This window comes from Pistacia vera, unplaced genomic scaffold, assembly GCF_008641045.1.
Source record: "Pistacia vera cultivar Batoury unplaced genomic scaffold, PisVer_v2 Contig310, whole genome shotgun sequence".
NCBI lineage: Eukaryota > Viridiplantae > Streptophyta > Magnoliopsida > Sapindales > Anacardiaceae > Pistacia > Pistacia vera.
Genome location: NW_022196125.1, coordinates 1,018,768 through 1,162,946, shown reverse-complemented (window position 1 = coordinate 1,162,946; position 144,179 = coordinate 1,018,768). Strand labels below are relative to the sequence as shown.

Genomic DNA, 144,179 nt, shown 5'->3' with positions numbered 1-144,179 from the left:
ATGATGAGAATTATGGATTGAATTGATGTTGAGTGATATGTAAATCTTATGGCCATGAGAAGTGATTCATTAGTATGTGATGAGTTGATGAAATTTTGGATGAAATATGAAAGGATGGATGTTGAGTGGTGGAGTTGAATTTCAGCTAGGTTGGATGTTGGCTTTATGAAAGGATGGACGTTGAGTGGTGGAGTTGAATTTCGGCTAGGTTGGATGTTGGCTTTAGGGAGTTTTTTGCTCCAATTTTGGTGGCTTGAGAGAGATGTGGAAGTATAACCAATTTAGTGTTTGCATGTGCATGTAAAGTGTTTGATGAAATTTCAAAGAAAGTGCATATATGAGTATGTTAGATTATCACCTTGTTATGGTATTGTTGTTGGTAGAGAATATTAGTTCTATAATGATCTCTTTATATGTCATAATGCATTCTTATATTTGAGTATTTGCATTTAGAAGAATAACAAAGAATAAGCTTATTTACATACACATATACATCTATGAGAACATTGAAGAACAAAGAGAAAGAAAGAAAAGAAATTAATTGTAGAATCATTATTTAAAAGAATATAATTAAAGAATCCTTCCAAATCTGAAAATTTTAATTAAAGAAATATAAAAGGTTATAAGAGAAGGTTGTTGCAATGGGAAACACGTGAGTAACAGAGAAGCAGAATAGCTCTACATGCATGCCGCTTTCAGTGAGCGGCCTCAGAATAAGAAAGAAGATTTTGTACAGTCCGTTAGAAGTGCATGTGGATGAGGGTTGTACCCAGAAAGAATTTATGAATACACTCACACGGTGAGGGTTCCAAATCTATGCCTTAACCAAGTCCGACCGGCGAAGTAGAATAAAATAAAGAAAAGAAAGAGAAAAAGAAAAAGAAAGAAACACAGTAAAAGAAAGAAACAGAAAACAAATTGAGAAATAGAAGACTGAATAAGAAAACAGAAAAACAGAAAAGAAAAAGTTACTTTTTAGAAGAAGTTATTCACTTGTGCATGTGCATTATGCTACTTCTACCATCCAGAATTTTCTATTGTATTCAGTGACACTCCAATTTCTACTAATTGTGCTTACATATCGGTAAATGAGAAACCAGAATAATAGAAATAACGAAGAAGAATAGAGAAGCTAGATGTCAAAAAAGAACTCCAGATTAAGAGTAACAGAGTGAGAATAGTAGTATAGTTGGTTTACATACTGAGCAATTAGTGTTCACTCCGTTGATTTCACTGTTTTTACAGGTAGTAGATGAGATGCGGTCAGGTAGAACGTCAAGTAGCGGAGGAGAATGGCAACACTGTCCGTTTGTATTTTGTGGTTATTTATGAGATTTTGTTATTTGAGGTAGGGATTTTAAATGTAAAGTTTGTATTTGGGCCCTCTATTACATACTTATATATATAAATTTTCTATGAGATATATAGTGAGTTTACTGTATATTTTTTAAAGAATTACTAGCTAGAGAGTTTATTACATTTTTGGTATTAGAGCCAGGTTTTGGGAAAAGTAAGAGTCTTTTATTAGAGTGATTTGACAGTGTGCCTCTCCCACCGCATTGACGTACCGTAGATGACCGTTGTAAGTTATTTCTTTTCTTACTTATAGTAGATGGGTTAACTTAGTTGACTAATAATGTTGGTGCCATGTGTTTTAGATGAGATGTATGACTCGATCAGGTAATAACAATGCAGTGAGTATGGGTGAACCATCCAACCCGTCAAGATCTACTCCCCCTGTCCTCGATGAAGCGAGGATTCGTAATATAATACAACAGGTACTGGCAGAGAGTCAGGGGAAATCTATACCGGAGAGAGTTGAGACACCAGTTGTTGTACCGACCACCCGAGAGGAGAGAGAGCGACCAGTACCCCCTATAGTACCATGCTGTCTTAAGCCTATTTATGGGTTACCTAGTCAGCATCAGCCATCAGAATTTAGAGGTACGATGGACCCAATAGTAGCAGAAGAATGGATTCAGTCTGTGGAGCGTACGATGACACTTTTTCCCATGACAGAATGGGAAAAGATTCGGTATGCCAATTTTCTGTTTCGGGGTGATGCCCGGATATGGTGGGAGTTGATGGAGGATACTCATGATATAGCCTCTATGACGTGGGGAGATTTTAGAAGATTGTTTGAGATAGAATATAGAATGGTTGATCGAGTTCATGAAAAGACTCAGGAGTTTATCAGTTTGCAGCAGGGGACCAGTTCAGTGAAAGAATATTCCATGAGATTTAATTCCTTGGCGAGGTTTGCACCAGGTATAGTGAGCACACCAGAATTGAGGATGAATAAGTTTGTGTATGGGCTAAATCCAGAAATAGCTCGAGATGTGATGGTAAGAGCCCAGCCCCCTCAGACTTACAGTGAGGCCTTGGAACGAGCTTTACGAGCTGAAATATTTGTGAATAAGTTGATTCCAACAACTCCATCAACATCAGCTTCTAGTGTTCCACCTCCTGCTCCACAGAGAGGTAGAGCTGATGTCTCCAATAATAGAGAAGCGAAAAATAAGAAAAGATTTCAACCCAAGAAAAATAGGAGGGATTGGCAGAATAAAAGGCCGAGGACTATTGATTTTTCCCCATGTCAGAAGTGTGGGAGATATCATCCGGGGGAATGTCTTAAAGAATTGGGCCGAAATGTGTGTTACAAATGCCAACAGCTGGGACATGTGATGAAAGACTGCAAAGCCCCACGTGCACCCACAGCACAGACGTCCAGAGGTACCAATGCTCGGGTGTTTACAGTAGCACAGAGTGAAACAGAGGCCAGCCCATCCGCAGTTACCGGTCAGTTACTATTTCATTCAGTTTCCCTTTATGCATTAATTGATTCTGGAGCCACACATTCATTTATTACACATGGGATCATAGAAAGATTATGTTTGAAACCTACTATAATATATCAGGCCATTAAGATAGAATTACTAGACGGTGTTAGTGTGGTAACTCAGGAGATGCTTCTGAGGGAGTCCGTAGTGATCCATGGAAGGGTGTTGCTAGTGGATTTGATTGTGTTTGATAATTTTAGGTATGAATTTCCTAGAGAGATATGGAGTAGAGATTAATTACTGAAAGAGGAAAGCAAGATTTAATCTTGATAATGGAGATAAGTTTAGTTTTGGAAAGAGCCACCAACTTAGTATGTTGATTAGCAGTGTAAAGGCCAGAAAAATGTTAAGAAAATGGTGCTCCGGGTGTATTGCCCATGTGGTGCAAAGCAGTGATGTCTCACGACTAGAGATCCAAAGTGTGCCAGTAGTTCGAGAGTTTCTAGATGTATTTTCTGATGATTTGCTAGGTTTACCTCCAGAAAAAGAAATGAAATTTAGCATTGAGTTGGCACCAGGGACAACACCAATTTCTAGAGCCCCTCGTCGTATGGCCTCAATCAAGCTTCAGGAATTAAAGAAGCAGTTTCAAGAACTCTTAGATAAGGGTTTTATTCGACCTAGCCACTCTCCTTGGGGTGCTCCAATCCTATTTGTGAAGAAAAAAGATGGGTCGCTACGAATGTACATAGATTACAGACAGTTGAATAAAGCAACAGTGAAGAATAAGTATCTGTGACTAGAAAAATAGAAAGAACGGAGAAGAATAGAAAAGAATAGAAAAGCTAGATGTAAGGAAATAAATCCAGATTAAGAGTAACAGAAGAAGAATAGTAGTATAGTTGGTTTACTTACTGAGCAATTAGTACTCACTCTGTTGATTTCACTGTTTTTGCAGGTAGTAGATGAGATGCGATCGGGTGGAGCGTCAAGTAGCAAAGGAGAATGGCAACAATGTCCGTTTGTATTTTGTGGTTATTTATGAGATTTTATTATTTGATGTAGAGATTTTATATATAAAGTAAAGTTTGTATTTGGGCCCTCTATTACATACTTATATATATAAATTTTCTATGAGATATTTAGTGAGTTTACTGCATATTTTTCAAAAAATTACTAGGTGAGAGTTTATTACACAAACATTTTCATTTTCTAAGGGTGCAGTTTCTGCATTGTTTTGAACCCTGTGAGTTTAAAACAGTGGGTTCATATTAGAAGAGGGTTGTGGGTTATCGGAAATTTTTTTGTCTCTCCTTGCTTGCTGAAACTTGGTCATGCGGTTCATGAAATGATCTATATATATAACATGGTCTCAGGCAAGTAGCTGCCGAAGGCATGTGACGTATGATGTTGATACTGTTTTGTTTGAGAGACAGAAGAGAGAAAAGAAGGCTGCTGAAGATGCGTGCTGCAGCTGCCGCTTAAGCATCTGACGAAAAAGAGAGAGAATGATAGCTTCTCATCTTGGATAATTTATTAATTGTTTACCGCGTCTATTGTCAAGAAATTGACAATCTTCATCAGTCTATTCTGTATTATTTCAGTTAATAAAAATTAAAATCTAACGCCCTTGCTTTTATTCTCAGCTTCGCGTCAGTCATTCAGTTTTGTGGCGAGTAAAGCCATGCCGGATGAGCGGAGGCCATGAGACAGACAGTGAAAAAGCCTCGAGGAAGCAGGTAGAATGTGACTTCAAGCATGGAAGAGGGCCTACTCTGGGATGACATGATATGATTCTTTACTCTACTTCAACATAGTAACTTCGCCCATCTTTAATGTTGGGACGAAACCATACTTAATGTGAATTCATCATGTCTTTCGCTGCACCGGTTTGTCTTCTCCTGGGTGCGCCTACAATTTTGTTTAGTTATCATGTCTTTCTAAAATGACATATTTTTCGTTGCTCACAGAGAAACTAGTTACCTGTAGGGTATGGTAAACTATAAAGAACTGCAGATAATGCTTGCCATTGTGAGATGACTTGAGTCTCTGTCGACAATCTCATTGAGGAACATCTCGAGTCTGTTCAACCGATAAATGCAAATGTACAGAGCTGACGATAATCATTGCCTTCTGATATTAATGACATAGTTGTTGGTTGGAGTATGTATTATAACACATCTCGACCCGGCTTTTCGATTTCTTCAAATCATATACACAAATCTCAGAAGATGAAGACTTTACCCAATTGTGTTTTCTTAGTGTTACAGAATATGTGAATCAGTGGGGAGAGACTGCTGGACGCAGGTTTCAGGACAGGTCTTGAGTGTTCATATATCCGCTAAAAAATGCATTTATAGTATATTATATTAATGTATCTGCTATGTTATTAAAAGAATATTTGTTTTTTTGACAGACAAGGCAGGAGCATTCTCGCCTACTTCAACTGTTGTGTGAAAGCTCCTAAAAGGAAGCACAAGCAAATGCCATTTTTTTGATAAGAGTTTGTGAAGTTTGGGTATGAAATGAAATGATAGGTTGAACCAATCCACTTTTTATTTTATTTCTTTATTGTTTCATTTCTGTTCTTCATCTTCTCCGTTAGTTTTAGGTTATCTCTTCTGCCCCACTCTTTGGTATTATTAATGTGGCTCCTAATTCTCAAGTGATGGATTTCTTGAATGAAATTCCAATTAAAGAGATGGATTCTCGATTACCACGATAAATACAAATACAGTATCTTCTTTGTTCTATGAATATTGAGGAGTCATGGTCGTGAGGTATTGATCGGTAATATGAAACTTTTCTAAAGATAGTCGGGCTGTCGAATAAAAACCTCATTGAATTCAAAAACAAAAAAAAAAAAAAATCAACATACTCTTTCTTGGATAAGTCTCGAGAAGGTTTAATTTGACGAATTTTTTTTAACAGAATTTAAAGATACATGCAAGTAATATCTTATAGTGTATTATTCTATAATATCAGCGATGCATTAAATTTAAATAAAAATTAAAAACTTATGTCTGACCTTATAAAATAATAATTAGTCTGCTTGTATGTTATTTATTATTCATCTTTGTATTGATCTTAAACAAATCTCATATCTTAGGGAACGTGCAGTTGTGTCTTATTAGTGGGGGGAAAAGAAGAAATTAAAAAAAAAAAAACATTTTATTTTCTATCCATAAATTTATTTAAACTTCAAAGTATAGGCACATAATAGCGGTATGGTTGTGATATTTTCTAAAGAATTGAATAATTGCACAGAGTTTTATAGTATGAGAGGTGTTTATAATATTTTTTTTTCAAAGAATTTTTAGATAATTTCATTGCAGTTTTTAATAATATGAGTGCAGCGGGTGTTTATTTATTTCAAGAATATATCGAATAATTTCTTATAATGTGAGGGTGTATTTAAATTAATTATTAATTATTGCTTTTTTTATATAAAATATGCAAAATTATATTGAGGTAACATGTTTGGGCTTATTATTAAAAAATACGCCATATTTCTAAAGCCTTTAATAAAATTACCTATATTCTAAACTTCCCTTTTTCAGAGTGATTTCACAAATAAATACCTTTTTTTCAATTCACACACACACACAAAAAAAAAAAAAAAAAAAAAACAGGTTGGTATTTATATAATTCTATAAAGAAAGTTTATTTAATAATAATTTAATATAAAGCATTTTTGTATATTAGCTTTGAGACATAATTCAACAACAGAAACGAGCAAGACAAGACGAATCTAGACTCTTCACGTCACACTCTCCCTGGCATTCTTAAGACCCTACCTCCTGCCCGACGATGTCTCCGTAGTACTTACCCTCCTAATGCCCCTCCGGCCTGTCCTTCCTCTCCGTCTCTGTACTACCGTTTCCGCCGCCCCAAGCCTCCACACTTAGTAAGTTTTTTTTACTTTTTTATTTCTTTGTTGCTGCCGTTACCATTGATTGATAAGTGAGGTTAATTTTTTTTACTGCGATTTCTATTCAATGATAGTATTTTTTTTTTTTTTTCACCTCAATTTTCGAAGCATTATCCTTCACAAGACTCTAGATTTTTATTTTAGCAGGCTTCTACATTTCATTTTTTAAGCAAAACCGGTGGTGATTGAGCTTATAGTGCGCCTTTTGAGTACAGTTAATCTAATGGTTTAGTTCTACCCTTGCTCTGAAACAATCAAATATTTCACTACTCATTGAAGATTTGTTCGAATTAATAATTATCCTATGGTTAAGGTTGACTGGAGTGTTTATTTGTTATCAAAGAGACTGGAGCCTATTAATGATCTAAATTGCTAACACTTTATAATTTTACTGAATTAACCAGTTTTTATATTGGTTAATTTTTTCTAGAGTTTTCAGTGCTTAAGCTACTAAACGATAGTGTCTGTTGGAGATAGCTTAAGTTGCTATAAGTTTTAGTTACTCAAAATTATATGGTTCGAGTAAATAGAAATTGCGCATGCTAAGTTTGATTCAGAATGTAGTTCCAGAAAAACTTCAGTTGTACCTGGAGATGGAAGTCGTGTTCGGCTGATCTATAATAGCCTCTGTTGAAGGAATGATGAGTTACTTACGGCACTCGCGAGTTATAATTACTGGGTGATGTTCTATTTTAGCCGTCATAATGTCTGTGATGGCTCACCAAGAATAGTGATGTAATGATGGTCTACTGTTCGCCTGAAGAATTTTAAGCATTTGCCTTGTTGATCCTATCAGGTAAAAGACCTCAAAGGACGATATACAGTTCAATTGCAGTGCTCTTTCAAAGGCGACCGTGTCGAATATCGTGAATGTCGTCTCGTTGCGCTACAACCATATGACGCCACTTAGAAGGATTCGTTATAAGTCTCTTTTATTTGGTTGTTTCACTAACTAGTTTGTCAGTGTTTTTAGAAGTTCCTGTTTAACGATGGATGATGATTTTAAGTTCTTATACCTACTTTGTTTCATTTTTTTTTCAACGATCGCTTGTTCTGCCGTTCTATTCACTCAGACTTAGACAAGTATTGCCATTCAGTGAGTGTTTCGCAGAAGGGTCTGGTGTCAGTGTAGAGGGATTGCCTCCTATCACAGCAAGAGGAGATTGCTCAACCCCTTCCAATTGGTTGACACAAAGGCAAGTAGTGTTCTGTTTTTTTTATACATGGCCACACTGCCTGTCTATCTTCTACAATGTATTGCATGTGCATTTTTTGACAGTCATGCAAACAATTCATTTCTTACGCAGCAGTTTCTGCATGGTTTTGAACGCCTGTGCGTTTAAAAACAGTGGCGTTCATATTAGCAAGAGGGTGTGAGGATTATTCCGGAGTTTTTTTTTTTTCCGGCTTGCTGATGAAACGTGCGTCAGCGCGTTATAGCGACTGTGACTGTTACAGGTCTTCTACAGGCAGCAGCTGCGGAAGAGGATGACGAAATGATAGTTGATCGTTTGCGTGAGGGACACCAAGAGATGAAAAAAAAGAAGGCTGCTGAACGAGCGATGCAGACTGCGTCTAAGGCATCCTGCGGAAAAAGAAGAACTGTAAGCTTCTCATCTTGGTAATTATTAATTTGTCTTAGTTATCCAGAAATTTGACAATCTTCCTTGTATTACTTTAGTTAAATTAAAATACAAAATCCATAAGCACGCATTGAACTTTTTATTCGCAGCTGGTAAGGCATAGTTTGTGATAGTCCCCCTCTCAGTATCCAAGCCATGCGCATGATTGATGACAGACCGATAGAAACAGCTCGAGGAAGCAGTTAGAAGTGGTCAGAAGGAAGGGCTACTCTGGGGAGCATGTATGTTCTTTCTCTACTTCAAACTAGTCTTCTCCCTCTTAATGTTGGGACCAAAACCATCTTTCAGTGAATTCATTCATTCTTTCGTTGATTTGCCTTCTGGGTGGTACAATTTTGTGTTTTCTGTCACAGCGAAACTTGTACCTGTCGGGTATGGTATAAAGAAAATTGCAGATAATGCCTATACCATTGTCGAGACTTGGTCTCTGTCGACAAATCTCATTGAGGAACATCTGATGTCTGAACCGATAAATGAATTGTACCAGAGCTGCCGATATCATTGACTTCAACAAGATATGTGAGTACTTATATACACACCTCTGGGCTTTCAATTTCTTCAAATCATTTACACAAACTCTCTGAGATGACTTAACTCTTCACTTGTTACAGAATACGTGAATCCCCGTGGCGAGGACTGTGGAGAGTTTTTCAAGGACAGGACTTGTGGTGTTCATTATCGCTCAAATGATTATTATATATTCTATTAATGTATCTGTGTTATTAAAGAAGTTTGTTTTGTGTGGATTTGCTTACTAGTCGAATGTCTATCTTGAGTAATTTTGGAAGTTTTAGACCATTGTAGCTGAGAGTGGGTTTTCCTTGTCATAGTTAAAACAATAATATGAGTGTGTGAAAAAAACATTGACTTGAATCTCTCCTTTCTGTGTTAAGTGCATCACTGCATATCTATAAGAGCTCTTAAATCAATCCGCAATCTCTTTTTTTCCGGCAAGCCTATTGATCTGTTAAAATCAAGAATTTCTCCTGATGCGAGCTTTACTTGAGCAAAATAGAAAGATTGGTTAAGAGCTCAAATCATAGAAGATCCAAATTTGTCTTTGGCAATACAAATTCTTCGTTGAAATAGCTAGGTTTATGACTGTTTGTTGTTTTACTGTAAGAAGATGCAAATTTTTATTAGAGTTTTTTTTTTTTTTTGGAAAGTTGTACTCAAAATTAAGTTCAATCAGATTCAACCTAAACCCATTAAGCATTTTTAACTCAGAAATAATAAATCAATCTATACATTTTGTAAGACAAGAATTCAGGAACACGCCTGTATCCTACTGTAAGATTATGGTGTTAAAGTTATTCGTAATAGTTTATGGGTGAACAATCTTTCCGAGAAAATTGAAATATCACTTTATTTGCATATACAATTCATAAAAGCTCCTCATTTGTTTATTTTTTAATTTTTTGGCTAAAATAATTGTTGGATAATAAAATTTTATTCTAAAGTTTGGTTTAAGTAACATTTTTGGTAATTAGTAATATTTTGGTTCGAGGTTACCTGAGGGCGAGATTGTTATTTTTCCCTATAATTGTATAAACAGCACAGAATACAACTGTACAAACAGTAAATGTTATGGATGGATGTAGAGAGCGACATAAAGAAGATATAAAATAATATGATGGTGGCATACATGTGCTTTCATTGTGGGATTATTGCTTAGTTATTTTCATGAATAATACTTTGGGTACTAACGGATGGATACTAATCTGTGTACTAACTAAAGCATAGTACGGGTACTATACGCATAGTACGGGTACTATGCTTTAGTTAGTACACAGATTAGTACCCATCCGTTAGTACCCATAACATCACTCTATTTTCATCACAATCTTACTGAATGCATGTGCAATGACCACCATTGCACGTTGCTTGATATTTGTGCATTTATACAACAATCATAAAGAGGAATTTGACTGAATTTGTTTTCTATGCCCAATCCATCCATACCATAAGCTTTGTTTTAAAAACCAGACCGGATCGGCCGGTCAAACCAGTTGGACCGGGAACCGGTAGCTTCTCCGGTCCGGTTTAGGTCTCAGGGGGGTTTTTGAAATATTTTAAAATTATGAGGGTTATCTTATAATTTTATAGGGGTATTTTGAAGATATATCAAAAGTTTAAGGATTAATTGGTAATTTTATTAGGGCATTTTTGGAATAAATAAAAATTTTAGGGATCAATTTAAACTTTTTTAGGGAAATTTTTGTAATATATTGAGATTTAAGGGGTTAATATATAATTTTTAAAAAATAAAATATTGCTGACGTCATCGGTCCAACCGACCGGTCCAACCGGTTGGACCGATTGAACCGTGACCCGGACTGCAAAACGGTTTGCCCTTCGATCCGAGTTTTAAAACAATGACCATAAGGTACTTCTATCTGCGGTAACGAATAACGTTACTCTCCATTTTGACCATTTCTATTTCTTAAGCCCTATCAATTCATAAGGTTCTATCTACAGTACCTCATCAATGTTACCCTCCACATAGATCGTTGTTGTTTCTGATGCCCAATCCATTCATAAAGTTCTATCTACGGTAACCAAATCCTCAATCAAAATAAGAAGAATAATGGACTTGTATAAATCATATCCGAATTATATCATGCAAAAACGTCGTTAAGAGTGTTTTATCACATGTGAGAAATGACAATAACTTACCAATAGGTCATCTGAGTGACTTGTACAATGCGATATTCAGATTTTATAAATGTAGATGAATGGATGCCTCACGAAAGGCGTAAAGAGGAACAAGGGCTAAATTCTCTTAATTCTTCTATGTCATCAAATCTCATACACAACACAACATTAGAAATACTACTAACCAGGCAACGAGGTGAATCACCACCCAAGCAAGCGCTTGACCACAAAATGGCTTACTTACACATCAAGCTTTTCTCTTGGTCTCTCTACCTAATCTCATCACAGGATCTGAACTCTTACAGAAAGGTTTCACGAAGAAATTTGTAGCAGAATACAGATGGATTTTGATATTCCTCAATCACACCTTTTTGATAATTTGAACAACATCTTCATCCTCGAGCTCGTGTTCCTGGTAAGAATAAACCACCAAATATAGATTTCAATCGGCAAACTGAATGAACATGGACTCGGATAAAAATAACACAACTTTAATAAAAATAAAGGAATTGAGTATACGAATATCAGGTTTTAGAATCAAACCTTGCCAACTCTCTGGGGCTTGTGTTTCACGCTTGACCCCCATACCAGAGCACTGCATAATTTTTTCCACAGTCAGTACTCACTTTTGAGAGAAATACAGACTAGAAAGATGACAACAGAAACTAAAAAAAGAAACGACATTCAGCCTCACTAGAGCATCTCAAGGATATCAAGTAAAAAGGAAATGAAGTGGCGTTTTGCGGAAAAGAAAATCCTAACCAACCAAAAGTAAATGATGACAAATGAATTATAAGTGTCTTCATCCAAAGATTTCTCCCCAATACAGTGTCAGCAGCATCTGTTGACTTGTATTTCTAGGCACAAGTGATACAACTCTATTTGATTATGACACTTGATGATCGTGTTGCCATCAGACATAAAATGTTCGGGAGCAAACAACTAAACAAATGTCCAGAAAAGACTTCTGTGTAAGCCCTGTAAGCTAGACGTACTATTTCCTCGGTAACACAAAATAAACTGCAGGACTGACTCCTATGATAACTCCTTGTGTGTACGAAGAGTGAAAACAACTAAACAATATGTCCAGAATGGACTTGGTGTTTTCAATTACTGATGCTCCCATCTTTTAAGAAATCAAAACTTTTGAAGTCACAAGATATGGGAAATAATACTCACTACTTAAATTGTTTAAGCATATCTTTATGGATTCTGTTGCAGAAGTCCTCAACCTTCCTCCTCTTTGATGACAGAATAACAGGGTCTTCATAGTCTGGATTCATCCCTTTGGGCTTGGTGTATATGCGAGTCAAATTAAGATATTCCCATATCTTATCCAGCAGGCCATCAAGGTTCCATTCCAAATGAGCACTGTACAAAGTCATGCAAATCAAAGGTTAAAAGACTAAACAAGCAGGCGAAAAGAACTCGAAAGCATTATACTAACACTATAAAAAGGTAAACTATACATCATTGTATTATACCACATAATGGTAAAATCTACATTTGTAATGCTTCATTCAGCTGGTCAGTGTTAGAGAACGTTTAAGTAAGATATTATTATCCATATGAATTTTTACTCCACCCACAATTTACAGTATTTATCTTTAATGAATTTCAACATGTAATTGTGAAGGAGAGTTTACAGATAAAGGGTTTAAGCAATTATCAGATAACAAAATAAAATATAGTACTAACCTAACCGGGCAGTAGTGAGGAAGTTTATCCAATATCTCCAGTTCTTCAAGGGTGATCTGATCAATCTTGTTCACAGCATAGATGCAAGGCATATATATCCTACTGCCCTCAATGACATCGATGAGGTCATCAGCGGTGGCATCATACCTCAAAGTAATATCAGCATTGTGAATTCTGTACTCACTGCATATTGCCTTCACGGTATCTAAGTCAAGATGTGTGTTGGTAACAGTTGAGGTAAAATTAATACCTCCCTTATCCTTCTTCCTGAACGTCAGATTAGGTGGTTCCTTGTTTAACCTGTTATGAGTATAAAAAATAATTAGATCAATATGAACAATAAGCAAGTATTCAGATGGGAGAACAACTGCAAAAAAATTGGCCCAAATTTCAAACAGCAGCATGTATACAGATTTCATAAATTTAAATTACAAGATTAGCATCAAACTAAGTGCCAAATGCCTTCATGGATGCATGATGTCAGAGGAAAGAGTAGGGCTACTTAAAAAAAAAAAAGGTACAATTCGTTTTTTTTCTCAGAGCACACCAAAAAGCTTTTGCTTTTTGAATAAAGATATTTAAAAGCACACATATTACCTTATACCAAATCCCTCAAGCTCTTTCTCTATCAGACGCTTGTGAGTTATTGGCTTTATTGCATCAAGAACAATTAAGATACAATTACATGTCCTAGCAGTGCTGATAACCTGGATTCCAAATACAAGACTTTTTCAGCATACTGATTTGTCAGAAAGAGGATATAAAGATGCTTATGAACCAGAACTATGCAAACTAAAAATGTCAATATTAAACCCATAACCATTTTATACTAACATAATTAGCACTCATACAGTACATCTAAACTTTTCCATACCTATAATTAACGCTAAAGGGTAATAACAGCAACGATTAAGTATCATTCCATTCAATGACATTGACAATCAAAATAGTTGAGATTAAAAAATGAATAAAAATTCAACTCCCTGGAAAGTGAGGCTCCAAAGGAATTATGGCCCTTCACTACCCTTTTACAGCACTTTGAAATGAACAATCAAACATGCAAGGCTAGCAAAAATCCTAAAAATAAAAGTAGAATAAACAATTTCATGACTTACCTGCCTTCCTCTACCCTTTCCATCCTTAGCACCCTCAATAATACCAGGCAGATCCAACAACTGCCAAACATAAACGAAGAAGCATTACATATATCATTATAGAATTATTTCAACCCTGAGGGAAACAGGGGAACAAAAACATGTCAACCAATAAATATTCATTTGCACTCATACAGACATATCCCAAAAACATGTTTTGTCCTGGTTGGTGCTCACATATTTTGACAGATAAATAATATATAGTTTCCTAACATAATGTTCAACGTTCACTGTCACAGCTAAATTTAACACTATAAAAGGCCATGTCACTGCCCAAAATAAAAAGGAAAGTATAAATAATAGTACCTGAATTTTAGCGCCTCTATATGTGATCACACCTGGGATACAGGTTAAGGTAGTAAATTCATATGAAGCAACCTGTATATCATAACAAATATAAATCACATCAGGAATCCATGATNTTCAACTGTTGTGTGAAAGCCTAAAGAAAGCAAAGCAATGCCATTTTTTTAGATGGTTTTGTGAAGTTTGTGTAATGAAAATGAAATGAAGAGTTGAACCAATCCACTTTTTTATTTTTTATTTATTTTTTGTTTAATTTCTTTTCTTCCACTCTTCTCCTTAATTGGGTTCTCTCTTCTGCCACTCTTTGGTATTATTAATTGTTGCTCTAATTCTCAAGTTGATGGATTTCTTTTGAATGAAATTCCAATTATAAAGAGATGGAATTCTCGATTCCCCCGATAAATACAAATACAGTATCTTCTTTGTTCATGAATTACTTGGAGAGTCATGGTCGTGAGTTATTGTGGAATAGCTTTTCTTAAAGATTAGTCGTGTGGCATAAACACCTCATTTAATCAAAAAAAAAAAAAAAATCAACATCTCTTTTCTTGGATAAGTCTAGAAGGTTTAATTTTGGAATTTTATTTTAACATAATTTAAAAGAATACAATGAAAGTAATATTTTATAGTGTATTAATTTAATAATATATGGATTGCATTTAAATTTAAATAAAATTAAAAACTTATGTTGACCTTATAAATATCATAATTACGTCTTGCTTTTTATGTTATTTATATTCATCTTTGTATTGATCTTAAACAAATCTATCATCTCTAGGACGTGCATTTGTGTCTTATTAGTGGGTGAAAAGAAGAAATAAAAAAAAAAAAAAACATTTTATTTTTTCTCATAACTTTTAAACTTAAAAAGTATTATGCATAATAGGGTTATTGATATTTTTATAAAGAAATTTTTAATAATTGCACAGAGTTTTTAATAGTATGAGAGGGTGTTTATAATATTTTTATAAAGAATTTTTTAATAATTTCATTGAGTTTTTAATAATATGAGAGGGTGTTTATTTATTTCAAGAATATATGAATAATTTCTTATAATTGTGGGTGTATTTTAAATTAATTATTAATTATTGTATAAAAATATGCAAAATTATATTGAGTAACCCATTTTTGGGATTTTAGTTAAAAAATACGCTATTTCTAAAGCCTTTAATAAAATTACTATATTCTAAAATTCCCTTTTTTTGAGAGATTTTCACAAATAAATCATTTTTCAATTCACACACACACATTTCACAAATAAATCATTTTTCAATTCACACACACACACAAAAAAAAAAAAAAAAAAAAAAAAAAGGTTATTTATATAATTTCTATAAAAAAGTTTATTTAATATAATTTACTATAAGCATTTTTGTATATTTAGCTTTTTGAGACATAATTCAACAACATAAAACGACAAGACGAATCTAGACTCTTCACGTCAACTCTCCTGCCTCATTAATACCCTCCTCCTGCCCGGCTGTCTCCGTAGTTCCCTCCTCCTGCTCGGCTGCTTCCCTCTCCGTCTCCTGTCTCCGTTTCCGCCGCCCCAAGCCTCCACACTTAGTAAGTTTACTTTTTTCTTTTCTTTGTTGTTGGTATCCATTGATTGATAAGTGAGTTCAATTTTTTTTACTTCGATTTTCTTTTAATGATAGTATTTTTTTTTTTTTTTTTCCTCAATTTTTCGAGGCATTTACTCCTTCACAAGCTCCTAGATTTTTTTATTTTAGATGTTCTATATTTCATTTTTAAGCAAAACCCGGCTGGTTGATTGAGCTTATAGTGCGCTTTTGAGTACAGTTAATCAATGGTTTAGTTCTACTTGCATGAAAAATCAAAATTTTCACTACTCAATTGAAGATTTGTTCGAATAATAATTTATCCTCTGGTTAAGGTTGCTGTATGTTTATTTGTTATCAAAGAGACTGGAGCTCTTATGATCTATTGTACCACTTTATTAATTTTACTGATTAAACAGTTTTTTTTTTTTGGTTAATTTTTCTGAGTTTTCAGTGCTTAAAGCTACTAAAAACGATAGTGTCTGTTGGAGATAGCTTAAGGTTGCTATAAGTTTTAGTTACTCAAAATTTATGGTTCGAGTAAAGGAAATGGATGCTTAAGTTTTGATTTCTATAATTGTAGTTCCAGAAAAAACTTCAGTTGCTGGAGATGGCAGTCGTGTTCGGTGATCTTAACTCAGCCTCTGGTTTGAAGAAACTTGATGAGTACCTTCTGACTCGCAGTTATATTACTGGGTGAGTTCTATTTTGCCGTATATATGTCTGTGTGCTCCCAAGAATAGTGATGGTAATGATGGTTACTTTCGCCTGAAGAATTTTAAGCATTTTGCTGTGTTGCTCCTATCAGGTACCAAGCTTCAAAGGACGATATTACAGTTCATGCAGCTCTTTCAAAGGCACCGTCGTCTGAATATGTGAATGTGTCTCGTTGGTACAACCATATTGACGCACTTCTAAGGATTTCGTAAGTTCTCTTTTATTTGGTTGTTTCCCTGAAATAAGTTTGNCTACCCTTTTACAGCACTTTGAAATGAACAATCAAACATGCAAGGCTAGCAAAAATCCTAAAAATAAAAGTAGAATAAACAATTTCATGACTTACCTGCCTTCCTCTACCCTTTCCATCCTTAGCACCCTCAATAATACCAGGCAGATCCAACAACTGCCAAACATAAACGAAGAAGCATTACATATATCATTATAGAATTATTTCAACCCTGAGGGAAGCAGGGGAACAAAAACATGTCAACCAATAAATATTCATTTGCACTCATACAGACATATCCCAAAAACATGTTTTGTCCTGGTTGGTGCTCACATATTTTGACAGATAAATAATATATAGTTTCCTAACATAATGTTCAACGTTCACTGTCACAGCTAAATTTAACACTATAAAAGGCCATGTCACTGCCCAAAATAAAAAGGAAAGTATAAATAATAGTACCTGAATTTTAGCGCCTCTATATGTGATCACACCTGGGATACAGGTTAAGGTAGTAAATTCATATGAAGCAACCTGTATATCATAACAAATATAAATCACATCAGGAATCCATGATTATAACTTAGCACAAATTTTGAAAATGAATCCCAATCCAACACATACAGCAGACATAGAATGACAATAAATACACAGGTTTCCATATTGTTCAGCCAAGCCTTTATTGAATATATGGATGCCAACCACATGCAGAACAAGTCACTTGGACAAATGCAACACAGTTGCAGATTTAACAAAAGTGAAAATACTTCAAATTTATTGGCAGTCAAACTTTATCAGTAATAAAGAACAACATTCACCTTCTCCCTCCTTTCCACTCACCTCAATCTCTTACAAGGCAGAAAAAATGTTACAAATACAGAATTTTAACTCTATAGGCTTCAAAGCCTTTACAAAAATAATATCTCAACAACATAAAAATCCACACTAAAAGAAATGAAGTCTTTACAGGTGTAGACATGCATCACTAAACAGTAGTTTTCAGAATTTCAACTTCCAGGAGGCATATCACACTAAGTTGATTTAGCTTGTGTTTAGATCACAAACAATAGATAATTTAATTTTTTAAACTAGTGATTGCAATCAAACTTTCATAAATTTATAAAACCAAAACACACAGGCTGGTGGCATTCATGAAACAAGTAAAAGATAAAACATTTACAAGATCACAAACAACAGTTTCATACCTCAGAAAATGTCCCCGTTAATTTGTTTAAAAGTGTAGATTTCCCCACGGAAGGGAAACCGACAAGACCAACTCTTGCATCTCCACTTTTAGTGACATCAAAACCTTCACCAGCACCACCACCACCCTTTGTGGTAGGCTCAAGGAGTTCCCTTCGTAACTTTGCAAGTTTAGCCTAGGGCACCACATAAACAATCACATATCAGTAATATCAAAGAAATTTGTAACACCAAGAGCCAAATGTGAAGAAAGCTAACATGAATAAAGCACTGTGAACTTATTTCTAATAGATATCAAAACGTATCAGAAAAGTTGGAACATTTCAAAACTTGGGCTCCTGTTCAAAGCACCTAAACAATTGCTGGTCCAAGAGTCAAAAGTTCAACTTACTCGTAATTGAAAAGTATTAGTAGCCCATAAAACACAGGATGTAAACTACAAAATTACTCACGAGATAACTAGTATGAAACAGAATCAAATAAAATATGTTTAAAAACAAGAAAAAGAAAACACTGAAAATTTGTGAGCCACCCTCAACTTCAAGCCACCTGTATACATTACTCTACTGCCAATATTTAGCTCGAGACTTCTCTTCAATTAGAATATTTTCTTGTCCAATAATCAACATAACAAGCATATTAAGGATTAAAAGACCAAAACAATTTGGACTTGCTATAAGCAAACAGTAATCCACATAAACCTATAAACAATTTGGACTTGCTAAGATATATGAAGCATCTAGAGACACCAAAAAGAAAGTACCAATTATTATTTCGTAACATAAAACAAGCTTTACATATATAACTAGATCAGGTAATACAGGGTTTTTAAGTGCTTCTAAAGCAACCACAAAAAAAAATATCCTTCCATCTCATAACATTGTTGAAGATCAACCTCAGCCCATTACAGAACTCAATCAATATTTTGATTTCAGCCCAAGGAAAATAAAAGCCCAAACCATTTTATCTTAGTCCAAAACAATAGAAGCTTCTCAACAAATGTGGAAGAAAGATATTTTTTAGAAAATTATAGAAGCATATAGAAAAGAGATTTTTTAGGAGAAGTGTGTAGAATGTGGTAATAATATGTGGTTAGAATTATTTCTTAATTTTATATTTATATGGTGTAGATTGCATGGTGAGGACTATAAATACCCTCCCTTGCATTTGGGTTAGGTATCCTCCAAAAATTAAGTCTTTGTATTCTTAGTTTGAGTCTGGTATCTTGAGTGTGAGTTGTGAGCTTTCTTGTGAGTGTTTATATTTCTCTTCAAATTGTGAGTGGTTTTGAAAAGTGTTGTAGTATTTTTTATTGTGGGTATAATAAAAGTAATTTGTTTACTTGTTTGGGTCCAACATTAGTAAGTTTAGAGTTATGTACTCTAAATTTAACTCAACAATTGGTATAAGAGTGGGACGGTCAGGAATCGTTCTTGGTGAAGTTATCTTGAGTCGTGAGGAGTTTGGTACTCTGCAAGTTTGTTAGTCAAGCTTGTTCGGTATAGTTGAAGTCCTGTCGGCACGATGGGTGACCTTCAAGTAGTTGGAGGAATCAAAAGAAAGCTCACAACTCACACTCAAGACACCACACTCAAATTAAGAATACAAAGGCTTAATTTTTGGAGGATACCTAACCCAAATGCAAAGGAGGGTATTTATAGTCCTCACCATGCAATCTACACCACATAAATATAAAATTAAGAAATACTTCTAACCACACATTATTACCACATTCTACACACTTCTCCTAAAAATCTCTTTTCTATATCCTTCTATAATTTTCTAAAAAATATATTTCTTCCACATTTGTTGAGAAGCTTCTATTGTTTTGGACTAAGATAAAATGGTTTGGGCTTTTATTTTCCTTGGGCTAAAATCAAAATATTGGTTGGGTTCTGTAATGGGTTGGGGTTGATCTTTAACACTCCCCCTCAACACTAGCTCTCACTATTTTCACTATGCCGAGTTGACAACGAAACATTTTGAACTTGCCAATGCTCAAGCCTTTCGTGAACAAGTCCGCAACTTGATCATCTGTCTTGATTTGCCTCATCTCAATTTCTTCTTGCAGGACCATTTCTCTGATAAAATGATTGATGCAATTCAGCAAAATCAGACTTGGGATCTGGTGCCAAAGCCAAGAGATGTGAAACCCATATCTTGTAAGTGGGTTTATAAGATAAAACGTTGTCCAGATGGGTCAATTGAGAGGTACAAGGCAAGATTGGTAGCTCGTGGTTTCTCTCAACAATACGGACTAGACTATGATGAAACGTTTAGTCTAGTGGCGAAACTTACAACTGTACGAGTCTTACTTGCACTTGCAGCCAACAAAGATTGGAATTTGTGGCAGATGGATGTGAAAAATGTTTTTCTTTATGGAGAGCTGGATCGGGAGATCTACATGATCCAACCAATGGGTTTTCAGAGCCAAGATCATCCTAAATATGTGTGTAAGCTACGGAAAACACTTTGCGAGTTAAAACAAGCACCCAGGGCGTGGTATGGTAAGATTGCTGAATTTCTAACACAAAGTGGTTTTTCAGTAACACCTACAGATTCCAGCTTGTTTGTCAAAGCCAATGAAGGAAAGCTAGCTATCGTGCTAGTGTACGTAGATGATTTAATCATAACCGGTGATGATGAGGCAGAAATTCTTCGGACGAAGGAGAATTTATCAATTCGTTTCCAGATGAAGGAACTTGGATAGCTCAAGCACTTCCTTGGTCTAGAGGTAGATCACACACAAGAGGAAATATTTCTTTGTCAGCAGAAATATTCCAAAGATTTGTTGAAGAGGTTCGAAATACTTGAATGCAAGCCGATTTCGACGCCGATGGAACCAAATGCCAAAATGCGTGCACATGAAGAAAAGATTTGGAAGATGCGACAATATATCGAAAATTGGTAGACAGTCTAATCTACTTAACCTTGACTCGACCTGACATTTCTTATGCAGTTAATGTTATGAGCCGATACATGCAAAATCCAAAGAAGCCTCATTTGAAAGCAATTCGACGAATACTGAGATATGTGAAGAGTACAATTGACTATGGTCTTTTGTACAAGAAAGGTGAAGATTGCAAGTTAGTTGGTTACTGCGATGCTGACTATGCAGGAGATCATGACACTAGGAGATCAACAACTGGGTATGTGTTTAAGCTTGGTTCTGGAACAATTTCTTAGTGTAGCAAGAGACAGCCGACGGTATCATTATCAACTACTGAAGCTGAATATTAAGCAGCAGCAATGGCAACTCAAGAGAATACATGGTTGATACAACTAATGAATAATCTACATCAACAAGTAGATTATGCAGTTCCGTTATACTGTGACAATCAGTCAGCAATTCGTTTGGCAGAGAATCCAGTCTTTCATGCAAGAACTAAGCATGTTGAAGTGCACTATCATTTTATCAGAGAAAAGGTTCTGCAAGAAGAAATTGAGATGGGGCAAATCAAGGTGATGATCAAGTTGCGGACTTGTTCACAAAGCTTAGCATTGGCAAGTTCAAAATGTTTCGTTGTCAACTCGCACAGTGAAAATAGTGGAGCTGGTGTTGAGGGGGAGTGTTGAAGATCAACCCCAGCCATTCAAAACCCAACCAATATTTTGATTTCAGCCCAAGGAAAATAAAAGCCCAAACCATTTTATCTTAGTCCAAAAAAAGAACTTCTAACAAATTGAAGAAAAATATTTTTTAGAAAATTATAGAAGGAATAGAAAAAGATTTTTGGAGAAGTGTGTAAATGTGGTAATAAGTGTGGTTAGAATTATTTCTTAATTTTATTATGTGGTGTAGATTGCATGATGAGGCTATAAATACCCTCTTGTATTTGGGTTAGGTATCCTCCAAAATTAAGTTTTTGTATTCTTAGTTTGAGTGTGGGTCTTGAGTGTGAGTTGTGAGCTTTCTTTGATGTTTTGTATTTCTCTTCAATGTGAGTGGGTTTTAAAAGTGTTGTGTATTTTTTTAGTGGGTATAATACAAGTAATTTGTTTACTTGTTTGGGTCCAACATTAGTAAGTTTAGGTGTGTACTTAAATTTAACTCAACAAACATAAAATGAACACATGCATGCAAATATTGGAGCTACGTAATTGCTTAACAATAAAGCGAGCAAGCAAGTCATTATTCAACAATTGGCAAGAAAAAACAACAAGCCACACAAAAGGTGTGTACCTTGAGCAAGCCCAAGTGATGAGCTGTGAGCCTTGTTCTTTTGAGTCCTTGCCATCTGCGATAAACACAAACACCAACACGGGCGGTCCAATTAAGTTAAAAATACCAAATACTTTTTTACGTGTGACCCATACTCCAACAGAAACATCACACTGTAACAATAACATTTCAAGTTTACGTTACGTTTGACATTCTTATCAATACATATTCCGGCACAATTACCTATTGTAACAATTATACACAGGAAATGCTATGGTGCCGGGATATCCCGGTGTCTTTACATAAATAAACTGTTTCGGTAACTGCCAAAACATTCTAATACTGTAACTTTCAAAGTAAGGCCACTAAACAATACCGTTACGGTAACGGTACCAGACCAGCACACCGGCACTACATATTTTAAATTTATATTTTTTTCCAAAAAAAAAAAAAACGCTTGGAACAAAGAGAATTAACCGAGTGAGACAAATGTGATTTTTTTTAGCGAAAAAGCGTATTATTTCACCAATTTTTAAGAGATAAAAACATAATAACATCAATAAAAAAAATTAAAAAAAATAAAAAATTTTAAACCAATTTTTTTGCAATAAGTTAAGGTTTAGGATTCACCTATCTTCATGTCTTTGATTTTCGCATCACAGTCGACATTTTTGGTGAGCGAAGGTTTCTTCTGGCAATCGGATCACGGTGGGCGGACGGCTGAGATTATGCTGTGACGATTGGCAGTGTTAACTTGAGCGATCAGCCTCAGGTAGAAGAAGAAGAACAGATGGACGAGAAGGGTTTTAATTAAGATTCAGGTGTTTGGCTTTTTTAATTGCCATGTGGGCTGGGGCTTAGATTTGGGCCCATAGATATATACTTTGGCTTGTGCTGTGGATCGGTCATGGATTTGTTATTCGGAAAATATTTAAGTAAAACGTATATATTTCGTTTCTGTAGCTATTTAATAAAATTATAACATAATGTATTTTTTAAGAAAAAAATTATGGTAACACCACGGTTATATATATATATATATATATATATATATATATATATATATATATAAAAGAAAATCCCTCTATAGTCATAATAGTAAGAATAACTAATTTTATTACTATAAGGAGGTTATAACTTAATAGAGGTGTAGTTACAAAAATTTCTTATTTCATGATTCATGTTCTAGTAGTACAATATCAGGATTTTAATTCATGTTTTAATAGTATTAAAGTTTTAATTCAGCGTTTCAATTGCCTACTTTTGAAACGGATAGAAGATCATGTCTTGGAAGTTGTCTTTGATGGAATTATAAATATAGTTGTTGCATGGTCAATTGATGTGAAGTCACAGACAATTGCCAATTGTTTTAAGCATTACAAAATTAAAACCCCCCGATGTTGATTAATTGTAAGTTACAATTGAAGTGGATGAGGGGAATCAAAAAGTCATTGTAGAATTGAGTGATCAGATTCGACAACTTCACTATATTAATCAAATGGATATTAATGTCTTCTTTAATTATCCAAATGAGCAACAAGTCATGTATGTTTTAAAAAAAAAAAAATCATTACTACAATTAGACAAGAAGAGAAATGAAATAATTATGAGAATGATAATACGGAAATACAAAAAATTTTGTATCAAGAAGCTCTAAACATGCTTGAGAAGCTAGAAATGTTTTGGCTTCAACAAGAAAATGTCTATTCTAGTGAGTAATGTAACTGTAAGTTAAAAGATGTGGTAACAACTCTAAAGCATAACTTATTGTCTCAAATAACTTTAGATAATATTTTATTTCATCTTAAACCTTAATGTAATATAGTATATATTTTTTTACAATATACATATAATTTTACTATGTAGAGGTAACTTTCTTTAAGATGAGAATTAGAAAAATTAGCCTTCATTTGGTACACTCTTCCAAATATGATTTTGGTTTTCCCAATAAAGTTAAAACTAAAAAATGTATTTATTTTAATATTCTCAAAATCATATTCTACTTTATTCATCTCACAAAACATTAATAATTATATTTCTCGTAAACGTAACTCAATTTTATTTTTTTTTCTAAATATTATTCTAAAAAGTATCAGAATAATGAACCAAATGGATCCATAATAACTTATTATAATGTAAAGTTTATTCTTATTTATAACTATTTCAAATTAAGAATAAAATTTTGTATGACTGTATAGAGTATCGGTTTTATAGGCTTTATTGTATTAGGGTAAGATCTTTTAAACTAAAAGTTTTTGCACAAATCTTTCACTGATTTATTATCTTTAACTAGATTTATCATTCACCAAATTATAAAAGTGGATTAGGACAAATTTACATAGTGAAACAAAAATTGAAAACATGAGTGAAATAAGCGTTTTACTAACAAGATTAAATACTAAACCTATGATTATAAACCTTATCAGCCTGACACTTGCCCTTGACGGCCTGGTGTAGGCGGCACACTTTAGCGCCATCCATTTCCAAGGTTAGTTGATTCAGTGAGTGAATTGTTTACACTCAGCTGATTTCGACTTCATGACTACCGTGTTTCTGTCTTAATCGACCAAATAATCTTAGCTGATTTAGACATCCTGATTACCTTCTCGCTGTCTTAATCGACCAAATAACCCTTGTGGGTTAGCACGCAGTTGGACACATTAACCCAGTTTTCAGTTCATCTCGAATCCTTAGTTCTACTAACCAAAAATGATCCACTTGGAGCTCTCAATTCCATGGTGTGACTCAGCGAAGTTGCAGGCTGTAAGTTTATATGAGCACAACTTAGCCCAACTCACGTGGTTGGACCACCAACTTAAGAATCTCCTCAAGCAATTGCTTGGCCATGAAGTGTTGAAGGTTGCTTTTTACTAGCACCCTGATGCAACTGTAGCCGTAAGGCCGTCTTTGATGCCAGCTCCTCCACCGCGAATCATGCTTTCCTCTCTTGCTTTGGCTGTTGTATGTAGGGGCATAGCACAGACCACTGCAAGTGTAGAAATTAATTCAATTTCGGCTTCTGTTTGTTTAGTTATTGAGAAAGAACTCTGTCATTAACCTGCAAAAATCTATGTGAGCTAATAAGTGCTACTTAATAAGAACTAATAGTTCAAAATCATAAAAACCAGAGTAATCAACAACCCAGCACTACGTGTGTTAGTCTAATGAACACGGAAACATTGAAAAATAGTATTGATGAAAAGAAAGCATATTGTTTACATGCTACAGAAGCTTGGATCACTTGGTCATGAAAACATGTATATCATGATCGGCATATTTATCAAACTATGAAGCAACATATTTACAGAAATGTGAACATTTTAAGGAAATAGTTCCATAGGAAGATAAGACGCTTTCATATCGAATCGTACAGACTAACCTGGTTCTTAGGTGAAGGAATTTGATCAATTCCTGAAGTTCAGCTTGCTCAATCTGAGGCTTGCTCAATCAATCTTCAGAAGAGAGGTGAATAAACAAATTGAAGGTATCAGATCAGAGTTCAACTTGTGCTCAAAAGAGATGATCGTTCCAATTGAAATTAAAATGTATTCGGAGATGCAGGACAGTACTAGTTACTGCCTATCTCGCTTATACTTCTCTTTTATTAAGATTTTTAGGTTTAAGAAAAGGAATAAATAATCTACAAGGTCTGCGGTTACCAAATATTCCAAATATTCTTCCTTTGCCTTATGTTTTCACCAACTTGAAATTTGATTTTCTTCTTGTACTATCCAAGAACCAAGAGATGCATTAAGTCTTTCGAAAATTCTGTACATCTATTTTCCATGATGTTTCCAGTTCAATGACTGATGTCCAAAGATTATGCATCTCATGACAAAGTCTCAGTTGCTACGTATTCAAACTGTCTAAGCTAATGCATTACCTTGGCATTTCAGCTTCCATTGTAACTTGCTTTGCAGTAAAACCAAGTTAATGCACCAGCGAACATTTCCGCATTCTACATCGAGTAGTAAGCTGTTCCAATTGCATATTTATCAGTCAATAAATCAAGCTAATTTTGGTTTCCTTATGCTATGCTTCCTTAGTCATTCAATAGAAGAATAGTAGTATCAGGCACATAGCCAATTCCCTTAATTTGCGAAATCAAATTGTCCAAAACTGAATATGTAAGATCAGCCTCGCAATGAGTTTTGTCTCTGGCAATAAATGCATGGACCTCATTGTTCAATTCTATCCAACTACGACCAGGTTCTTTCATTACCCCATCAGAGTCCATTCTCTCTCTCACGCTCTTGACATCTGCCCACATACCTTTACATGCGAAAATATTTGATAGTAAAGTATATGAGCCACTATCCGTTGGATCAATGGATATTGCCATCTCTGCAGCATATTTCCCCAGTTCAACATTACCAGAAGTTCTACAAGCACTGAGCAAACTTCTCCATACAACTGCTGCTGGTTCTATGGGCATTTTCTCAATAAATTCCATAGCCTCGTGTAGTTTACCAGCACGGCCCAATAAAGAAACTACACAAGCATAATGTTCTGTCCCTGGTTCAATTCCAAATCCAGCCATTGATTCGAAGTGATGGAGTCCTTCGTCGACAAGTCCAGCATGGCTACATGCTGAGAGCACACCCACAAATGTGACATAGTTGGGTTTTAGTCCTTCCTTTATCATTTCTTCAAACAACAAAAGAGATTCTTTGGCTTCTCCGTGATGTGCATATGTTGAGATCATGGAATTCCAACAAGCGACATCTTTCCAAATTGTGGAACTAAAAGTTTTATGAGCCTCTGCAAAGCTCCCACACTTAGCATACATATCTATAAGTGCATTTGTGACAAACGGATCAAAGTCCAGACCAAGCTTAATCAGGTGGCTATGGAACTGTTGACCATGTTGGAGACTTGCTAGGTTACTAGCTGCTGTTATTAGAGCAGCAAAAGTAAATTCATTAGGTCTTTGTCTCGACAATTGTAGTTCTAAGTAGAGTTTGAGAGCCTCTTCATTTTCTGACTGTTGGGTGTAACCAAAAAGCATAGCATTCCACACAACAATATCTTTCTCATTCATCTCCTCAAATATCATTCTTGCATCTTTAACACAAGAACACTTGGAATAAACATCTATCAGAGCACTTCCAGCAAATAAGTCTAAAGAAACTCCATACTTGATGATGAGAACATGAATTTGCCTGCTCAATTCCAAGGTACACAATGCAGCTGATAGACCAAGGATACTAACAAATGTCAAAAGGCTAGGGGGGACGACATTAAGCCTCATCTCATGGAAAAGATCCAATGCTTCAGACAGCTTCTCTTGTTTTGAGTATCCTTCAATCATTGCATTATAAGACACCACATTGTGATCATCCATTATATTGAAAACTCCTCTAGCATCAGCCAAGGAATCACATTTTGCATACATATCAATCAAACCATTTTTAACAAAATTGTCAAACTCGAGATTGGCCTTGATGGAGTAAGCATGCACTTGTCTTCCCTGCTCTAAAGCAACAAGTGAACCGCATGACGTGAGAACACTTGTGCAAGCAAAGTTATCAGGCTTCCAGCCCGATCTTGTCATTTCTGAAAACAGTTTCATGGCTTCCCTATCAAATGCATTCTGCATGTAGCCGGCAACCATTGTGGTCCATGTAATAACATTCTTAACTACCATCTCATCAAAAAGCCTCCTAGCAATTTTCACCCTCCCACACTTCGTGTAAAAATCTATCAGCACATTAACCACTGAAACATCCATTTCTGTTCCTCTCCTCAACACATGAGCATGAATCTGCTTCCCACCCTCAACAAACTCAAGCATCGAGCAAGCACTCAACACACTTGACAGCACATATCTATCAGGAACAACATCAGTCTCTCTCATTTCACTAAACAACTTCAATGACACATCACTCCTCCCACTTTTCACATACCCACTAATTATTGTAGTCCAAGTAACATCACTTTTCACCACTAAACAATCAAAAACCATTTTCGCATTATCTATACTCCCACTCTTCGCATAAAAATCAACCAACGAAGTGCCCACATAAACATCTTGATCAAAACCACTCTTAACAACAAAACCATGAATTTGCTCACCCAAATCACAGCCCCAACTGCCCCCACTCAACTGCGTGCACGCGCGTACAACACTCGCCAAAATATACTCGTTCGGCCGTCCATCACCACTCTTCAAGAACCCAATAAATAGCACCAAAGATTGTTCATGATACCCTGATTGCGTATACATAGAAACCATTGAAGACCAAGAAATTAAATTCCTCTCACCCATTTTATCAAACAAATTACAAGCATAACCCAAATTTTTCCGTTTCGAATACTTATGCAACATAAGGTTCCCAAGAAACGTATCAGACTGCAACCCATTAACGATAACTTGAGCGTGAACTTGTTCACAGCACAAACCACGGATAGAATTCTCTGTTACGGGGAGTTGTAAGAGGTGGGCTAAAACGCGCCCTTTTCTACGGTATTGAAGAGATGGGGTGTTTTGCTCTGCTAAGTTGGAAAAGCTGAAGGATTTGAATGTAACCACGTTACAACGTTGTTTTAGATGGTGAGTTAAGTGACGCATATCTTCTTCTCTTTCAAATCCTGGCGCGAATTTTAACGGCCGTCTACTGGTTCGCTGCCATGGATATTGCAACGAAGCTCTGAGAAACTGGGCCCGGCCCGGCCCGGCCCAAGTCTAAAAATTGGGTTGGTTTTGCGGTTGAGATGTCTTAACCAAACTCTAATTTGAGCTTATATTTTTTAGGACTCTAAGTTTTAGATACACAAAACGTATTATATAATCTTATAATCAAAACGTATTTAACAAATTGGGTAAGTTTAAAGACGATTCATAGTTTGGTGTTACATAATTACATAGTGAAATGTCATCAATTTGTATATTAGTGGCAATGAATTTTTCCTTTTTGTTTCTCATAAATATTTTTACTGCAATATTTTACACAATTTTTAAAATATTGAATCAAGTTTTGTAGTTAATATATATGTATTAAAATTCTATGGTCGAATGTCCTGAAATTTTTTATGTGCCAATCAAAGGTGAACGAAAAGACATTAACTTTGGTTTTGAATTTTGTGCACTAGTGTTTAGATGTTTATCCTTAATCCGCACGTATGCATTATAAATATATAATTATTTTAGTAGATAATGTGACACACATTTTCGATTAGACATCATTTTTTTTTTTAACGAGAAAATTGTGTTTTGATTTTTTTTAGTTTAGAAATGGGTTGTCACCAAACATGTGTTAGAAGGAGTATCTTGCTTTCTCTAGTTTTTCGTACACATGTTATACTCGTGTTCCCTTGGCTCAAATTGTTCGTGTGATTTCCCTTTTAGCGAAAGGATTAAATTAGAGGTCAATAAATGTTATGTTTCAATTCCTAACTCCCCTGAATTATTTAGCACCTAACACTCACCATTTTTTTTTTTTCTTTTTTTTGAAAATATCTAGGCGAGATATAATGTTTATTAATATATCACATGAAGAAAATTAATGCTATCAAAGTTTGGACAAATGGGTTAATTAAATTGCCACCCTTAGGTTTGGCCAAAAGATTAATTCCCCCCATGGGGTTTGAAAACTACCACAACCATCCCCAATGTTAACTCCAAGTTGTTAACTGATCAATATATTAAACTTAAAATATAATGCTTCTTCTTTTTAATCAACCGATAAAAAATAAAAAAGGAAAACTCATACAACTGCCCATTAGCAATAGTGGGTAAAGACAACAACTTCTAAGTGGTCGAGTGGTTTAATATGGACTCTTGAGTGTATTATTTAAGATGTGTTAAGTTAAAGTCCCTCATCAGGTGCTAATAGAGATAGCCACTGGAACTTTTATCCGACTAATAGTTCTAATATCTTAAGGGATTAATTGAGGTACACATGAATTGGTTCGAACATCCTCGTTTATCAAAAAAAAAAAAAAAAAAGTGGGTAAAGGCTCATGTCATAGTTAATGATGCTTCTTCCTAAGGCATGTTATGCTAGTGAAGCAAATTTTACATATATATATATATAGGTAATAAAGTTTCTAGTTACTAAGTTAAACTAGTTACAATAATTCTATAAATAAGAAGTGTCAACAGTTTACTTGGTCAAAGATGATCAACTATAAATCATTTTAGACACTAGCTTATGGTAAAGGGTGTCGATGTTAATTTCCAAAACTCAATGGGTGAATAGTATTTGACCAGACCTCAAGAGATTAGTTAATTAGTGAATTTATAGAGCTTTGGTCCACAACTCCATTTTAGAGTAGGAAAATTGGTAATATAATGGGGTAGTTAGGTTGTATTTTATCAAGGTTTAGGTGAGAGTTGTTTTCTCTTTTACAATAATATCCCCAAAGAACAACCACCATTAATGAGATTAGCATTGGGCCATTAACCAGTCTCTTCAAATTGGAGGTGTCATCTTCTTGCCATTGACATTTAACTTGAAATGTAAGGTATGTATAAAGAGTTTATGTCCCAAACTAACCTACGAAGTAATATATAGGCACTCGAACATTTAAATTTGAGGTACAATAGATACTAGATATATAAAGTAGTGGTTTTCTATGTTACACGAGACAACATTATCCTTTTCCTGCCCTTATTCATGATCCCATTATGATCAATCTTTTCATCAGGATCCAATCATATATAAATAAGGTATGTATAAAGAGTTTCTATGTCAAACTAATAGTAAGCTGACAATCTTGACACTAAAATTCTAGGTAAAATAATTTTCCTTAATTCATTGGTTGACTGTAACAAAATAAGGAGTTTATATCGGAAACTTTAGAGTTGAAAGTGCCACATACCAACCATTATTTATATAATTGGTTTCCAACTTTTTCTCCAAAATCAAAAGAAGCGTCATGTATCACACTATTATGATATGTTTTTGTTATGTACTAAACAAACATGCACCACAAATTTTTAATTGGTGGGTTCACCAGATGCAGCCAAACCCACTGTCGGTGGGCTCGAAAGGCTTGCTTTCGAACCTCTGGTTAGGCCGGTTGGTGCACCCAGTTGGGACCACGTTCGTCTAGCTTGCTTCTACTTCTTGGCTTCTTGCTTTTGTTTATTCTATTGATACTCTTTCATAAATGGATTTATAAAATGTTATAATTGTAATTTATAAAAACTTTTAAATGGTTTATATTTATATTTTTTATTTTTTTATAATTAAATGAAAGGCGTAATATTTTTTTATATTCTTTTAAGATCATGACATTACAACAAAAATGACGACATACCGCGCTGATATTTTATTGATATTCTTAGATTGTGGATAACATAAAAAGACTATTTAGAGTTCATATTTCTTCACAATGATGATGGTGACATGTGTGAGTTTATATGACACATTCAGTAAATCAATAATGTCTCGCTTTAACTTCTATCTTTTTATATATTCGGATTAAAATAATAATAAAGATAGGTTGACAAACGAATTTTACGAACTATCTCGCAAACACACAATATTCTAGCTGATAATTATTTTATGATGAATTCATCAGATGAGAAAATTCTTTAAAAACCAATTATCAACTGACATGTTAGGTTTACGAGATGCGTTTATCAGCGTCGTATTGCCCTTAAAACAAACACATAATTAAAATATTAAGTTTTTTTTTTTTCTCATATTAAAACATTTGATTTGTTTTTTAAAGAGTTAATAATATTTTCCCCTGAAGTTTGATATGATAACAAAAATGTTGTTGAAGTTTTTAAGATAATAAAAATATCTTACAATTAAGTTTTAAATGTTTAAAATAAAGTAATAAACAATAGAAATATAATTTGGTAAATATTTATTAATTTATAATAGTGTAAGTTCTAACTGTTCTAACTGCTCATTAATTGTTCATTAACAAATGACGAATTTTTTATTATTAAATAAATTTGTTTGTGTTAATAACAATAGTACCCATTTAGTATCATTATTTAACAAAAATCTCCCTATTATTGTAGTAATGACATAAATCTCATTACTATTAAGTTTTTTTTTTTTTTAAATAACACCATATAATAAATTTTAACAATACACTAAAGGGGATTTACATTATTTTTAAAATCTTAAGATAAATTATATTAGTTGATCAAACTACAGGGGTCGAGATCACAAACCTTTTTGTTATGTCATCGAAACTTAGAGGGTGAAGTGTTATTTAACTCATTTTTAATCTCCAAAACTTTATATTATATCCCACCAACCATACACAAAATCAATGGCCTACTTGCTTTGTGAAGCAAAGTTATAACTTGGATGCTTCCTCCCTATTTCTTGTCACAAAAATTCCCAGAAAGTCCATGGAAGAGTTCAAAGAAGACTCAATCAATCATTTCGTTTTTTTTTTTTTTATTTTTTTTTTTTTTTTTTTGTGGTAAAAAAGAGAACGAGTACAAATGGATAATTTCAAGAGATTTATTTTATTCCAAGCGGACAAAGTCACAATGAGTGCACGTTGGAGCTTGGTCAAGAAAGTCATTTGGCGAGACTTTAATTTAGAGTTGACTTTGATTTTGATTGAATATAATGATTCAATTAATTGATCAAACACAACGTGAAATAATTAGGTGGAACGTGACTGAAGTAGGTGAAGCTTAGTGTTAGTTATGAATTTTCTTTTATTTTAATAAATTCAATCTTCAACATTTAATTCGATGGTTATGTTCGGAAGAAATCGATCAATGAATTCAGTTTAATAAAAATGTCGGATTAAAAATAATATTATGAATTCACGATGGTAGATCTAAATAGTAAGCAATAATTTTAGTATGAAAATTAAATATTCTTGTTCATATAATTAAAAAGACCCTAATCTCGCTCTATTAATCAAGTTTGAAACTACAGTCTTCATTCAACCCCATAATCTTTGAGAAACATATTTTTAAAAGTAAAATAAAAGAAGACTATACATTACTTGTATAATGGATGTCAATTTCGAACTACAGTCTTCATCGAACTGCCCAATGATCTTTGAGAAACATATTTTTAAAAGTAAAATAAAAGAAGACTATATATTAATTGTATAGTGAATGTCAATTTCGAAGTTTCAAGTTCACCAACTCAGGAAGACCAGAAAGATAGTGAAAGTCACCTACCAACAAATGTATCAAGATTGTCAAATAATCATACATTCTTGACCATGAATAATTTCAATTATTTACCAACTTTTTACTTGGTCAAAAAATTCATATAAAATTGTAATGGGAACTTTGAGAAGTATAAAATAAAATAAAATAAAGAGAAATGAATATTTAAAATCAGGAAAAAAATAAATAAATATTAACCTTCATGATGTGTGACTTAATTATATTTAAGCTTTCTTTGTTATCAAAACAAGTAAAAACCTTTTTGTCGGGATTTTGGATCTTAACAGTTTGTTTAATTGGACCAGCTAAAAGAGCTTATTTAAAGTCATAAGTGGTTTTGAAAATTCTTATTATTATTTTGTCGCATTTTAAAAGGGCCTAAAGAATTTAAAATTTAAACTTTTCCTATATTTCTTTTTGAGCTTTTTTAAAGTGTTAAAATTTCAAAAATATCTCTAATATATTTATTTATTCTTGCAAATTTAAGCCCTTTTTAGTAAATTCATACGAGTAGCTCTTTTATATTTTTCTAGTCAAACTAATAGCAATTTTTTTCTTAAAAGTTACATTTTCATAAGCTATATTTCAGCAAGCTATTTTATGTAAAATCTACTCGAATAAGTTGTACCAAATGGACTCACTTATAAATACACTATATAAAAGGGCAAATGAATAGATATAAATTAAATTAATCATAAAAGAATAAGTTATATCTGTTTATTAACAACAGATAAATTTTTATAATTTTTTAAAATTTTAAGAAAAAGTTTCATTATTCAATCAAATTTCGGATAATTGTTTGGTTCATTATTTTAGATAGGATTTTAGGGATAGTATTGGATAATTGGATAGGATTTGTAAAATATGTGTTTGGTATAGTATTTTGACCTTGATATTTGTGTTGAATATTTGATTAATATATTTTTTTATAAATGATTTATTAATATAATATTTTGTTTTGTTTTGTTAAAATAATGTATTATTATATATATAACTTATCAAGTTATTTGAGGTGGGTTCACGGCTGTGAAGATGCAGTAGCTGAGGTGGGTTCACGGCTGTGAAGATGCAGTAGCTGAGGTGGGTTCACGGCTGTGAAGATGTAGTGAAGAAAATGGTGAAGCGGCTGTGAAGATGCAGTGAAGAAAATGGTGAAGCGACTTTGAAGATGCAGTGCAGAAAATAGTGAAGCAGGGAAGAAAAATGAAAACTGTAACGGTAAAAAATGGATACTAAGAAAGCTGACAAAGCTGTGAAGATGCAGTGAAGAATTCAAAATTGTGTCAAGATTGTATTTTGGGGATAGAATTATGTAAAAAATGAACCAAATACTATCCTAATAATCCGGTCCAGAATATGGAAAATAATAATGAACCAAACACAGATCTATCCAAATATTTATTGCAAAACATGAAAAATCCAAATGTATTTTGATTCTTAGTAAAGATGGGTCCCTAAGATTTTGCCATCCCTAGTTCTTCACTAAAAAAGATATCTTGCATGGAAAAGGTACAATTATTATTACAGTTGTTTTGAAATGTGACAATTGATAGTGCTAACTTGTATCAGTTCTCTAATTGTCCATACTTATGATATTCCAAAAGAATTTTGTGTGGATTAAAAAAAAAAAATCAGGACATCAACGAAAAGAGAAAGAGGGATTTTTGGTGCTAAATTCCTGCATCAGAGGCCTTAATCGTGTATATAGCACAAGACAACACCCTCATCACTCAGGTCTTTTTTTAAGACAAATCATTCGGGTCCCCACCCAAACGAACAATACTTTTGAGAACCTAACTCCCATGTGTCTGATCTGACTATATCAACAGTTGAACATTAAAGAGGGCCAAGACACTTCCAAGCCCCTCGTCTCTTGGGGGATGTATTGGTGCCAAAGTACCACACTGATTAGAGAAGAGGGTTTTGATTGCTATATAGTGCAAAGACACCTTCACCACTCAGAGACGCTTTTCAAGATAAATCTGTGGTCCCAAGACCCAAAGTGGACAATACCTTTGGAAACTTACTTATGTCTGGATCTGGCATCACACTTGGATCATTCTAGCAAAAGCTATTCTTATTTCTACTTTTCTTTTTTCATTTAAAAAAAAAAAAAAAAAAAAACCCTAGAACTCCAACGTGTAAGCATAGCAAGCACAAAAAAGAGTAGCAAACAGCCAACTAACATAACGGTAGGGACGTAGGGTTGAAAGCGGCGTATGAGGAAGGGAGAGGCCCACTTCGAGCGATGCATGCAAGTTGAGATAGAGCAAGGAAGCAACGCGAGCCACCAACCCAAATGGGGCCACGCGGCGAACGGACCAGTTTGGCTTCGGCGTGCATCAAGCAGGCGAGCGTACGAGGGACTCAGTCAGTTCTTTGGGGTTGGTGAAGAGGTGCTGGCTCCCCGTCAGCGCCACATAGCTTTGTAAGTTTCTCAACAACTTCGGTCTTATCCAATTCCAAGCCTTAAATAACTCTCCATTTCTTTGGATAAGGGGCGCCTTCCCAATCACCATACCAACCCCCTATTTTTGATATATATTATTATCAATAATAATAAAATAATAACTTTACGATATTTCACGTTTGAGTATTCATAGTCATAAGAATGGTCCCAAATGTAAAAGTTAAATTGAGATAAGAAGGGAATGAGTTTAGTACTTCTCACTCCGCACCGTTCCATACTTCCATTCCAAATTCCAACATCATAAATTCATAACATTAATAATATTCCAAGTTCCCGTTCAAACAACTTTAATAATAAATGATATTTTTGAGTTTTAGAAAATAAATGTATATTTAATAAAATAATAATTTTTATTACTTATTATTATTTATTTGATGCATGATGTCTGTAACTTTTGCGCTGATCTTAACTAATCTCAACCATAAATTGACGACTGAGTAATTTCTTTAGTATAAAGGAAATCGAATTAAAATATTTTTTTAATATTACCAAAAGTTCATATCGTCTCACTCCCCCACACATGGAGATATTATTGAATAATGCTACAGTTATAACATTTTTCTCACAATCCTAACGTGATAGTTTACATTGCTATTAATATTCTTGTTATTGTTGTCGATGATTGATTTTATTTTGAGTGTAATTCTGAGTTTTTTTTTTTTTTTTTTGTTTAAATTTGTTATCAAAGGTTTGCTTGGATATAAATAAGATTCACATTATCCTTTAAGTTTTTTTTTTAAAACGATTAAAAATTATATTATTATAAAGCTAATTCGAAGTAAAAGGATTATATCAGTATTTGTCTTCCAAACGCAACTACGATTGAGGGGAGAAAATAGTTTAAGTCATCGAAAGAGAATTTTTTAGATTTTCATTAGAATTTCTATTTTTTTTTATGGTTTATATTTGCTTAGAAGAAGGTTAGTTTTTCATTTGGCTGTTTGCTTCGTCACACAAACGTCCTTGTCTGTATTCTGTATGTGTTGTTTTTTTTTTTTTAAATTTAGTTTTTTTTTTTTATAGTATGTTATTTATAAATCCATATTAAAAAAAAGGAAAACCCTAAAATAATATCACAAAAAATGAATTAATTTCATGATTAATTATGAAAGTAAAATTATAAATATTATTAAGTACCAATTTTATATGCTTTTCTTTGAAGACTCCAAATATTTTTAACCTGTTAAAAAAAAAAAACCCATCTAATTAGAAAAGTTTTTGTTATAAATTACTGGAATACAAGCAACGTATCTCGATACACCCATTGCACCGGTCGACAAAGCAAGGCAAACATATATTATTTTGTGTAACGGCTTGTGCAAACTTTATAATCAGTCAATCACAAAGGACGAACATACTGGAGAGACTTTTGTTCCCTATAGAGACGGTATAAAATAAATCGAAGAATGAACATAAACAATCATATCAAAAATAAGGATAAATCAAAAGAATAATGAATATTATTATATAGTTTGCATATGTAGCACGGTTCAATAATTCTACGACAAAGAAATTAATACCCCCCTAAAAGGGTGGTTATGATAGTTTTCGAAAATACCGGATACTAATAAATAGCAATTTGAAAAGAAAATGACGTGATTTTAAAGAGTATTTTAGAGAATCTTTAATCTGTATTTATACGAAATACGAAACTACAAACTCCTCAATCTCAAACAGCTGCCGCCATCTTATAAAGACCGTTTCTGAAAGACTGAAACCAAACAAATCAGAGCCTCCACTGAAACAAAAGCCCTGACGCCTTGTTTTTCTTCTTTCGCTCTCTTTTTCTTCAAGGTGCGTTTTCAAATTTGCTTTCTTTGCTTTCCTCCTTTCTCCTTCTGCTTTTGGCTTCTGCTTTTGCTTCGCTTCTGAAAACTCGGAACTCATTTTCATCTCACTTGTTTCCCTTTTGTTTTTTTTTTTTTTTTAATTTATTATTCAAAATAAAAGTTAGAAGATTCAAGAATTTTTCGTTTGGCTTTCGAGAGAAATCTGAGGAGCTACGAGTTTTGAATCTTTCTGCATTTTCTCTCGGCGTTCAAACGGAGCTTTTTTTCTGTACCAGATTCTCTGAATCTGATTAGTTTTCTGTTTTTCTGTTGAGAAAATCGAAATGTAACAATTTCTGAATTTTCCTACATTTTCTGGCATTCAGACAGTTTTTTTTTTTTTTTTTGTAAGTAGCATGTAAGGTACTCAAAATCCAGTCCAATTAATTTTTTTGAATTTGATTGATCAGAAGCTTCAATTATTTTCTGTTTGGCTGGTCAGAAAAGTGAGGCAGATGAAGTTTTTGTTGTATAAGTTGCTCAAAGGTAGTTTTGAGTCAGAACCTTTGTGTTTTTTGTAGTGTTGAATCTGATTAGTTTTCTGTTTGGCTGTTCAGAAAATCGAAATGTAACATTTCTAGATTTTTCCAACATTTTCTCGTCAGTCTGGATTTTCTTTCTTTTGTATATCAGCAGCCAAAATGAGTTTTTTGTTTTTTTTCATTTCATAGCTTATGAGGTACTCATGCATGAATTTCGATTAATGGATTAATTAATTTCTGTTTATTCTGGTTCGTTGTCTCTGTCATCTCTTTCGGAAATATAGTTCTACTCTTTTTTTTTTTTCCTCATTTAGGAGCTTCAATTATTTTCTGTTTTGCTGTCTAGAAAATCGAGGAAAAAAGAGTTCTAAATCTTTGTAATGTTTTTCTCTGAAAATTTCAATTAGTTTATCGGATCTGAAATTGATTTGTTGGACTAACTCTTTTTTTTTTTTTTTTGGGCAGTGAAATTGGGTCGCAATAATTTGAGCTTTAGATTTATTTAAGAAGGGATTAAATTATCTGTGAGATACACTGTTTTGACATTGATAATGGAGGCTAAATTGGTGCAAAAGTTACAATATCCCCACATGGGTTGATTTGGATAAGTTTCAGAGAAAACGGAGTGGTTCTGTGCGGTTTTCTCGGAGAATGAAGAAGAAAAGCGGGTTCAAGTGTTTATATCGGCCATATGCAGCCTATATAACTTCAAGCCGGAATAGATCTGTCGCTTCGGAGGTTTCCTGTACTTTCAAGAGCTTTCCAGGTAGTTATATTAGATTTTATCAGGTTTATGCTTGTGATTTGATTATTTGGTTGTTCTATTTAGAAGTGCGTTGTCTTGTGAAGCAAATATTTATGGATGGCACCACATGATTTTTGGATCTGTTTTTCTTGGTTTAATTCATGGGGTTGCTACTTATAGTCGACTATTCTGGTTGTGGTACCTTCATATAACAGGTTTTAGTAACACAAGTGGTGTATTTGAATGTGTGAAATGTTTTGTGCTTATTGATTCAATTGGCCCAGAATATGTACCCTGTTTATTTTCTACTCAAAGTTGTGGCTGGCTTCAGGTTTTTGAAGTCCCAGATCTGGTGAATTCATCGCTCAGCTGTGTGTTTATAGGAATTAGGAATGAATTTGGTTTAGTATTTGGACTGACAAAATTTAACTCAAATTGTAAGTTATCGGGTATTGATGTATCGTGAACCAAGAAATGTTAGACCTGATCCCAGTGAATGATGGACACTATTATGTGGGCATTATTTAGCATCTGAATGTGAGATGTATCCTTCTAACAGCTTGGTGAAGTATTAGTAGGGTGCTGTACAAACCTTAGTCTTGTTTCAATTAGTATTCAGACTTAAGGTTTCTGTTTTTCAGAAATGGAGCTTATGATCCCGTGATTGATGCAGACTATTGAGTGGTTACTTAAACCTTAATTCTAGCTGCATTTTTTTGTAGACTTTTGCTGAAGTTTGGAACCTTGGGTGGATTATAAGCAAGAGGTTTCCTATTACTAGAATAGTCTTGTGGCCTATTAAATCACCTTATCCTGTCTTTAACGGGGTGGATATGGAATTCAAATTGGATTGGGCTGAATTGGTTGAATTCATGTGTTCTTCCTTGGAACTTTGCAGCATAATCTATGCCTTGATGACTTGGATTTAGATGTAATGACAGATATATGACATGGCTTTTGTTGTTGTCTTCTTGACTCATGAGTACATCAGTTCTTTTTCACATTCAGTATTTGTTGTGTGATGATAACTTTTAAGTGTTTCCAGTTGAATACTAATTCATTTAAAATATTCCTTTTGCAGCTTCAATATGGAACCTGGAGGTTTTCACGCTCCTCTTGATGAGCTTTAATTTTGAAGGTATGGATTATATCCTTTTGTTCCTTCAAATTTGTCTCTGGATTCTGATGATTCGATTCCTTTCCTTTGCTTTGTTATATTAGTGTCTATTTTTATGAATACTTTTGTGAGTTAGCCCCAAGGACTAAAACTGAGTTCAGATTAATGCTCGTATAGACAGCTCTGTGCATTTACTTACTAGATGTCAATAAAACTTGCAGATAAATCACAAAGATTGAGCAATATTTAGATGGTCGCTGTATTATCTTGTTGGTTAGTTTCTTTGTCCAAGTCCTTTTTTGATTGAAATATCAAATGATTTATCACTCGAGTAGTTAAACTTTATCAATATGAAATGCAGGAATGATGGGCTCTGGAAAACTACTGTGGGCAAGGTTCTGTCCGGAGTGCTTGGTTATTCATTTTTTTGACTGGTTCGTACAGTAACTGCTTTTCTATCTGTTACCTTGCAATGGTTGACTTGATAAGGCTCATTTGTTTTTGGCTAAATATTAATTGCATCACTTGATCTTGTGGTTGTTTCAGTGACACCCTGATAGAGCGACTTGGGGTGGAACTACTGTGGCTGAATATTTAACTCTATGGAGAGGTTTCTTCAGAGATAAAGAGGTTAGAGAAATCTCTCTCTCTACTATATAGATTCTTCATGATATCTTAAATCTGATTTATCATTGTCGTGCTGAGTTAATGCTCTTTAAGTGCTTGATAAAATATTGCTTTCCAAATGAAATTGTAATCATTTTAATCAGGCTTTTGTTGCACTTCTTTCCAGTCACCACGAGGTCAAAATTCAACCAACAATGCAAATTTTGCCATTTGAATTTCTTGCTCCATTCTATTTTTATGTTTTATGCTCGTTATTGTCTATATACACTTTTTTGCCCTTGATTCTAAATCTTTTATGATTCTTCTTCCCATTAGACTGAGGTACTCCGAAGCTGTCTATATCATCGACTTGTTGTTTCTACTGGTGGAGGTGCATACTCGTCCCATCAACTGGTATGAATGAATATAGTGACAACCAAGTTCTTCATAATTTACGATCAATATCTGATTATGTCAGAGTAATATTGAAGCAAAAAATATGCTGTTTTCCAGAAATATGCATGGGCATTAGTGTCTTTTTGGATGTACCTTTAGAAGCATTGGCGCAGAGATTTGCAGCTGTAGAACCAATTCTCGTCCCCTTTTGCATCATGAATCTGGCGATGCATACACGAAGGAAACCTTTCACTTGCATTCTTTGGATGCCATATTATGTATGATCAATGCTAACTGGAAAATAAGTTTGTGGTTTTTTTGACACCCTTCAACTTCTCTGCAGGCTTTCAAACGTTTATCAGTCTCTGGGAAGAGAGGTCTGGAGCGTATGAGAATGCCAATGCTAGGGTTTGCTTGGAAAGTAAGTATTTTCATATGTACAGATTGATTTTTCTTGTTATAACTACCGTATTCAAAATGGTTTAACAATTTTTTTTCTTTTTTATGCTTTTGCTTGTGAAAGTTCTGAACTGTATTTGTATTTGCTAATAGTAAGAGTATTGTGCAGCCATAAATGGTCACATAGACGTATCTTGCTCTCACACCAGCTACACGCATGAGGTATCTCTTCTTTCGTGCTCTCTCACAATGCATAAATTTATCAACTAAATTGCTCAGCTATAAGAGGATTCATATCTTGCCAGGCACTTGAACAAATTGAGCGTTTCCTAAAGGAAGAGGCGAGATGCCATTTTAGTTTCGAAAAAGCTCCAAATTCTGGTGCTTCTAATTCTTTGTTATTTCGTCATAGCATGGGTGACGTTCCTAATTTTAGTAGCGAACGTTGTTCATCTTATGCATTCATTAATGTTAAGGGGTTCAGCGCGTGGCAAGACTATATATCACTTTAGTGCATATGTATATATCGATTGGATAGTTTTACTCCCGCCGATCCCTGTAACCTTTTATGGATGATCAATGGTCACAGACTGTATGTCACCTATGAGTCATAAAATCTTCAAGCGACGTCGGATTTAAGCTTCGCGGAGCACAAAAGATTTTGCTTCTCTTCCCCCGACGAAGTAAATCTGTATTTTTAGTTTAACTATGAAAGTGTACAATTGATGTGTATTTTCTTTTATTATTTTATGTTACTTGTAATCTAAAGAGCTTTCACATCCCTATTAAAACTACCAAAACCTACCATTAAGCATCATAAATTAAAGCTACCCAACCCATAACATTTCATAATCATATATATTAATGTCTTTATCACTATCACAGAAAATGAAATCATACTTGTAAGTATCAAGATCATTACCTACCGCCTCTACACAAATCATGTTCAACTAATATATTATTTACCTTCACGCCTTCACCAACTCCATCCACCAAAACCATCATTATCGGATTTCATTTTCGTGGGAAGTTCAACACCCAACACTTCTTGAAGCGTTGAGGGATAACAAAAACAAATGGATGGGAAATTTGTAAAAATAAAATAAACATAGAAAACATTAAATACATTCACTGTTATAAAACCGGACTGGACCAGTCATCCCAATCGGTTAGACCGAGAACCGGTCACGTGTCCGGTTTGAGTCATACTCACATGTTATTATATAATAACCCGCTTTAACCCGTTTAAAAAAGGGATAAAATCAGTGAACCGTTGATCGAAAATTTCAAAAATCCCTAACCCTACGCAATCGCAGCTCTTCATTCTGATTTCCTTTCTCTGTTTCTCAACTTCTTCTCTACGAAAATTTCTCAGATTTCTCAGCTTCTTCTCTAAAAATTTTCTCTCTGAAATCCCACTCAAATCACAATCAACTCCACTCCCTGAAGTCGAAATCGCAACCATTCACCAATCACAACTGAATTCTCTGAAATCACGTGACTCTTCCTCCTCCCTCGTCAGAATCGACGACGTCTTCTTCCTCGTCGAAATCGATGACGCAACTCCATTCCTCGTTGGAAATCGACGATGACAGCTCCATCCTCGATCCAGGTAATACACACGCGATTCCCCGATCCAACTTCAATAATATTGATTTCGTTTGCAAACTTTATCTGGACAATGTTTTTTGAGGATTCATTGTTTTTATTTTGCATAATCTGTGATATTTTTGATACTTTAAAGCTTTCTTAAAAAAGTACACATTGTCTGTTAAACATATTTTTTTCCTTTGGGATATCTTCACAATAATTTTTGCCTCAATTCTTTAGGGTATCTTTTTAAGCTGAGCTATTTATCATTTAGAGTGCAATAATACGAATAAGGCTCTCTTTAATCCTCAGGAGTAATGTGTTGTAAGCTGCTGTGTCTTAAACTATATTTTTATGAAATGAGGGTCTAGCTTCAAGAAACTGATTAAAAATTTTAGGATACGGTGAGTTAAATTTTTAATTGAATGTTGGTATTGGAGGATGTTTGTTATAATTTGTTTGATTGAAAGTTTTAACTGAATTTTTTACATTGATTTATAGCTAATAGTAATTTTGTAAGTAAAATTCTGTGTAGTTTCTTTGTTGCTGCAATCTTATTTAAACACATTACGGTGTGATATTGTCAAGTTTTAACTTTAATTTGTAGCTCTAATTAAAGTAATTTATGTCTAAATGGATGTCATTTGCAGGACCCAATCTTAATGGACCGTTCGAAAGGCAATCTGGCCACCACCTGGTACTCCTACTCTGCTGCTAACAGAACATGGCTGTGATTTGGGGGAGAAGACATTGTACGACTACTTGCTCAACTCCCAAGAAGGTATGATCCTATATTATAAGAAAAAAGGGCAGTTTGTGTGATCAAACTAGACAGAAATTAAAACTTCTCTGTACCAAAGTTGCTTCTTAGTAGTCATGTTGAGTTTCCTGACACTTTGAAACCTTTATGCAGTACATTCCTGGAACAAGATGGTTTGAAGAAGCCACAGATCGTGCCGACCTAATTGCATAGTTGAAGCATCCACCTCATCTTAAGCGTTTGCTGATACTTTGTTTTTCCAACCATGCCATTTGCAGTTGTTGGAGATTGTTTCGCAAAGCGGATGTAGTACTATTTTTTTACCAATAAATTTAATAGACCATTTAGTCACCAGCCATGCTCTCTGTACAATGAGCATTGCTTATTTGAGGAAAAAAAAAAAAAAAGGGTTGCTGCCATTGGCAAACATATCATTCATTCAAATTGCTGGTTCTAATTATATTTTATGAATATTTTCTTGATAGTAATTAAGTTGTTAATTGTCTTATTAAAAAAAAAAAAAAAATCCTTAAAAAAAGAAAAAAAAGTTTTTTATGTGTTGATGTCATCATGCTGATGTGATGACATCACCGTCCAATCGCCCGTCCAACTGATTGGACCATTAACCCAAAATGAGAACGACAACACAACGGGTGAAATTGCGAAGCGAAATTTCGGATAACATATTTTATTTTTATTAAAAGAGAGATTACAGCAAAGTTGTGATAAATGATTTTAGAGTCCTTTAACTTGCGAAGAAAGTAGTAGATTACTTAGCTATATACAACAATCTTTGACAAGTAACACATGAAATACATTTGAGTTTACTCTTTTTTATTTCAATTTATATGGTGTTGAGCTTGAGCAAGTTCACCTGACCTGAACTGAAAGAGCTTTCTTCAGACCCTCTGTAAGATTGGACCAGACAACAGCAGATGAGGGCTTTGCCCAGCTCCACTTTTCGCCCTTCTGGGTAAGTAAGAAAAATTAGTCATATCTTGAACAAGCAATAAAGCCAGAATATTCCAAGTTCACTGTGTCATCAGCAATCGAGTTATGAAGATCCATCACCCATCAGAGCATTCATAATTTGCGCAAAAATATGACACACTTGAGAACAAACTTCGTGAGCAGCTACTTCCAGCAGGATTGTTTATCAGAACTAAAGCAAAGAAACTGCAAATTCATACTAGTATGGACAAGCATAGTGGGAAAACAAAGTTTTAAGCCCAATCATTCGCATTAGCAATCTTTTCTTTCACAACATGAGAATTCAATAAACCTACTTAGCGAACTCAGACTCAAAATGGAACCCTAACCGAAACCTACACTCTTTGATAGTCGTAATTGATAGTCGTAATTACTTAGGATTCGAACCACCTTGTGAAAGCAAACCAAAAGCCTGATAACTTGATTAAAAACAATCAATTTCGCATTAGCAACTTTAACAGACAATCCTAACTAATCCAATAACACTCGAAAACTTGTCGCTCTTTTTCACAAAATTTAAAGATTTCCTACCATTCAAACCCGTAGTAACACTGTTAACTAATTCAATAACTTCAACTTCAGTCACAACATGTACTTGGTCCAAAGCAATCAAATCCTAAACCTCGTGAGAGCAAACCATGAAGCTGATGGCTTGACTGACCCTCATTCGGGATTAGCAACCTTTACAAGATACTTCTAACGAACAGTACTCCTTGAGAATCTTGTCCCTCTATTTAACACAAGTCTTCAATAACTTTCAAACTTATAGTAACCGTCATTAACTAATTCAACATCTTTATTTAGTTAGTAACTTAAAAAAAAAACTCAGCTCAATACAATTATACAGCAAAACCACACCATAAGCAGCCAATACCACGAACACAAACTTGAATCACAAAATTCCAAGCAACAACAATCACACACAACGAACGAAAAGAACATACCCAAACCAACAAAATTACTCAAACATTTACACCATGACGGCGCGCACATTCACAATCGCCGCCCTTAGGGACCTTAAGCACCACATTACACCGCAAAATACTCCCCACAAACTCCCCACCCTCACCCGTCTCCACATCAATTTCAGCACACCAAACCTCGACCTCATTTCCTCCTCTCCCCCCCACACCACCACTAACTTGCCCCTACATTGCCATCGTGCGCCGCATAAAAACCGCGCAATGACAAACCCCTTCTTCCCCTTCCCCTCCCACCACACCACTGCCATCAAACCCCCTAATTTTCCCCAAATAATCATAGCAATACAACACTCCTCACCACACACACCCCTCCCTCTCCATCCCAAACCAATTCACTCTCCACTCTCTCCCAACTCATCTCTTGGGATCAAACTTCACCCCACCTCTATCAGCCATTGCATAAACTTGCCCCCTATTACACACACTTGCGTGCATCCATTTTTCACGCACATCGCACTCAGTGTGAACCAAGGCTGCCACGTGTCAGTTTTTCGGGTCGAAAACTTCTGCCCAGTTTCTGTTTTTTGACCACGTGTCCACTAACACACCGCCGAGGACTACACTTTACCGTCCACCCCTCCGGCCGCCGCGCGCCCACGCTCATGCTGGGGGCTCTTTCCCACGTGATTAGCCGGCAGTCGAGGGCCCACACGTGCGAGGAGGCACTCGTTGACGGACCCCCGATGAGGTAGAAAATGTGACCGACACGGCGACAGAGGAGCCGACGGAGGCGAGGATGGGAGTGTGGGGGGGGGCGAGGAGAGGTTGCTCGGTGAGGGGACGCGGAGGGCGAGGTAAAGGAGGGCTGGAGGAGTTGAGGATGGCGCATGTGGTGTGAGGGAGACGGAGGCGATAATTGGGTGAGAGAGCGGGAGATTGAGCTAGGATGTTTAAAGCGACGTCGTTTGGGAGGAGGGGATTAGGGTTACTTGCAGTGGCTGTGCTGTGACATTGCGTTGGTTGGTTGGCTGTGGATTGAGTTGTATCTTAGCTTGAGAATTTGAGAGTTTGGTTTATTAGTTTTTTCACTGTGGCGGCTAGCCAAGCATACTTGCTATTTTGAACAAATCAAAACGAAGGAAAAGGTACTACTACATCTCTAAAGTTGTTTTACCGTGTCACCCTCTGTTTGAAGGTTATCCGTATAATATAAAACATTACTTGTGTAGCAAAATAATTTTAAATTAGGATATAATTTTGTTCCTTTCTTATTTGATTAAAGTTTCATATTAGAAATTTAAGTGTTTTCTCTTTTATTTAGGAGTTTCAATTTTTGTTAATTTTACTTTTTATTTTATAATTAGTCAACAGTTAAGATTTTTTGTTTAATTAACTTTTGTATTTAAGTATATTTATTTCTTCCTTATTAAAGTCTGTAGTTGTGTCCTAAATGGTAAGGAACATGGGCATAAATTATTAAAAGAATCTGATTATCATGCATCAGTTTTCGTCTAACTTTATAAGGAACAAAGTAGGTTGTAGTCAGATGTACTGTGAATGCCATTAATGCAAAACCTAAAATCCAATATTCCAAGTTCTGATGACCTTCACACATTCCAAATTCTGATTTTAAGTAAAAATAATCAAGTGGGTCACGTGTGTTCTGCTGCATTATTAATCCCTGCACGTGAAAACCCTTTGTTAATAGGACCAAAAGCCTGATACCCGATCCAATGGGATTTTCATCTCAGCCTTCAAGATGAGGGTGAGCTCAATCTCCTAGTTGTGCAGGCTAGTTTCTTTTTCGGTCGGCCGAAATTATAGCCCCTGATGATGACTGGACTATCTATTCTCAGAATTTTCTATCCCTGTGTGCCACACATCTCAAGCTTTCTCTTTGGTCTTCTCTTAAGGACTCTTCTTTATATCAAGTGCTGTTTTTATTTGTTTCTAATTATGTTCCATCCTTGCGAAATGCGAATGCAAAAATTATGCAGTAAATGAGGTAAAACTAAGGCAACAATTGTTATTAATTCGTCTATACATAAAAATTGAAGTTTATTTTAGCTATGTGTGTCAAGTCCGTACACTAGTTACAGCATTCCATCACTCATCTTCTCCGATGGGTCAATACCCTTTTCTATGCCCACAAATCTTGCAGGACTAAACGAGTAAGATCAACAATACTGGAATGACCATCCATCACAAGTTCAGCTAAAGCAGCCCCTGTCGCGACCCTTTAAAATTCCCCAGCAACTGTGTCCAGTTCTTCCCCATAACAACCTTTAATACCTGGATTTCTCCTATTATAGGCACGCTATCCTCGTACATGGCAAGAAACATGCTGCTCTGCCTTCACTCGCACCTCAGCTCCCCTAAATGACTCGACACTGTTCTAGCGACCCTCTTAGCACCTTTCTAGATTCCGGCTCACCTGAAATTGTTTCTGATCATCTGGCACCTCTTGCTCTGAGACATCCCACACAAGTACACCTCCCCTGAAAATTAATCAATTTAGTTATTAGCAGTTTGGGGCTTTCACAAGCATCTATAGTAAAGACTCATTTATGGTGTGTTTGTCTAAACTTATAAACTGGTCACCTAACTTATAAACTCTAAAATTAAATTGACATGTTTGTTTATAACTTTTTTGAATTTATAAGTTAAGTTTATAAGCAAAAAAAAAAAAAAAAATTGGGGGGAGGTAACTTTTTTTTTTTTTTTTTAACTTATAAGCACTCTGCTTATAAACTAGTTTGACAAAATATATTACCACATTATCATTGTTTAATTTTAAAATTCCATAATATACCATTGGTTAATGTAGTATAATTTTTAGTCATTTTATAATAAAATGTACTTGTAAACCATATTTTACCAAACACGTCAATTACTTATCAATCACTTATAAGTACTTTAACCAAACACGTAATTGCTTAAAATTTCAAATGCTTATAAACTAAAATTAGCTTATAAACACTTATTACTTATAAACTAAAATTTTCATAAGCTCAGATAAACACAGCCTAAGTCGTACCAAATGGACTCACTTATACACTATATAAGCAGTAAAAACGCAAATGAATAGATATAAATTAAATTATCATAAAAGAATAAGTTTCATCTGTTTATTAACAACAGAGAAATTTTTATAATTTTTTAAAATTTTGAGAAAAATTTTAATTATTAAATCAAATTTCGGATAATCAAATCTATCCAAATATTTATTGCAAAACATGAAAAATCCAAATGTATTTTATATTCTTGGTAAAGGTGGGTCCCTAAGATTTAGCCATCCCTAGTTGTTCACTAAAAAAAATATCTTGCATGGAAAAAGTACAATTATTATTACACTTGTTTTGTAATGTGACAATTGATAGTGCTACCTTGTATCAATTCCCTAATTGTCAATTTATAAATAATTCCAAAAGAATTTTATATCGGACTAAAAACAATCAGGACATTTACGAAAAGAGAAAGAGGGACTATCGGTGCTAAAGTCTTATAGGGCCTTAATTGTTTATATAACATAAAGACACCCTCACCACTCATAAATATTTTTTTAAGGTAAAATCATACAGGCTCCGTTTGATTTAAAATTTGGGGGTTTTGAGAAAAGTTTTTTGAAAAAAGTTGAATTGGGCGGGTATTACGATGTAGGATTTATAAATTAATAAAATACCCTATATGTTTGTTTTTTTACAAAATACCCCCTATAATAAAACATTAAAAGTTAACAAAAATACCCCTAACCCACTCTCAAACACCTTCAGTCGGCCACCACCACCGGAGGTGGCTTGAGTCACCTTATGGGCTCATGACCGGCTGGATCTTTCTGTTCATGCGCCGATATGGCCTTTTCCGGCCAGATTTACGGTGGATCTGGCTGATAAAGGCCAGATCTACTGCCAGATCTGGCGGTTGACCGCCAGATCTGGCGGTTGACCGCCAGATCTGGCCGTTGACCGCTAGATCTGGCCGTATTTGCTCTCAACGACGGCCAACAAACGGTCGTCGTTGATGGTCAACGACGACCGTTTGTTGGCCGTCGTGACCGACTGTTACGGCCAGATCTTTGGCCTTAGTCTGGCCTTTTCCGGCCAGATCCACCGTGGATCTGGCCGGAAAATGCTAGATCGGCGCACTATCGGCCAGATTCAGCCGGTAGTGCGCCATCCTACCAGATTCCGGCCATTTTCCGGTGGTGGTGGCCAGAATCTGGTAAATGTGGATTATTGGGGTGTTTTTATAATTTAAAAAAATATATTTAGGGGTATTTAATTAAATTATCAAATTTAAGGGGTTTAAAATAAGTTGAATAATATTGGGAGTAGTATTCCCAAAAATCTGAGTTTTTTGGTATTTTACTGTTTAACTTTTTTGGGAATACTAAAAGTAGTATTCCCAAAACTGAAACAAACGCAGCCGAGAGTTTTTGGGTATTTTACTGTTTAACTTTTTTAGGAACACTAAGAGTAGTATTCCCAATCTTGAACCAAACGAAGCCACAGGTCTCAACACCCCAAACGAACAATATCTTTGAGAACTCATCTATCATGTGTATGGATCTGGCATATATCAACAGTTAACACTAGAAAGAAAGCTAAGACACTTCCAAGCCCCTCGTCTCTTAGGGAATGTATTAGTGCCAAAGTACCACATTGATTAAGAGACAAGGGTCTTGATTGCTTATATAGTGCAATGACACTTTCACCACTCTAAGATATCTTTTCAAGATAAAATCGTGCGGTCCCAAGGCCCAAAGTAGACAATACCTTTGGGAACCCACTTATGCCATACAATCTGGACCATTATAGCAAAAGCGACTCTTATATCTATTTTTCTTTATTTAAAAAAAAAAGGATAAATCTATCCTTACAAAGAAGTTTACAAAGTAGCTTACAAAGTGAAGGAAAAAACAAAAGAAAAACGGAAAAAGAGAAAGAGAGAGAGAGAGAGAAATGATGAAGATGAAGGGTGGAGATTAACTTTGTATGCCTCCTTTGTAGGCTTCTTTGTAAGAATAGCAACTCCCAAAAAAAAAACCCAACTTCTGAAACTTTTAAAAAAGAATAATACTTTGGGTACTAATAGATGAGTACTAATATGTGTACTAACTAAAGCATAGTACCCGTACTATGTGCATAGTACAGGTACTATACTTTAATTAGTACACATATTAGTACTCATCCATTAGTACCCATAGCATCACTCTTTAAAAAATAAAATGCAGTACCAAAAGAAAATCCCTAGAAGCTCAAACGTGTAAGCATGGCAAGCACAAATACTTGGCTCCGCGTCAGCGCCACATAGCTTTGTAAGTTTCTAAACAACTTGGGTCTTATCCAATTCCAAACCTTATATAAACTCTCTCATTTCTTTGGATAAGGGGGGCCTTCCCAATCACCATACCAACCCCTATTTTTGATATTATTATTATATATTTTATAAATAATAATAATAAAAAAATAATAACTTTACGATATTTCACGGGTTTGAGTATTCATAGTCATAAGAATGGTCCCAAATGTAAAAGTTAATTTGAGAATAAGAAAGGAAATGAGTTTAGTACTTCTCACTCCGCACCGTTCCATACTTCCATTCCAAATTCCAACATCATAGGATTAATAAAATATTCCAAGTTCCACGTTCCAACAACTCTAATAATAAATAATATTTTTGAGTTTTAGAAAATAAATGTATTACTATTATTATTATTATTATCGAGATGTTCGTAACCGTTTCCATGTATCTCAATTAATCTTCAGACCATAAAGTTGACGACTGAGTAATCTCTTTAATACGGAAGGAAATCAAACTAAAGACTTTTTTTTAATAATATACTCAAAAGTTCATATCGCCTCACTCGTCACACATGGATGATTATTATTGAATAATATTACGATTATAACATTTTTTCACAATTTTAACGTGATAATTTGCAATTGCTCAGCTATTATTATTCTTGTTATTGTTGTTGATTGATTGAATTTATTTTGAGTGTAATTTCTAGTTTTTTTTTTTTTTTTTTTTTTTTAAATTGTTATCAAAGGATTTGCTTAGGATATAAATAAGATTCACATTATCCAATTAAGTTTTTTTTTTTTTAAGCGATTAAAAATTATATTATTACAAAGCTAATTCGAAGTAAAAATGGATTAATATCAGTATTTGTCTTCCAAACGCAACTACTATTGAGGGGAGAAAAGATAAGTTTAAGTTAGATTGAAAAAGATTTTTTTTAGATTTTTTTTAGATTTTCATTAGAATTTCTATTATTATTTTTTTTTTATGGTTTATATTTGCTTAGGAATTCTTTTCACGTTTAAAAGGTCAGTTTTTCATTTGCGGTCCGCTTCGTCACACAAAACGTCCTTGTCTGCACTCTGTACCTGTAGTGCTGCTGTTGTTGTTGTTTTTTTTTTTTTTAAATTCAGTTTATTTTTTATAGTGGTGTTATTTATAAATACATATAAAAAAAGGAAAACCCTAAAAATAATATCACAAAAAATAAATTAATTTCATGATTAATTATGAAAGTAAAATTAATAAATATTATTAAGTACCAATTTTATATGCTTTTCTTTTGGAAGACTCCAAATATTTTTAAACACTGTTAAAAAAAAAACCCATCTAAATTAGAAAAGTTTTTGGTATAAATTACTAGAAATACAAGCAAAATATCTCGATACACCCATTGCACCGGTCGACAAAGCAAGGCAAACATATATTATTTTTGTGTAAGCGGCTTGTGCAAACTTTATAATCAGTCAATCATAAAAGGACGAATATACTAAAGTCGTTTTTGTTTTTTTGTTTTTTTTTTTTACCTATAGAGACAGTATAAAATAAATTGACGAATGAACATAAACAATCATATCAATAAATAAGGATAAATCAAAAGAATAATGAAATATATATATAGTTTGCATATGTAGCACGGTTCAATAATTCTACGAAAAAGAAATATTAAATACCCCCCTAAAAGGGGTGGTTATGATAGTTTTCGAAAATACCGAGTACTAACAAAATAGCAATTTGAAAAAGAAAAATGACTGTTGATTTTAAAAGGAGTATTTTAGAGAATCTTTAATCTGTATTTATACGGAAATACGAAACTATCAAATGGACTCACTTATAAATACGACTCACTTATAAATACACTATATAAGCAGTAGAAGGGCAAATGAATAGATATAAATTAAATTAATCATAAAAGAATAAGTTTTTATCTGTTTATCAACAACAGATAATTTTTTAAAATTTTAAGAAAAAATTTCATTATTCAATCAAATTTCGGATAATCAAATCTATCCAAATATTTATTGCAAAACATGACAAATCCAAATGTATTTTGATTCTTAGTAAAGATGGGTCCCTGAGATTTTGCCATCCCTAGTTCTTCACTAAAAAATATATCTTGCATGGAAAAGGTACAATTATTATTACAGTTGTTTTGAAATGTGACAATTGATAGTGCTAACTTGTATGAGTTCTCTAATTGTCAATTTATGAAAAATTCCAAAAGAGTTTTGTGTCGGATTAAAAAAAAAAAAAATCAGGACATCTACAAAAAGAGAGAGGGATTGTTGATGCTAAATTCCTACATCAAGGACCTTAATCGTGTATATAGCACAAAGATACCCTCATCACTCAGAGGTCTTTTTTTAAGACAAAATCATTCGGGTCCCAACACGCAAAACGAATAATACTTTTGAGAACCCACCTACTATGTGTCTGGATCTAACATACATCAACAATTGACATTAGAAGAGGGTCAAGACACTTCCAAACCCCTCGTCTCTTGAGAGATGTATTGGTGCCAAAGTACCACACTGATTAAGAGACGAGAGTTTTGATTGCTTATATAGTGCAATGACACATTCACCACTCAAAAACCCATTTTCAAGATAAAATCGTTTGGCCCCAAGACCCAAAGTGGACAATACCTTTGAAAACTTACCTATGTCTGGATCTGGCATACAACCTGGATCATTCTAGCAAAAGCTATTCTTATTTCTATTTTTCTTTTTTCTTTTTTAAAAAAAAAACCCAACTTCTGAAATTTTTAAAAAAATAAAATGCAGTACCAAAAGAAAATCCCTAGAAGCTCCAACGTGTAAGCATAGCAAGCACAAAAAGAGTAGCAAACAGCCAACTAACATAACGGTAGGGACGTAGGGTTGAAAGCGGCGTATGAGGAGAGGGGGAGAGGCCCACTTCGAGCAGATGCAATGCAAGTGAGATAGAGCAAGGAAGCAACGCGAGCCACCAACCCAAATGGGGCCACGCGGCGAACGGACCAGTTTGGCTTCGGCGTGCATCAAGCAGGCGAGCGTACGAGGGACTCAGTCAGTTCTTTGGGGTTGGTGAAGAGGTGCTGGCTCCCCGTCAGCGCCACATAGCTTTGTAAGTTTCTCAACAACTTCGGTCTTATCCAATGCCAAACCTTAAATGAACTCTCATTTCTTTGGATAAGGGGGGCCTTCCCAATCACCATACCAACCCCCTATTTTTGATATTATATTATTATCTATTTTATAAATAATAATAATAAAATAATAACTTTACGATATTTCACGGGTTTGAGTATTCATAGTCATAAGAATGGTCCCAAATGTAAAAGTTAATTTGAGAAATAAGAAGGGAATGAGTTTAGTACTTCTCACTCCGCACCGTTCCATACTTCCATTCCAAATTCCAACATCATAGGATTAATAAAATATTCCAAGTTCCACGTTCAAACAACTTTAATAATAAATGATATTTTTGAGTTTTAGAAAATAAATATATATTTTAATAAAATTAATAAATGTATTACTATTATTATTATTTATTTGATGACCGGGATGTCCGTAACAGTTTGTATGTATCTCAACTAATCTCCATACCATAAAGTTGATGACTGAGTAATTTCTTTAGTAATAAAGGAAATCGAATTAAAGATATTTTTTTAATAATATATCCAAATGTTCATATCGCTTCACTCGCCACACATGGATGATTATTATTGAATAATGCTACAGTTATTACATTTTCTCACAATCCTAACGTGATAGTTTGCAATTGCTTAGGCTCCGTTTGGTTCACATTTTTACGTTTTTGAGAAAAGTTTTTTGAAAAAAGTTAAAAAAAGTTGAATTGGGCGGGTATTATGATGTAAGATTTGGAAATTCATAAAAATACCCCCTATGTTTATTTTTTTACTAAACTCCTATAATAAAACATTAAAAGTTAACAAAAACACCCCCAACCCACTCCAAAAATATGGACAGCCAGCCACCACCGTCAGAGGGTGGCCGGAGTGGCCGTATCAGTGCATGATCGGCTGGATATTGCCGGTCGTGCACCGATATGGCCTTTTCTGGCCAGATCCACGGTGGATCTGGTCGAAAAAAGCCAGATCTATATCTAGATCTGGCCATTGACGGCTAGATCTGGCCGTATTTGCTCGTTAATGACGGCCAACATATGGTCGTCGTTGATGGTCAACGACGAATAGATGTTGATGGTCAACGACGAACATATGTTCGTCGTTGTTGATGGTCAATGACGAACAGATGTTGATGGTCAACGACGAACATATGTTGGTCGTCGTTGATGGTCAACGACGAATATATACTGGCCGTCGTTGACGACTGACTACGGCCAAAGATCTGACCATTCTTTGGCCTTAGATCTGGCCGGAAAAGGCTAGATCGGCACACTACCAGCCAGATTCAACAGGTAGTGCGCCGTTATTCCAGATTCCAACCATCTTTCGGCGGTGGTGGCCGGAATCTGGTAAACAAGGGTTGTTGGAGCGTTTTTGCAATTTCTAAAAAAAATATTTAAGAGTATTTAATTAAATTAACAAATTTAAGGAGTTTAAAAAAAGTCGAATGATATTGTAGCTTTTGCAATTTTACAGTTTAACTTTTTTATTGGGAATGCTAAAAATAGTATTCCCAAACTTGAGCCAAACAAAGCCTTAGCTATTATTATTCTTGTTATTGTTGTCGATTGATTGAATTTATTTTGGGTTTAATTTCTGAGTTTTTTTTTTTTTTTTTTTTTTTTTTTTTTTTTTTTTTTTTTTTTTTTTTTTTAAATTGTTGTCAAAGGATTTGCTTGGGATATAAATAAGATTCACATTATCCTATTAAGTTTTTTTTTAAGCGATTAAAAATTATATTATTAGAAAGCTAATTCGAAGTAAAAATGGATTAATATCAGTATTTGTCTTCCAAACGCAACTACTATTGAGGGGAGAAAAGATAAGTTTAAGTTAGATTGAAAAAGATTTTTTTTAGATTTTTTTTAGATTTTCATTAGAATTTCTATTATTATTTTTTTTTTATGGTTTATATTTGCTTAGGAATTCTTTTCACGTTTAAAAGGTCAGTTTTTCATTTGCGGTCCGCTTCGTCACACAAAACGTCCTTGTCTGCACTCTGTACCTGTAGTGCTGCTGTTGTTGTTGTTTTTTTTTTTTTTTAAATTCAGTTTATTTTTTATAGTGGTGTTATTTATAAATACATATAAAAAAAGGAAAACCCTAAAAATAATATCACAAAAAATAAATTAATTTCATGATTAATTATGAAAGTAAAATTAATAAATATTATTAAGTACCAATTTTATATGCTTTTCTTTTGGAAGACTCCAAATATTTTTAAACACTGTTAAAAAAAACCCATCTAAATTAGAAAAGTTTTTGTTATAAATTACTAGAAATACAAGCAACATGTCTCGATACACCCATTGCACCGGTCGACAAAGCAAGGCAAACATATATTATTTTTGTGTAAGCGGCTTGTGCAAACTTTATAATCAGTCAATCACAAAAGGACGAACATACTGGAGAGACTTTTGTTTTTTTTTTCCCCTATAGAGACGGCATAAAATAAATTGAAGAATTAACATAAACAATCATATCATGCGTTTGGTTTATTATTTTGGATAAGATTTTAGAGATAGTATTGAATAATTGAATATGGGAGTATTACGAGGTAAAATTTAAAAATTTATAAAAAACTCTCTAAGTTTGCTAATTTAATAAATACCCCAATATGTAAAATGACAAAAATACCCCCACCACTTACAGTGCCAGATTCCAGCCACCACCGCTGGAATCTGGCCAAAAAATCGCGTTACGACATAGACCGGTCGGATCTGTGTCGTAACGCATCGTTATGGCTTTTTTTGGCCAGATCCACCACAGATTTGACCGAAAAAGGTCAGATCTACGACCTGCTGTAGCCGTCGATGGCCATCTTTGGCCGTCGTTGACCTCAACGACGGCCATTTCTTTGGCTGTCGTTGACCTCAACGACGGCCATTTCTTTGGCTATCGTTCACGGCCAGATCTGGCATTTTTCGGCCAGATCGGTGAACTTTCGGCCATTTATGGTCGACAGGTAGGCTGTTGTACAGATTCCGACTACTACCGACGGTGGTTGCCGGAATCTGACAAGTATGGGTCGCAGGGGTATTTTTGATAATTTTTAAACTTTTTTTCAGGGTGTATTTGATGAAATTAATAACCTTATAGGATCTAAAAGTAATTAAAAAATAAGGTAATATTTCTAGAATAATGTACCAAATATTATTTGGATAATAAGATTGAAAATAGGGATAAAAATAATAAGCCAAACATGGCCTATATAGTTTGCATATGTAGCACGGTCCAATAATTCTACGAAAAAGAAATATTAAATACCCCCCTAAAAGGGGTGGTTATGATAGTTTTCGAAAATACCGGATACTAATAAAATAGCAATTTGAAAAAGAAAAATGACTGTTGATTTTAAAGTAGTATTTTAGAGAATCTTTAATCTGTATTTATACGGAAATACGAAACTACCAAACTCCTCAATCTCAAACAGCTGCCGCCATCTTATAAAGACGCGTTTCTGAAAGACTGAAACCAAACTAAAAATCAGAGCCTCCACTGAAACAAAAGCCCTGACGCCTTGTTTCTTTCTTTCGCTCTCATTTCTCGAAGGTACGTTTCAAATTTGCTTTCTGCTTTCTCCTTCTGTTTTTGGCTTCTGCTTGTGCTTTGCTTCTGAAAACTCGGAACTTATTTTCATCTCACTTGTTTCCGTTTTTGTTTTTGTTTTTTTTTAATTTATTCAAAAATAAAGTTAGAAGATTCACTAATTTTTCGTTTGGCTTTCGAGAGAAAATCTGAGGAGCTACGAGTTTTGAATCTTTCTGCATTTTCTCGGCGTTCAAACGGAGCTTTTTTCTTGTACCAGATTCTGAATCTGATTAGTTTTCTGTTTTTCTGTTGAGAAAATCGAAATGTAACAATTTCTGAATTTTCCTACATTTTCTGGGCATTCAGACAGTTTTTTTTTTTTTTTTTTTTTTAAAATAAATTTTCGTAAGTAGCATGTAAGGTACTCATAAATCCAGTCCAATTAATTTTTTTTTGTAGAATTTTTTTGAATTTGATTGATCAAGAAGCTTCAATTATTTTCTGTTTGGCTGGTCAGAAAAGTGAGGCAGATGAAGTTTTTGTTGTATAAGTTGCTCAAAAGGTAGTTTTGAGTCAGAACCTTTGTGTTTTTGTGGTGTTGAATCTGATTAGTTTTCTGTTTGGCTGTTCAGAAAATCGAAATGTAACAATTTCTAGATTTTTCAACATTTTCTCGGCATTCTGAGATTTTCTTCTGTAATATAAGTAGCGTGTAAGGTACTCATAAATGAACTTCTATTAATTTTTAGATTTTTTGAATTTGGTTGATCTAGAAGCCTCAATTATTTTCTGTTTGGCTGGTAAGAAAATCGAGGCAGATGAAGTTCGAAATTTTCTATATTTCCTCGGCATCCAAAAAGACTTTTTGTTTTGTTCTATTTGTAGCTGAGAAGTTACTCGTAAATGAATTTTAAGTAATTTTTCTTTTAGTTGAATCTGGTTTAGTCATTCTACTTTCGCATTTTGGTAGACGCTTCAATTAATTTCTATCTGGCCGTTTAAAGACCATGGAACATGAAGTTTTAAAATTTTCTATATTTTCTCAGCAGCCAAAATGAGTTTTTTGTTTTTTTCATTTCATAGCTTATGAGGTACTCATGCATGAATTTCGATTAATGGATTAATTAATTTCTGTTTATTCTGGTTCGTTGTCTCTGTCATCTCTTTTCGGAAATCTAGTTCTATATCTTTTTTTTTTTTCCTTTCATTTAGGAGCTTCAATTATTTTCTGTTTTGCTGTCTAGAAAATCGAGGAAAAAAGAGTTCTAAATCTTTGTAATGTTTTCACTGAAAATTTCAATTAGTTTATCCGATCTGAAATTGATTTGTTGAGACTAACTCTTTGTTTTTTTTTTTTTTTTTGCAGTGAAATTGGGTCGCAAATAATTTGAGCTTTAGATTTATTTAAGAAGGGATTAAATTATCTGTGAGATACAGCTGTTTTGACATTGATAATGGAGGCTAAATTGGTGCAAAAGTTACAATATCCCACATGGGTTGATTTGGATAATTTTCAGAGAAAACGGAGTGGTTCTGTGCGGTTTTCTCGGAGAATGAAGGAAGAAAAGCGGGTTCAAGTGTTTATATCGGCTCATATGCAGCCTAGTATAACTTCAAACCGGAATAGATCTGTCGCTTCGGAGGTTTCCTGTACTTTCAAGAGCTTTCCAGGTAGTTATATTAGATTTTATCATGTTTATGCTTGTGAGTAGATTATTTGGTTGTTCTAATTTAGAAGTGTGTTGTCTTGTGAAGCAAATAATTTATGGATGGCACCACAATGATTTTTGGATCTGTTTTTCTTGGTTTAATTCATGGGGTTAGCTACTATATCGGACTATTCTGGTTGTGGTACCTTCATATAACAGGTTTTAGTAACACAAGTGGTGTATTTGTAATGTGTGAAATGTTTTGTGCTTATTGATTCAATTGGCCCAGAAATGTGTACCCTGTTTATTTTCTACTCAAAGTTGTGGCTGGCTTCAGGGTTTTGGAAGTCCCTAGATCTGGTGAATTCATTAGCTCAGCTTGTGTGTTTATAGAAATTAGGAATGAATTTGGTTTAGTAGTTGGACTGACAAAATTTAACTCCAATAGTAAGTTATTGGGTATTGATGTATCGTGAACCAAGAAGATGTTAGACCTGATCCCAGTGAATGATGGACACTATTATGTGGGCTTATTTACATCTGAATGTCAGATGTATCCTTCTAACAAGCTTGTGAAGTATTAGTAGGGTGCTGTACAAACCTTGAGTCTTGTTTCATTAGTATTCAGCTTAAGGTTTCGTTTTTCAGAAATGGAAGCTTATGATCCCGGTGACTGATGCAGACTATTGAGTGGTTACTTAAACCTTAAGTCTAGCTGCATTTTTTTGTAGACTTTTGCTGAGTTGGAATCTTGGGTGGATTATAAGCAAGAGTTTCCTATTAAGTAAACAGTCTTGCGGCCTATTAAATCAACTTAATCCTGTCTTTAACGGGGGGTCTAGGAATTCAATTGGATTGGGCTGTTGGTTGAATTCATGTTTTCTTCCTTGGAACTTTGCAGCATAATCTAAGCCTGATGACTTGGATTTAGATGTAATGACAGGATATATGACATGGCTTTTTGTGTTGTTCTTGACTCATGAGTACATCAGTTCTTTTTCACATTCATATTTGGTGTGTGATGTAACTTTTAAGTGTTTTTCCAGTTGAATACTAATTCATTTAAAGTATTCCTTTTGCAGCTTCAATATTGGACCCTGGAGGTTTTCATGCTCCTCTTGATGAAGCTTTATTTTGAAGGTATGGATTATATCCTTTTGTACCTTCAAATTTGTCTCTGGAAGTCTGATGATCTGATTCCTTTCCTTTGCTTTGTTATATTTAGTGTCTATTTTGTTGAATACTTTGGTTAGCCCCAAGGACTAAAACTGAGTTCAGATTAATGCTCGTATATCAGCTATGTGCATTTACTTACTAGATGTCAATAAAACTTGCAGAATAAATCACAAGAGATTGAGCAATATTTAGATGGTCGCTGTATATATCTTGTTGGTTAGTTTCTTTGTCCAAGTTCCTTTTTTGTTGAAATAGCAAATGATTTTCACTCGAGTAGTTAACTTTTCAATATGAATGCAGGAATGATGGGCTCTGGAAAAACTACTGTGGGCAGGTTCTGTCCGGAGTGCTGGGTATTCATTTTTTGACTGGTTTGTACAGTAACTGCTTTTCTATCTGTTACCTTGCAAATGGTTGACTTGATAAGGCTCATTTGTTTTTGGCAAAATATTAATTTGCATCACTTAAATCTTGTGGTTGTTTCAGTGACACCTTGATAGAGCAGGCTGTGGGTGGAACTACTGTGGCTGAAATATTTAAACTCTATGGAGAGGGTTTCTTCAGAGATAAAGAGGTTAGGAAGAGAAATCTCTCTCTCTACATATATAGATTCTTCATGGTATCTTATAATATGATTTATCGTTGTCGTGGTGAGTTAATGCTCTTAAGTGCTTGATAAAAATATTGCTTTCCAAATGGAAATTGTAATCATGTTAATCAGGCTTTTGTTGCACTTTCTTTCCAGTCACCACGAGGTCAAAATTCAACCAACAAGTGCAAATTTTGCCATTTGAATTTCTTGCTCCATTCTATTTTTATGTTTTATGCTCGTTATTGTCTATATACACTTTTTTGCCCTTGATTCTAAATCTTTTATGATTCTTCTTCCCATTAGACTGAGGTACTCCGGAAGCTGTCTATAATGCATCGACTTGTTGTTTCTACTGGTGGAGGTGCAGTTACTCGTCCCATCAACTGGTATGAATGAATATAGTGACAACCAAGTTTCTTCATAATTTACGATCAATATCTGATTATGTCAGAGTAATATTGAAGCAAAAAATAATGCTGTTTTCAGGAAATATATGCATAAGGGCATTAGTGTCTTTTTGGATGTACCTTTAGAAGCATTGGCGCAGAGAATTGCAGCTGTAGGAACCAATTCTCGCCCCCTTTTGCATCATGAATCTGGCGATGCATACACGAAGGTAAACCTTTCACTTGCATTCTTTGGATGCCATATTAGGTATGATCAATGCTAACTGGAAAAATAAGTCATCGTGTTTTTTAACACCCTTCGACTTCTGTGCAGGCTTTCAAGCGTTTATCAAGTCTTTGGGAAGAGAGGTCTGGAGCGTATGAGAATGCCAATGCTAGGGTTTGCTTGGAAAGTAAGTATTTTCATATGTACAGATTGATTTTTCTTGTTATAAACTACCGTATTAAAAATGGTTTAACAGATTTTTTATTTTTTATGCTTTTGCTTGTGAAAATTCTGAATCTGTATTTGTATTTGTATTTGCTATTATGAAGATATTGCAGCCAAACATGGTCACAGAGACGTATCCGCTCTCACACCAGCTACCATCGCAATTGAGGTATCTCTTCTTTTCGTGCTCTCTCACAAATGCATAAATTTATCAACTAAATTGCTCAGCTAATAAGAGGATTCATATCTTGCCAGGCACTTGAACAAATTGAGCGTTTCCTAAAGGAAGAGGGCGAGATGCCATTTTAGTTTCGAAAAAGCTCCAAATTCTGGTGCTTCATAATTCTTTGTTATTTCGTCATAGCATGGGTGACGTTCCTAATTTTAGTAGCGGAACGTTGTTCATCTTATGCATTCATTAATGTTAAGGGGGTTCAGCGCGTGGCAAAACTATATATCAATTTAGATGCATATGTATATATCGATTGGAATAGTTTTACTCCCGCCGATCCCATGTAACCTTTTATGGATGATCAATGGTCACAGACTGTATGTCACCTATGAGTCATAAAATCTTCAAGCGACGTCGGATTTAAGCTTCGCGGAGCACAAAAGATTTTGCTTCTCTTCCCCCGACGAAGTAAAGCTGTATTTTTAGTTTAATTATGAAAGTGTACAATTGATGTGTATTTTCTTTTATTATTTTATGTTACTTGTAATATAAATGAGCTTTCACATCCCTATTACAACTACCAAAACCTACCATTAAGCATCATAAATTAAAGCTACCCACCACCCATAACACTTCATAATCATATTATATTAATAACTTTATCACTATCACAGAAAATGAAATCATACTTGCAAGTATCATGATCACTACCTACCGCCTCTACACAAATCATGTTCAACTATATATATTGTTTACCTTCACGCCTTCACCAACTCCATCCACCAAAACCATCATTATCGGATTTCATTTTCGTGGGGAAGTTCAAACAACCCAATAACTTCTTGAAGCTTTGAGGGGATAACAAAAACAAATGGATGGGAAATTTGTAAAAATAAAATTAAATATAGAAAACATTAAATACATTATTATATGTTTTCATTTTCTATATTATTTTTGAGTGTTTTATATCAATTATAAGAAAATTACAATAAACTCATTTTTATATACATTATGAGAATATAAAATCAAGCTTTTTACTATCATTTTTTGAAACAAAAATATCAAATACAATATACCTAATCCATGTATTAATTAATTTGGTTGTAAATTAATCCATTTTATCACAATACCTTGTTTTTAGGGTAATGTTTAATCAATTCAACTTTGTATGTGTAATTATCAACGGGCACTCAAAAATGAGAACGACAAACGATAACGGGTTGAAATTGCGAAGTGAAATTTCTGATAACACATTATTTTATTTTTATTAGAAAGAAAGATTGCAAGCAAAGTTGTGATAAATGATTTTATAAGTCCTTTAACTTGCGAAGGAAGTAGTAAATTACATGAACTATATACAACAAACTTTAACAAGTAAACACATGAAATACATTTGAGTTTACTCTTTTTTATTTTCAATTTATTATGGTGTTGAGCTTGAGCAAGTCACCTGACCTGAAACTGAAAGAGCTTTCTTCAGACCCTCTGTAAGATTGGACCAGACAACGAGCAGATGAGGGCTTTGCCCAGCTCCACTTTTCGCCCTTCTGGGTAAGTAAAGAAAAATTAAGTCATATAATCTTGAACAAGCAATAAAGCCAGAAATATTCCAAGTTCACTTTGGTCATCAGCAATTCGAGTTATGATAGATCCATCACCCATCAGAGCATTCATAATTTGCGCAGGAAAATATGACACTACTTGAGGAACAAGACTTCGATGAGCAGCTACTTCCAGCAGGATTGTTTATCAGAAACTAAAGCAAAGAAACTGCAAATTCATAACTAGTATGGACAAGCAAATAGTGGGAAAACAAAGTTTTAAGCCCAATCATCTGCATTAGCAATCTTTTCTTTCACAACATGAGAATTCAATAAACCTACTTAGCGAACTCAGACTCAAAATGGAACCCAACCGAAACCTACACCTCTTTGATAGTCTAATTACTTATAGGATTCGAACCACCTGTGGAAGCAAACCAAAAGCCTGATCACTTGATTAAAAACAATTAAATTTCGCATTAGCAATCTTTAACAAGACAATCCTAACTAATCCAATAACACTCGAAAACCTTGTCGCTCTTTTTCACACAAATTTAAAGATTTCCTACCTTTCAAACCCGTAGTAACTACTGTTAACTAATTCAATAACTTCAAACTTTCAGTACAACATGTACTTGGTCCAAGCTCAAATCCTAAACCTCGTGAGAAACCATGAAGCTGATGGCTTGACTGACCCTCAAGTTCGGGATTAGCAACCTTTACAAGATACTTCACGAATACAGTACTCCTTGAGAATCTTGTCCCTCTATTTAACACAAGTCTCAATAACTTTCAAACTTATAGTAACCGTCATTACTAATTCAACATTCTTTTTAGTTTAGTAACTTAAAAAAAAAACTCATGCTCAATGCCAAATTATACAAGCAAAACCACACCATAACAAGCCAATACCACGAAACACAAACTTGAATCACAAAAATTCCAAGCAACAACAATCAAACACACAACGAACGAAAAGAACATACCCAACCAACAAAATTACTCAAACTTTTACACCGTGACTGCCGCGCAATTCACAATCGCCGACCCGTTAGGGACCTTAAGCACCACATTACACCACAAATACTCCCCACAACTCCCCACCCTCACCCGTCTCCACATCAATTTCAGCACACCAAACCTCGACCTCATTTCCTCCTCTCACCTCCCACCCACCACTAACTTGCCCCCTACATTCGCCATCGTTGCGCCGCACAAAACCGCGGCAATGACGAACCCTTCTTCACCCCTTCCCTCCCACCACCCCCTTAACCTCCCGCCACACATGCCATCAAAACCCCTAATTTCCCCAAATAATCATAGCAATACAACACCTCCACCACACACCCCCTCCTCTCCATCCCAAATCCAATTCACTCTCCACACCTCCCAACTCACCCTCTTTGGGATCAAACTTCACCCCACCTCTATCAGCCATTGCATAAACTTTGCCCCCTTACAACACTTGCGTGCATCCATTTTTCACGCACATCGCACTCATGTGTGACCGCAGGCTGCCACGTGTCATTTTTCGGGTCGAAACTTCTGCCCAGTTTCTGTTTTTGACCACTTGTCCACTAAACACCCGCCGAGGACATACACTTTACCGTCCACCTCCGGCCGCCAGGAACTCGCGCGCCACGCTCATGCTGGGGCTCTTTCCCCACGTGTTTAGCCGGCAGTCGAGGGCCCACACGTGCGAGAGGGCACGTCGTTGACGGACCCCCCGATGAGGTACAATGTGACCGACGACGGCGACAGAGGAGCCGACACAGGCGAGAATGGGAGTGGGGGGAGGGGGGCGAGGAGAGGTTGCTCCACGTGGAGGGGACGGCGAGGGCGAGGTAGAGGAGGGCTGGGAGGATTTGAGGATGCGCGTGTTGTTGGAGGAGACGGAGGCGATGTTGGGTGGAGAGGCGGGAGATTCGAGCTAGGATGTTTAAAGCGACGTCGTTTGGGAGGGAGGGGATTAGGGTTACTTGCAGTGCTGTGCGGTGGACATTGCGGTGGTTCGTTGGCTGTGGATTGAGTTGGTAGCTTGCTTGAAAGTTGAGAGTTTGGTTATAAGTTGAGTTTTTCACTGTGGGCGGGCCTAGCCCAGCAAATTACTTGCTATTTTGAACAATCAAAACGGAAAGGAAAAACTAATACTTATCTCTAAAGTTGTTTTACCGTGTCACCCTTCTTTTGAAGGTTATTCCGTATAATATAAAAACATTACTTGATGTCGCGAAAATAATGTTAAATTAGGATATATTTTGTTCCCTTTCTTTATTTGATTAGAGTTTCATATTAGAAATTTAAGTGTTTTCTTTTTATTTAGGATTTTAAATTTTGTTAATTTTACTTTTTTTATTATTAATGTCACCAGTTAAGATTTCTTGTTTTAATTAATTTTTGTATTTAGTAGGATTTTATTTCTTCCTTTAATTAAAGTCTTGAGTTGTGTCCATTACTGGAAGAAAACATGGGCATAATTATTAAAAGAATCTGAATAGGAATCTAGCTCTGTTTGTTTCACAATTTTGTGTTTTTAGAAAAAGTTTTTTGAAAAAAGTTAAAAAAAGTTGATTGGACGGGTATTACGATGTAGAATTTACAAATTATAAAATACCCCCTAGGTTTGCTTTTTTACAAAACACCCCTTATATAAAACATTAAAAGTTAACAAAATACCCCCAATCCACCCTCAAATACGGACAGCCGGCCACCACCGGCGAGGGTGGCCGGAGTCGCCGTAACAAAAACATTAAAAATACTAGGGGTTTATTTGAATTCCAAATTTAGGGGGTTTAAAAAATGTTAAATAAGTTGAATAATATGTGATTTTTTTTGGTATTTTACTGTTTAACTTTTTTGAAAATACTAAAATTAGTATTCCCAAATCCAACCAAACGAAGCCCCTAGTTTCTAGTCTAACTTTTAATAAGGAACAAAGTGAGGTTGTAGTCAGATGTACTGTAAATGCCATTAATGCAAACCTAAATCCAATATTCCAAATTCTGATGACCTTCACACATTCCAAATTCTGATGTTTAAGTAAAATAATCAAGTGGGTCACGTGTGTTCTGCTGCATTATTAATCCCTGCACGTGTACACCATTTGTTAATAGGACCAAGCCTGATACCCGATCCAATTGGGATTTTCATCTCACTTCAAGAGGTGAGGTCAATCTCCTAGTTGTGCAGGCTAAGTTTCTTTTTCTGGTCGGGCCGAAATTATAGCCCCTGGTGGACTATTCTCAGAATTTTCTATCCCTGTGTGCCACGCTCTCAAACTTTTCTCTTTGGTCTTCTCTTGAACTCTTCTTTATATCAAGTGCTGTTTTTATTTGTTTTCTAATTATGTTCCATCCTTTGCGAAATGCGAATGCAAAAATTATGCAGTAATAGGTAAAACTAAGGCAACAATTGTTATTATTGCTTCTATACAAATAAAAATTGAAGTTTATTTTAGCTATGTGGTGTCAGGTCCGTACACTAGTTACGCATTCTCATCACTCATCTTCTCCCGATAAGGTCAATGCCCTTTTTCTATGCCCAACAAATCTTGCAGGACTAAACCGAGTAGATCAACAATACTGGAATGACCATCCATCACAAGTTCAGCTAAAGCACCCCTGTCGCAGGACCATTTAAAATTACCCAGCAACTGTGTACAGTTCTTCATAACAACCTTAATACCTGGAATTTCTCCTATTATAGGCACGCTATCCTCTGTACATGGCAAGAAACAGGCTTGCTCTGCCTTCACTCGCACCTCAGCTTCCCCTAAATGACTCGACACTGTTCTAGCGACCCTCTTTAGCACCTTTCTAAATTCCGGCTCACCTGAAATTGTTTCTGGTCATCTGGCCTCTTGCTCTGAGGACATCCACACAAGTACACCTCCCCTGAAAATTTAATGAATTTAGTTATTAGCGTTGGGGCTTTCACAGCTATCTATCAGTAAAGACTCATTTAAGTACAAATAGAATCTCATTGAATATAGCACAAGCACTTAGAAGCACGTGTAGACAAATAACAGTTCCAGTGTGTAGGGGAGTGCCTTGGGTTTTGAATGGATGAAATAAAATTACCACTTTCCTCCCCAAGTTATGGTTTTTATTTTTAATTTCAAGGCCACGGGAAGTAGCGATGATTTTTACTAATCTAATGGGAGGTTATAATGATTTCTCATACTTTAAGGGACTTTTTGATATGATTTGAAACATTAGAGCCAAGAGGTTAGAGGAATGACTTTAAGGTATGTTTGGTTAAGGAAGGTTGTATTGCTGAAATATTATATTATGATAGTAGATTACTTTGAGATTATTGTGAATGTTTTGAGAAATGTGTTTGGTTGGTTTGAATAATTGATGGGTACGTTACATTTATATGTTTGGTTAGGAGATAATGGATGGATAGGTTATGCAATTATTGAATTGCCCTTCTAGAATTTAGCCATTGTTAATGGCTGATGAATTTTATGATTGTTTGTGTGCTTCTAATTGATCAAGAAAGTCAAGTTGATACAATCTTGTGGTTGTCATCAATTTGATACACTTTCTCACATGAAAATTCCTCATGTGATAGAAAAAATGTTATCCACCGAAAATTGCACCGAAAAATTGCACCAAAACACGTGAGGCGCCACGTTTGGTGATTGACTACTGACATAAATGGACGGCCATCCAACGATTTTGGATGACCGTCCATACATCCTGGACAGTCGTCATAGTGGAATGGATGACCGTCCATAAAAAATTGTTTTGTTTTAAAAAAAAAAAACATGGACGGGCGTCCAGTTAATCGGAGCGCGTCCAAATTTTCTGGACCCCCGTCATAAATTTGGACGCCCGTGCATATTATTTGGATGGCGGTCCATTGTTTTTTTTTTTAAAGTGATTAAGTCTAAGATTGAACCTCGTCCTTTTCCTTAAAGTTTCCTCCCGAGCCACAGAAATTTTATAGATATGGAGGTAAGATTGAGCATTTTCAGAAAAGGGCTTATTTGTCTCCATATGCAGGCCAGAAGCTCAAAGCTGGGTCGTTGGAATTTGATAAGAGGGCAGTTACGGTTATGCATGAGCTGCTTAGCTTTACCTCGGAAAAAGTTGGTGACGGATTACCTCACTCATTTCGAAGGGAACTTGTCATGCCACAGAGTTAATGAGACTTTCACTGAAGCATTTTGATTTTATGTGTCGGAAAGGGGAAAGAGATTTAGTGTGCTCTTGACAAAGCTTATGAAGGTTCAGAGTTGATTGAGAAGTGCCCATTAGTTCTTTGGAAGGAAAATTCCAAAGCCTATATGTTACAGAGGAAGGAAGAAAAGATGAAACTTTTAGTGACCAATCTGACATGGAATGAGGATTTGTTTGGGAGTGATTCTGACAATGGCAGCATAAGTACGCAGTTTGAGCAAGAGGAGACCATGGGAGATTTAGAAGATGCTTTCCTTTCAGATGATGATGAGATGGAGGTTGGGGAAGTTTGCAGTGGATATAAGGACGCTAACAACTTGAGGTCATCAATTTTTTCTTTGTTATTAGTTTCTAAACTTAATTTAGCAGTGAAACGTTATAAATTTGTTATAAAGTTCTCTGTCCTTATCCCTTTATATAGCAGAAGCATTGTGGGTACTATTTTGGTTGCACCATCTTTGTGGTGGAAATCATCATTGAGCTGCAGTGACCACGGGACATTAGATGCCATTAGAGAAAGGATGAAGAGCTGCAATGGCTGCAGCTGCTGGAACCCGAAGCTGGAAGCAGCCTTTTAACATGAAAGATAATTTAAATCATGGAATCTCGAGTCAGCATCGTTCATCAACCACCCTGGTAGAGAATGATGTACAGGGTGCGGTTCTCCCCATGGATGAGAAGGCGTTATCTGGACTTCAAGCCCGCATGGAGAGACTAAAAAGTGAGACAATGGAAAACCTTTAGAATTTACAATACAAGGGATACAACCCACTGGTTTTTTAGTGGCTGTGAAGTTTCTTCAGCTGGTTTTGTAGCCATGTCGCAAAGAGAGAGAGAGAGCATTTAATTAGAGAAGGGACGCCCGTCCATAAAGGACGCCGTCCATCCCTTATGGACGGGCGCCCATTACATACGCGGCCGTCCTTACACAATGGACGAGCGTCCATTTATTGTGGACGGGCGTCTATTCTAGATTTTTTTTTTAAATTTTTTATTTTATTTACCAATGACGGCGTCCTTTAAATGAGGACGCCCTCCGTAGTAAATGGACTCCGTCTATCTAATATGGACGGAGTCCATGTTAGTGAACGGCCGTCCATATGTTATGGACGGCCGTTCATTAGAAAAATTATAACGTAAAATGCGTTGATTGTTCTGAGTCATAGACACGTAAGTAGTCACAAATTTCGGTGTAAAACGTTGATGTCTGTAACATTGTTGGTGATAGATTATCTACATTTTTGTCTGAATATTTTGATCAATGTGCATTAGAGTCAAAATGCATTGGCTGAGTTGGAGCTCCCATAGGTGAGTTCACATCATATAAGTTGTGAAAATAAAATACCCCCAACTGTTTACAAAAATTACAAATAAACCCTATAGTCAGTTGATAAGTTCAATAATTGTATTTTCAATCCCATTATATCAATCTTTTGGATATATTTATAATTAATTGAGCTGATTAATATATTTTGTGAATGAGAATGGAATGGAGGCATGCGAATAAAATGGAGCATAATGTGCAATTTTCAAACTTTGCCAAATTCGACTCTGAAGGTTTAGTGGAGCCTTTGATAATCTTAGAGTTCCAAAATCAGAGAGGTCTTCTTGAGGATTGAAGTAGACGTCCTGACTTACACATTTTAATCCTAGAAGATTTGGGTATTCAAGTTTACATCGAAATCAAAAGATCCATCCCATCGCTATGGGCACAATCAGTAATTGGGATATAAGTTGAGTTCTAGAAGTCCATTGAGATGATTAAAGAAGTTGAAAACTTATAACTAAGGTTATAACTTTCATGAAGACCCCAGCCTAATTCAATGTTTTCGAATCACTCACAAGTTCCCTGAAAATCGGTCAGCTTGTTTTGGAAGAGTAGAACTAAATGCCTACAATTTAAGAATTTGAGTTTAAACCATTTGTAGGCTGTACACACATTTCTAGGGTTAGTTGAAAGGTTATAAAAGAACATCAGGTTTTTTAGAAGGGGAGAAAAACACACACACAAAGAGATTTATTCAGAAACACTTGTGGTTCTCAATTTAAGATGTTTGACTAAACTTTTTCAATTTAGTTGGAGGGGATTTCAATTCCTAACACATGTTAATGGTATAATTGATAAGTAATGTAATTTCTTACCTTTCTATGGATTGATCTATGTTATTCTATTTTAATGGATATGATATTTTAATTCGTTTAATTTACTTCAGGCTTGGTAATATTGATTGAATTTACATTGATTCTAGAATTAGGGATTGTAATCGTAATCAATCTTTTCCTAATCATGCAGTAGCATTTTATTAAAAGATTGTGGTAAACTTTCAATTTTATTACTTGAATAACAAACTTGTTTAATAATCCAGCTTGTGAGATTGTTACTTAGATTAACCTTTTTCAGGGAACTAAAAGCAACCATTACATTAAATCTAGAGAGCTTGTTCAGGTTGTCTAATGGTTAGAGCTGTTGAAAACATGTTTTATTATCAAAATTGAGGGAAATTCGGGTAGTAAAGCTTGTACTGCCTAGGTTGATATCTTCCATGAAAGGGTAGGATTTGAGAATATATTGATTGTAAAGATGATTGAACCGAGAACTAAGTTGTTTTTATATTGATTTTCATTATAATTTTGTTTTGGTTATTAATTATTTTTCTTTGATTTACAAACTCCAGTTTATATTTAGTTATTTAGGTCAATTTAGTTATATAGGTTTTATTTAAACGGTTAGAATTTAAATTCAGCTACTATAGGGTGGACCATCATCCATATTTACTAACACTATCTACTGTTTAATGATTAGAATTCAGGCTGAACCATGTCTTTGCTAGAAATATCGAACAAAGAAGTTTCATTACAGACGCATCAAGTTTTCTCACCCCATCACCCAAATTTCTACGTGCTGTGGTGTGCGCCTAACCAACCCAAATTTTCTCCACCCCCATCGACCCAAATTTCTACGTGCTGTGGGGCAGCCTAGATTATAACTAACCCAAATTTGTTCAAACAACAGACCTCGATATTTCAGGTTTTCAACCCTCGTGGCATTCTACTACAGCCCCCTCTTTCTTCTCCGGCCTATAATCACCCTCATTTACCCCATTGAGTTGTGCTCTGCTCGTGCCTTTGTGAGATTTTAATCTCTCCTTTTTATCTCATCATTCACCGTATCTGCTTCCAGGGTAGTACAGTATCTCCTGAAATCGGCCTATTGAAATATCGATTGCCGTTTGGACTTACTTCTATAATGTTTTCACTCATTTTTGAAATGTTTTGTTTGCTTCTGTTTGATTTAGAATCTTCGACACATGACCAGAATTACCCAATTGTTGGCTGATCCCAGAAGCCCTTGAGAAATGCAGGAGGAGCTCAGGTCTCATCGCTGAGAAGATCTGTGCCCAATTGTAATCCTAAAATGAATTCGTGTTTCTCTTTTGTCGAGCCTATTAATTTCATGGAATCCTATTAATTTTATATTATCGCAAATTATTTTCTGTTTTTGCTGAAAAGAAAATCGAGGCAGGTGAAGTTCGAAATTTTCGTCCCTGGGCATCCAAAAAGATCTTTTGTTTTCTTCTCTTTTCTGGTTCGTTGTCTCTGTCATCTCTTCTCTGAAAACTCGCTCTACATCTTTTTTTTTTTTTTTTTAGGAGCTTTAATTATTTTCTGAAAACAGTAATTGTTTCGGCATTGATAATGGATGCTGAAGTGTTGCAAAAGTTACAAGACCCCACATGGATTGGTTTGGATAAGTTTCAGAGAAAACCGAGTGGTTCTGTCCGGTTTTCTCCGAGAATAAGGGAGATAAAGCGAGTTCAAGTGTGTATATCGGCTCATGTGCAGTCTAGTATAACTTCAAACTGGAATAGACCTCTCGCTTTGGTGGTTTCCTGTACTTGCAAGGGCTTTCCAGGTGGTTATATTAGATTTTATCATGTTTCTGTTTGTGAGTATATTATATGGTTGTTCTAATTTAGAAGTGTGTTGTGAAGCAACTAACCCACAATGATCTTCAGATCTGTTTTTCTTTGTTTAATTCATGGGGTTAGCTACTATATCGGACTATTCTGGTTGTGGTACCTTCATACGATAGGTTTTAGTAACACATTCGTATAACAGGTTTTAGTGACGGAAGAGTGATGTATTTGTAATGTATGAAATGTTTTCTGCTTATTGATTCAATTGGCCCAGAAATGCATACCCTGTTTATTTTCTACTCAAAGTTGTGGCTGGCTTCAGGGTTGTGGAAGTCCCTAGATCTGGTGAATTCATTAGCTCAGCTTGTGTGTTTATAGGAATTAGGAATGAATTTGGTTTAGTAGTTGGACTGACAAAATTTAACTCAAATTGTAAGTTATCGGGTATTGATGTATCGTGAACCAAGAAGATGTTAGACCTGATCCCAGTGAATGATGGAGACTATTGTGTGGGCATTATTTAGCATCTGAATGTCAGATGTATCCTTCTAACAAGCTTGGTGAAGTATTAGTAGGGTTGCTGTACAAACCTTGAGTCTTGTTGCAATTAGTATTCAGACTAAGATTTCTGTTTTTCAGAAATGGAAGCTATGATCCCGTGACTGATGCAGACTATTGAGTGGTTACTTAAACCTGAAGTCTAGCTGCATTTTTTGTAGACATTGCTGAGATTTGGAATCTTGGGTGGATATAAGCAAAGGGTTCCTATTAAGTCGAATAGTCGTGTGGCCTATTAATCGTGTCAATCCTGTCTTTAACAGGGTGGATCTAGGAATTCAAATTGGATTGGGCTGAATTGGTTGAATCATGTGTCTTCCTTGGAACTTTGCAGCATAATCAAGCCTTGATGACTGGATTTAGATGTAATGACAGGATATATGACATGGCTTTTGTTGTTGTGTTTCTTGACTCACAAGTACATTGTTCTTTTTCACATTCATTATTTGTGTGTGATGATAACTTTTAGGTGTGGGTTTCCAGTTGGTACTAATCATTTAAATATTCCTTTTGCAGCTTCAATATTGGAACCTGGAGGTTTTCATGCTCCTCTTGATGAAACTTTAATTTTGAAGGTATGGATTACCTTTTGTACTTCAATTTGTCTCTGGAAGTCTGATGATCTGAATCCTTTTCCTTTGCTTTGTTATATTTAGTGTCTATTTTTGTTGAATACTTTTGTGAGTTAGCCCAAGGACTGAAACTGAGTCAGAATAATGCTCGTTATAGACAGCTCTGTGCATTTACTTACTAGATGTCAAAAATTTGCAGAATAAATCACAAGAGATTGAGCCATATTTAGAGGTCGCTGCATATATCTTGTTGGTTAGTTTCTTTGTCCAAGTTCTTTTTATTGAAATAGAAATGATTAATTACTCAAGTAGTTAAACTTTATCAATATGAAATGGAGGAATGATGGGCTTGGAAAAACTACTGTGGGCAAGCTTCTGTCCAGAGTGCTGGATTCATTTGTTGGCAGTTTGTACAGTGACTGATTCTATTTGTTACCTTGCAAATGGTGACTTGATAATGCTCATTGTTTTCGGCTTAATATTAATTTGCATCACTTAAATCTTGTGGTTGTTTCAGTGACACTTGGTAGAGAAGGCTGTGGGTGAAATTATGTGCTGACAATTTGACTCTATGGAGAGGGTTTCTTCAGAGATAAAGAGGTAGGAAGAGAATCTCTCTCTCTCTCTCTCTCTCTCTCTCTCTACATATATAGATTCTTCTTGATATCTTATGATCCGATTTATCATGGTGTGGTGAGTTAATGTCTAAGTGCTTGGTAAAAATATTGCTTTCCAATGGAAATGGTAATCATGTTAATCAGGCTTTTGTTGCACTTTCTTTCTGTTCAGATGTACATGACTTCCTAGATGATAGGGATCACATTAAAATCCTTGATTATAGGGATCATTATCCTAATTTAGATTGATCACTACCTAGTTTAGAACATACAAGTGTAATAAATAAATGTATCCTTTAAGCTAATAATGAGAAGTGTGAATATTCATTACGTTTATTTTACATGGGATCAGAGCCTTAAAAGATAATTAGGGTTTGGGTCTTAAATTTGGGAAATTAGGGTAGGTTTCAAAATTAGGAAATTAGGGTTTGGGTTTCAAATTGGAAAACCTTTTAGGTTGAGGAGTGTTCAACACCGCCACCCAAGGGAGATTCAAAAGCCTCCGATCGGCAAAACCCTGAGTTCCGGCTTCAGAATCACCGCGTGATCCATGCGCCACACGAAAACTCGGTGAACAGTAAACGCGCGGCTGAGTGAGAGCGCGTGCAAAGCTGACTTCTCTTCCGATTCTCTTCGTCTGCTGTCGGTACTTTACAGCCTTTTCGTGCTGAATTAGGTAATCTCTTACTGGTTCATTGCTGTTCTTTGTTGGATATTTCTGAGGATTTAGTTGTGATCTTTCGACACTTTGTTTTCATTTGGTTATTGGTTTTTGCTGCTGTGGCCTCGGTAGTGGTGACTGTTGATGATTTGGTGTGTCACTGAAATTTAGTTAGTTTGCTTTGTTTTAATGTTTGGTGGTGTGCATTGGGATTAACATCTGTTTAAGACATGTCTGATACAAGCCAGTGATGGAAATGATACCGACGATGTCGAAAATTACAGAAATAAGCTCATTGGTATAACTAATTACCATGATTGGTAAAACTATTATTGTATTTGCGGAGTATTGATAAAGATGATCATATGAGATGAACCACCTGAGGATGATCGAAAAAGACATGGCTCGGATGATGCGGTGATTCTACAAATACGGAACTCTATTGACGGTGAGGTATTTGGCCTAATTAATCATTGTGAGTTATTAAAGAACTGATGTTATTTGGAGTTTCTGTATTCGGAAAAAGGGAATGTTCTCATATTTATGAGTGTGTAAGGCATTCTACTGTGCAGAGAAACAAGATAAGTTCTTACAGCTTATTTTATGGAGTTTAAGGAGACTTATGAAGTGTTGAACATGTTGTTACCCTTAGTGCTGATGTCAAAGTTCAACAAAAACAACGGGAGCAAATGGAGATGAGTTTTCTTGTAGGTCTTCCTTCTGAATTTGAGACTGTTAAATCTCAAGTTCTAGCCAGTCTAGAGATCTCTTCATTGCAGGATGTCTTTAGTAGGGTACTTCGACAGAAGGTATCCTACGGTTCAGTTTAGTAGTGCTCCGTCAGTCAAAAGAATGACTATGAATCTAGGCGATCACATTTGGAAGTGGCAACAAAGGAGGAGGGTCAAATAGTAATATGGGAGGAATGTGTGTCACTATTGCCATAAGCCAGGACACATGAAACGTGATTGTAGAAAACTTCAGAACAGAAATAGAAGAAATCCCTCTGCCCATGTTGCATCCACCAATGATACTTTGGATCAGTCAGTTCTTATCTTTGCAGATGAATTTGTCAAGTTTCATTGTACCAGGAATCATAAAGGCTTCACCTACTTCTGTCACGGCTATGGTTGACTCAGGTAAGCCAAATACATGTCTCCTTTCCTCATCCTCCAAATTTGTCCTTGACTTTGGTGCAACAGATCACATGTCAGGTAATCCCAGTCTCTTTGCTACTTATCAATCAAAAACCCTTTCGAAGTGACTTTAGCAGATGGGTCACCATCCTACGTTCTTGGGTCTGGCACAGTTACCCTTACTCTACAGTTCCCTTGTCAAATGTCTTACATTTACCAGATTTTTTCTTCAATTTGATTTCTGTTAGCCAACTTACTCGTGCTCTTAACTGTTGTGTTTTATTCTTTCCCGATATTGTTGTTTCAGGATTTACGACGAAGAAGATTATGGTAAAGGACATGAATCTGGAGGTTATACATTCTCGACAGACAAAATCTACACCTGTCGCTTGTTCTAGTGTTGCATCCTGTTTCAAGCACATTGTCGTTTGGGCCATCCATCTCTTCCTTCACTGAAGAGATTGTGTCCTCAGTTTAATAGTGTCTACATTAGAGTGTGAGTATGTCAGTTTGCTAAACATCGTCGTGTCGTTTTAGTCCTAGAGTAATAAAAGGCTAATTCTCCATTTGAGTTAGTTCACTCTGATGTTTGGGGTCCTTGTCCAATTCGTCTAAAACTGGTTTTGAATATTTTGTTACATTTGGGACAATTACTCTCGTTGACTTGGTTATTCTTAATGAAAAATCGTTCTGATTTGTTTTTTATTTTTGGCTTTTTGTACTGAGATTAAAACTCAATTCAATGTTTTGTTCATACATTGCGCAGTGATAATGCAAAAGAATATCTCTCAGTTCTTTTCAAAATTACATGACCAGAATGGCATCTTCATCAAACTTCATGTGTTGATACTTATCTCAAAACGACATAGCAGACGGAAAAACAGACATCTCTTGAAACTGCCAGAGCCTTATTATTCAAATGAATGTTCCTAAACCATTCTGGGCTGATGCGTTTCCAGCCTGTTTTTTGATTAACCGCATGCCATCTTTTGTCCTTCATGGTGAGACCGTACAATATTCTTTTCCTCACAAAGCATTTCCTCTTGAACCTAGGGTATTTGGTAGCACTTGCTTTGTTCGGGATGTTCGACCATCAGTCACTAAATTAGATCCCAAGTCATTAAAATGTGTCTTTCTTGGTTATTCTCGACTTCGAAAGGATATCGGTGTTATTGTCTAAGTCTTAATAAGTATCTTGTTTCATTGATGTTACCTTTCTAGAAGAAACACTATACTCCCTTCCTCTTCTCCTGCAGATCGCCCGAAGGATGATGATAATGATGATTTGTTAGTTTATACCTTCACTTCCCTACACCAATATTGAACTAGCATCTGTCTCTGACCTGTCACTATTCCTACGCTTCACATCGGTCCTATCTCTGATCCTGCTTATCCTCCCTGCAAAGTTTACTCTTCTGTCCACCTCTCTTGTCATGTCCGGCACAACTTCTCATCATCCGATCAGTTTCAAGTGATGATCTTCCTATTGCATTGCGAAAAGGTAAACGACAGTGTATATCCTGTTTTCTTGTGTTTTATGATCATGTCACATCATCATGTTCCTTTATTGCTTCCCTTGATTCTATGCTATCCCTAAAATGTTCATGAAGCCCTTTCTCACTGGTTGGCAATGCAATGATAGAGGAAATGAATGCCTTAGATGACAATGGTACTTGGAAATTGGTAGATTTACCTCAGGGAAACAGGCAATTGGATGCAAATGGGTGTTTACAGTTAAAGTTAATCCAGATGGGTTAGTTGCTCGACTAAAAGCTCGTTGGTTGCTAAAGGATATGCTCAGACTTACGGAGTTGATTATTTGATACTTTTTCCCTGTGGCTAAGTTTAGCTCTATTACTGTTATCTCTATGACAGCTACTTATGATTGGCCTTTGCACAGCTAGACATGAATGCTTTTCTTCACGGCGATCTTCAGGAAGAGGTATATATGGAGCAACCTCCGTGGTTGTTGCTCAGGGGGAGTATGGGAAAGTATGTTATCTTCGCAAATCTTGTATGGTTTAAAACAGAGTCCTCGTGCTTGGTTTGGAAAGTTTAGTCAGGCTGTTGAGAGATTTGGTATGCTGAAATGTAAAACTGACCATTTGTTTTCTACAAACGGTTTGAAACTGGCATCATTCTTCTAGTTGTGTATGTGGAGATATGTTATTACTGGGAGTGACAGTGTGGGCATCCCATCTCTTAAGTCTTTTCTCCATACCCGTTTCACACAAAAGACTTAGGGATATGAAGTATTTCTTGGGGGTTGAAGTTACAAGGAGCAAACGAGGTAATACCTCTCGAGGAGATATGTGCTGACTTATTAACTGAGACAGGGAAATTGGGGGCAAAGCCATGTAGTGTTCCGATGCTTCCTAATGTGCAGCTTACGAAAGATGGTGAATATTTGGAGATCCTGAGAAATATAGAAATTGGTCGGGAAGTTGAACTATCTCGGTGACTCGTCCAGATATTGCATATTCAGTAGTGTTGTCACAGTTATGGCCTCCCAACAGTTTTCATGGGCGGCTTTGGAGCAGATCTTGTGTTATTGAAAAAGAGCCCCTGACGCGGTATATAATGCCAATCATAGTCACTCTCATATTGAATGTTTCTCAGATGCAGATTGGGCAGGTTCTAAGGTAGATAGAAGATCCACATCAGGCATTGTGTTTTGTCGGAGGAAATTAATATCATGGAAGAGCAAGAAGCAGAATGTTATGTCACGATCAAGTGCAGAGTCGGATATAGGGCTATGACACAAGCTGTTTGTGAAATAATGTGGATATATCAGTTCTTGACTGAAAAGGCCTTGAAACTTCAGTAACAGCGAAATTATGGTGGTGATAACCAAGCGGCTCTTCATATTGCATCTAATCCATGTGTTCCATGAAGAACAAAACATTGAAATCGATTGCCATTTCGTCCGTGAGAAACTACAACAAGGTCTGATTTCCACTGGTATGTGAAGACTGGAGAACAATTAGGAGATATCTTTACAAATGCTCTAACTGGGATTCAAGTTGATTTATTTTGAACAAGTTGGGTATGATTGAATCTATACTCCAGCTTGAGGGGGAGTGTTACAGATGTACATGACTTCTAGATGAAGGGATCACATTAAAATCCTTGATTATAGGGATCATTCTATCCTAATTTAGATTGATCACCTACACGTTTTTAAACACTACAAGTGTATAAAATATGTATCCTTTTAAGCTAATAATGAGAAGCGTGGAATATTCATTAACGTTTTTTTACACTTTCCAGTCAGCACGAGGTCAAAATTCAACCAACAAGCACAAATTTTGCCATTTGAATTTCTTGCTCCATTCTATTTTTATGTTGTTATTGTTATGTACACTTTCCCTTGATTCTAAATCTTTTCTGATTTTTTACCCATTAGACTGAGGTACTCTGGAATCTGTCTATAATGCATCGACTTGTTATTTCTACTGGTGGAGGTGCAGTTACTCGTCCCACAACTGGTATGAATGAATATAGTTACAACAAGATTCTTCAAAATTACAGTAATATTGAAGCAAAAAATAATCTGTTTTCAGGAACTATATGCATAAGGGCATTAGTGTCTTTTTGGATGTACCTTTGAAGCATTGGCAAGAGAATTGCAGCTGTAAGAACCAATTCTCGCCCCGTCTGATTATGAATCAGGCAATGCATATACAAAGGTAAACCTTTCACTTACATTCTTCAAAATCAAATGCCATATATGTATGATCAATGGTAACTGGAAAATAAGTTGTGTTTTTTGACACCCTTCGCCTTCTCTAGGCTTTCAAGGGCTTATCAACTCTTTGGGAGAGAGGTCTGGAGCATATGAGAATGCCAATGCTAGGGTTTGCTTGGAAAGTAAGTATTTTTCTTCTTGTAAATGACTGTATTATAAATAGTAAGAGATTTTTTATTTCTGATGTTTTGTTTGTGAAAATTGAATCTGTATTTGTATTTGCTATTGTGAAGATATTACAGCCAAACTCGGTCTCAGAGACGTATCCACTATGACGCCAACTACGTCGCTATTGAGGTATCTCTTCTTTTCATGCTTCTCACAGCACACGCCCACACACATGAACAAATGCATAAATGTATCAACTAGTTGGTCGAAAATTGCTCAGCTAATAAGAGGATTCATGTCTTGCCGGCACTTGAACAAATTGAGTGTTTCCTAAAGGAAGAGGGAAGAGTTGCCATTTAGTTTCAGGTCCGGTTTTCTGGTTTGACCAGTTTGATTGGTTGGATCAGTAGATTGGACCGTATTTATAAAATTATTTTTTAGTCCGTAAAGGTTTGAAATTCATCAAAAACACCCCTATAACACTCCCTTAGGTTTGAATCTATCTAAAACACCCCTATCGCGCGAAGATTCTGGTTAGTGTGGCGGCAACGACGATCGACGGCCAATCGAAGCTGGAATCTGGGGCTTTTGTGTGCAGGTGCGGTGACTTTGATGGTGGTGTGACGGAGTTCCATCGGCGTCGGAACTCGCCGGAATCAACGAAAGAAATTCGACGTGCGTAAAGCCGTAAACTTTAGGTGGACGGCGATCGAAGGCTGGATGACAGCGACTGAAAATGGGGTTGGTTGTGGAGATGCCGTCCGTCGAATGAGGGTGTTTTCTCCATCGAAAGATGCCGGAATCTGGCGGTGATTGGACCGCGATTCGGCAATATTCCGACGGTCCAATCCAGTTTAACTTCAAATAACGGTTTTTTAAAAATACCGGACCGGATTTGCGTCGTTGCCGGTCGAACCGGTCTGGTTTTCAGAACACTGGTTAATTAATTCTTTGTTATTTTGTCATAGCATGGGTGACGTTCCTAATTTGTTTAGAGCGAAACCCTTATTCATAAATTTAGATGTAATCTTATAAGATTCTTGTCACCGAAGTAAGATGTATTTTTAGTTTTATTTTAATTTTTTATTAGATGACACGTTTTTGTTTTTGAGAACAGAGCTTTTCCAGAGCAAGAATAACAAACTGGTAAATTCACTAAGAGAAGTGGATCCAAGTTTTATCTGGGATTGCATAAGCTTGGTTGCTTCATGACTTAGGGATTTAGGAATTGATGCAAAAAGGCTTGCTTATATTAAGTCATCCATACCCTTAAGTATATGATATCGTTTGACCATTTCTTTGTAATGCTTGTCAAGATCTTTCTTTTTTAGAGAACAGCATCGATCTTGAATATTTCTTCTCTGACTTGGTTCTCATAAAGGTGAGGTAATCCCATAGATTCATCATAGGAGATACAGGGCTTGGTGATATCTGGCATTTGGATGAACAAATTTTGTCTATACTCCTGAAGACTATCCACCAATCACGGACAATGCACTAAATCTATGTAAACTGCGTAAGGACAGTGGAGAGTAGGGCATTAGGTTTATCATCTCAGCTTGTAACCAGCCTGAAATTATACATTCGAGTTCTCCATTTGTGTGGAGGAAGATCATCGACGGTAAAAGTATGGAGCTTTGCTGAGGGTGTAAAAGAGTCAGTTCAGCCGGTATGACAGATTGCGATAATAGGCGGAGAGTCTGGAATGGAATCATCACCTTCAGGCATCTCATCATCGACGCAGAAACAACAAGTGGTCTGGACGATCAGGTTGATGGGTCATCAGTTGGGATAAACATGAGGATGTTGATCAGAAGTATCACTGTCAGAGTCAAAGTCACTTTCAAAGGATCATCATCGAAGTATATTGGCTTCTGATTCTGTTTGGAAGGTAGATAGAGATCTTGAGAAAGACCGAGGCGGCAAGACGTTGCCTTTCTGCCAGTCTACAAAAAAGAGCTCAAAATTAGAAGAGACGGGATTTTCTGAAGAGTCAGGATTAGCAGAAGGTTGGCGGTCTTCCATCATCATTATGTGCATGGAGCCTTTCCTTAGATAAAGGACGATGAGGCTTAGGATGGAGGATCTGAGTGACTGGAAGAGAAAGAGTCAGGATATCAGCGGATGGGGTCGCGGTCTAGCAGAATACTTTTCTCTTTCTTTTGGTCTCGTTTCAGCTTGATCTTTTCACACGTTCTTTACGAAGCTTGGCATATAACTGTTCAGTATTGCCAAAGCTTGAACAGCACCAGAAGGTATATGAGGTGAGACCAACGGTGGCTAATTTTTGGGAAAGGGGAAAAGAGGGTTGTGGTCATTTGGTGGGAATCAAAAGGGTTTGGTACCAATGACATTTCAGGGAAAGTCTGTGGTTGTCTGAGTTTTTGCTTAAGATATTCCTGCGAAGCGATGCCATTTGGGTTTTTAATTACTTCATTTCTCTTCCTTCTGAAGAACTGAGCTGAATAGCCATGAGAGTTGCTGACAAGTGCATTAATTCCTGATGGAGGTGATCAATCGGTTTTGGAGATGATCAATTGTTTTGTAGCCGAGAAATCAGCAGAGTTTGATTCTGAGACTGAGAGTCCACCTGATGAGCTACTAAATAGTTTTTGTTCAAGTCTGGTCATGGTTTTGTTTTGGGCTAAAGCATTTTCAGTCTGCCAATTGAGAACTGCTTCAGCTTGGGAGAGTTTGGGTGTGGATCCATCAGGTGTATAACTTTGGAAGGAACACTTTGGTATTGAGTGGCATTTCTTGAAGGGAAGGAAATCTGTGTCATAATTGAAATGTTGTCCTGTCTTTGTGGGCTCAGGGGATTGGATCATCATGACGGACTGAACAGTGGAGTATGAGCAAGGGGTGAATGGGTTGGTTATTTTCTTTGGCAATCCACCGCAGAGACTGTTGATAACATGGTAAGGTGTTTGAAGTAAGGTGATTGGCAGGTTTGGATAGTTTTAAAGGTGATTTGGGTTGAGGTTTCGGAGGGATGTCCCATGAGGGATTACTAGATGGTGAATCTTTTTGACTGGTGGAGAATATTTGACATAATAGTCAAATTTACCAGACGATTGATCAAGAAGACCAACTTCAGGATCATGTTCTTTAAATCGGGAATGAAGATCTGTCTGACTGCAGTGAGCTTTCTTCTTTTTCTGGTTGGATAGGTTCGTCTTGGAAGATAATGCTATCGATCTCTAAATAGGATCATCATGACATTCCAAGCATTGGCAGTCAAGATCAATTGGAGTGTGACCAGTGACTGGTCATATTGATGATAGACAGAGCACCAGATTGTTGCAAAAGATGAATGGAAAGCCAGGTTCCCGTAGCCAGTAGTGGGCATGACCGGGTAATATGAATGAGTTTGTCTAAAACTCAAAGGTGGAGCACTGGGAGTTGCTGGAGACTTAAATCTGATAAGTGTGTCCCGTCCATTATCAATGCATGGTAGATTCTGTAGAAACCCCCGGAGTATCTTTTTTGTGAAGAGACTCGTAACTCGCACCCAAGAGTCGGGTAACAATTTAATCAAATCATCTCTGGAAATTTGCCTGGGAATTTGATGCAGTGAGGAGTATTCTGAGAGTCAACGAAGGAGCAGTGCATCAATAGTCGTAGGGATAGCGAGATCAAGAGCATGGTCTTGGATTCGCCACACCATTTGATAATGCAAAGTAGCTTCAATACTTTCTGGATTTAAATCTGCACCAACGATCTGTAATTGAACTTAAGAGCCTTAGAGCAATGAACATCAGAGAGGGACATGTTGAAATTGGAAACAGTGTCATAATGACTGTCCAGCATTCAAAGTTGTCTGTGCTATCCTGTACAAGCATGTTGATATTGGCAAATCTGGTGGCAATAAAGCAATGCGAACAGAGACTGGGGGTCCTTTTCTACCATGATAAGATAGGGCGAGCCGGATAGACCAAAGTGCACATGAGAGTATCCTTCATGGCTTGATACCACACGGATTACTAGAACTTAGAGATGCTGTCAGAAAAGCATGGAGTTTATGCATGTGGGAAACTATGATAGCCGACCTAAACGAAACCAATCAACACAACGATCGGTCGAAATAATGGTCAAGGCCTCCTTTTATCCACACAGTACACCCACACAGATTCTAACATCATCTAAAAGGGTAGAATATAAACAACCACATAAATAGAGAACATGAATATAAATGAAGAACATGTACATAAATAAAGAACAAGAATATAATAAAACTAAATATTAACATATTAAAGAACATAAATTAAAACATATATGAGATCTTTTGCTATCTATAACATTTTCAGAGTATTACAACACCCTTGAGGTTAGGGAAATTTAGAATATGAAAGAAACATGGAAGAAGTAAGTGAAGATGTGTAGAGAAAGTATGGAAGTGTAGAGAAAATATGGAAAAGAAGAGTGAGAGAAATAAACAAAAGTGTTTGCAAAGTTTTACAACAAAGTTCCTCCTCCCTCGAGAAGGGAAAAGCCTTTATTTATAGATAAAAGGGAGACACAAACTCATAAATGAGTCATTAATACAAGACTAACCTTTTTGACTTGGTTTTTTTTTTTTTTTTTTTTTTTTTTTTTTTTTTTTTTAACATTAAGTAGCCTCAATTCTTGACTTTTTACAAGGATACGAGAGATATAACATTGAGATGACATATTGCCATTTAGTCCACCGTTATTTTCGTAAAGGACACAAACTTATATTAGGACACGCGGGTCGTAATCGTCTGAAGATTGGTAAAGTGCCACGAGTCTTCATCCTAGAAGTCGAGACAACCCATTGATTGAATCCAGTCAGCAGGAATTTGTCGGGGAGATGTATCTGGATGAGTATCCGAAGAATTGTCTGGAATCTGAGATGTTGGCGCTGCAGATGTACGTGGTGATTCACGTATTGCTGTCGCTGGATTTATGGAGATAGTAATCACGGACTGCTGAAGCTCTTCTTCCTGCACAGTATCTAGCTGTGAGTCCGGGTACCACCATTCTGGATAAGATGAATTGTCACGAATTGAGCATTGATGGAACGTATGCATGCTGTTGTTTGGCTCGGAGTAATTTCTCAGTGTAGTCTGAGGAAAGAGTTCCCACGGAGCTCATCATGAGGATGGCCATATTGCAGATGGAATGATTTGATTTTTTTCAAAAAGGATATTTTGAATAGATCTAGTATCAACAGGATGATCAAACATATTATGGACGAGGTCATATGGATAGGACCGATGAAATGTGACTTGATGCTGTGAAAATATAGGCCGTTAGATCTGAAGAGTGATGTCTGTGAAAAAACAATATAGACCATGCCATTTGGTAGACATATGACCTTTGTATCGAGAAGTTGGTGAGTAAACACAGATTTCCATTGTCGGGTTTGAACCATCGAGAGAAAAGTCATCAAAGAGTGCAATTCAAGGGTTGAGGTTGACTGGTATTGGGAAATTATTTTCAACATATGATGGATCGGGAATTGAATGGCAATGTGGTATTAGTGTAACATACACAAAAGAACCATAATAATTCTTCTGGAAATATGATATCAAGACTTGGAGTAAACAAAAGATTTTTGAAAGGGGTAATTGGATGGACCCCTAACATATCATACATGGATTGATCACATTTTTCAATGCATGAAGTTGGTAAGAAAACATGAGGTGGTAGCATTTTATCAATGGTACGAGTTCGAACAAGTCATCGATTCAGGAGGTATATAGGAGTATAGTTGGTGAAAGGGATGATGAACATGAACTGGATTGGGTTAATGGTTGGAACATGAAATATGGAAGAGGTTTGGATCTAGGGTTCATGAAACCAACTTGTTTAGTTTTAGGTCTGGATAATAATCTGCAATGGGTGGTGTGACCTTTGATATGCTGGACGGTGAAGGATATTATTGAACCATTCTGTCCAGCGAAGTAACTGTTGATGTGGAACTTTTTTCTTGTGGAAATGTAGCACTTGATCAAAAGACTTCATATCCGTTCAACAAAGAAATGATATCCACAAGGTGGAATTCAAACTTTCAATGGCATTTTTTACTACTAATACTTCCTTGAAAGTAGAATGAAATGCTGCTGGTGTGGTTAAATGTCCACTCTGGTATCCCACACAATGTCGTACCTTGTCCATATCTTGTTCAAAAAGCACACGTACCCCATGAGTCAAGCATCGTCTGAAGAATGCGTTTCCTTGAAGAAGGAATCTTCATGCTGAGTATGGAAGGAGTGCGCTTGAGACTCTTTACTGCATTTGTCTGCTTTTCAGACCACTCTGGAGGATTTTTTAGGAAGAATTCGGATTTCTTTATCCGTCTTCCATTCATAAAGAGCGAAGATATAATCCCACTAAAGCTAGTCATCGGCATGTCACTAGAACATCTCAGTCTTGCCCAACAAGAATGTACTCAGCCTTTATCTCAAGGATTGATTGAACCCACGGACTCTCAATGGGCATGTGAAGCTTTTTATGTCAATAAACGGGCAGAATAGGCCAGAGAAAACTAGACTTGTTATCAATTATCAGCCTTGAATTTCTTTCTTCGTGATGATAAATTTCCTCTGCCTTCAAGACAAATTCTTTTTGCAAATCTCAATAATGCAAAGAGTTTTCCAAATTTGATCTCAAAGCTGGATTTTGGCAACTGGAATTCATCCTGATGATCGTCATAAGACTGTTTTCGCATTCCCAACAACACTACCAGTGGACAGTCTGGCTTTTTAACTTAAAGTCGCTCCTTCCCTGTTTCAAAAAGCCATGACGAAGATTTTTGCTTCCCTTCTGCATACATGTCTAATTTATATCGATGATATCCTTCTCTTTTCAAAAGATGATGAATCTATATACGTCTTCTTCGTGACTTTGTGTATCATCCACACTTATGGTATCATGCTCTCTGAGAAGAAAATGCAGTTAGGACAAACAAGATTGATTTTCTTGGTGGATGGTGATTGCAGGCAAGTATGATGTAGGGGTCCACAGATTATCCCTTTTCAAAATCTTTGTTTACCTCCAGGTATTGATATATTTCCAGAAGAATTATTATGGTTCTTTTGGTATATGTTACACCAATACCACATTGCCATTCAATCCGATCCATCATATGTTGAAAATAATTGCCCAATACCAGTCAACCTCAACCTGAATTGCACTCTTTGATGACTTTTCTCGATGGTTCAAAACCCTCGACAAATGGAAATCTGGTTTGCTCACCAACTTGCCCGATACAAAGGTATATGTCTACCAAAATGGCATGGTTATATGTTTTTTTCACAGACATCACTCTATCAGATCGACGGCCATATTTTTCATAGCATCAGTCACATTTCATCGGTCATATCCATATGACCTCGTCTATAATATGTTTGATCATCCTGTTGAGAACTAGATCTACTCAAAAAATCCTTTTTGAAAAAAATCAAATCATTTAGCTGCATATGGCCATCCTTTCATGATGATGCTCTGTGGGAACTCTTTCCTCAAGACTACACTGAGAAATACTCCGAGCCAAACAGACATGCATACGTTCCATCAATGCTCAATCGATGACAATTCATCTTATCCAGAATGGTGGTACCCGGACTCAGCCAGATACTGTGCAGGAAGAAGAGCTTCAGCAGTCTCGTGATTACTATCTCTATAAATCCGGCGACAACAATACGTGAAGCACCACGTACATCTGCCGCACCAACATCTCAGATTCCAGACAATTCTTGATACTATCCGATACATCTCCCCGATAAATTCCTGCTGACTGGATCAATCAATGGGTTGTCTCGACTTCCAGGATGAAGACTCGTGGCACGTTACCAATTTGTCAGACGATTAACGACCGCGTGTCCTAGTATAAGTAGTTGGTCCTTTACGTAAAATAAGGGTGGACTAAATGGTAATATGCCATCTCAATGTTATATCTATCGTATCATTTGTAAAAAGTCAAGAATTGTAGGCTACTTGATGTAAAAAAAAAAAAAAAAAAAAAAAAAAAAAAAAATCAAAGTAAAACGGTTAGTCTTATATTAAATGACTCATTTATGAGTGGTTGTCTCCCTTTTATCTATAAATAAAGGTTTTTTCCTTCTCGTGGGAGGAGGACTTGTTGTAAAACTTTGCAAACACTTTTGTTATTTCTCTCATCTTCTTTTCCATATTTTCTCTACACTTCCATACTTTCTCTACACATCTTCACTTTATTCTTCCATGTTTCTTCTATTTCTAATTTCCCTCAACCTCAAGGGTGTTGTAATACTCTGAAAATGTTATAGATAGCAAAAGATCTCATATATGTTTTAATTATGTCTTTAACATGTTTAATTTTATGTTTTCATTATGTTCGTTGTTTTATTTATTGTACATGTTCTTCATTTATTTATGTTCTCTATTTATGTGGTTGTTTAATATTCACTAGCCTTTAGATGATGTTAGAAAAGCATGGAGTTTATGCATGTGGGAAACTATGATAGCCGACCTAAACGAAACCAATCAACAAACGATCGGTCGCGAAATAATGGTCAAGGCCCTCCTTTTGAAGAAACTGAGCTGAATAGCCATGAGAGTGCTGACAATGTGCATTAATCCTGAGGAGATGATCAATCCGGTTTTGGAGATACAATTTGCTTTTGTAGCCGAGAAATCAGCAGAGTTTTGGTCTAAGACTGAGAGTCCAACTGATGAGTAACTAAATCAGTTTTTTTTCAAGTCTGGTCATGGTTTTGTTTTAGGCTAAAGCATTTTCAGTCTGCCAATTGAGAACTGCTTCAGCTTGGGAGATTTTGGGTGTGGATCCATCAGGTTGTATAACTTTGGAAGGAACCACTTTTGGGTTGTGAGTAGTTTCTTGAAGGGAAGGAAAATCGTGTCATAATTGAAATGTTGTCCTGTCTTTGTGGGCTCAGGGGATTGGATCATCATGACGGACTGAACAGGTGAAGTATGAGCAAGGGGTGAATGGGTTGGTTTATTCTTTGGCAATCCACCGCAGAGACTGTTGATAACATGGTAAAGGCTGTTTGAAGTAAGGTGATTGGCAGGTTTGGATAGTTTTAAAGGTGATTTGGGTTGAGGTTTCGGAGGGATGTCCCATGAGGGATTACTAGATGGTGAATCTTTTTTGGCTGTGGGAGAATACTTACCTGGACGGGGTGATGGGTGATCATGAAGGCCCATGGCCTAGGTTGTGAAGTTTTTTATGTCAATAAACGGCAGAACAGGCCAGAGGAAATTATCATCACGAAGAAAGAAATTCAAGGGCTGATAATTGATAACAGTCTGAGTTTTCCTCTGGCCTGTTCTGCCCATTTATTGACATAAAAAGTTCACAAGTTTCTTCAGAAGGAAGCAGAAATGAAGTCATTAAAAACTCAAATGGCATCGCTTCAGCAGGAATATCTTAAGCAAAAACTCAGACAACCACTAGACTTTCCCTGAAATGTCATTGGTACCAAACCCTTTTGATTCCACAACAGCATGGCTACAACCTTTTCCCCTTTCCCAAAAATTAGCCAACCGGTCTCACCTCATATACTTCTGGTGCTGTTCAAGCTTTTGGCAATACTGAACAGTTATATGCCAAGCTCCGTAAAGAACGTGATGAAAAGATCAAGCTGGAACGAGACCAAAGAAGCGAGAAAAGTTTCTTAGATCGCGACCCATCCGCTGATATTCCTGACTCTTTCTCTTCCAGTCACTCGATTTCCATTCCTAAGCCTCTTGTCCTTTATCTAAGGATAAGGCTCCAATGCACATAATGATGATGGAAGACCGCCAACCTTCTGCTAATCCTAACTCTTCAGAAAATCCCGTCTTTCCAATTTTATGGCTTTTTTGCGATACATGGCAGAAAGCAACGTCTTGCCGCCTCGGGTTGCACTATCCTTATCGTTTGAGGTGATATTACACATCCAGAGGTTGAACTTAAGCACTGGACTCCTCTTCAGCTTTATCACGTTTATGCTCTCATAATGACTAGCTTTAGTGGGATTGATATCTTCGCTCTGATGAATGGAAGACGGATAAAGAAATCCGAATTCTTCCATAATGGATGAGCACATTTAGTGAGAAAACAGCAGAGAATCTGCGCAAGAGCGGGAATAGCTGGGCCTTGATCTGCTCAATAGGATTGCCTTCAATCTGGAATAAATTAGGCTGTGTGGTCCAGGATTGGAAAAACATCTTGTACCGAACACCATCAGAAGGATTCTAAGTTTATTGAGTTTAGAATAAACATCAAAACCTAGAACCATGTCTTTATGGTAGATCGAATCAAGAACTTATGAAGTGAAAAATCCTGGGAGAATAAAATATATGGGTTTGCTAATCAGATGAGTAGTGAAATGCTCACTATTAGCATGAGATAGTAAGGATACATTGAGAGATTTGCCTGTAAAATAGCATGCGGCATGGATAGTGAAGGATGATGTTGTAGGATGGGTATGGATGGGAAGTCCCAGATATCAAAAAATGCTATGATGAAGGGCTGGAGTATTGGGGGAAGATCGAACTTTGCGTAGTATGTGATATGAGAAGGCTAATGATGGAAGGGATTGTGGTGCTTGTGGATATGGTATAAATAGTGACAATCACTTACTAGAGGACTCAGTATCAGTGGCTGCAAACTGGAAAATAGTGTCTGAAGTGGGTTTGTCATCCATGGAAAACCAACTTTCAACATATCACTCAGAAAAATCATATCTGTGAGCTAAGAAAGTTGTTGCATCATTTTGACTGATGCTTGGCTGTTTGGACAATTTTTGGCAAAATGACCCAAGCGTTTGCACAAATAACACCGATTTGAATGTTTTCCTTTGCGTTTCCTTTTTCGACGAAGAAACTTGCGGTACTTGAAACGTCGAAATTTGCGTGCCTGGAGCATTAGGTGGAGAAAACTTGATGCGTCTGGAATGAAACTTTTTTTGGTAGGACAAGAACATGAGCGATCAGATTTACATTTAATGCAAGTCTGGTTGACAAACCTTTGTCAGCTGTTTAGAACGCTTCAATAATCGTCAAAAAATTGTTTTTGAGAACAGAGCTTTTCCAGAGCAAGAATAACAAACTGGTAAATTTCACCAAGAGAAGTGGATCCAGTTGTTTGTTCTGGGATTGCATAGCTTGGTTGCTTCATGACTTAGGGATTTAGGAATTGATGCCAAAAAGGCTGCTTCATATTAGGATCATCCATACCCTAAGTATATGATATGTTTGACCATTTCTTTGTAATGCTGTCAGATCTTTCTTTTTTAGAGAACAGCATTGCATCTTGAAATATTCCTCTGACTTGGTTTCATAAAGGTGAGGTAATCCACAGAATTCATCATACATGAGATACAGGGCTTGGTTGATATTTGGCATTTGGATGAACAAATTTGTCTATACATCCTAAAGACTTACACCAATCACGGAGAATGCCACCAAATTAGCTGTAAACTGCGTAAGGACAGTAGAGACTTGGGCATTAGGTTTCAGCATCTCAGCTTGTAACCAGGCCTGAAATATCTACATTCGAGTTCTCCATGTGTGGAGGAAGATCATCGACGGTAAAAGTATGGAGCTTTGCGAGGCTGTAAAAGAGTCACGTTCAGCCAGGAGTATGACGAGATTGTCGATACATAGGCGGAGAGTCTGGAATGGAATCATCACCTTCAAACATCTCATCATCGACCTTAGAAACAACAGTTGGTCTGGACGATTCAGGTTTATGGGTCATCAGTTGGGGATAAACATGATGATGTGATCAGAAGTATCACTGTCAGAGTCAAAGTCACTTTCAAAGGATTCAGCATCGAAGTATATCGGCTTCTGATTCTGTTTGGAAGGTAGATAGAGAATCTTGAGAAAGACCAACATATCAACATGGATTGACCAATTTTTCAAGCATTGAAGTTGGTAGAAAAACATGAGGGTGGTAGCATTTTCATCAATGGTACGAGTTCGAACAGGTCATCGAATTCAGGAGGTCCATCCAGATTAACCTTTTCAAAAATCTTTGTTTTACCTCCAGGTCTTGATATCATATTTCCAGAAGAATTATTATGGTTCTTTTGGTATGTTACACCAATACCACATTGTCATTCAATTCCCGATCATCATATGTTGAAAATAATTTCCCAATACCAGCGTAACCTCAACCCTGAATTTCTCCGATGGTTCAAAACCCTCGACAATGGAAATTTGTGTTTGTCACCAAACTTGCCGTACAAAAGGTCATATGTCTACCAAAATGGCATGGTCTATATTTGTTTTTCACAGACATCACTCTATCAGATCTGACAGCCTATATTTTTCACAGCATCAAGTCACATTTCATTGGTCCTATCCATATGACCTGTCCATAATATGTTTATCTCATGTTGAGACTAGATCTATTCAAAAAATCATTTTTGAAAAAATCAAATCATTCCAACTGCAATATGACCATCCTTCATGATGATGCTCCGTGGAAACTCTTTCCTCCAGACTACACTGAGAAATTACTCTGGTCATGTTCACTACTGCAGTACGGGAACTGGACTTTTGCTGTAGGTATGTGATATGAGAAGGCTAATAATATTTTAAATATATTTTTTGTATTGAATAATTAAAGAAATCAATAAAAAAAAAAAAGTATATATGAAATATATATTGTATTGTACATTCTTATTTGTTTCTGAATTTAGCTATTTGACCACTGGCTACAATCAAGTCGCTCTCTGGTAGCCCTTAAACATCAAATACAGATGGAGTGAGATCTCTTCGTTCCTCATCGTGCTTTCGCATGCCTCATACGTATGGCTACAGTACGGCCTACGCTTCTGATTGCTCCAGGACTCATTAATTTCTCCCAACCGTTCGATATATCATTCACGCAAATATGCTTATATTTATTGCGCACACAGTTCTGTACAAAAGCCCAGGACCCATCATGCTGGTAGGGAGGAGTCTTCTTAACTGTTCTTTAAACTGATCTCTACAGAAATAGATACGCTTGTGAATTTTTAACCAGCTACACTTAAACCAATGGCCCTCCAAGTCTAGTTTGTCATTCTCAGCGAGCTGTTTCCAATTTCAATAGTCCACCCATTCTTTAGAGTGCAATACACACGAGAGAAATTGATATCCAATTGTTCTCACCTCAGGGTCAGCAAACTTGCGCAAGATGCAGAAGTCACCCGCTCCATGTGTGCTTGTAAACATACTCTTGTGTATGCTTTGACCATCACGATCTATTGAATGTCTATAATTGTGAGAAAGGGGCGCTTAGTGAGCTCAAACGGTTCAAATACAACATTAAATATTAACAAAAATAACGTAATAGATGAAACGCCTCCAAAGAAAGCCACCATGCAGTCCAAATGAGAATCTATTTTTTGGTCATCAAATATGAAAATATCTACATTTTTCTTCTTCCTTGCTCTTCATTCAATAATTTCAAATCACTTCCAAGGTGCAATTTTGGGAAGCTAACTCAATTCTTTCTTCTTAAATTTAGGGACCTTAATGTTCTTTTAATCACTGCTACACCTTTGAGGCCACAGAATTTTACAGAGCTGGGATCATCAAAATATCTAGTATAATAACAAATCCCTAGGGTTAGATTGACTCTTATCTATTCTCCCATAACAAATTATAGTCTGTTTCATAAATATCACCTACGTATTCAAATGGACATATTTCATTCAATTTATTCATCAGCCAATAGTGTTGATTATATATTTAAGAAAACAATCCTATGGCCTAAAAGATCAGCATAAATGACATTGAAAACTACCACTCAAAGAAAAAACCCAAAAAAACATTAATAGTAATATCTCCAATTACACACACTCACACACAACAACACAGAGCATAGTATAAACACAGGATTCTTCGGAAACTAAAACCTTTCCAAAGACAACAATAGATCATGAAAAATCCATAATACAATACAATATTACATAAATCTACCTTGAAATGAATCAGAAGAACATTAGTACAATTAAAAAAAAAAAAAAAAAAACCCTGCACCGTGCCTATGCTGATATTCAAAAGTAGTACCAAATAACTATAATTTTAAATTAGATTTGCGAGTATAACATTGTTCATCGAGCCAAAATTGAGAAACAACAATGAACAAGATGTATCAATTAGCAATCGAACACAAAGACTTATCACAAGACTAAACCATTCAGAATCCAAACTGGGTTCTCCCGAAACGCAAAACCATCATTAGTCAAACCACAGAACCCGAAAACATGAACTTGATACAATTAAATTCAATTCAATTAAAGGCGATAACAATTGCGCAAAAAACTGAGTCTTTTCTAGACCAAATTCTTCTCTAATATCGAAAGATAGGAAAAGAGAAATCGATAAGCATGATTTCAGATCAGAAATCACAATGAGAGAAAAAAAAAAAAAAATCTTTAACGCCTCGAAGATATGAGTCTGCAAATAGTGATTCGACGATATTAATGAAGTGGAAAAGAAAGGTCAAGTCACTGGGGTTTCCTTATACCTTCTGCAATGTTTTGGTGCTGTACATTCAAGACAAGTTGTCCCTCGGTTTGGTATGAGTTGGCGTAGGTACAACCTTGTGATCCTTGATGAAATAAAACTATCAGCTAACATTTCAATGTCCAAAAAAAAAAAAAAAAAAAAAAAAAACTACAAAGGAAAGCACACTCTTAACAATGAGTTAACTAAAAATTTAAAACACTTAAAAAGAAATCTGCATCCCCCAGTAACTCAGCCATCTGTTCATATCCGATGTTTACACCAGTCTCATCGAACAACACAACCTGCAATTACATGAACAAAAACAAAACTTGTTACCAAAAAACAACAGCTTTTAGAAGTAGAAAACAACAAAGTTTGAGACCATACCCAATCATCAGAGCTGATAAGGTTCACCACCGCCGCATCCTCATCCTCATCCTCATCCTCAACCCTGAGCCTTCACATCACTAAAATTCAAAAAATTTAAATTTTGAATTAAAGAAGCACAAGAAAAGCAGGCGTAACTTAAACACCGTGCGTTTTTAGGATTGGATCGAACTTGAGCGTCATCAACACTACAATAATGTTTGAGCTTTCCCAACATACTCCTCCACTAATAACTGCACAACAGTTGACCTCTTTTTCCCAACCGTTAAAATTCGTATGGGCAATGCTCTCTGCTCAAAATAATATCAAATCAAACAACTCGGTGGAGAAAATCCAGTCGTGGTGGCGGTTTTTGGGAACGAACATGAGAGAAACTCGAGGTGAATCATTGGCTGGACGGGTGAGTCGAGAACGGCGACTAGGAGGAGGTGGTAGTGATGAGAGAAGGGGTTTGGGAATTGTGAAGGTGATGAAGCGTTTATGGTGGGAAAATGAGTGGTTTGCTACGTGGAAGAACTCTGAATCAACGAAATCACGACTTTTACAAAATGGATGGAAAATTTATAAAAATAAAATGAAATTGCATGTGTAATTAAAAAATTAAACATTAAATAGATGATTATATGTTTCCATTTTCTAATATTATTTGAGTGTTTCATATCAAAACTCATTTTTATGTACATTACGAGAATATAAAATCAAACATTTTATTATCATTTTTGGAAACAAAAATATGAAATACAATATGCCCAATCCATCTAGTAACTAATTTGGTTGTAAATTAATTCATTTTATCCCATTATCTTACATTTGCGGAAATGTCTAATCAATTACCACATGGGTTGAGATTCCCGTAATATTAGTGATAGCAAAAATGAGAATGACATCGGCTGGATATCGTGAAGCGAAAATTCTGATAACACATTATTTTATTTTTATTAGAAAGAAAGATTACAAGCAAAGTAGTGATAAATGATTTGAATGTATATAGGAAGTTGCGAAGAAAGTAGTAAATTGCATGAATTATATATATACAACAAATTTTGACAAGTAAACACATGAAATACATTTGAGTTTATTTTATTTTCAATTTATTATGGCGTTGAGCTTGAGCAAGTCACCTGACCTGAAACCGAAATAGCTTTCTTCAAACCCTCTGTAAGATTGGACCAGCCAACGAGCAGATGAGGGCTTTGCCCAGCTCCATTTTCACCCTTCTGGGTAAGTAAGTAAATAAAAATTAAGTCATGTATCTTGAACAAGCAAGCAATAAAGCCAGAAATATCCCAAGTTCATTTTGGTTATTAGCGATTGTGAGTTATGATAGATCCATCACCCATCAGAGCATTCATATTTGCGCAGGAAAATATGAAACTACTTGAAGGACAAGACTTTTACGCGCAGCTACTTCCAGCAGGATTGTTTATCAGAAACTAAGGCAAAGAAACTGCAAATTCATAACTAGTATGGACAAGCAAATATGGGAAAACAAAGTTGCAAGCCCAAGTATCTGCATTAGGAAACTTTTCTTTCGGAACCTATTTAGCGAACTCACATTCAAAATGGAACCCTAACCGAAACTTACACTATTTGAAAGTAGTAATTAGTTATAAGGATTCGAACCACCCTGTGAAAGCAAACCAAAAGCCTGATCACTTGATTAAACACTTTGAGTTTCGCATTAGCAACCTTTAACAAGACAATCCTAACTAATCCAATACCACTCAAAAACCTTGTCGCTCTTTTTCACACAAATTTAAAGATTTCCTACTTTTCAAACCCATAGTAACTACTGTTAACTAATTCAATAACTTCAAACTTTCAGTACAACATGTACTTGGTCCGAAGCAATCAAACCCTAGACCTCGTGAGAGCAAACCATGAAGCTGATGGCTTGACTGACCCTCAAGTTCGGGATTAGCAACCTTTACAAGATACTTCTAACGAATCCAGTACTCATTGAGAATCTTGTCCCTCTATTTAACACAAGTCTTCAATAACTTTCAAACTTATAGTAACCGTCATTAACTAATTCAACATTCTTTATTAGATTAGTAACTTAAAAAAAAAAAAAAAAAAAATCATAATCAATGCCAAATTATACAAGCAAAACCACCAATAAGCAAGCCAATACCACGAAACACAAACTTGAATCACAAAAATTCCAAGCAACAACAATCAAACAACAAAACGAACGAAAAGAAACATACCCAAACCAACAAAATTACTCAAACATTTACACTGTGACTGCCGCGCAATTCACAATCGTCGACCCCTCAGGAACCTTAAGCACCACATTACACCACAAAATCCTTCCCCACAACTCCCCACCCTCACCCCTCTCCACATCAATTTCAGCACACCAAACCTCGACCTCACTTCCTCCTCTCCCCTCCCACACCACCACTAACTTGCCCCCTACATTCGCCATCGTTGCGCCGCACAAAAACCGCGGCAATGACAAACCCTTCTTCACCCCCTTCCCTCCCACCACCCCCTTAACCTCCCGCCACACACCGCTATCAAAACCCCTAATTTTCCCCAAATAATCATAGCAATACAACACTCCATCCACTACACACCCCCTCCCTCTCCATCCCAAATCCAATTCACTCTCCACACTCTCCCAACTCATCTCTTTGGGATCAAACTTCACCCCACCTCTATCAGCCATTGCATAAACTTTGCCCCCTATTACAACACTTGCGTGCATCCATTTGTCACGCACATCACACTCAGTGTGAACCACAGGCTGCCATGTGTCAGTTTTCGGGTCGAAAACTTCTGCCCAGTTTCTGCTTTTTGACCACGTGTCCACTAAACACCCGCCGAGGACATACACTTTACCGTCCACCACTCCGGCCGCCGGGAACTCGCGCGCCACGCGCATGCTGGGGGCTCTTTCCCACGTGTTTAGCCGGCAGTCGAGGGCCCACACGTGCGAGGACGGCACATCGTCGACGGACCCCCCGATGAGGTAGAAAATGTGACCGACGACGGCGACAGCGGAGCCGACGAGAGGCGGGGATGGGAGTGGGGGGAGGGGGGCGAGGAGAGGTTGCTGACGGTGGGGGGACTGGTGGAGCGTATAGAAGAGGAGGGAGCGCGTGGAGGGGACGCGGAGGGCGAGGCAGAGGGACGGCTGGGAGGAGTTGAGGATGGCGCGTGTGGTGTAGAGGAGAGGGGAGGAGAGGAGGGCGCGTATGGATTTGGAGACGGAGGCGAGAATTGGGTGGAGAGAGCGGGGGATTCGAGCTAGGATGTTTATAGCGACGTCGTTTGGGAGGGAGGGGATTAGGGTTTCTTGCGGTGGCTGTGCGGTGGACATTGCGGTGGTTGGTTGGCTGTGGATTGAGTGAGTAGCTTAACTTGAGAAGTTGAAAGTTTCGGTATAAGTTGAGTTTTTCGTTGTGGGCTCTTTATTTGGGCGTAGCCCAAGCCCAATACTTATTATTTTGAACAAATTAAAACAACGATCCAAAGGAAACGGAAAAGTAATACTATACATTTAAAGTCATTTTACCATATCAACCCTTCAATAATACAAAAACATCACTTCAAAGTTCAAACGAGAAATTTAAAATATCGTCATTTAAAACATATAATATTATATAAACGAATATATATATATAATTATTTTGGACAATGATTTATGTTTTAGAGTTGTTATCATATCTTTTACCGTATGAGTACGTAATAGCTTGTTAGCATGGATACCAGCTTGTTAGCATGGATGCCTTCTTGTTGAAGCCAAAATATTTTTAGTTTTTCAAATATGTTTAGAGCTTCATAATACAAAACTTTTTATATTTTCGTACTATTATCCCTATGATTATTTCCTTTCTCTTCTTGTATAATTGTAACAATGATTTCTCATTTGGTTGAAACATATACGATTTGTTGCTCATTTGGATAATCGAAGAAAATATTAATATACATTCGATTAGTGTAGTGAAGTTGTCGAATCTGATCACTCAATTCTATAGTGACTATTTTATTCTCTTCATCCACTTCATTTGTAATTTACAATTCATTAACATTAGTTGTCCTAATTTTGCAGCGTTTAAAACTATTGACAATTGTCTGCGGCTTCACATTAATTAACCATGCATCAACTACATTTACAGTTTCATCAATGACACTTATTTTTGCTGGTTTTAAGAAACTATCTTTTATCCGTTTTAAAAGCAGACAATTGAAGCGCTGAATTGAAATCATAATATTACTAAACTATGAATTGAAATCCTAATACTGTACTACTAAAACATGGATTATAAAATAAGAAACCAAAATTATAATTTTTGTAACTACATTTTCATTAAGTTATAACCTTCTTATAATAATAAAATTACTTAGTCCCACCATTATGACTATAAAGAGATTTTACTCTATATATATATATATATATATATATATATAAGAAGTAAAATTAAGTGATGTTAATATATATTTAGGAGATCAAGAGCATCTTCAAATAGTTTTCATTTGAGATGAAATGAAAAGAGTAATATTACACATTTTAAGTTGTTTCCTTACATCTATTTATTGTATATGTCTTATTTTATAAGATAATATATCCTGAGATGATATCAAAACTTGAGATTTTATTTGAATGAAAATTACAGAAAACAGGACTTAAAGTGAAACGATGCAAATATAAATTTAGAAAGGTCTCGAGCATCTTTGAGATTCAAATAGAATTTTTTTGTGGAACGAACGTGATTCGTCATCTATTTAAAATTAAAAATAAAAATATACCATTTAAAATCCAAAAATTCGAAATAGTTATTGGGCTTGGGCTAAGACTGAAATAGAATTTAAGGACTCATTGGCAGGTGTATATTAGTTTTTTATTATCAAAATAATTCCTTGAATCAACCGTGACATCCCACATCATTATATAAGATTTGGAGTCATTAGCAAAATGTAGATGCATTTTGGTGAAACTTAATGGGATGACTTCGTGAGAAGAATTTGTCATATCTCACATAGATATCACTAGCGAATGAGCCTGTTCTTTAGAGGACATGAGTTTCGTAAATTGTCTTACATAACCGACAAAATCTATTTGATTGGACCGTTGTTTGAGCCTGTGACTGAGCCTTTGTAACTTTTCAGCCAATAAACGACATGGTCCCAACCAAGGTTTCGCGAAATACCAAGTGCCCACCCCTGGTTTCATAAATTTCAGATTCACACCCTTAAACTAACTGAAGATAAGTTTAATATAACGGTGAGAGGGTAAAATGGTCATTTGGCAGGAGAACCAAAAAACTCTCTCACCTCAATCTCTTCATCTTCTGCTTTCTTACCGGCCCTTTTTCGGTCCTTTCCGGTGATTGTGTCTGCCCAGCCACTGGTCGGACTTGCCTTGCCCAGATCTAGCCGTGATTGTCCATCTCCTTCTTGAATTTCTCCATTTTTTTCTTCTTCCCTGCCTGACTTTTGCCATTTCCCCATTGATTCCGGCAAAGAAAATTCCTCCCGTCACCGCCATTCACCTCACTGATCTCCCCTCACAGAAGCCCCTTCCATTCTTGACAGTTGTTTGGTAGTCGTCCGTCACTTCATCATCTCTTCGCGCGACAGCTAGGTTTGGGTTGACTTGGAGCCTTCTTTTGGAGTTCGATTTGCTGGATTTTTGTTGTGTTTTGATTTGTTGATGGGTTGAGGGTTTTTTCTGGCTATTTTTTCCACCGTCGACCGTTGATTTTCCTTACCACTGCCGTCACCCACCACCTGCTTGAAGTATTGCCCTAACTAACTCCCAGCCCCAGGTAATATTTACCAATTCGTGGATACGGATGAGTTTGAAGAAAAATATGAAGATGGAGAAATCATCCTGCCGGTTGTAATTGTTGGGAGAGATTTAAGTCGAGTTTAGAATTCAATTTTAATAATGACTGTTTCTTTCGAAACATGACCTTTAATTTGTTCATTACTATTATTTATTTAGAGAAATAAGAATTTCAAGTATCCTATAATTCTTATTAATTTATTGTGAAAGGAAACCAAAAAATTATTTGGAATGACTAGAAACAGAATTGTTCATGGCAGTCCATGGGGTTTGGGTTTTCTTCTTCTTTTGGTTTGGTTTATTGCGTTTCTTGGCGTGAAGGTTACTAATTATCTGTTTAATTAGTTTTTAGTTTAAATTTATGCTGCAGCTTACAAGTTGTTCATAATGTGATTGAATATTTACTAAATTTCAGAAAACAAAATAGTGTTCAGTATTGGCTGGGTGGCAGCAGTGGCTAGGTGGCGGTGGTGGTGGTGGCAACAGTGGCAGTGGCAATGGTTGGGTTGGCTGGAGAGGGGAAGAATGTGAAGATTGAAGAAGAGGGTCTTATTAAAATAATTAAGAGAGTTATTTTCTAATTCTACTAATTTGGGGGTTAAAAGTAATTTATTAATTTATTTGTCAAGGGTAGTATGGTAATAGTACTCTCTACTCTTGTGTCATAATCTAACAATTGCTAACATTGTTGGTTTTTGGGTGGAAATCTGGAATTTATGAAACCATGGCGGGCAATGTAATTTCGCGAAACTTTGGGTGGGTACATAACGTTTACTCTTTTACAGCTGATGAAGGTGACTCTTTGTAATTTCATGGCGGCATGTGACAATTCCTAACATTCTGCAATAGTGCCCACCATGTTTATTTCTGCATGCTTAATTTACAAGCTCTCATAATTTATATTTATCAGAAAATACAGCTAGCTATATCTCTGCCACCAGCCATGGCCACTTAAACACTACCATAGAAATTCGATTTCTTTATTTAATTATACATTAATCTTAATTTGGTACACACTTCATTTTACCATCAATTGGTGGTTCTCGTTTTAAGAAAGTAAAAGTTTTCCATTTTCTTTATATTTCTTTCTTTCATTTAACAACTAATATCATTTTTTTTCTTCTTAAATAATAATCTAGAAATTCTCTGATTTTGTTTTGTGAATCTAAACACGTTTGAAATTCTTATAAAACCTTATAATATTTGAGAAATGAGAAACATCGACATTACAGTAAGGAGATATCTACACCACTAAAAGGGAGAAATACATTGATGCCATTCTCGATGCTATATTATCCTTACATACATCCAATAAAAAAAATAGTAAACGACTTTTTCCCACCCAAATAATGTCTTAATGACACTGTCTCACCCACATTTTTAAAATACCATTTTATTATTTAAAGCACAATTTTATTAGTAATTTACTATTTAAAGCACAGTTTTGTTAGTAATTTCTGTTGTGAAGAAGGTAGGATGGTCAAAAGTCCCCTATTTATAATGTCATGATGGTCAATTAACAAAACCCCCATCTCCACCCAACTGATTGCTGGATTAGGCTAGATCCGGCTTGATTCTAGCATCACCGAGACCTCTCGACCCCACCATCAGATTCCTCACATCACCCACACCAAAACACTCTCACTCCCATGTCGTTGCTCCTTCCTATAGTCGGTCAACGGCCACTGCTCTTTTGCAACCCAATTAGTTGTTTGTGGAGTTCGATTGGCAGGACAAATTTATAGGAATTTGTTGTGTGTATTGAGAAGGTATTTTTTTTTTTTTTTTTGTGGTGGTTGTGTTTTGCTGGTGATTTTTCTGGTTTTCCACCATTCCCTAGCTTTCCGCCTCCCCACCCTAACGCACACCACTTGTCGACAATTTGCCCCAACCAAACCCAAGCCTTTCTAACATCCCACCCTACCTACTTGACTTTTTTTTCCCAACCGCCTTTTCCCTACACACAAGCCTAGGTGTGGTGTGTGTTGAAGTGCGTGCTCAAGCGTGTGCACATTGCTTGGCTTGGGAAGCAGCAAAAAATCTAGCTGTTTTTAGATGGGTGGTCGCAAAATGCGACTATCTTGTGGATGGCAATGGCAGGTCGCAGGTCCTGGCAGCAAACGACGAGATGGGAGGGCGAGTGGAGGCAGGGGTTTTGCTAAGTGGAGGGTGGGGGTTTGATTAGTGCTGTCAGGGAGAATTTCCTATTCAGATGCACCGAAAAGTGTCGCACAAAGGGAAAACGTGCGAAAGAGGCGTGGCTCTGTCGACGATAAGTGAGATTGTGGGTTAGGGTGATAGGCTTTTTTAAGGGATTTTCATTTTTACAATAAAAAATAATATTATATTAATATTTAAGAAGGACATTAATAATCTTATGATATACTCATATTTATCCTCCCAACTAAATATATTAATATAATATACTCTCCATTTTATTATAACCAACCAAATAATTCCCTAAATATTTTTAGTAATTTTAAGTTGATTTATCTTCTATTAATATAATATTTTTTCTTATAATAAAATATGATATGATCCAAACGCAGTTTAAAGGTCAAATGTCTTTTAAATGATCCTTTTTGTAATTTTTAAACAATGATTGAAAATAATAGTACTGCTAAACTATATTTTTGGTATTTTTTAATATTTTTATTGTGTCAAATACGTGAATACGTTATCCTATTATAAAATAAAGTGTCATTGAGTTGAGTTTGACTAAAATTCCAAACATCAAATATTATGGGGTATATGTTAAATACGGTTTGAAAAGCACAAGGTTGGATGGCCGAGTTGGTCAAGGCGCCAGATTAAGGTTCTGGTCCGAAAGGGCGTGGGTTCAAATCCCACTCTCAACAATGCTAAATTTTTTAGTCCCTGGGTCTTGTACTTAATTTATTTAATACCGTAAGTTTGAGAAGAATTACTTTCCCCCCTGAAAATTTGTTAAATACTCAAAATCCTCCTAAAATGGCCAATTTGTCTCTAAATTCCTACTTGATTTTTTTTGAAAATTTGACAAACGCTCATTTCCCCTCTTGAAAATTTGTTAAATACTCAAACCCCCAATGGCCATTCTGTCTCTAAAATTCCTCCTGGAATTTTTTATAAATACTCAAAGTACCTCCTACAATGGTAATTTGATATCTCAAAAATAATTCTCGACATTTAAATTTTGTTTATTATTTTACCAAGGGGAAATATTATTCGAGTCTATGTTTGTGTTAAAATTGATTAATTTTTTGAGTTCGGGAAGGAATCAAATAAATAAATTAATATTATGAAACGTAAAATAAGAAAATTTTATTGTCAAGGAGACAGATATCTTTCACATTTTACTTAAAAAAGTTAAAAAAAAAAAAAAAAAAACAAGAGCTCATCAAAAACTTCTAACGTTTGATCTTTTTTTTCATAGATGTAAAACAACTATTTAATCAGCAATAATTCTTCTTTATTGTAATCAAACAACACAATAATAATTAACAAGCAAGGCCGTCTCTACAACATTTGTGACCCTAGACAGGAGTTACTTTGGGGCCTCTAATAATATAAGCATATATTAATTTTATTTTATTTTTTTATTTTTTCTTTTTTTTTGCCTTTTGAGAAAAATCACTAACAGAGGTGGATAGCATCGACAGCTAACAAGTTAGGTTGGTGGGGGGGTTTTGGAGAGTAAATGTTAGAATGATGGGTGGTGAATGGGTGATTTCCAATGCCAAGATGATAAGAAAGACTTAGAAGTCACGGCCCAAAAGGTATCAGTGCTGCGATTCGCAGAGTAAACGGATGAGGTATATGAGGGGTTTTGGTGAGAGGGCTAAGGGGAGGAAGATGTGTGTCGGGAAAGGCCAATATGTTGGGTACATGTCGAAAAGCTGGAAATGGTTGTCGTGTGGTGGAGTTGGGTTGCGAGATTCATAAAAAATCAGCCAAATCAAGGGCTATCAAGGTTGGGAAATGATAAAATGATGATTTCGATTGATTTGGTGAGAAAATCGACCGAAATCAACTCCAAACCACTGGCGGCAGGAGAGGGCTAAAGATGATTTATGTATGTCAAATTTTGGGATTGAATTGGGAATGAGTAATTTGAGATATGTAAATGACTATTTTAGCCTTTCTTGTTAAAAGAGATTCAATGTGTTAATTTAAGGGTATAAATTGGAAATACGAAATTAGAGTACAAACTTGCTATTTTATCAAACTTTGGGTGAGAATTTACGTAAAAATTTTAAATAATTGAGCTTTTTTTGGCTTTTTTTGGGGGGCCCCTTGGCTTGATAAGAAATTATAAACCAATTTCATTTTGAAAGATATTAAAAAAAAAAAAAAATTATAAAATTGGCCCCATTTTTTGGGGCCCGAGGCAGGTGCCTCCCTGCCTACCCCTTAAGCCGGTCCTGTTAACGAGTTTTAGACATTAGTTTTTGTAGTCAATTAGCCTCGATCATACGAGCATTAAAACCTAAACACAACATAAGTTAATCTACTTTTTAAACTAAAATGAAAATAAGGGATTAAATTATTTGATGAGAGATATGTTAACTCTTAAACATGTATGTGAACTTGACACTAAAGTACCCACTTGGAATTGTTCATTTAGCTAGTTAAAAATATATCATTATCACTTCATATTTTACGTATTAGTCATTACCTTTTCAACTGTTTGGATTATGATTTATCAATAGTTATAAATCAGCGTTTGAAATTAAGTCAAAAAGTTAAGTTATTATAAGTTGACCCAATTTAAATTATGACTTTTTGGAAAATAAATCAAGTATTAATTGCAATAATTTGCTTATACATAATTAAAAAGGAAGACCTTGGAGGGTTTTTCTCTCTCTCTTCTTTTTTTTTTTCATTGAAAAAAAAAGCCGAAAACTCGGGTTCCAACCTAAAAACTTGAAGCTTTTGGCATAAATTTAAGAAATAAAATGTCAGGAAAGTATAGTCTGTGGGTTTCATACATATCAATGTATATAAAAAAAATGGAAAAGAAAGATGTTTTTTACTTTTTATTCATTACTTTATCACAATTTTTCATATTTGTTTAAGGAAAATAAGAAATGCTTTTTCATTTTTAGAAATGTTTTCAGAATACGCATTTCAAATTTTTTGAAACGGAATCTGGTATTTCCAATAATAAAATACTTTGAAAGTCTTGAACAGCAGGTTGAGATGGCCGAGTTGTCTAAGGCGCCAGATTAAGGTTCTGGTCCGAAAGGGCGTGGGTTCAAATCCCACTCTCAACATAATTGGTGTTTTTTTAGTCCCGAGGTTTTGTATTAAGATCATTTAAGCCCATTCTCACAACATTTATATAGGTACTCTGCGGATCAATTTCCTTCCTATAAATTGATAAAACACTCAAACCCCCCCTTACAATGGTCTACATCTCTTGTCCTCCCTCAATTTTGATAAACACTCAAACTCACCCCCATAAATTATAATGGTCATTTTTTGAAAACCCTAATAAGTTTTTTCAATCTGATTGGTAAATTAGTTGAACCCAAAGCTCCTAAGAAGTAATATACTTGCCCAAAAATTTCCAACAGTGAATCTAATTGTTTAATTTTGATTTAGTCCACACGATTTAACGACGGTTTGCAACATATTAAAATTTAAAGTAATTAAGTTTGAGATGGATTCCATTTCCTCCCTTAAAATTCGAGTAATACTTAAACTCCACCTTGCAATGATCATTTTGCCTCTTAAATTCCTCCAAATTTTTATAAATACTCAAACTCCCCTCTACAATGGTCATTTTTTTTTTCTTTCAACATAACACTAACACTTATCAATCCTATTTGTTTTCCATAGCTTCTAAAAAGTGACATACTCGCCCAATTTTCTAACACAAATCTATTGGTTAATTTTGTGTAGCCCATAGTTCTGAAAAGTGACAGTTTGTCCCGAATGTTTTTTTACTTGGGTCAAAATTGGAGTGATGTGTTACAATCTAAATCTTACAAATCAAATAACTAACAACTGATCCTGGCGCCCCAAACCCAACGACCTTATCTCTTCTTCATTCATTCTTCCTCTTGGCCACAAACAAAATCTTTCCCTGTAAGAGCAATCTCAAACTGTAACCCAAAAAATATAAAACAAAACAAAACAAAACAAAACAAATTTATTATTGTTCACCATGAACATGATTCTTCATCTCTCAAAGCCAGCTACATTGACTGCATTGCACCATCAATGTAAATATAAAAACTCCTTCAAGCTCCCACAAATCAAAGCTTCTTCATTTTCTGCTGCACCTGGGGTTGATCTCAACACCCTTCAATCTTCCGTCAGGAAGGTTTGTAATTTCTTCTCTCATCTTTTTATATAGAGCGCTCAATATTAGTGTTGAGTGTCGAATGGTTACTTAACATAATATCAGAGTAAGAGATTGTGAATCTGAGTTTCCTGCACGCCTTGTATCTGTGTTGTGTTGTAGAAAGACAGTAATGCAGTTAAGGAGGCGCTTGATCAGCTGAGTGAAGAGGGATGGGCCAAGAAATGGAGTTCTCAGCCGTATGTCTCGCGCCGTACGGTCAGTCTCAATTAAAAAGAGTATGAAGTTCTGGGAAACTGCCACTGAAACATTAGCAATCTTGCAAACCTTTTGCATACATGTACATCAATGATGTTTTGAATAACTATCTTAGTTCTGTGTCGAAATGTTCGAAAATTAGGTCGTTTGACTCTTGAATTTATCGTGAACCAGACATCTCTCCGCGAGCTGACATCTCTCGGAATAAAAAATGCAGAGAACCTCGCAATTCCTAGTGTCAGAAATGATGTAAGTACACTCCATCCGCGTAAAGTTATGTGACATTTTCTTGTTTTGATAGAATTTTATCGTTGAATTATCAGAGGGCTGTTCATATGTTTGATGGCTTTCAGTGATACAGGCAGCTTTTCTTTTCACAGTGGTGGGAACAACAGGATTTCTGGGTGTTCTTGCTGGCCAACTTCCTGGGGTAACTCTTATTTTTCTCTTCTTCCGAAAAACTGAGAATTCCCTCAACCATGTCACTGTTACTTTTAAAGTAACAGATATTAGAAATTTGCGACGATTTCTGATCTCTATTCACCTGTTATACTGTCTGTGTAGGACTGGGGGTTCTTTGTGCCATACTTAATCGGTAGCATTTCTCTGATAGTCTTGGCTGTGGGGAGCATTTCACCAGGGTAAAAAACATAAAATTTATGTTGTATCCTAGAGTCTTATATTTGATGTTTAAATTTCTAAGTTCTCTTAAATTGCTGCACAGGCTTCTTCAAGCTGCAATTCAAGGGTTTTCATCGTTTTTCCCGGACTATCAGGAGAGGGTCGCAAGACATGAGGCGGGGCATTTCTTAAGTACTCCCGTTATCTTCGACAATGCATCGAAACATGATGACCTGCCTCATTTGGTTGCTTTCTAACTAGATGATGTTCTCTTTCAATTGTAGTTGCCTATCTGCTTGGCCTTCCTATTCTGGGTTATTCTCTGGATATTGGGAAAGAGAATGTCAATCTTATCGATGAAAGGCTGGAAAAACTTATATATAGTGGGCAGCTTGATGCTAAGGAACTTGACAGGTATCCATTTGATTGCTTTGGCTACTTTCATACTATTCTGAAAAATGGTCTTTGAACTATGAATTTGTTCTATTCATATCCCAACCAGTGTGAGAAACTTAGTTTACAGGTCTACTCTACTTAATATTAGTGTCAAATCCTTTACCTAATAACTATCGATCTGTTGTAACTTTTCCCAGGTTGGCAGTTGTAGCAATGGCCGGACTTGCTGCAGAAGGTCTGCAATATGACAAAGTCATCGGTCAATCTGCAGATCTTTTCACTCTTCAGGTTTTCAAATTTCAACCATTCACTTAAGATCAAGCTTCTATCAGACATTACTTGATATCTCTTCAAAAACAAATTGACAATTTATTTTTACAGAGATTTATCAATAGAAGCAAACCACAGCTTAGCAAAGACCAGCAACAGAATCTTACCAGATGGGCTGTAAGTTCCAGTTCCTCAAAACTCATGGCTCTGCAAACTTGACATATGCTAATGTAGAATGCTCATAATTTATGCAGGTTTTGTTTGCTGGATCACTCATAAAAAATAACAAAGCAATTCATGAAGCTCTAATGGAAGCAATGACAAAGAAGGCAAGTGTAGTAGAGTGCGTCGAAGCAATTGAGAATGCTGCATAGTTCCACTTAGATTGCCTACAGTTTTTTGAAAAATTGGATAACTTAAAATGTTATGCCTTTTGTCCAACCACGCAACAATGAATTTATTATATGTAAACAAAGTTTCATAAGGCTATTTTGTGTGTTGATTACCAACACAATTCAAATTACAATATTTGGATTTGATAGATGTACAGATAACGTGGTATGACTATCCTAACTAAAACTCTTATTTTCGATATAACTAATTCCTAGTACTTTTTTGACTATGACTAAATACATAAGCTTCATGCCCTTTCACTTAAATTCAAAAGCAAATGACAAACTACTGAAGCCCACTCAGTTGCCATTTCCAAACAATAAGATACACAGCAAAAACATATGTATGAACAAATAACCAGATTTCAAGATTAATAAATGAGAAGAACCTTTATTTTATTGACATAAAATATTAGTACAAAATCTTGCATCAACTGAGGCAAGTGATTATTTGATGAATGTAAAACCATTGTACAAAATTTATCTCATACGACAGCTGACATGGCAGACCAACAATCAAATGTAGCCACTTCGAAAGTTCACAGAGTTCTTACTTTACAGCCGCCCATACATTGAAAGCATATCTCTTAGTTTCTTAGCCTGTGTCTCCAAGCTATCAAAAGTCATGGAATTTGGTATCCTCCAACCCCAGTTTCCAAACTGTATCATACAAAAGAAACAGAGCATCAAATTTCAGTTACATATGTTGAGAGGAAATGAATACTTGAAAGATTATTAGGCAAGCCCATAAATTATATTCTCTTGAAGCCCTTCCCTCTATAAGAAGCACTTTTATTCTTTCATTTTTTAATTTATTTTTTTGGATAAGCAAAAATATGGTATATCTGCATAAGGCTAAAAGAAAGACTGGGGTCTATCTATCTGGGTTGAGCAAAACAATTAAACCACGCATAAATTTTAAATTGGACCAAGAAATTTTTAAGTGGATCTATTCTCTAAATCTAATCAAAACAGATTTGGACGGAAACAAGCAATTTTAGTCGTTTGGCACAACGGATCATCATCTTGTTTGCATCCATGTATATCTTTTACCTGAGTTGCTGGAATGTTCATCCGTGCAGAATTCCCCAGCCCAAGTATATCTTGCATGGGTACGACTGCAGTTTGGGCCACAGAAGATACAGCAGCCCGGATGAGTGCCCAGGGTATGTCATCTTCTTCAGTTAAAGAAAGATATTTCAGTACCTGCAACAACAATTATATTGTAATAAACTGCAAAAAGAGACTTCAAATGTTAATTAAAGAGCCGAATTATTGAAAAGAAAAGATTGCACTCACATTATTCTTCTCTTCCTGCTTCAGATTGTCCTGCTTCAGATTGTCCCACCAACCTCGGATCTATGATAAAACATGATAACTGTTACTGGAAAAAAAAATGGAAAAGAAAAGAAATGTTTTTTACTTTTTATTCATTACTTTATCACAATTTTTCATATTTGTTATAAGGAAAATAAGAAATGCTTTTTCATTTTTAGAAATTGTTTTCAGATTACGCATTTCAAATTTTTTGAAACGGAATCTTTGGTATTTGTAATAATAAAATACTTTGAATTTCTTGATCAGCAAGTTGAGATGGCCGAGTTGGTCTAAGGCGCCAGATTAAGGTTCTGGTCCGAAAGGGCGTGGGTTCAAATCCCACTCTCAACATAATTTTTTTCAGTCCCGAGGTTTTGTATTAAGATCATTTAAGCCCACTCTCACAACACTTATCTAGGTACTCTGCGGATCAATTTCCTTCCTATAAATTTGATAAAACACTCAAACCCCCCCTTACAATGGTCATACATCTCTTGTCCTCCCTCAAATTTTGATAAACACTCAAACTCACCCCCCATAAATTATAATGGTCATTTTTTTGAAAACCCTAATAAGTTTTTTCAATCTGATTGGTAAATTAGTTGAACCCAAAGCTTCTAAGAAGTAATATACTCGCCCAAAAATTTCCAACAGTGAATCTAATTGTTTAATTTTGATTTAGTCCACACGATTTAACGACGGTTTGCAACATATTAAAAATTTAAAGTAATATAAGTTTGAGATGGATTCCATTTCCTCCCTTAAAATTTGACTAATACTTAAACTCCCCCTTGCAATGATCATTTTGCCTCTTAAATTCCTCCAAATTTTTATAAATACTCAAACTCCCCTCTACAATGGTCATTTTTTTTTGTCTTTCAACATAACACTAACACTTATCAATCCTATTTGTTTAATCCATAGCTTCTAAAAAGTGACATACTCGCCCAAATTTTCTAACACTAAATCTATTGGTTAATTTTGTGTAGCCCATAAGTTCTGAAAAGTGACAGTATTGTCCCGAATGTTTTTATTACTTGGGTCAAAATTGGAGTGATGTGTTACAATCTAAATCTTACAAATCAAATAACTAACAACTGATCCTGGCGCCCCAAACCCAACGACCTTATCTCTTCTTCATTCATTCTTCCTCTTGGCCACAAACAAAATCTTTCCCTGTAAGAGCAATCTCAAACTGTAACCCAAAAAATATAAAACAAAACAAAACAAAACAAAACAAATTTATTATTGTTCACCATGAACATGATTCTTCATCTCTCAAAGCCAGCTACATTGACTGCATTGCACCATCAATGTAAATATAAAAACTCCTTCAAGCTCCCACAAATCAAAGCTTCTTCATTTTCTGCTGCACCTGGGGTTGATCTCAACACCCTTCAATCTTCCGTCAGGAAGGTTTGTAATTTCTTCTCTCATCTTTTTATATAGAGCGCTCAATATTAGTGTTGAGTGTCGAATGGTTACTTAACATAATATCAGAGTAAGAGATTGTGAATCTGAGTTTCCTGCACTCCTTGTATCTGTGTTGTGTTGTAGAAAGACAGTAATGCAGTTAAGGAGGCGCTTGATCAGCTGAGTGAAGAGGGATGGGCCAAGAAATGGAGTTCTCAGCCGTATGTCTCGCGCCGTACGGTCAGTCTCAATTAAAAAGAGTATGAAGTTCTGGGAAACTGCCACTGAAACATTAGCAATCTTGCAAACCTTTTGCATACATGTACATCAATGATGTTTTGAATAACTATCTTAGTTCTGTGTCGAAATGTTCGAAAATTAGGTCGTTTGACTCTTGAATTTATCGTGAACCAGACATCTCTCCGCGAGCTGACATCTCTCGGAATAAAAAATGCAGAGAACCTCGCAATTCCTAGTGTCAGAAATGATGTAAGTACACTCCATCCGCGTAAAGTTATGTGACATTTTCTTGTTTTGATAGAATTTTATCGTTGAATTATCAGAGGGCTGTTCATATGTTTGATGGCTTTCAGTGATACAGGCAGCTTTTCTTTTCACAGTGGTGGGAACAACAGGATTTCTGGGTGTTCTTGCTGGCCAACTTCCTGGGGTAACTCTTATTTTTCTCTTCTTCCGAAAAACTGAGAATTCCCTCAACCATGTCACTGTTACTTTTAAAGTAACAGATATTAGAAATTTGCGACGATTTCTGATCTCTATTCACCTGTTATACTGTCTGTGTAGGACTGGGGGTTCTTTGTGCCATACTTAATCGGTAGCATTTCTCTGATAGTCTTGGCTGTGGGGAGCATTTCACCAGGGTAAAAAACATAAAATTTATGTTGTATCCTAGAGTCTTATATTTGATGTTTAAATTTCTAAGTTCTCTTAAATTGCTGCACAGGCTTCTTCAAGCTGCAATTCAAGGGTTTTCATCGTTTTTCCCGGACTATCAGGAGAGGGTCGCAAGACATGAGGCGGGGCATTTCTTAAGTACTCCCGTTATCTTCGACAATGCATCGAAACATGATGACCTGCCTCATTTGGTTGCTTTCTAACTAGATGATGTTCTCTTTCAATTGTAGTTGCCTATCTGCTTGGCCTTCCTATTCTGGGTTATTCTCTGGATATTGGGAAAGAGAATGTCAATCTTATCGATGAAAGGCTGGAAAAACTTATATATAGTGGGCAGCTTGATGCTAAGGAACTTGACAGGTATCCATTTGATTGCTTTGGCTACTTTCATACTATTCTGAAAAATGGTCTTTGAACTATGAATTTGTTCTATTCATATCCCAACCAGTGTGAGAAACTTAGTTTACAGGTCTACTCTACTTAATATTAGTGTCAAATCCTTTACCTAATAACTATCGATCTGTTGTAACTTTTCCCAGGTTGGCAGTTGTAGCAATGGCCGGACTTGCTGCAGAAGGTCTGCAATATGACAAAGTCATCGGTCAATCTGCAGATCTTTTCACTCTTCAGGTTTTCAAATTTCAACCATTCACTTAAGATCAAGCTTCTATCAGACATTACTTGATATCTCTTCAAAAACAAATTGACAATTTATTTTTACAGAGATTTATCAATAGAAGCAAACCACAGCTTAGCAAAGACCAGCAACAGAATCTTACCAGATGGGCTGTAAGTTCCAGTTCCTCAAAACTCATGGCTCTGCAAACTTGACATATGCTAATGTAGAATGCTCATAATTTATGCAGGTTTTGTTTGCTGGATCACTCATAAAAAATAACAAAGCAATTCATGAAGCTCTAATGGAAGCAATGACAAAGAAGGCAAGTGTAGTAGAGTGCATCGAAGCAATTGAGAATGCTGCATAGTTCCACTTAGATTGCCTACAGTTTTTTTGAAAAATTGGATAACTTAAAATGTTATGCCTTTTGTCCAACCAGGCCACAATGAATTTATTATATGTAAACAAAGTTTCATAAGGCTATTTTGTGTGTTGATTACCAACACAATTCAAATTACAATATTTGGATTTGATAGATGTACAGATAACGTGGTATGACTATCCTAACTAAAACTCTTATTTTCGATATAACTAATTCCTAGTACTTTTTTGACTATGACTAAATACATAAGCTTCATGCCCTTTCACTTACATTCAAAAGCAAATGACAAACTACTGAAGCCCACTCAGTTGCCATTTCCAAACAATAAGATAAACAGCAAAAACATATGTATGAACAAATAATCAGATTTCAAGATTAATAAATGAGAAGAACCTTTATTTTATGGACATAAAATATTAGTACAAAATCTTGCATCAACCGAGGCAAGTGATTATTTGATGAATGTAAAACCATTGTACAAAATTTATCTCATACGACAACTGACATGGCTGACCAACAATCAAATGTAGCCACTTCGAAAGTTCACAGAGTTCTTACTTTACAGCCGCCCATACATTGAAAGCATATCTCTTAGTTTCTTAGCCTGTGTCTCCAAGCTATCAAAAGTCACGGAATTTGGTATCCTCCAACCCCAGTTTCCAAACTGTATCATACAAAAGAGGCAGAGCATCAAATTTCAGTTACATATGTTGAGAGGAAATGAATACTTGAAAGATTACTAGGCAAGCCCATAAATTATATTCTCTTGAAGCCCTTCCCTCTATAAGAAACACTTTTATTCTTTCATTTTTTAATTTATTTTTTTGGATAAGCAAAAATATGGTATATCTGCATAAGGCTAAAAGAAAGACTTGGGTCTATCTATCTGGGTTGAGCAAAACAATTAAACCACGCATAAATTTTAAATTGGACCAAGAAATTTTTAAGTGGATCTATTCTCTAAATCTAATCAAAACAGATTTGGACGGAAACAAGCAATTTTAGTCGTTTGGCACAACGGATCATCATCTTGTTTGCATCCATGTATATCTTTTACCTGAGTTGCTGGAATGTTCATCCGTGCAGAATTCCCCAGCCCAAGTATATCTTGCATGGGTACGACTGCAGTTTGGGCCACAGAAGATACAGCAGCCCGGATGAGTGCCCAGGGTATGTCATCTTCTTCAGTTAAAGAAAGATATTTCAGTACCTGCAACAACAATTATATTGTAATAAACTGCAAAAAGAGACTTCAAATGTTAATTAAAGAGCCGAATTATTGAAAAGAAAAGATTGCACTCACATTATTCTTCTCTTCCTGCTTCAGATTGTCCTGCTTCAGATTGTCCCACCAACCTCGGATCTATGATAAAACATGATAACTGTTACTGGTGAACGTATTATAATCCAAAAAGAGATTACTTTATGTCAACTTCAGATGATCAGAACAAACCACTACGCCCACCTCATAAACTAAAAAATTTGATCAGTCATGTACATTCAGAAGACCAGAGTTAAGCTATAGATCATCCTGGAATAAAGGTCTCATTGGTCGTTCAAAAGATATCAACTGGTCAACAGCCAATGATCCATTTCAGTTGGTATTTCATATATTCTTCCCATGGACGAGAAAAACAGAGACAAGTCCATGAAATAAGGATCTTTACAGTGTTAACATTGTGAGTTCCAGCATAAACAACTTTATTGCACTCAAGATTGTGAGGAACATGCGGCATTTTCCTATAGTTTCTCCCAAGATAGAAACAGAAGAAAATAGATTTTTATGGAATAGGATCCTACGTGTCATTATCATGAGTTCCAGTGTACAACTTGATTCACTCATGATTGTGAGGCAAATGAGGGTTTTCAGCATCACTTCCAAAGCCTAGAAAAAGAAAATACAAAACAGGACGACAAAATCAAACCAAGCAAACTCACTTAAATGATAAATAGAATGACAGTAGTACATTAACAACAAATAACTATTACCAAACTGAAGAACAGCCATTCCAGGTGCCCCAATAGATTTCCGAGCTGAACTACATCTTCAGTGATAACTCCCTGTCACAAGACGATGAGAACATATCAGCAGAAGACAATCAATGAATACACAAAAATATCAATAATTACATATCCATGAAAACTCCACGGTTTAGTAGTTGCCAGAAAGTAATATGATTCCACACAAGAAAACACCCCATAACAAGGTAAAAGGAGAAGCGAAGCATGAATCTATTAGACAAAACATACCAAATCTTCTGCTATTATGTGTATTTCCAACAGCTCTGGAGATGGCATCAAAACAGGATTTTCCAGGTCCCACCTACGGTCATCAAAAGAGTATCTAAGATTGATAATTGAATATTTTTAAAAGATTACAACTTGACCTGATTTAGAGAATCTAACCTTCCATCTTCCACCATTGCAACCTTTGATTCTGTACAATTGTCTAATATTAGTTCACACAGTAGTCAGTGCAACAAATATCAGTCATCTGTCAAATGAATTTCATCTCACCAGATGGAACAGCCCAAAAGCCAGCAAATCCTCTAAAGTGGTCAATCCTGAATTCATCATATAAATCTGAGCACGTTTTAAGCGGCGAATCCACCATGAAAACCATCTTTCCATGGAGTTCCAATCATACAGAGGGCTTTTAAGTCAAAAACGAAGCTAATAGGTAAGCTAGCTAATATTGTATGCTTAATACTACAGAAGAGTATTACATATAGCAACAACAGGAAAATTATGGACCAATTTAGACAGACCTGATATGGGATCCAAATTATATAGTACAGTTCAGTGTCTTGGCCACTGATTGTGTATGTGGTAAAAGTAAATGTCGTAAGTAAATCACTAAAATTTCCATCACTTTTCTGAAGCATTCACTTAATGCTTAATGGGTTATTGTACAATAATTACCAAAAAAGAATCAGAAAGAGAGGTATGAAAATAAAATACAAAACAGAAACAGCAAGCATGAGAGATGCAAAAATATCATTGGATTTCTTTTAGCAGATTAATGCTGATTGATGAGACCATCATCTTCAAGGTATTAATAAACAAATGAATATAACTATGGAGAATACGGGTAACGAGATTATGTGGCATAATTTGAATGATCAGATGTAGTTGCTAGGTAGTACATATATGTATACAAACCTGTCAAGCTGACCAGTTTCACTGAAGGCATCAGGAGGAACGCCACTAACTAGAAGAGGAAAACCACTCCTGTTCTGCCAATAATATCAAAATTAGTGAAGTCACCTATATGTGATAATTGACATCTCTGGCACTAGGTTGACGAAAGACTACCAGCAAAAAAGATTTTTTATTGCCCAAACATCAGCACTATGATAACTACATAGATGGGCATGTCCCCCATTATACTAATGCCCTTAGTTTGTGATAGTTGCGAACTTTTTGCCATTGCCTTTGGAATAAGAACTGTTGTGCAACGAATACATCAATCTAACAAGTGAAAGCAGAATGAAAATCATTAGGTCATCTAGCATCTTAGATGTTGAGAGAAATTACAAGCCATCAAATAAGACTAAGAGTCATGTAGTTCTTACGAAATCCTTTTTACTTTGGTAAATTTCTTCCAGGGCAGCAAGATGGCGATTTTTCAATGGTTCAGGCCAAAAATACAGAATGTATTGAGAGTATCATCAATAGCAGCAAAATATGCTGCATCTTCAAGCCAGCCTATGAAAGTGGGTAATACTCAATTCCATGAGAAACCCTCCAAAGAGTGAAATCCAACAAAACTATAATCCAAAGATAATTGTAAGTACATCCTTTTTGCACTTAATAACATTTTAATTGATATACCACAATACAAATCAACTACATGATTATTGAAAATCCATTCTCCTCCCAACAACCTAAAGAAAGGTTAAAAAAAAAAAAAAAAAAATTACATGAAATATATGAAATTCTCACTTGCTATGTTCTGTCTTTGCGGAAATCTCAAGCTGTTTTTTAAGTTCACCATCACTTTGGATGAGCCTCTTTGCAGCCTAAGAAAGGACTACCATAAAATAAGATTTGTGTAATAAAAGAATCAGCTATTAATATAAGAAACAGCTATGCAGCATGACACCTAAGACTCAAGGGACCAGTGCAAACTTCCTATTCCCTTCTTTGACGTTTTTCTTCATTGGTTTGAAGCAAGAGTGTTTATCGGAAAAAAGAAAGGGCAGAGGGAAAAACCTGCAAGCCAAGCAGCAATTTGTCTTTTGATATATCCATGGATTTGAAAATTTTCATACATATAACAGCCTTGAAACCGTTTTTAATTAGAATTTGATAGACCCTTCAACTCTTGCTAATTTTAGATATCCGGTGGTTACAAAACAATTTTTCATTTCTGATTCTGTTTCGGTCAAAACAACCTCATTAGTAAACCCAAAGCAACTTTTCTTTTAATAAATTAGAACCGAGTGAAGCAAAGAGGAAAATTTACATGAAAGAAATATATAATTTTCCAAAGTAAGTTATACTAGTAAAAGAACTTCCCCAGACCATTTACCTTGTGCTACAAAGGATCTTTCAAGTCAGCTACGGTGAAAAGTTCACACGCTCGGCATCACTGCATGAAATAGTATAGAACAAAACACATAACAAGGAAACAAAGTGGCTTGATCATCATTGATTTTAATATCAGAATTCCTCACATTGGCTGTGGAAGCTCATCCTTTTCCAACAAACCATCCTTAACAAGCTCATCAAGGGAAATCAACAGAGTGTTACCACAATTTGCATCTGAAAGCAGTCATCAGGGACAATTAGACACAGTAACAATACAAGACAAGCAAGATAAACGTATTAATCATAATTAATTATATAAGCTTCATGAGAGGTCTCTTGACCTGGCCAGGTATGGTGATCCTTCTTCATTGGCTTTCCTTCCCGGAGGACGAGCGGCAAAACCTGCAGCAATGCCACGTCAGCACTTCACATTCAATTCAACTGTCATGAAACGCAGCGGTTTAAGAAAATACTAATGCTACTATCAATAAATTCACATTCAAATTCAAATATTGCAAACTCAAAAACTTAGCCATTTTTTTTTTTTTTTTTTTTTTTTTTTTTTTGAAAAACGGAGCGTTTTGACCTGCCAAACGGAGCAACCGGAGAATGAAGCCAGTCGAGGAATCGAACGCCTGGTCTCCGAGATCTCCGATACCGTAAGGGCCACGAAACGACGTCGGATGGAGCAAAACGCCTGCTCGTCTCCGATCCTTGGGGTCCGGCTAGGAAACCAGTCACTGTAGTCGACAGGCAAGTTTCCCGACGGAAGGCATAGAAAAAACGGCGCGCCTTCGAGAACGAGAGAAGGAGATCAACGGAGCTGCTGTCAGTTCGCGCGCGTGAAGGCGCGTTGTTCTAAAAGGAGCGGGTAGGCTTCGTGAGAGAAAGGAAGTAAATTAAGAAGGAGAGTTGGGAATGGCCATGAAAGGAGGTTGAAGTTGAAAAGGCTCGAGCTTGAACACGATAACTGAAAGTTGAGTGAGCGAGAGTGTTCAGTTAAACGAACTTCAAAGGTTCATGAATGAACGTGATCACAACACTGTATCCGCACTAACGGGGTTATTTCGCACAGTTCCTATACTTAGGATTGTCGTTCACCTCCCTAAATTTTTGGGGATGTCAGAAAAATTGATAATATAGAGGGTTGTGATATTAAACTAGAAACTAGCGATGGATTATTTAAAACAACGCCCATAGTTGGAAGTTAAATATTGAACTTCCCATTTCCAAACTATATGCATCAATGCACTGTTATATGGATGACTTGTATGATGTATCGTTTAGCAAAAAACAGAAAGTTGTGGTTATGAGTTAGACAATATTGCATACAGTTTATATGTTGTCTGATAAATAGTAGGGCTGCAAAAATCCGGTTAACGAACCGGATAAAGTATTTTGTAACCGAACTGATTTTTCGGTTCAAACCGTATGGCAAACCGAAACCGGTCCGGTTTTTTACATTAACGGTTGTAAACCGAACCGAATTCTTAATCGGATTGCAAACCGGTTTTTAATAAATTTTTTTTTGTCTTTTTATATGTTATGATAAAAAAATTTCCTATTGTAATATCAATTTTAATACATTTCAAAAATAACTTTAACACATATTCCAATAATTGGTTTTGTAATTTTCTTTTATCATCATCCATATCTGTATTGTTTTGATTAAAAAAAAAAATGTCTATTAATTTACAGGTCTAGCTATTGATTATTTTCTTTTCTATTTTTTTTTTCTTTTACACCTAATCATAAATGTAAGTAGTTAATTAGATTGAAGGTAAATACATTACAGGTGCCAAACTGCCAATTCCCAAATTAGCTCAAATCTGTGCAAAATCTGGAGGGATTAGTTAGTTTCTCCTGTGTCCTGTGGTGGAGAATGAACTTACAATAAAAATAATAATCCTAAACATACTGATACTTAAATAAGAAGTTAATGCAAGAAATTTAGCCTAATCGTTTACCCAAGACCAAAGCATGCAGGCAAAGCCTCTCTATTCAGAGACCAGCTTCAAGATTTTTCCATACAGAAAGGTGAAGTTTCTGGCTGAAGCAGACATATGTGTTCTTCCCCTCCATATGTGCATGTGCATGGATCTACGACAAAAATTGCAAACCAGATACTGAAAGTACAAACAATACAAGAGTCAAAACTTTTATAATGGAGCAAAAGCAGTATGATTTAAAAGACAGTAACAATATAACAGACCAAACCAAGTTCATGGCACCATTTGTCTATCAAGTTCAACTCAGCTCGAACTGCACAAAAGGGCTGTCAAATCAGGCATTAATACGTACACTTAATATAATCATAAAGGCTGTCAAAATCATGTATAATTAATGGTTTTATTTGTACATTTTATTAAATATAAGACACTGCTTTTATATATATAATAAATGATAATCTGCCTGTATAAATCATTTCATCAGTCCATCAATCATATATAGCAATACAGCTGAAATCTATTCACGAAGCAGGTAAGGTATATCTGTTTATCTACATTAATGGCATCTAATGACTAATTCTTCTACGGGTTTTGGAATGTGCTGCTTGCCTAAACATGTATGATCTTTTTAAAAATCGTAAGCTTATGAATATGACATTTTATGAGTCCCAAAACTGTGTCAATTACTCAACAATCAAACATGTCAAACTGAATACTTATTGTCTCTATCAACAGTCTTTAAAACAGAAAAATTATTCAATTTTTAGAGTCCCAAAACCGTGTCAATTACTCAACAAATCAAACATGTCAAACTGAATACTTATTGTCTCTGTCACACTCTTTAAAACAGAAAAATTATTCAATTTATGAGTCCAAAACCGTGTCAATTACTCAACAAATCAAACTGTCAAACTGAACTATTGACAACCAATCTTAACAAACCAGCTTATAAAATAATTAAGAAATGAGATAGAATCTTAACAAACCAGTTATAAAATCAAAAGTAATATACTCATATATTGGGTTATCATTCAAATCCATGTGACTTGTGCTTTCCAATCCGAAACGCGCAATTTCTACAAATAATTGGACAAGCACAATAGATAGGTTATATTTGCAAAAATATTTAACAAAACAAGAAATAATCAAATAAATAACCAAAAATTATAAGTAAATGAACACATTTTACCCTTGTCAAGTTTTGATATTTCGTCCAAGCTCTCCTCTATGATGATGGTACACGCGAGCCGAACCAACCAACCTGTGTACAAATAAGAGCCTCCACCATCTTGGGAGTGAGGGGAGCTACGAATGGATCAATACACGACCCCCAGTACTGAAAGCCGACTCAGATGCAACGGTAGAGACAGGATAGCCAATACATCTTGTGCTATCATAGACAGAGCTCCATATTTTGTGAATTAAACTTCCACCATTGCAAGATATCAAAACTCTGTTGTCATTTTCACAATCGGTCCGCTAAATATTTGTCCACCTCGTTTTGTCATTCACAAATTTTTGTCCAGCATGTTTCTCTTTATACATTACCTTCATAAACTCCTTAGTATCAAGATCTACATCATCAACATCAATCTCCATTGCAACTGAGTCTGCTCACTTGGTTGAGCACTAGGGACCACTTAAACGAACTATATTGCTCAAATAAAGCCACCAAAACTTCTTTCACTTTTTGTTTTCAACCTCTTAGCAAGATCCGTATCAAAAGACTCATTAATAACCAATTCACATATTCTAACTTGTGTCTCGGATCTAGTACCTGTGCAATGAATAACATGAGGTTGATTTAATATTTGACCAATATTTATCATATTTCCCCTTCATCCCTAGAGCCATAGCACGTAACCCAGGATCTACACTTCTACAACATTTTGAAATCTTCAATCCAACGCCAAAAATGCCCCATGTAAGAATTACTCGTGACATAAAGTGAGCCAGAGACACGTAGAGTTGTATCATAAAAGACTTTCAAAAAGGCAATAAGTGTCGTGCATACTCCAATCAATGCATGTAGGCAAACCTTTAAACCTTTTCCCACTGCTAAGCTCATCTGAATACTTACTATCCTTATTTCCAACAACTTAAAAGCTTTCTGAAATTTTACTGCCGCCTCCAACATCAAGTATGGGAATTCCACCTTGTTTCAACATCGAGAACCAAGTGAGCTTTACTTTCAATTTTCTTTTGTCACACATCCTTAAATTTTGTAACCTTGCCGGAGAAGATCTCACGTACCTCACTGCCGAACGAATTCTGAATATGGAGTCCTCTTATCTTTTAATCCCTCTTTTACAACTAAACTCATATATGAGCAACAAATCTCATGTGGAGGAAGTCACCATCCAAGACACTCCCCTTCCAAACTTCCCAACCGAGTCTTTAGATAACTTATTCCAACATCATAGAGCTTGCATTATCAACAGTGATTGTGAAAACTTTAGAAATACCCCACTCAAGCAAACACTTCTCCACGGCCTTGCCAATCTCTAAACCTTTAGACTGATAATGGGCAGAAGTTTATAATCCTTTTTTGTAAAACCCAGTTTTCATCGATGAAATGAGCTGTCAGACACATAATTGAGGTTCTGACAACTTGTCCATGTATCAGTGGTGAGAGAAACTCTTTGTGAAAACTTAGCAAAGAACTTTTCATCTTTTGGCACTCATCATTATATATTTAATACAAATCTGAAGCAACCGTTGTTCGGCTAGGAATTTGAAACCTTGGCTGAGCCATACTCATGAACTCTCGAAACCCCTCACGCTCAACAAACCTAAAAGGTAACTCATCAACAATGACCATTTTAGCTAAAGCCCGCTAAGCCCATCCTGGTCAAATTTCCAAGTCAAAAGTGAAGAATGTGGGCGTTACTTGACTGATCACGTGCCTATTGTGCTTGTTGAAGCCCTAATGTCTTTTGCTTCTTATCCACCATATTTAAGGGATACTTTTTACACCTACTTAAATGGTTACGTAGACAACTTGTACCACTCTTACTTGGACAGCTAGAACATTCCCACAGTAATTACATGATGCAGTGGCATCATCCTTATTCTCAGAATCATTCTTGGTAAAGTGATCCCACATTTCCGAAGTTTCTTCCTTTGAGTAATAGAAGTCCCACGTTTTTGGATTGGACGTGGCACTGGTGCCGGTGCAAGTAGTTTGATTTGTGGCCACTTTGCAGGTATTGGATTCAGTAAATGAATGTCACTTGAAGTCTGACAAGCACGAGTATTGTCTCCAGTCGATGACATCTGCAAAATTCGAAAAGAATTTAAATGAGAACAATTATTGAAACAGCAACAGGAATATATAAATAAAGACCTAAACTTCAAGCACAAGAAAAAATAGAATTAAATTTCAAGACATGGTCATGATGTGCAAGAATATAACTTTGATACTAATAGCAGTTACTTTAAGTAAATCCAATTAAAAGAAAACCAATAAAAAAAATAGAAGATCCACATCTAAAGGACTCAAAACTTTGATACGAATAAAGGATTTCAAAAAGCATAAGATGACATCCCAGAAAGAGTCCTGCTTCTTAGTTACGGATCAATAAAAAAAGAAAGAAATGCATTCCAAACAAAACACAAAAGGTACTTTTTTCCACCAAATATGCTCATTCAAAGTTATGGAAGAACAAAGTACGATTCCCAGGCTATAACGACAAGAATATATATGAGGGTAAAATGAAAAATATAAGCTGTGCAGTTAAATAATTAAAGTCAACTGTGAGGCAAAAGCAGAGTGTCCACTATAATAAATCTTGCCAGTAACTGTAGATAGAAACTTCCATATCAATTAAATATTCCTTCTAAAAATCTTTCAACCTCTCCAATAGCGATGCAGAGAACCTATTTGTGATATTCATAAATAATTTTTTTTTTAAAAAGAATAATTCACTCAGAAACTTTTTCAAACATGTTCATACTCATGTTTCAGGGAACAAAAGTAAAAATAAAATAAAGAAAGAGAAAAAGAATCGAATCTCCTAAAAACCGCCTCTTAAGTTCTCAAAAGAATACAGCAGAGCAGAGTAAATTACCCAACAAAGCAAAACTATAATTGCTTCGCATAGCCAGACGTGTAGCCATAAGAAAATTACTACATGTTTCTTATTAAATGAAAAATAGAAAGAATGAATCCCTTTCAGCTTTATGAACAAACAAATCTGCAATAAAAACACGCATTTAATCCACACCAGATGCTTCATAGTAAATTTTCTTTAGCTTCACCTTCTCTCTACAAAAATCCAGCTACATAGCTTAGCTTGCATACAACACACACAAAAAAATATATATATCTAATAATATTTAAAATCATTTCCATAACAAATCGTAAAATAAATAAAAAAAGAAATAAATTGAAAATTTAACAGCAGGTGAAGTACAAGCAGATGATGAAGAGAGAGGAAGAGGAGTAGTGCCTTTCAATGGCGGAAAGGAAGGGAGAAGAATCACAAAAAAAGATGACAAAGAATTGCAACATATCCCTATTTAAACTGGAGATTCTAACTTACCTTCTTCAATAAAAAGAACATGTGCTGGGGACTGGAGTCCTGGAGAGTGGAGACTGGAGATGGCAGCGGCGGTTGACGAGTTTGAGAGGAGAGGATGAGAGGAGGAGAGACGAGTTTGAGAAGAAGATGTAAATGTTACACCTTTGGAGAATGGAGAAGGCATCAGCGACTAGAGTTTGGAATCTTGGAGACAATGGAGAGTGGAACTGGAGAGGGCAGCAACGGGCCAACGAGGCAAAGATCGGCGAGTTTGAGAGGAGGAGAGGAGGTATACGTCGTCTTCTTGTTAGGGATTTCAGATTTAGATTTGGGTATTTAGGATTTTAGATAATAAAATATTTTTAAAGATTAAAATTTAAAATAATATTAAATTTATTAGAAAACCGGTTTAAAAAATGATATAAACCGTTAACCGAACCGGAAAACCGGTTTATTCATTTTTTAAAACCGAAACCGAAACCGGTTAACAGGTTTTTCGGACCGGTTTCGGTTCGGTTCGGTTTCCGGTTTTTTTTTTTGCAGCCCTAATAAATAGTATACATATGTGAATACATTACTGAATGAAAATACAGGTGATATGATATGTTAATTTTACTTAAAACTTTATCTTAGTTATATAGAAACTTATTATTTATATTATGAATATAAATTGTTTGAAATACGATTTATATGTAAATTATTCATTATTCTTCTAAGAGGTTTACTCAAACCCTTAAGGTTTAACCTAATAACAAAATTTCCCCTAAGATCCCTAGAAAATAACAAAAATTTCCCTGCTGTTAATTGACCGTTAGAATTTACAACATGATGGGTCAATACATATTTACTATATTGTCCCTCTATCTTTTATTTTAACGTAAAAAACTTAAAGACAAGAGAATTTTTGTTACTACTATAACCGCATAGGAATTCATGTTATTTGATTGTACCTCATGGGGATTTTTGTTATAAACCCCTAAGAGGGCGTTTGGTTCAAGAAATGTTGGATTACTGGAAAGTTAGATTACCCTAAAATCTTTAGGGGGCGTTTGGTTTAGGAATGTTAGATTACTGGGAATATTGGATTACTGGAAAGATAGATTACCTTGGAAGATTACTGTGAATCTTTAATAAAATATGTTTGGTTAGTTGGTGGGTATGTTATATTAATATGTTTGGTTATGGGAATAAATTGGTGGGTATGTTATTTAAATTACTAAATTGACCCTCTTTTAAATATTAATATAATATTATTTTTATTATTAATTTTTGAATATTTTTAACCCCCAATATTTCAGATTTAGCTAAAACACCCCCGCTTATAAAAAAACTTTAATTCATGACGAAATCACCCCCACCTCCTGCCGCCGCCTGCCGCCACCGCGAACAACCGCTAGAGCCCCTAAAAACATTGGAAATTCTGTGGAAGGCTCCGGGAGGCTTCGATATGGCCGTTTTTGGCCATATTGATGGCCGAAAACGGCCATATCGGGCCAGATCTGGCCGTTAACGGCCAGATAAGTGGCCGGTAACGGCCAGGTCTGGTCTAGACCTGGCCGCTAATGGCCAGGGATCTTGCCGTTAACGGCCAGATCTGGCCCGATATGGCCGTTTTCGGCCATCAATATGGCCAAAAACGGCCATATCGAAGCCTCCCGGAGCCTTCCATAGAATTTCCAGTGTTTTTGGGGACTCCGACAATTTTCCGGCGGTGGTCCATGGTGGTTGACCCGCTGTCGGCGGTGGTGGCTGGGTGGCCGTGGTGGTGGTGGCTTGGTGGCAGTGGTGGTCTGTAAATTATTTTAAATATAAGGGCATTATTGTCCAAAATTTTAATTAAACAAGGGTAAAATTGAAATAGGATATTAATGTAAATTTGTTTTAAAGTAGGGGTATTATTGTCCAAAATTTTTATTAATAAGGGATAAAATTGTAACAAAAAAAGATAACCCTGGTAATCTCAGAAAACCTAAGAAAATGGAGGTAATCAGATTACCTCTTATATTACCAATAGTAACTACTATTTTTTTTTTAATATTACTAGTATCTTATATTACTTGACAACCAAACGTGGTAATCAAGTAATATAAGATGACATTACCCCAGTAATGTCACTTAACCCCGAACCAAACTGACCCTTAGGGAAATGTGTTTGGTTAATTGGCGGGTATGTTATATTAATATGTTTGGTTGGGAGGAATAAATTGGTGGGTATGTTATTTAAATTACTGAATTGTCCTCTAATCAAATATTATTATTAAATTATTTTTTAATATTGATTATTATTTGGATCATTTAACCCCTCTGCATTTAAAAACTTAGCAAAAACAACCCTATAATAAAAGTTTGGAAAATCAACAAAGCACCCCCACCAACCCAGCCACTGCCGACCGTCGGCAACTATAGCAGGCCGCCGATGGCCGGCAACCTAATGGCGCACGGAAGGCAGTAAATGACTTCTGTGTGTTGTATGGCCATTTCCAGCCAGAGATCTGGTCGGAAATGGCTAGATGTGACAGATTTGGCCGTCGATCTGGCAGTCAATGGTCAAATCGATGCAGACAGATCTGGCTATCAACGGCTAGATCAATGACGGATCTGGCCATTTCTTGCCAGATATCTGGCTGGGAATGGCCATATTGGGGCACGATGGCCATTTTCGACCTTCCGTGTGTCGTTCTGGCGGTGGGGCTGGTTGGTGGTTAGGGGTGGTGGCTTGAGTGGGCTGCAATATGTTTTGAATTCAAAGGTAATTTTGTCCAAAAAGTTAATTAATTGGGGTGAAATAGTAAAATCCATATTTATGTAAATAAATTTAAAAATACGGGCATTATTATCCTAAAATTTTGTTAATAAATGATAAAATTGTAACAAAAAAAGATAACCCTGATAATCTTAGAATATCTAAAAAAATGGAAGTAATTAAATTACCTTCAATATTACTAATAGTAATTACTATTAATATTTGAAGATTGCTGGTATCTTATATTACTTGACAACCAAACATGATAATCAAGTAATATAAGATGAATTAACCCTAATAATCCCACATAACCCTTAATCAAAATGCCCCCTAAAGAATATGTAATCAATTATTATACAAGTTTATTACATTTCCACCCCAGAGGTTCAGTACAAAGATTTCCCGCCCCTCAATCTTGGGGAAGTAACGCTACTACCCAAGTTACATGTGAAGGCAAGACCATGCATTACTCTTTCTTCGCAAGAAATTGAGGAATCTCAAAAGGCTTCCCATTACTTCAATTCGACTCAAAAAGTATTTCTATTTCTTGCCGATTGACTTTGAATATGCTCCACTTCTGTCCCGAAGAAAATGCACCATCTCTTAAACTACAAAATTTATATAAATTTTAATGGATTTTATTTATCAAAATCTTTTTTAGATAAAAGCTTTGACCGTGACAGAATCCTGATACACCCTAAAGAAAAGTAGTAAACATTACACATCATCGGTATACAATATTATAACATGTTTTTAATTTTTCTTCCATCAACGTCACCGCTCTAACGATTAGTGATTTATTTTTATGTGATAATATTGTGTTAAAAGCATAATATAATATATCCGTAACTTTTATCCCATGACTCTCATGCATGGATGGACCCATTCTATAATGAGTGGGGGCTGGCGACCCTAGATTTTTTTTTTTTTTTCATTAAAAGGATTTTTTTTTTTTTAACATTCTGCATTTATATTAATGTTCCTAGATTTGATCTCACTTATTTAAGTTTTTCCTATTTTATATTATATTATTTGAATTTTGGATCATATAATGTTTTTATTATAGGAGTATATTATATTAACGGAAAAAAAATCATCTTGAAGATTATTGGGAATGTTTAGAAAATGTGTTTGGTTGATTCGAATAAATTGGCGAATAATATGTTTGGTTGGGATGATAAATGAGTAGGTATGTTATATAAATTACTAAATTACCCTCTTTTTTAAATATTAATATAATAGTATTTATTATTATTATTTTTTTGAATCACTTTTAACCCCCTACATTTGAATTTTTGCTAATACACCCCAGCCATATAAAACTTTAATTTATAGCAAAATCACCTCCACTCACCCCAAGCCACTACTGGCAGCCATCGTAGGTCACTGCCGGCAGTTGACGGAATGGTACACAACTGGCCGTATATGGTCGGTCATGCGCCGACAAAGCTAAAAATGGCATGGATCACAAATGCATGACCAGATCTATGGCCATTTCACAGCCAAAGATGTGGCTGTTAAATGACCACAAAAATGCCAGATCCGACAGATCCATGGCTGGAAAAAGCCTTATCGGCACACGAGCGGTCAGATCCCACTAGTCATGCACCATTACGGTGAATGACGCGAGCGGCTAGTAGTGGTCTTGGGCGGCTAGGGGTATTTTGTGAACTTTTAATTTTTTTTTTTTTGTGGTTGGAATGTTTTAGCTAATTTCTCAAATGTATGGGGGTTGTGTAATTGTTATTTGGTAGACATTTAAGGGCAATTGTGTCCGAAATGGTTTTTAATTAAGGGCAAAATGAGTAGAAAAATCAGATTACCCCGGTAATGTTTTAATAATACACCCTAACAAGGTAATAAGATTACCCCTCATATTACCAACAGTAAACACTATTTGCAATAAAAGATTATCGTAATATTTTATTACTTGCAAACCAAACACCGGAATCTTGCAAAATAAACGAAGATTACCCCTGTCATCTTATATACCTCTGATCCAAATCACCCTTGAATATTATATTAATAAAAAGATATATTACCTTAAAGGTTATTGAGAATGTTTAGGAAAATGTGTTCGATTGGTTGGAATAAATTGGTGGATATGTTATATTGATACGTTTGGTTGGGACGAATCAATTGATAGGTATATTATTAGATTACTAAATTATCCTTTTTTTTTTAAATATTAATATAATATTTTTTTTTTGAATAATTTTCTTAATCCCCTACATTTGAGATTTTACTAAAACACCCGAGCCATATAAAAGTTTAAAAATATTAACAAAATTCTTGATTTTATTAAAACTGATGGATATTAAATTATTAACCGATGTTTCGACTGAATTTGATCTGCTGAAAGCTATCGCGAGGGATTCGAGCACTCCAAGAGTCGTCTTAGAATGGAATGATTTTGTATATGGATGCAAAGGCTGCGACAAATCAGGGGATTTCTGTCGTTTCAACATTACAAGCGATTCAACAGTCAGTTTGAAACAACCACGTGAGGCAGAGCTCTCTGTTTTCTGTTATACTCTGTCTCATCAATCTATTTCAGCCTCTGCTCCTTTTTTTTTCATCTAAAATCTGAATTCATTTCTTGGTTATACTCTGCGCACCGAGCAACCTTCAATCATTCGTAATGTGAGCTAATTTTTTTATTTTTCTTTGAAATGCAGATCCTCGGGATCTGGAGTAAAAATTGCATATCCACATCCACCTGTATTGGGAGGCGTTGTTATTTTTGCATTGGTGATATTTCTTGTTTAAAGACTCGGAAATCTGAAAAGGAAAAATAATTCAAGTTCCTGGAAGACTATAGGACTCTCAATCCAACTCAACTTATCTAGATATACTTACAGTGAGCTAAAAAAATAACCAGTAATTAAGCACAGACTGTCTATGGTTTGATTTATAACTTTTCATTTATTATCATAAACTTTATTTACTTATTTATTTTTGGTAGATAGTTAATCTATATTTGCTCGTCTTGACCACTGTGATATGTGGTCATCTCTTCACTTTAGTCTTTGGTGGAAGAAATTTCGAACCATTGACTAACATGAACTCAACGTATAGGAAAAGATAGTTTTGTCATAACCATAATGCACGCAATCTTCCAATTATATGTTTATTTTCCAAATCTCAGGAACTAGGAATCATGAGGGGAGAAACATCACTATTCCAAAATTCCTGTTTTCTTTGTTGATCTTTCTCTCATCTGTGAAATACAAGCAGAAAACTACCAAACATGCTCTTCTTCATGTGGAACATCACAAACATAAGCTACCCTTTTCGCCTAAAGAGCGATCCAGTTGAATGTGGTGATCGTGACTTGAACTTTCTTGCCAGAGCAACAAAACTATCCTAGAATTTTATTCAGAAAGTACTATGTGACAAAATTTCTTACGATGCCATATAATCAGGGTGTTTTGATATTAACTTGGCCAATGGAATCTGCAGCCTTCCCTACAACTTTGTATCAATAAATGATTTCGATGGCTTTTATTTTCTTAACTCTTCTTTCCATGAACAGTCTTTGCTAGATTCTTAAATTGTTCTACAACTATCAGTTATTCGGCTTATGAAGACTTCCTTGTTTTAGTGATCAGTCCATAATGTTTATGTCAATTATGGTGGCTGCTTTAAAGAGATTTCTGATCTTCCAAAGTCATCCTACTGCTCGTACATTTCAATGGTTCGGTACTTCACGTGGATGTAATACGTCCTTCTTGAAGTCATCCGGAAGTTGCTGAAGTCTGGTTTCGATCTTACATGGTCAATGGAATGCCGAGATTGTATTAACTGGTGGTTATTGCGAATCTGATAATGCTACACCGAGACCTCTTATAAGCTTATCTTCCCACTTACAATTGATAGTCTAATGTTGATTGATACAAATTTTCGATCATATATGAATAATTTTGAGAATCATCTCCTTGATTTCTTTAATATAATATAAATTCGTATTTCTTGTGTGCTTATGCAGATAGTTTGGAGGAATTTCTCTCACACTTTCCGAAATTTATGGTTCAATCGCTAGCACCGTTCCTGCTAGGTACGATTGCTTTGCTGGAATTCCGATTCTGTTGTCCAAGACACTGTGCTAATTTTTATAATTGTCAACTTATGCAGGATATAACTGGAACCTGATCTAATGTGCCGGGAGAGATGTTTGGAATTGAAATTTATATCATCTTGCGTGTATTTGAGTTTTTCTTTGATATATGGCTTGCAGTGGTTCTTATATGTAGATTTATATTTGCTCCATAGTCATATTGTTGTATATTATCAACAAATGTAAGCAACACGAAGACAGTCGATAATGTGGAGGAATTTCTGCACAAACACAATCCTGGATGCCTAAAAGGTTCTCTTATTCTGAGCTATCAGTGACAAACAACTTCAGAGACAAATTAGGCCAAGGGGGCTTTGGATCAGTTTATGAAGGACAACTTCATACAGGTTCCTTGATTGCTGTTAAGTTGCTGGAAAACTCCAAGTTCAGTGGCGAGGAATCTAAATGAAGTCTCTACATCGGTAGAATTCACCATGTTAATGTTGTAAAGTGGTAGGATTCTGTCAGAGGATCTAACTGTGCACTTGTAACGAGTTTATCCCAATGGATCTCTTGATAGGTATATCTTTTCGAAAGAAAGCAAAGGCAATCATTTAGCGGGGAAAAACTCCATGAGATTGCTTTAGGAACACTCATGGAATTGAGTATCTACATGAGGTTGTGATGTCTGCATTCTTCTTTCGACATTAAGCCTCACAAATCCTGTTAGACAATCATTTCGTCCCAAAATCGCAGATTTCGGCCTTGCAAAATTTTATCCGAAAGAGAATATTTTGTATCCGTAACCACTATAAAGGAACAATAGGTTACATAGCCCCTGAGTTATTTCAAGGAATTCAGACCTGTCTCTTGCAAGTCAGATGTTTATAGCTTTGGGATGTTGTTGTTGGAAATGGTTGGAGGAAGAGGAATTCTTGTATGAAGCAACTCATTCAAGTAGAGCATACTTTCCATCATGGGTATATGACCGAATAATTGAAGGAAGATTTAGAGCTCCCAAATGTTTCTGAAACTGAAGATGTCATAGCCAAAAACTCTATAATATTGGGTTATGTGCATCCAAGCGAGGCCCGCGGATTGTCCTTCAATGATCAAAGTTATGGAATGTTAGAAGGAACATTGACGACTTGCAGATGCCACCAAGCCTTTCTTTTCTTCTTCTCAACATAACTCTATAAGAGAGATTCAATCTGATCATTCTTCAACGGAGTTGTTAGATCCGATTCAATATGTGAGAAACTCTTGTAATGTACTGACTTATAGCTTTGTCGTTGAAATGTGTCATAATAAAACAAAATCTTCATCTATTTTCTTACCTTCATTTGCACGTCAACTTTTGAGATACTGAATTTCTATGAAACACATCGCTCACAAAGCGAGTATTATGCCCTCAGCCTCATCCAATAACGTATTCAAACTCCTGTCCCATTAGTTCATATTTCTTTGCAGCGAATTATTGATCTGCATTCATATTTTAGAGTCCAATCATCCTTGTGGACTAGTCCTGCCTAACGCATTCTATTTTTAGAACCCATTCATAATTTAAGTCCAAGAATTCGTGTGGAATGTCAAAAGATATTAATCATTCTATCTTGTGGGGTTCTGATTAGTTGACTAAAGAAAATTGTTCTTTAATGAAGCTGAAGGAAAATTATTGCATTGCAGTTTTTCAGCAATGCAGAAATCCCAATCGCTCTCTCCTTTACTTTCTTCATTTCCTTTTGCCGAGTATAATCCTCTTGCTTCTCTTACCTTGCACAGAATCCAAACTTCAGGTGGAAACATTACATCTGAATTTTGTCCAATTACAAATTGCAGCGAAAGGGTCCAACCACAGATTTCCTTTTAACTCAATACTCACCAAATTTTTGTGGCCATGAAGTTTTTAGTTCATGCTCAAATAAAAACACTATCTTGCATCTTCCTTCATCTTCCAGTGATTACTATGTCCAAGATTTTCTATCGTGACAGCACTATCACCATTAGAGATGTGCAGAGATCACAGGTGCAATTCAAAGTCTTTCTGTCTTTTAATATCACAAACTCCAAATTTTTTTCTTCCCTTTTCGGTCGGGGAAAACTTTAGTGAACTGTACTGAGACGGTTGATAATATGGGGCTATTGGACCGGTTGAGTGTGTAAGTGGTGATAAAATTTTTGTTTATGTAATATTCTGATACATCATGGATGCGCTTCCTTCAACTTGCAGAACATACAAATCATTTGATGTTTCGACTGTTTGATCTACTGAAAGCTCTCATAAGGATTCGAGCACACCAGAGATCGTCTTAGGTTGGAAAGATTCTGATATGATGCAAGGCTGCGAGAAATCAGGGATTTCTGTCGTTTCAACATTAGAAGCAATTCAACAATCTGTTTGAAACACCACGTGACATATCTCTCTGTTTTCTGATATACTCTGTATCTTTAATTTATTTCAGCCTTTGCGCTCTTTTTTTTTCATCTAAAATCGGAATTCGTTTCTTTGTTATACTCTGTGCATCGAGAACCTTCAAATCATTTGTAATTGAGCTAATTTTTTTTTTTCTTTTGAAATGCAGATCCTCAGGGTCCTGGAGTTAAAATGTGAGTATCCACATCCACATGAATTGGAGCTTGTTGTTTTAGCATTGGTGATATTTCTTGTTTATAGATCTCGGAAATCTGAACAGGAAAAGGAAATTCAAGTAAAGGTAGAGAGTTCCTGATGACTATAGGACCCTCAATCCAACTAGATATACTTACAGTGAGCTAAGGAAAATAACCAGTAATATAAGCAGAGCTTGCCAAGGTGGTTATGGAAGTGTCTTGAGGAAAGCTTTCTAATGGAATTCCGTTGCTGTTAAGATGTTGAAATTCAAAAGGAAATGGTGAAGAATTTATCAATGAAGTGGCTACCATCGGTAGAATACACCATTTTAACATTGTTCGTCTTTTGGGATTTTTCTCAGAAGACACGTCGTGCGCTTCTTTATGAGTTCGCCAAATGGATCTCTTGAAAGTTTATCTTCTCAAGATTAGTGAATCAACTCATCGTCTATTGAGTTGGGAAAGCTACAAACGATTGCAATAGGTTTTGCACGTGGAATAGAGTACCTTCACCAAGGATGCACCGAAGGATCCTTCACTTTGACATTAAGCCTCACAATATTTTACTAGACCATAATCTTTGCCCAAAAATTTCAGATTTTGGGCTTGCTGAGCTATGCTCTAAGGATCAAAGTATCATATCCATGACTGCGGCTAGAGGAACTCTAGGATATACAGCACCCGAGCTGTTCTCCAGGAACTTTGGAGAAGTTTCTTACAAGTCCGATGTATTTAGCTACGGAATGATGTTGTTAGAGATGGTTGGATGTCGGAAAATATTGATCTTTCAATTGAGAATCAAAGCCAAATTTATTTTCCCGAGTGGATATATAACAAAGTGAGTTAAGGTAAAGAATTTGCTTTAGAAATTGAGGCAGATGGAGATGAAGAAATTGCCAAGAAGCTTTCAATTGTGGCACTTTGGTGCATTCAATGGAATCCAACAGAAAGGCCTTCAATGCCAATAGTAATACAGATGCTTGAAGGTGATATACAAAGCTTAGAAATGCCTCCAAAGCCCTTTGTTTCTTCCGATGCTGAAATGGATACAATTTGATATACTAGTGAATGTTTGAAAGGAATTATGTCTTTGAAATACGTTTATGTATAAATGAAGTTCATTCTTCTCCTTGTAATGGCAACTGAAACCAAATTCAGATTAAGTTATGGATTGATTATTTTATTACATTAATTTTTTTTTGGGTCTTTTTATAGTTTCTTGCAATTTTAATTTGATTTTTCTTTTCATTTTAGGCGATAATCTCTCATATATTTGGGATATATTTTGAATTTTGAAACGTACAATATATGTGTTGTGTTCACTGTTCAGTTCAGTCTAAAAATTTTAGGATTGAATATTAAGTAACGTTCAAGTCTGGTTTGCTGCGAGGAAGTTTAATAGGGCCTGACGTGTTATGTTGTTTGTATCTAGTTTCAGGACCACAATGGCCTTCTTTATAGACTTTTAGTAAAATAGACGACAATTTGATTAGAAATTTCATCACTCACAATTAAGTTTTGTTTCAGGAGATGTGGAGTTTGACTGCCTTACAGTGATTGTGACTAAAGTAACAAAATTACTTTAAAATATATTTGGGTAAAATGTTTATGGCTTCTTGTTGTGAGGTGGCAATTAATTTATGCCCACGTGGAAGTCAAAATATAACTTGGACAATCAAAGTTATTATGCTAAAAGCTAAGGGGCAATTCTATCACATCTAGTCTTCAATAAACCTAATCTGAATTAGGTTTTGGTCATTTGCAGTTTCTCTCCAGCTTTCTCTCTTGGTTAATAGAGAGAAAAAGTTTGTTACGAATTACTGGATGCGCTGGAAATCTGAATAGCGTTGATGGAATCAACAGTGGTGGTAGGTCTTAGTTGGATTATTCTTTCTGTTACACTTTCTGTATAAATTTGTCACTAATATTTGGTTATTGCGTGTGGTGTATGAGAGGTGAGGAGATCTAAGATTTACAGAGGGGTTTTGTTCACTGTGTAAAGGGTGAGCGTAAATCTCTATAAGGTTCTCTATTCTCATAGTAAAATCTGCTTATTACCCTGGAGAGTGGATGTAGGTAATTTGCAAGATTACCGAACAACTATAAACATTGTGTCTTTTATTTTCCAGTTTATTATCTGTTTATTCTTGTGATTTATTTGTTGTGTTGGATGTTTGGTTTGCTACTGGATTTTCGTTTGGTCTCTTTAATTTCAACACTTCTGTTTCTTACTATTTTGGTAGTAGTTTACAGCTTCTCATCCTGGATATAACTAACAATCTAACGCCAGGAATATGTCAATTTGTGATGTGAAAATTATGGGGTGCATTTGGTTTAGTATTTTGGATAGGATTTTGGGGATAGTATTGGGTTATTGGATAGGGGAGTATTACGAGGTAAATTTTAAAAATTTGTGAAAAAGCCCTTAGATTTACTAATTTAATTAAAGACCCTAACATATAAAATGACAAAAATACCCCCATCACCTGCAGTGCCAGATTCCGGCCATCACTGCCAGAATCTAGCCGAAAAATTTCGTTACAGCACAGACCGGTTGGATCTGTGTCGTAACACGTTGTTATGGCCTTTTCCGGCCAGATCTACGGTCTGTTATGGCCGTTGACGGACGGAAAATGCCAAACGACGACCAAAGATGTGGCCATCGTTTTCGATCAACGACGGCGAAGATTTGGCCGTCGTTGACCGTCAACGATGGCCATTTCTTTGGCCGTCGCTGACGGCCAGATCTGGCCTTTTCCGGCCAGATCAGTGGTGGATCTGGCCGGAAAAGGCCACATCGGTGAGCTTCCGGCCATTTTTGGTCAGAAGTTAGACCGTTGTACAAATTCCGGCTATCACCAACGGTGGTTGCCGGAATCTGACAAGTTGGGTTGATGGGGGTGTTTTTGTTAATTTTTAAACTTTTTTTCAGGGGGTATTTAGTGAAATTAATAACCTTATGGGGTCTAAAAGTAATTAAAAAAATAAGGTAATATTTCTGGAATAATGTGCCAAACATTATTTGGAGAATAGGATCCAGAATATGGATAAAAATACTAAGCCAAACATTTATACTATTTAAAGTTACGTAAGCTTTGATGGATCTGTGATACATGACCTTCTTATACATCTGACTGTTTATGGTTTAATTGATAACTTTTTATTAATTATCAATTACCTTTTTTTTTTTTAAAATTTATTTTTGGTAAAGTTAACTTTATATTTGGCCGTCTTGACCACTGTGATCTGTGGGTCATTTTTTAGTTAAGTCTTTGTTGGAAGAAATTTCTAACCATTGACTAACATGAAACACAACGTATAGAAAAAGATAATTTCTAAGTATTTAAGTCGTCCATCTAGTTTTGTCATAACCATAATGCAGGCAAACTTCCAATTACTATTGTTTATCCAAATCTCAGGAGAGAAGGAATCATGAAGAGGGAAGAACCATCAGCTCTTTCAAATTTCCTGTTTTCTTTGCTGATCTTTCTCTTCATCAGTGAAATACAAGCAAATAAACTTCAACAAGCATGCTCTTCTTCATGTGGAGACCTCACAAACATAAGCCACCCTTTTTGCCTCAAGGGAGATCCACCATGGATCTGGCCAGAAAGGGCCAGATCTACGGCTAGATGTGGCCGTCGATGGCCAGAAAAGGAAAAAGAAGTCCCTCTTTGCTCATCAACGACGGGTAAAGATATGGTTGTCGTTGTCGGTTAACGACGGCCAGATCTGGCCAAGAAAGGTGAATTACAGGCCAGTTCTAGTCATGGTGTAGGCCGTTGTGATAGATTCCGGCTACCACCGATGGTGGTTGCCAGAATCTGGCAAGTATGGGTCGATGGGGGTGTTTTTGTTAATTTTTAAACTTTTTTGGGGTATTTAATGAAATTAATAAACTTTAAGGGGTCTAAAAGTAATTAAAAAAATATAGTAATATTTCTCAAATAATGTGCCAAACAATATTTGGGAAATAGGATTGGGAATATGGGTAGAAATAGGGAACCAAACGCACCCTTAGTTTTTAACAAAAACATCGCCATCCACCCAAGCCACTGTCGGCCGTCGATCAAGAAGTGCAACAGAGATGTTATTTGATCGGTTTTGAAGAGGAGGTGAAGGGGAGTCGATTGGTGCAAGTAGGGGTGATTTCTGGTAGAAAACGTGACCGGAAAAGGAAATCATGTGGAAAAACTATGGGCTTTGCTGGCAACTGGGGGCAGCTCCAATGATGGGGTTTGGTGGGATTTGAAGAGGAAAACAAGAGGAGTAAGAAACGGGTACGGTAAAAAAAGGTACGGGAATTTTACGGGTATGATACGGCAAAGGGTGAAAAATACGTTTGTAAAAATTTAACCATAAAATTCGGATGCGGGAAAAATATGGTACGGGTATATATGAGTTTAATATGATATATTGTCAATAATACGTTCTGAAAAATATGACAATATTAATCTTAGTTTTAATACTTTTCATGGACCATCTGGTTAAAATTAATATAGCATTTCAAATACATAATATGAGCGTCCCACATAAAATTTCCTATTATCAAAATTATAGGATAGTTTTTTAATTTAACATTCAATTTACTTTTGCGGATCAACCTTATATTTTGAACCCCATACTCACAACATTTTGCATCATCTATTTAGGATAAAAGAATCTATTATTTAATTAAATATCAAATTAAAGAAACTGTTACAGTTTAGAGACGTGAAGTTTGGTTATTTTTATTCTTTTTTCATGCCCAGCCTTGACGACTCAAAACCGAGGATTAAAATTTGGTTTTTCTTCGAATGGAAACTTCAAAGAAGGGTTCAATTTTAGAGTTCTCAACTTAGATATAATCAAAAATAGAATCATAAAAAAGATAAAATAAGAGCTCTCACAAGCATTTCATCAAACATGTTTCAAACAAATCCATCAATCTATCAGTCCCCTTATTACTACTCAGACACTAGCACAAATAGAGGCAATCAACCAATATAAGAGATTCAATGAGAAGTGAAGAACTGTGTATCTTGAAGTCTTACTCTTAGACTTGAAGCTTGAAAAAGAGAGCTAAAAAGAAAGACTAAAGAGAAGAGAAGAAGAGATCAAAACTTAAGAGATGAAGAAAACTAGAAAACAACTTTAAAGAGAATCGAACTATTGAAGATTTGAAGAAGAGTGAACTACCAAAGACGTCAAAGAGAGCTATCAAAGAATAAAAAATGCTAGATGTACAAAGACTCCTATAAAGAGTCTTTGTACAAAGTGATGTGACAGTTGTCTCACCATTAGTTTGTGAAAAAAAGAGAAGATTGATGTGAAACTAGTTGTCACATCACTGTAAGAGTCTTTGTACCTCTAGTATTTTCCGTTAAAGAAATGAGGAAAATGAGAAAATAGATTTTGATTAATTTGAGTTAAACCGCACCCCAAAACGACGTCGTTTTGGTGTGTTCAATTAAAATATTTTTGTCTTCAAAAATTTGCAAATTATACGCAGATAATTCGGCAGCCCCTTATGAAATATATTTATTCGCGTTTTATACGCAATTATATGTCTGACCGTATAATTTGCGTATAAAACATACATTTACTAACTAGGGTTTGAACCCATAACTTTCTTATACACTCACAAGAGAACTTATCTACTAAACAAGTAATCGATGTTTAACGGTGTTTCATTTTAATAATATTGACATAAGGTATATATAGTCATTGAAAAACATATTTTTCAAATTTAAATAAAGTAGTAATTACAATTTTTATATCTATTTTATATATGAGTAATGTTAGACATACAGACTCCCCTTACCCATTTTCTATCCCACGTGGCACCTCATCTGCCATGTCATTCCAAAAAAAAAAAAAAAATTACAGAGTTTTACCAAAAGTCAAGCCTACCAAATTCAAATCTACCTCCCTAATTTCATTTCCCCCAGATTTGCAAACCCTAAAATTTCCCCAAACCAATTCCAATTTTAGATATCCTAGCCACCACAGAAAACGGCTTCAGTCGCACTCCACGCACGCACCACCATCGCAATCCAATTTCGCCGTCGTAGCCAAGCCGACCTTTTTTGCTATCATCTCCCTTTAATATTTATATGTTTTGCACCACCATATTTGAACTCCCCTCTAATCGTTTACCAACCCCATCACAACGACAACCACCACAATCCAATTGAAGCCGTAGTTGACGCTCGCACCACCACATTTCGCCGCCGTCCATTACTAACGCCACCAAAACGAGGTTGCCGGCAAGATAAAGGAACCAACATCATAGCCTGTAAGGTATGGATGTAACCATTTGGGTAGGCAGGTTATTGTTTTGAACTGTGATGTTAGATTTTGCATTGAGGCAAACAAGTATTGGTCATGTATAATCCAAGTATAAAATAGCTTTTGGCATTGATTCATCATAAATAAAGGATGTATTCTTGGACCACCCATTACAAAGGATGTGCTTTGCATGAGCAAAGGAGATGGAGAAAGTACTATACTCAGAACTATTCTTTTACAGTCAGTTTTTATTTATTTTTTTTCAACTTCATTTTATTTTGTTTCAATGGTTTAAACCTAACTTATTACACGCAATATTGCAGCAAAAATTTCCCGCCATATCTAAGCCTGTAGTACAGAGTGCAGTTGAGTCTCTTTAATATTTATATGTCTAGCATCTATTTTATATTTATTGAAATTAAATTTTAAATTAATCAGAGATATATTATTAATGCAGTTATTGAATTTGTTTATGAGTGAAAAAGTTAGGTATAGATTCTAAATTCCCCACCAGAAGAAATATTTGAAAGGAGAATTGTGGATATGAACTTATCGTAAGTCTTCATAGACTAGATGTTTCGAATGATTTAGTGTCTAAGAAAACAAGTTTAAAGTTTGCGTAGAATTGTCAGTGTTAGGAGTGAATGTGAATTAAGTTAATGGAATTGGACGAAAGTAAAGTACCTGTAATATACTATGTAGAAACTATTATGGATATTGTTAATCAGTGAGTTTTTTTTATTTTATTTTTTTATTTCAGATGAATTCTTTTGCTACATGGAGATAAAATTTGTCTTTCATGGGATTGATGTCTGATTAATTTTGTTCACAGTGATCAACTAATGAGGAAGGGAAAGTGGATCATTTATCTGTGGGTGCATTATCTTCAGCAAGTAGAGTCTAGGCTACATTGTGATTTATGTAAGGTTCACCATTTGCGTACAAAGTTTTGTGAAATAAGTAGTGCAATTGATTTGTGTAGGAATGGGATAATTTGTTTATCTGTTATAGCATTATACCAATAGCTTCCTTTGCGGTTTGAATTAAGAGGTAGATGGTCGGGTCATGGGTGGATGGATGGGGTTTTTGTAATTTATATCTTACATGAATAGAATGAGAAAAAACAAATGGAGAGATTAAACACATCAAGAATAACTCATCTGGATCTTGCTTATGTTTTTTTTTCTTTTTTGGTTCTATTCTTAATCTACTCTTTTGCTTGAATAGATATTTCCAGATGAAGTTCTTGATCTAGAGAGATTTGTGCGCACTCTTGACTTAACATGCAACAAATTAGGTGATGCTTGCTATTATTCTTATTATTGTTTTCAATCAAGTATTCAAGTGAGAAATCAATACTGTGCATCTTTTGCTGCATGTAAATATAATGAAGCTTTAAAGCATGTACAGTGAAGTTGATCCCTTCCCTTTTCTCTGCAGTTGACATTCCTATGGATATCAGCAAATTAATCAACGTATGGAGTGCCTAGTAAGACCTACATTTCACAGTGGTTTCTATCATTATAGCTATATTTGGAGGCATGATTCAACATAACTCGTATGAAAGCTCTTTACTGATAATTCAGAATATTCAAACCTTCGATTTTTTTTTTTTTTTTTACTAGACAATAAAACTACTTTTTCACCAAGTTGAGAATTTGGAACTATAGCATATACATTGGTTATATTGACTTCGAAGTTAATGTTTTTTTTTTTTTCTGGTCTATGAAACTATATCTTATTCTCCTGCTGTTTGTGTCGGAAGTTAATGTTTTTCTTTGTGCACCTACTGGTCAAGTGCTACCCCCCACCTCCTGCAGCAACTTTTATTTCATTACATCCAAAGGTCATGTACCAGTAGACCAGAGAACTGTTCTGTCAACGATATAATTGTTACAATTATGAAAGCCCGTTAGCGTTTAAGTACTTCCATAATCGATAGTGAGTGTATATATTTTGCTGTGTATGTCCTGAGTTGAGTTAGATTTATACATACAGCTCAGTTTCAGAGAAATACCACATTGATAAAAAGAAAATATCTTATGAGCTAAAAAGTATTTTGGATGCTTGACTCTCTGCGTGTTTGTCTTTGATCTTTCTCATTATAAACATTGAATATTGCAATATTTATTCCTCGGATTGAATTGTATATTCAACTTGAAAGTAAAAAAAATCAATAATGAAAGAGTGCATAGTCATTGGTCAACAATATTGTGCTAAAGAAGTAACAGCTGAAAAGAACTTCCATTTGAAATTTGACTAAATAACACAAAGAAGATCATCACAGATTTAGAGATTCACACATAGACATATGGTTTACTAAACCATGGGATGATGAAAGAATTAATCGTATTTCATTCACATAAAAATCTAATTGTCAGATGAATCTTTGATTCACTATACATCAAATATGGATAAAAGAATCAATTAACTAATAAAGTGAATCAGGCTAAACTATTCTATTATGTACATCCAAAACTCAAGCATCAATAGAAAGAAAAAGATGTATAAAAGAATCAATTAACTAATAAAGTGAATCAGGCTAAACTATTCTATTATGTACATCCAAAACTCAAGCATCAATAAAAAGAAAAAGATGTTGCAGTAACTCTTCGGCAGTCTGAACGCATTATACACCTCAAAATTAGATTATGAAATGAAATTCAAGTTACAAATGTTACCTTGAATCGTATAAACAAAAGAGTAGTAATATTACAATTATCAATATGGATCAGTGCAAAGTATACAAACTGCACAAACTGCCCAAACACCTCCCAAACACATTGCCCAGACTACAAACACGCAAGTCTCTCTCCCAAATTACAACTTCAAAGTCCTTTAGGCTCCCATTCCTCTTCTGCACTTCTTGTAACTTATATTTCTGGGTTATTATTATCCTAATTTATTGAAATCACAGTAGAGCTAGAATTAGAATATAATAATACTTAAAAAAGGTAGAAATAATATCATAAACAAAATTAAAATCATATTACTAATTAATAAAAAAGAGATTACCTCAACGACTTCAAATTGAGAAGAAGAGTTCTCTGATTTCTTTTGACTGCACTCTTTTATCGTTTGTACTATATTGGAAAAAGATTACCCTAAATAAAATACAAAAGAATAATTTTTCCTAATTAGTAACACATATGTGACCCAAATATAGTGATATTGTCGTTATGAATTAAAGGATTTATTAAAATTAAACCACCTTGAGGAGAATTCAACTCATTAATTTGTGGCATTGAGGCTATACTTAAAGTTTACCAGCTTAAATGTTATCAACTTAAACTCATACTTACAGCTTACCATCATAAATGTTGTCAACTTAAACTCATACTTAAAGCTTAGTAGCTTATATGTTATCAACTTGAACGATTATGCATTTACAGGGAAGTTATGTGAGATGAGCAGACCATGCCATAAAAATTACTTTACATCAATAGTAAGAGAAGTAAAGAGAACCAAGGTAGAAGACAAACTTTTCCATTAAATATTTCCATTTCTCAAAACCAACAGCCAAAATAAAGGGGACAATTATTTTCAATGAAAGAAAGGTTATCAACCTTTCTTAACCCATAAACATGCACATAGGCAAGGAAAAAAGGTGCTCAAACAAGCACAAACAAAAGATAGGATTCTTTAAGTTGGCTATTTAGAAATAATCTGGTTCACAGCCATCATGACCAAAGATCGTGTCTGTAGCTGCAGCCAAGAAATACTTGTTTGCCTCAATACAAAATCTAACATCATAGTTCAAAACAATAACCTGCCTACCCAAACGGTTATATCCATACCTTCCAGGCTGTGATGTTGGTTCCTTTATCTTGCCGGCAACCTCGTTTTGTTGGTGTTGGTAAAGGACGGCGGCGAAATGTGGTGGTGCGGGTGTTGACTGCGGCTTCAATTGGATTGTGGTGGTTGTCGTTGTGATGGGGTTGGTAAACGATTGGAAGGGAGTTCAAATATGGTGGTGCGAAACATATAAATATTAAAGAGAGGCTATGGCGAGAAAGGTCGGCTTGGCTACATCGGCGAAATTGGAGTGCGGTGGTGGTGCGTGCGTGGAGTGCAACTAAAACCGTTTTC

At 35.7% G+C, this 144,179-nt stretch overlaps 5 protein-coding genes, 3 non-coding genes and 6 pseudogenes across 13 annotated transcripts; 9 read left to right on the top strand and 5 right to left on the bottom strand.

The window, feature by feature from the left end:
• LOC116136314 overlaps positions 1-8,938 on the top strand; it is a 10,174-nt pseudogene extending 1,236 nt beyond the window's left edge.
• Positions 8,939-10,970: 2,032 nt separating this feature from the next.
• On the bottom strand, positions 10,971-22,116 carry LOC116136330 (developmentally-regulated G-protein 3-like). Its single transcript, XM_031422037.1, is given in 10 exon segments — positions 10,971-11,421; positions 11,553-11,604; positions 12,189-12,380; positions 12,708-13,007; positions 13,305-13,414; positions 16,793-16,852; positions 17,138-17,209; positions 17,881-18,054; positions 22,062-22,088; positions 22,090-22,116. Coding segments are annotated over 10 exon segments (1,065 nt in total). The 3' UTR covers positions 10,971-11,370.
• A 2,611-nt stretch (positions 22,117-24,727) lies between these two features.
• Positions 24,728-28,617, bottom strand: LOC116136338 (pentatricopeptide repeat-containing protein At4g39530). The gene is made up of 2 exons (XM_031422046.1): positions 25,420-28,617; positions 24,728-25,026 (listed from the first exon to the last, which is right to left on the bottom strand). The coding sequence occupies exon 1, from the start codon at positions 28,609-28,611 to the stop codon at positions 26,083-26,085; it is 2,529 nt and encodes an 842-aa protein (XP_031277906.1). The 5' UTR covers positions 28,612-28,617; the 3' UTR covers positions 24,728-25,026; positions 25,420-26,082.
• A 28,687-nt stretch (positions 28,618-57,304) lies between these two features.
• On the top strand, positions 57,305-62,414 carry LOC116136279 (annotated as a pseudogene).
• Positions 62,415-63,142: 728 nt separating this feature from the next.
• On the bottom strand, positions 63,143-98,123 carry LOC116136278 (F-box/kelch-repeat protein SKIP6). 4 transcript variants are annotated; one of them, XR_004129018.1, is made up of 4 exons: positions 96,947-98,123; positions 95,863-95,953; positions 94,737-95,254; positions 94,257-94,651 (listed from the first exon to the last, which is right to left on the bottom strand). XR_004129018.1 is itself a non-coding variant. In XM_031421994.1 (2 exons), exon 1 carries the CDS (start codon positions 98,062-98,064, stop codon positions 96,973-96,975), a length of 1,092 nt encoding a protein of 363 aa, XP_031277854.1. In that variant the 5' UTR covers positions 98,065-98,123; the 3' UTR covers positions 63,143-63,392; positions 96,947-96,972. The 4 variants fall into 4 exon arrangements, 2 of the variants coding, with proteins under 2 accessions (XP_031277854.1, XP_031277853.1); XR_004129019.1 differs by having other exon boundaries at positions 94,258-94,651; positions 94,737-94,816; XM_031421994.1 differs by lacking the exons at positions 94,257-94,651; positions 94,737-95,254; positions 95,863-95,953 and adding an exon at positions 63,143-63,392.
• LOC116136313 lies at positions 64,172-68,506 on the bottom strand (annotated as a pseudogene).
• Positions 72,067-80,572, top strand: LOC116136312 (annotated as a pseudogene).
• A 5,189-nt stretch (positions 98,124-103,312) lies between the features above and the next one.
• Positions 103,313-103,391, top strand: TRNAL-AAG. Its single transcript has one exon. It is a non-coding gene; the product is annotated as a tRNA-Leu (tRNA).
• A 2,317-nt stretch (positions 103,392-105,708) lies between these two features.
• TRNAL-AAG lies at positions 105,709-105,788 on the top strand. The gene has a single exon. It is a non-coding gene; the product is annotated as a tRNA-Leu (tRNA).
• An 862-nt stretch (positions 105,789-106,650) lies between these two features.
• Positions 106,651-108,954, top strand: LOC116136334. Of its 3 annotated transcripts, XM_031422043.1 has the most exons (10): positions 106,651-106,843; positions 106,985-107,080; positions 107,255-107,329; positions 107,442-107,510; positions 107,645-107,721; positions 107,805-107,893; positions 107,986-108,115; positions 108,295-108,385; positions 108,479-108,544; positions 108,622-108,954. In XM_031422043.1, the coding sequence occupies exons 1-10, from the start codon at positions 106,685-106,687 to the stop codon at positions 108,739-108,741; spliced, it is 972 nt and encodes a 323-aa protein (XP_031277903.1). In that variant the 5' UTR covers positions 106,651-106,684; the 3' UTR covers positions 108,742-108,954. The 3 variants fall into 3 exon arrangements, with proteins under 3 accessions (XP_031277903.1, XP_031277902.1, XP_031277901.1); XM_031422042.1 differs by lacking the exon at positions 106,651-106,843 and having other exon boundaries at positions 106,963-107,100; XM_031422041.1 differs by lacking the exon at positions 106,651-106,843 and having other exon boundaries at positions 106,963-107,162.
• A 184-nt stretch (positions 108,955-109,138) lies between these two features.
• On the bottom strand, positions 109,139-118,971 carry LOC116136268 (annotated as a pseudogene).
• On the top strand, positions 110,347-110,427 carry TRNAL-AAG. Its single transcript has one exon. It is a non-coding gene; the product is annotated as a tRNA-Leu (tRNA).
• Positions 111,334-113,398, top strand: LOC116136288. Its single transcript, XM_031422005.1, has 10 exons — positions 111,334-111,492; positions 111,634-111,729; positions 111,904-111,978; positions 112,091-112,159; positions 112,294-112,370; positions 112,454-112,542; positions 112,635-112,764; positions 112,944-113,034; positions 113,128-113,193; positions 113,271-113,398. Exons 1-10 carry the CDS (start codon positions 111,334-111,336, stop codon positions 113,388-113,390), a joined length of 972 nt encoding a protein of 323 aa, XP_031277865.1. The 3' UTR covers positions 113,391-113,398.
• Positions 118,972-124,624: 5,653 nt separating the features above from the next.
• LOC116136311 lies at positions 124,625-134,984 on the top strand (annotated as a pseudogene).
• The last annotated feature ends 9,195 nt before the right edge of the window (positions 134,985-144,179 follow it).

Bases quoted from the DNA above. Each gene is read 5' to 3' on its own strand.
- LOC116136278 (XM_031421994.1), bottom strand. From the start codon at position 98,064: ATGTCCACCGCACAGCCACCGCAAGAAACCCTAATCCCCTCCCTCCCA.
- LOC116136334 (XM_031422043.1), top strand. From the start codon at position 106,685: ATGAACATGATTCTTCATCTCTCAAAGCCAGCTACATTGACTGCATTG. The intron at 107,081-107,254 runs GTCAGTCTCAAT...ATCGTGAACCAG, and splicing joins CGTATGTCTCGCGCCGTACG to ACATCTCTCCGCGAGCTGAC. The intron at 108,545-108,621 runs GTAAGTTCCAGT...TAATTTATGCAG, and splicing joins AGAATCTTACCAGATGGGCT to GTTTTGTTTGCTGGATCACT.
- LOC116136338 (XM_031422046.1), bottom strand. From the start codon at position 28,611: ATGCGTCACTTAACTCACCATCTAAAACAACGTTGTAACGTGGTTACA.
- LOC116136288 (XM_031422005.1), top strand. From the start codon at position 111,334: ATGAACATGATTCTTCATCTCTCAAAGCCAGCTACATTGACTGCATTG. The intron at 111,979-112,090 runs GTAAGTACACTC...TCAGTGATACAG, and splicing joins TTCCTAGTGTCAGAAATGAT to GCAGCTTTTCTTTTCACAGT. The intron at 112,371-112,453 runs GTAAAAAACATA...ATTGCTGCACAG, and splicing joins GTGGGGAGCATTTCACCAGG to GCTTCTTCAAGCTGCAATTC.